Here is a 121896-nt window from a genome sequence, read left to right as displayed (position 1 = left end):
ATTCAGCCAGGTTCCTTGCACAGTGGACTGAGTGGAGGCCCCTGCAGAGGACCAACTGACATGACGCCAGACTGCACTGAAGAGGCCGCAAGGAAGATGTGGAAAAAGGAAAAATTTGCTGCAGCACCTTGTAATGTGAAAGTGAGCACCCATACTACCTGATACATGATAATACATGAGCTATCTGTAGCTGGATGAGTGAGAAACGTGTGACAGTTAATTAAAACTGAATCGATAATACAATTTTACGTGATTAGCAGACAGCAGGGTATCAGTTTTGCCACCAAGAATACACTGCAATTAAATGCAGTAGTAGTTGAGTCGTGGCGCCATTGAATTAGTAGGCTGTTCATTCTGGCATCACTGGCTCATGGGTAGTATCGACTATCCCTCTTGTGGCCCCGTTGTCAATATCTATGAGGAAAAGTTGGTGTCTGAGGGTTGCGTCCTTAGAAGTTCTTTGCTTGCCGATATATACACGGGGTTCACTGGCCCGAGAGGGAGGCACGAAGTTTCGGGATTGGCGGTAGCGTCGCGAGAAGAGATGGACACGAGGTCAGAGTGGCCGAAGCCACGAGCTGCGCAAGGAGGGCCTGCACAGAGTGAAGATACCGGAGTACTACACCAGCGTCAGCAGCGACTACAAGCAGCAGGCTGACATCCTGTCAGCATTCATGTTGGACAGCCACTCATGGCATGGCTGCCCTCTTCTACCTGGCTCCCATCAGCACCATGCTGCGACACACCGTGGATCCATGGAACTGCTTGCTGATAAAGGGGAGTAACGTTCTGTAATCCTCGAGGTGATTTGTTCCTTTCTGTACCTACTCTCATTATTTACTGGTTTGTACCCGACCTTCATATTTTTACTCGGTCGGCTCTTTGGTCGTAAATACGGCAGTGGTATTGACTAAGACACTAGTTGTCGATTCAAAATTTGTCCCTCTATCATATTGCCTTTCCTTTCTGGTTTGTACCCAATTATTAATGTTCTAATTAATCAGCTTTTGGTTGTAAATACAGCCGGAATAGTTGTACACAAGTTGCTGTTAGAGAAAAGAGGGCGCTTGTGGCTAGATTTAGCTGTTAACTGGTTCAGTTCATGGATTGTTATTGTATTTCTCAGTCATTAGTTATAATCTTAAAAACCTGTTGTACTAAGCGGTTCGAGTCTATCTTTGAAAGTCTCTGTCATTATTGGTGTATTTTAGCTAGATCTTGTGGTTCTGCAGAGAGAGTTCTCTTACAATTAGTGTTCACAAGATAGGTTTTAAGACATTCATTCAGAGCAGCCTTAATAACTGACAGTCAGTTTAACCTCGAAGGTATTGGCAGCCAACTGTCTCCAGGGCATTAGTCCATTGTCAGAAGGGTTGGGTTGGGGTCTGGTCGCACCTTGGTTGCTGATTGAGATTAAGAGGTTGGTTGCTTTGAAGTAAGCCTTATCATTGTCATATTGTTTGCTATTCTGTTTAATCTTTAAGCACAGGTGCGCATCTTAACCCTAAAACCTTATAATGTACAGCTTCAAATTAAAAGTTAAGTCATTTGTTTTGAATAATTGAATCACTCTTGTCATCAATGGTGTTTATAGTTTTCATATGTTGCAGAAGGGCATGTAATTAAACAGACTGTGTCCAGCGTGTTAGAAAAACACCACTATATGACCTGGTAATGGGCGGGCTGCATGTCCAGCCGTCTTGTAATCACTGTCATGTTGTTTGCTGTTTTGCAATACAACACTTCAGATTTCTTTTGCCAAAATCAAAAGCTTATTGAAGTTAGGGTTTAAGGTCAAAAGAATTTTCCAAGTTAGTTCATTTTGTTTAAGGGACTTTATGGTTAAATGCTTCGATTATCTGTAAAACAAAGGTTATATATTGTTAACTAAACAGGTAGTGTAAAAAGAAAGTTATATTGGTGGGTCCTTCCTTCCACGTTTTCCTTGATTCCAGTAAGTACCACATTTCAGTAGTGAACCATCTGTACAGCAGATACATGAGGAAATTCAGTCTGAGGTTAGACCTAGTGTTGTGTGCATATTATTTGTAATGTCAGAATTTAACCACCGACGAAACTTTAGTGCACTATGTGCAAATGGTCTTACATGTGAACACAAACTTATATGGCAATAATCTAGGTATTGTGAAATTTACAGCAGTTCAAACAGCGTGAACGATGCTTCTACCACATACATTGTGCTTTGTTATAATCAAATAATGTAAAAGACTGAAGTTTATTAATGACAAAGTATTTTTTGATTCTTTTTAGGATTTCATGAAGGAATGTTTTTAGTTATATGTACTGTGTAAATATGTATACAAAGAATGACTGCAGGTTTGCCTTTTTTTATCCTCTCAATTTTAAAAAGAAATTAAAGTCGCTCTTTTCTTCTTTCCCCAGACTTGTTTGTTGGGCTGACAGCTTCATGATGGCCTACAAAGTCACCTCATGTTAGCAAGTCTATTATCTGCTGTCTGTTGTTCTCCCTGGCGATGTCCAGTGGGGTTCTCCCTGTGTCGTCCTTGGCTCGCCTGTCGGCTCCTGCACCCAGCAGCGCTCTCACCACCTCTGCGCTGCCATTCCATGCCACTCTGTGCAGCGGCGTCCGACCTTTGTTATCTCTGGCGTTGACGTCGGCAGAAGCAGCCACAAGCACCCGCACCACAGCTGCACGGCCACTCAACGCAGCCATGTGCAGCGGTGTGCTCCCGTCACTCCTCCTGGCGTGGGGGTCCGCAGAGAACGCCACCAGCAACTGCGCTACAGCGGCGTTGCCACTGCTTGCAGCAACGTGCAGAGGCGTCTGCTGTGTGATATCCCTGATGTCCACCAACGCCCCATTCCTGAGCAGGCATTTCACTATCTCTACGTCTCCTCTTAATGCCGCAAAGTGCATAGGAGTCCACGTGTTCACGTCCCGAGACCCCACGTCCGCACCAGCGGCGAGTAGCGTCTCCAGCTCGTCCACTGTTCCCTTGTCAGTCACCTCAATCAGCCTCTTCCCCTTCTCCTCTGCAGATAGTTTCCTGTACAACAAACAGAAATTCTTACATTATATCACAAACTCAACTCATGAGGTATACTATCATAGAAGTAAAATTGTGACCAGCTGTAAAACCCCATCTGTCCTGCAAAAAGTTTACAACTCTACAACACTCTCCATTCTTCACTAATTCACTGAGGAGTCAAAGGAACTGGTACACCTGTCTGATATCGTGTTGGTCTCCCACCAGCATGACGTGGCATCAACTCGACTAATGTCTGAAGTAGTGCTGGAGGGAATTGATGCCAAGAACCCTCCAGGACTGTTCATAAATCCATAAGACTACAAGGTCGCGGAGGTCTCTTCTGAACAGTACTTTGCAAGGCATCCCAGATATGTTCAATAACGTTCATGTCTGGGCAGTTAGGTAGCAGGCAGATGTTGTTAAGCAACGGTGTTCCTGGACCATATGTGCGGTGTCGCATTGTCCCCCTGGAATTGCCCAAGTCCATCGGAATGCACAATGGACATGAATGGATTCAGATGATCAGACAGGATGCTTACATACGTGTCACCCATCAGAGTCGTATCTAGACAAATCAGGGGTCCCATAGCACTCTAACTGCACACACTCCACAGTATTACAGAGCCTCCATCAACTTGAACAGTCCCCTGCTTAGTTTGGATATGAACGACACATTCTCACATGGAAATGTATTGTTCACTGTAGCCATAGTAAGAGGTGGTAGCGGAGTTCCTAGTGTACCTGGTCTTGAAAGTTTTAATGATAGAGATGTTATTGCCTATCGTACCTATCATATGTTTGAAATTGGTAGTAAAGATTTTGGTAAATCAGCTTATTACTCAACATCTCCTCTTGTCTTGTATACTCGTAGCAAAAGAAAAATTAGTCAAAATGAGTCTGTATTTATTTGGGTTAAAGGTAAAGGTGTATGTGAATACGCAAAATTTGTATCTGATTGTACTGTATATTTCCATAAATAAAGATCTGTAGCGTTAGCCACTAACCAGACAAGCAGGCAACATGTTTCCAGTCATCAATAGTCCAATGTCAGTGTTGAGAGGTTCAGGCGAGGCATAAAGCTTTGTGTCATGCAGTCATCAAGGCTACCAGAGAGAGCTATGGGCTCCAAAAGCCCATATTTCTGATGTTTCGTTGAATGGTTCCATCGCTGACACTTGTTGATGACCCAGCACTGAAATCTGTAGTAATTTGTGGAAGGGTTGCCCTTCAGTCACGGTGAATGGTTCTCTTCAGTCGTTGTTTGTCCGGTTCTTGTAGGATTTTCTTCCGCCGCAGCGCTGTTGGAGATCTGATGTTTTACTGGATTACTCATGAAATGCTCATATGTGAAAATCCCCACTTCATCGCTACCTCAGAGATACTGTGTCCCTTCGCTCATGAGCCGACTATAGCACCACGTTCAAACTCACTTAAATCTTGAAAACCTGCCTTTGTAGCAGCAGTAACCGACCTAACAACTGCGACAGACACTAGTAGTCTTACATGGGTGTCGCTGACCACAGCGCCGTGTTCTGCCAGTTGACATATCTCTGTATCAGGATACACACTGGTACACCAATTTCTTTGGCACTTCACTGTATAATAATTTTTCATCTGATGATAGCTGGTGACAAAAAGAAGCTGATGTCTAAACATAATTCAACTGTGGTGAAAATTGCTACAATAGAAAGGCAATAGTATAGCTGAAATGAAATAAATGCACTACAAACAAGTTATCGAGTCAGTCCCGATTAAATCAATGAAGATTCCATTAAATGAAATGATATAAGTGCAAAGTGATCGAATAATATTAATCTAGAATGTATAGTAATGGACATTAGGCGATAGTTTAAAAATGTTGTCAGGCCTGGACTATAATCGAGATTCTCTACTAATGGGAACAGTCACCCCACAATTTTTTTTTTGTATAATATTGCACTTTAAGAGGTAATTAAAAGAGTTCTTTACTCCTGACACATGACTGTACTTAGCATTCCTAGTCCTTAAAATATTGACTTAATGTTACTGTGGGTACTACTCATCTGAACAATGTGCTTCAATTGAATGTGCATGTAATTTGCTCTGTTGATAACAGCTTCATTTTCCATCATCCTGCTTCTGCAGATTTCTGTCTACCACACGGTGTGACAAGTAAAAGTGGCCCAAAGAACAGAGTTCCAGTAGTGGAAAGGAAACACAGTACTATCCTGACTGTTGCAAATGTTGAAAGTGACCACCATTCATCTCTTGGCATTTTTGGGCACTGGTCCATGTTGCTTGAGGCCGGATGGAGGCTGCACTGCTGGAATTGCTGCAGTCTCATCCGAAATGATCTGCTGCAGTTCTTGGAGACTGTGAGAGTTGTTGTGATATGCCTTACACTTTAGGGCTCCCCATACAAAGCATTCGTACACCAACAGATTAGGTGACCTGGGTGGCCAGGTAGGGCTGTGAACAAACAGACCTGTGCTAGCAACTCTGTCAGACACGAAGATTTGGTAAATGTTCTGCAAGGTTGGGCCTGTTGTATAGCAAGTTGCTCCATCCTGTTAGATGTAACTGTAGGTCTTTTCCCCCTTCGTTAACGCTGCTACAAATAGTATCCACTCGTCCAGGCCACACTTATTACCTCCACCCTATACATGGCATTACTGGCACTGCCGATGTCAGCTTAATAGAGCTCTGCACAATTTCTGTCTGATAGGAACCACGACACGTTTCATGTCATGTCAGTCCGATTTCATTTGTACGGTAAGCTTGGGTTTACTTACACTGAAGAGCCAAAGAAAATGGTATACCTGCCTAACATCGTCTAGGATCCCCACGAGCACATTGAATTGCCACTGCACAGCATGGCATGGACTCGACTAATGTCTGAAGTAGGGCTGGATGGATCTGACACCATGAATCCTGCAGTACTGTCCATAAATCCGTAAGAGTACGAAGGGATGGAAATGTCTTGTGAGCAACACGTTGCAAGGCATCACACGTATGCTCAATAATAGTGTGGGACTGGCGAGTTCGGTGGCTAGCGGAGTTGTTTAAGAGCAGAAGAGTGTTCCTGGAGCCACTGTGCAGCAGTTCTGGACGTGGGGTGTGTCGCGTTGTCCTGCTAGAATTGCCCAAGACCGTCGGAATGCACAGTGGACTTGTGTGGATGCAGGTGATCAGAAAGGATCCCTATGTACATGTCACCTGTCAGAACCGTATCTAGACTTATCAGGGGAACCATATCAGTCCAAATCCACACGCCCACAACATTACAGAGCCTCCACCAGCTTGAACAGTCCCCTGATGACATTCATTGTCCAGGGATTCTTGAGTTTGTCTCCATACTGTACACGACCGGCTGCTGGATACAATTTGAAACGAGACTCGTCCGACCAGGCAACATGTTTCCAGTCATCAACAGTCGAACGTCGGTGTTGACGGTCCCCGGCGAGGTGTAAAACTTTGAATTGTACAGTCATCAAGGGTACACAAGTGGGCCTTTGGCTCTGAAAGCCCATATGGATGGTGTTTCGTTGAATGGTTCGCACACTGAGACTTGATGGCCCAGCAGTGTCAAGTCACTCATGCGCCGACTATTGTACCATGTTCAATCTCACTTAAATCTTGATAACCTGTCATTGTAGTAGTAGTATCTGACCTAAAATTAGTGCCAGACACTTGTTGTCTTATACAGTCGTTCCCTACCACAGCGCCATATTCTGCCTGTTTACACATCTCTGTATTTGAATACACATGCCTATACCAGTTTCTTTGGTGCTTCGTGGTATATTATTCCTTGCTAATGTTATAGCTTGTCTACATAATACCATCAAATATTATCGAGCTCGTGCCTTAGCCGGCCTATGTTGATCGAGTGTCTTTGCTAGAGGCCTCCAGCAGAATGAAACGTCGCGTGGATACAGCATTGTGGTTGTTTTGCAGCTTCCCCTGTCTGACGTGACATAACACCATTTGTTGAGTTCAGACGTAAATTCCAGAGAAATCTGTGTGCGCTGTAGACGTACGGTACTAAAGGCAGTCTTGAACACGTAGCAACCACACATAAGCTGGCATACCAGTGCCACCTTTCTGTTAGCAAACGTGGTGGGTGATGGAAGAACTGCTGTCAAATAATGTATTTGCTTATTGTATATGAGTCCATGAAGCCTGTCGTTCGGAGCCTATCGGAAACTACCGTGTCATAGTCCTTTATCACTTCCAGCGTTCGCTTCAAGTTTATGCGTCCGTTTAACTCAATCCATATTTCCCAGTTTTTAAAAGTACACAACCCCCAGCCCGTCCTCGGTTACGATAAACCTGTTCATATTTTGACTAGTTCCACAAGCGCGGTTCTTTCTATAGTTAACATTCGCTCCTGTTGTTTGGACATAAGTTGTTAAAATTTGATTGATGTTTTGCGAATTCTTTTTCTTGTTGCTCAGCAAACTACTTTCGTCAACATATACCTGTCATGTCGCCTTCACATTGGAAATCTGGAGTCATTTCAATGTTACGAGACGTGGTTCCAAGCCAGTTGCGTGGACTGTTGCTGGCAGTAGCCGTACCTGTTGAGCCAGGCATTTATTTTATAAAAGGTGTATTAAGCTGCCCGTTGACACTGAGTCCGTAATAGATCATAATGTTATAGGTCATATTTGTCGCTCAGTCGTTAAATCCCGTTTTGCTCGAAGCCCTAGTGAAACGCCGGCCGGTGTGGCCGAGCGGCTCTAGGCGATACAGTCTGGTACCGCCCGACCGCTACGGTCGCAGGTTCGAATCCTGCCTCGGGCATGGATGTGTGTGATGTCCTTAGGTTAGTTAGGTTTAAGTAGTTCTAAGTTCTAGGCGACTGGTGACATCAGCAGTTAAGTCCCATAGTGCTCAGAGCCATTTGAACCATTGAACCCAAGTGAAACAATTTCCTTAACTCAGTTATAAACATTATCAAAAGCCACGATAATTGCGGCTAGTTGTGATTTTGTGATCGAAGATGGGTGATAAATATACTTGTATATTCTGCTAGCAGATCTCACATGCACCTAACTACAACTGTATTGAGTTGATATGCAGCGACATTCTTTTTCAGATGCGGTTCTACTATGTACCAAGCATGTTTAAATTTATAATTAGCAAAGATTAGTACTATGAACTACATTCTGTTTTAGTTCTCAATGATGAACACTGCCAGCCTCACAATAAAATCTCGAGAAAATATAATTTTGGCTAAACGTTCATTATCTATACGCACAAACTTTCTCTCAGTTATCTCGAATACCTGCTGAAATCTATTCAAAGGTATTCCATCAATGCTTACTGCTTTGTTGCCGTATATAATCTGTTCGCCTCACATTTTGCTTGTTTGGCGAAAATTGTAATCCGCTGTTGTTACCTTCTGTAGGAATTAGCCTGTAACGATAGCTTCCCCGTGCTCTGCTTGTATCTGTTCACTCATTGGTTGCTAGGACGCCTAGAGGAGTGTTGTGTAACTGCTTCCTGTATCTGGCATTGTGTTCCGTCCTCGCCCATTCATTGTTCTGTTGGCGCCTGCTTTGCCCGTTTGTTCTCCCATGAAATGTATAAAGCCGATGTCTCATGTTCCCAGACGTAGCCTCCTCGATCGTAAATATTGTGTTAGTTGACTATAAGAAGCTTTCGATGGTGCTGAGGAGCAATCACGCAATATTCTTTGAAAGAATAAACCGCCTTTTGACTGCACATTATTTTATTGTTATCTAGATTTAGTCTTTTATGCCCTTTTCGAGTACATTTCTACAAGGTCTCAGATTGTTTCCATGTACTAGATGTAGCGTTTTAAAATGTCTAAGAATGTTTAGAATTGTACTCGATAACTACATAAAAGGTGAAATATAGATAGTAAAACTAAACTTCGTCCGAACAGGCAATGAAAGCCCAACGGTACCGACCGGCCGCCGTGTCGTCCTCACCTACAGACGTCACTGGAAGCGGATAGGGAGGGGAATCTTGACAGCTTTCAGCTCACCCATTAGTTTTGTCAGTTCACTAGACCAGAGCCGCTACAATCAAGTAGCTCTTCGGTTCGCCTCACAAGGGCTGAGTGCACCCTGCTTGCCAACAACGCTCGGCAGACCGGATGGTCACCCATCGAAGTTCTAGCCCAGCCCCACAGCGCCTAATTTCCATAATTTGACGGGAACAGGTGTTACCACTGCGGCGACGCCGTTGGCGAAATATAGATACAAAGGAAGACAAATACATTAATATGCAGTGAAATGACGGTTTATTATTTCGAAAAGTATATTATCGTATTTTTTTACGCAACTCTAAAAAAACTGCATTTTGCGTTACCTCGTTGTTGATACGTGCCGTTGAGGTGCGCTGAATAACCTTCTGTGGTTTTCCAATGCCATTGTTTTGCCAAAATGTGGTGACTTTGTCCACATTTTCTGACCAATCGTGCAATGCTTCTTTGAAAACGCGCTCGTGTCGGAGCTGTCACATGCTTCTACCATAGCATCATATTCTATTTTTCCTTTCTTTTGAGTCATCATTCTTCTGATTGGTGTGATGCGGCCCACTAAGAATTCATCTCCTGTGCCAACCTCTTCATCACATAGTGGCACTTGCAACCTACAGCCTCAATTATTTGCTGGATGTATTCCAGTTTCTGTCTTCGTTTACAGTTCCTGCCTTCTGCAGCTCTCTCTGGTACCATGGAAGTCATCCCGTGGTGTCTTAATGGATGTCCTGTCATTCTGTCCCTTTTTTGTGTTAGTAGGTAGATTTGAGTCCGACAAGCGCAGTTATATGTATGCACGGATTCACGTAAATTGCGGACTGGTGGTTTGCGCACCTTGAGGTGGCGTCTGATTACATCGCAGATGTGTTTTATCTGATCTAATTAAGGGAATTTGGTAGCCAAGACATCAGTGGCAGTTCGCTGTGATGCTCTTCACAACACTATACAACGATTCTTGCCTTCTCACACAGGCTGTTACCCTGCCGGAAGAAGCCATCGAGCCAACGCGATGCACGTCAAGAAAGAAGAGGTGCAGCTGGTCCACTATAAGGTTCACCTAGTCCACAGGCGTCACGGTGCCACAGACTACTACCACCACATAAAGCGGCAGTTGTCAATCCTGTGTCCGTCGCACAGTGCATGTTTCGAGCAGCCATTCAGCTGGATAATGGCACACTTGGACACGACCACCGGCTGGTGAGACAAGAAAACTGATTCATCTGACCAGCGACAGGTTTCCATCGATCACGGGTCGAGTGTCAATGATCTGATCAGCACTACAATCATAGTTAATGATAGCAGTGCGTCACCATGGTGCCTCACAAGGGTGACCAACTCTGATCTCCCATGTTCGGTAACGTGTGCTAAACAATGGCCTCCAAACAACTTCTGCCTGCAACAGAGCTATACTCTGTTGTCAGACTTGCCACAGGCCGCAGCCTAACCCTCTTTAGAGACTGGACAAGCCACCAACCTCCACGTTCTGCGACAAGGTGCAGACCTCCAACACTGTATCACCTACTCGTGTTTTCACCATCCTTCAACTAGTTTCTACAGATGCTGACCACAGTAGCATGTCAACTGCTGACCACCTCCGATGTTACCGGAATAATCTTTTTCAGGCGTTGGGTAATCACAAACTGCCCTTTGTCAAAGTCGCTCAATTCAATCGATTTCCCCTTTTGCAGCATGCAGTGTTGCTTGAATAATTCCCCATTCGCCCCAGCTCCACTAACAATTTTTTTATTATATACAGATGAAAGCCACACTTCAATACTACTTTTCTACATAGTTGCCATTTAAATTAAGGCGCTTATCGTAGCGATGGACGAGCTTGGATATTCTTTCGTCGTAAAATTCAGCCGCCTGCGCCTTCAACCACGTGGTTACCTCTTCTTGAAGCTGTGCGTCGTCTTCAAAATGCTGCATAGCCAACCACTTCTTCATTGCTGGGAATAAGTGGAAGTCGCTCGGTGCCAGGTCGGGACTGTACGGCGGATGAGGAAACAACTCCCACTTAAAAGATTCGAGAACTTCACGAGTGGCATTTGCCGTGTGGGCCCGGGCGTTGTCGTGAATCAGCAAGATCTTTGAGCCCAACTTTCCCCTGCGCTTGTTTTTTATTGCTCTTCTGAGGTTGTGCAGAGTTTGGCAATACCTTTGAGAGTGTATTGTAGTGCCTCTTTCCAGGAAATCCACAAAAATCGTTTTTCTACCGGGTTACTGATTAACCACATGGTTGAAGGCGCAGGCGGCCGAATTTTACGACGAAGGAATTTCCAAGCTCGTCCATCACTACGATAAGTGCCTTAATTTAAATGGCAACTATGTAGAAAAGTAGTATTTAAGTGTGGCTTTCATCTGTATATAATAAAAAATTCTAATACTTTATTTATTTTTAATTACAAAACGTAAAGTACTTTGTGGATAGCCCTCGTACTACAATGGGTTGCTGCATATATACACTGAAGCGCCAAAGAAAATAATGGCGACATGCGTATTCAAATACAGAAATGCCTACTTAAGACAATAAATGTCTGACGCAGTTGTAATATCGGTTACTGCTGCTACAATAGCAGGTTATCGAGATTTAAGTGACTTTGAACGCGGTGTTATGGTTGGGGCACGAGCGAAGGGACACAGCATCTCCGAGGTAGCGATGAAGTGGGGATTTCCCCTTACGACCATTTCGCGACTGTACCGTGAATATCAGGAATCCGGTAAAACATCTAATGTCCGACATCGGTGCGGCCGGAATGAGATCGTGCAAGAACGGGCCTAACGACGACTGGAGAGAATCGTTCAACGTGACAGAAGTGCAACCATTGCGCAAATATCCGCAGGTTTCAGTGCTGGGCCATCAACAAGTGTCACTGTGCAAACCATTCAATGAAACTTCATCGACACGGGCTTTCTGTGCTGAAGGCCCACTCGTGTACCCTTGTACGACACACAACTTTACGATTCCTGTCTGCTCACCTGAACCCATTCATGTCCAATGTTCGCTCCCACGGTCCTGGGCAGTTCCAGAAAGCCAATTTGACACCCCACAATTCCTGAATTGCTTCAAGCTGGCTCCAGGAACACTCTTCTGGGTTTAAACACCTCCGCAGGCCACCAAACTACCAAGACATGAACATTATTGAGCATATTTGGGATGCCTTGCAGCTGATGTTTAGAAGAAATCCAAACCCCCTCGTACTCTTACGGATTTATGGACAGCTCTGCCGGATTCATGGTGTCAATTATCTGCAGCACAATTTCAGAAATCAGTCGAGTCCAAGCTGTGCTGTGGCACTTCTGGGTGCTTGGGGGGGGGGGGGGGGGGGCTACACGATATTAGGCAGGTGTACAAATTTCTTTGGCTCTTCAGTGTATAATGAACTGTAAGAACTGTGCATGTGCATCGTTATTCTTATTGGTTCCATAACCACATACTCTCTCCACACACATTCTGCCGTCATAACTGGTTTTCTTGTTCTCTTTACCAAAACGTTTCTCGTTCCCTTTTCCAAGTTCAATCAATTTTTGGCTATTAGTTTTCTTTTTTTTCTCACTTTTTCTGTTTATGGCCACCAATAGTCGTTACTTCCTGCAAGTTTTCTTCACTCTTTACATTGGTGTTTTTGTAGTGTAACGATCTCCGCTTTCGATGTCTTGTTTCCAATTTCAGTCTAATTTGTTCCCAAATCGCCTTTCTGTCCTATTATCTAATTACAACCTACAAATTTCGATATTAGTAGCTCCTACAAAATTTAAGTCCATTCCTGGACACCATGTACACTCTTTCACATTATTGACCGTATTTTGGGGTATTCATGTTGCTATGTCATCTTATATTGAGAGGCTTCTGGCTCTTTTACAAATTATTCCTACCTGCCTTCTATCTGTTTCACCTCTTCCCCAATACTTCCTTCATGTTGATTCTTGTGTGAAATGATTCACGTTATTTATATGCGCCAGATTCAGAAAATACACTCCTGGAAATGGAAAAAAGAACACATTGACACCGGTGTGTCAGACCCACCGTACTTGCTCCGGACACTGCGAGAGGGCTGTACAAGCAATGATCACACGCACGGCACAGCGGACACACCAGGAACCGCGGTGTTGGCCGTCGAATGGCGCTAGCTGCGCAGCATTTGTGCACCGCCGCCGTCAGTGTCAGCCAGTTTGCCGTGGCATACGGAGCTCCATCGCAGTCTTTAACACTGGTAGCATGCCGCGACAGCGTGGACGTGAACCGTATGTGCAGTTGACGGACTTTGAGCGAGGGCGTATAGTGGGCATGCGGGAGGCCGGGTGGACGTACCGCCGAATTGCTCAACACGTGGGGCGTGAGGTCTCCACAGTACATCGATGTTGTCGCCAGTGGTCGGCGGAAGGTGCACGTGCCCGTCGACCTGGGACCGGACCGCAGCGACACACGGATGCACGCCTAGACCGTAGGATCCTACGCAGTGCCGTAGGGGACCGCACCGCCACTTCCCAGCAAATTAGGGACACTGTTGCTCCTGGGGTATCGGCGAGGACCATTCGCAACCGTCTCCATGAAGCTGGGCTACGGTCCCGCACACCGTTAGGCCGTCTTCCGCTCACGCCCCAACATCGTGCAGCCCGCCTCCAGTGGTGTCGCGACAGGCGTGAATGGAGGGACGAATGGAGACGTGTCGTCTTCAGCGATGAGAGTCGCTTCTGCCTTGGTGCCAATGATGGTCGTATGCGTGTTTGGCGCCGTGCAGGTGAGCGCCACAATCAGGACTGCATACGACCGAGGCACACAGGGCCAACACCCGGCATCATGGTGTGGGGAGCGATCTCCTACACTGGCCGTACACCACTGGTGATCGTCGAGGGGACACTGAATAGTGCACGGTACATCCAAACCGTCATCGAACCCATCGTTCTACCATTCCTAGACCGGCAAGGGAACTTGCTGTTCCAACAGGACAATGCACGTCCGCATGTATCTCGTGCCACCCAACGTGCTCTAGAAGGTGTAAGTCAACTACCCTGGCCAGCAAGATCTCCGGATCTGTCCCCCATTGAGCATGTTTGGGACTGGATGAAGCGTCGTCTCACGCGGTCTGCACGTCCAGCACGAACGCTGGTCCAACTGAGGAGCCAGGTGGAAATGGCATGGCAAGCCGTTCCACAGGACTACATCCAGCATCTCTACGATCGTCTCCATGGGAGAATAGCAGCCTGCATTGCTGCGAAAGGTGGATATACACTGTACTAGTGCCGACATTGTGCATGCTCTGTTGCCTGTGTCTATGTGCCTGTGGTTCTGTCAGTGTGATCATGTGATGTATCTGACCCCAGGAATGTGTCAATAAAGTTTCCCCTTCCTGGGACAATGAATTCACGGTGTTCTTATTTCAATTTCCAGGAGTGTATATCTCTGACAATAATCAGTACACATTATGGAAATAGATGTATATACATATGTTTGTATTTATTTTTGTATGTATGTATGTATCTTCAATAGCTCCTAAACCATTGTACCGATTTCAACCAAACATGTTACACCCTTCATCCACTCCCTATAAAAAAAGTCGCTATTGAATTAAGAAACACCAGTCTGTCAGCCGGCTGGAGTGGCCGAGCGGTTCTAGGCGCTACAGTCTGGAACCGCGCGACTGCTACGGTCGCAGGTTCGAATTCTGCCTCGGGCATGACTGTGTGTGATGTCCTTAGGTTAGTTAGGTTTAAGTAGTTCTAAGTTCAAGGAGACTGATGACCTCAGAAGTTAAGTCCCATAGTGCTCAGAGCCATTTGAACCATTTTGTGAACCAGTCTGTCAATGTTGGGAGTTGGGCTGAAAAAAGTGTAACCAACGATGTGCTAATAGCCAGACTATACTCACCCTGTAATTGAGAATGAGAGCACCTAGTGATTTGCTACGAAGTTTACATATAATTTCAAATATTGGTGAAACTTTTCCTCGCTGGTAGCCTTCACAAATTGATGAAATAAAGAAGTTTTTCTCTGTTCATGATGTAAAATTGCTGCATCAGGCATGACGAATTTATTAATCATTTCTCTCCTACAACATGTATTGGCGCCACATTTTGCAGGTAGTATTACATATACCACTGAGTGCACCTGTAAAATTACATTATTGTACAACACATTGTCCAGGACATACGATTCCGTAAAGATGAATCTGCATGGAAACAAAAATTCAGGGTGAAGTTTGGTCCAAATATTAATGCAATATGTGGACAAATATTGGGAAATATACTAAATGTATATGAAATGTACGTGACATGTGCATACTCTGGCCAAAGCCGTGAGAAGGAAGCTCCTCCTAAACCACTGGATCGATTATCAGCCAAATTTGGTACAATCATTAGCTACTGTCTAGACAGAAAAACTGATATGGTTAGAAGCACTAGTCAGTTACGATGTGGATGTGGGAACTTGGTGCAGGAGAGAGAGGGTGGAGAAGGAGATGGACAGAGAGAGGGGAAGGGCAGAGAGAGGGGAAGGGTGAAATAGATACACATAGCAGAGAGGAGGAGATGAACAGGAGAATGGGAGGCAGAAAAGGACTGAGAATGTGAAGAGGATGTGATGAGCAGAGACAGGAGAGAGGAGGAGAAGTGGGGAGGTAGAGATGGACAGAGTGAAGGGTGGGGAGCAGTGGGACTGGGAGAAGGGTCTGAGGAGATGGATAAAGAGTGGGTCGAGGAGAATACATACAGAGTGTGGGTGGAGCAGCTGCTGGACATCCACGGCTCGTGGTCTTGCGGTAGCATTTTCGCTTCCCGCGGATGGGGTCCCGGGTTCGATTCCCGGCGGGGTCAGGGATTTTCTCTGCCTCGACATGACTGGGTGTTGTGTGTCTTTCATCATCATTTCATCCTCATTCACTAGCAAGTAGCTGTAGTGGCGTTAAAAAACTTGTGGAGCGGCGGCCGAACTGCCCCGCGAGGCTGATGGACACGACGAAGTCAGTAGGTGATAGATCGAGAGTGGGGGAGAATGATGCGGAGAGAGTGTGAAGAAGGAGAAAGACTTACGGAACACTGGAACAGATACATATCCGAGCAATGCCAGGTACACAGCTAGTATTTTGGGATAAAATATTATAAAGTATCACAACATACAGGTAGTATATGATTAATATAATTTCAATATAAGTGGTCTGTATCTTCCATGATTATCACACGCAGTGTGTGAGGTTCTGTTGTCTGTCTACACTGCATAAGGCTTTTAAATGCACCTAAGATCAAAAGGCCATGCACATCTGACCTTTAACATCCTAGGTGATCACATCCTGTAATTCTTGAACCAGTGTCATGAAATATGTTTTCTTGTCTTAAGATTGCTTACACAATTATAAACGTTAAAATACTTGTTTAATTCCAAGGTTTCCCCTTGAACAGTTGCAGAGAGTCCTGTATTATGAAACAGCTTCTCTTATTCTGCTCTCTTCAATTTCAGAAGATCTGTTGAACGCTCTCACTGTTGCCAAGTTGTAGCGAGTGCGTATTATTCAGGCGACAATTGTATTGCTTTTGAGTTTGAAATGAACTGTTTGACTCAGGCATCCTGGCCGAAAGAGTTCGCAAGCCCGCCAGAACGCAAGGACATAGAAGACAGCCACTAGAGGGCTCACCTAATATTTGCGAGCGCTGCTGTCGCCGTCTCAGCGCTGGGTGTGGCCCCACCCCACTCGCCAGCCAATCGGCGCTTCTGGCCACGTCATAAAGCTTACACGGCAGGGGCCTGCACCTCATTCATTTTCCGGCAGCGCTGTCGTTCGTTCATTATACTGAGCGTTGACTGGGTCCGGACATTGCTACGTCTAAGGCTCCTGATATGGTTCACACTCCATATTTGTCGTTCTGTTGTACAGTCTTGTTGATCGTCCATCGCTGTTTTTGGTTTTCGTGGTTTTCGGCGGGTCATCGTCTGCGGCCTTGGCCAGTCAGCCAGCGTCCCTTCGCCATGGAACTATTCCAGTTAAAATAACTGGAGTCGAGCAAACAGGTTAACAGTGTCTTATGGATGCGAAACTTGTGCAACTCAGGGACAAAAACAGCAACAGCTGTTCCTGCAGCAGCAACTGCAAATGCCGTTCCAACAGCAGTTGCAGCAACAAGCCGACTTGCTACATCAGGAAATTCACCTTTTGTCAACATACTTGAAGGTGTAGGGCTTGAAACCCATTCAAGCCGTGTTCGCCTCCCAGTGAGAGTCTTGGCCCCGCCTCCCCCCGCCCCCCCCCCCCCCTGTTTCCGCCCTTTAACGACATTAAGAAAGATTGGGACTCGTATTTGCAGTACGTGAAACAGCGTTTCGGTGCTTTTCTGATGACGCTCTCCAACGGTCGTTCTTCCTTTCTTGGACATTTTACTTACTAAAGAAATTAGTTCCCCTCCGAAATCCGGTTGACCTCACATTTGTGGAGATGAGTTCATAGCCATCGAACTATTGTTTGCAACGATTTCAGTAGTCCCTTCACACCTTGAGTTTGAGCAGTACCACAAGCAAGCAGGCCAGTCATATTGCTCATGGGTGCTGGATTTGCAAGTGCTGAGTGGACATTGTGATTTCGCGTGCCCAAACCCGCATTGCAAAACCTCACATGTGTATATTTTGATTCGAGACATGGTGACCCAATTAGTCCCCAACACAGATGTATGCACTGAAGCCGTCAAGCTGAACAATCCAGACTGTAGCGCCTAGAACCACTCAGCCACTCCGGCCGACGCCTTTTCCAAGTTTTTCTGTTGTCTCTGATGTTCTCCTGCTGGATACAGAAGCAGATATCCATTGTGTTGTCACTGCAGCAACACTCACAATCTTCCTCAGCCCCTAAAGGACCTCCACCATCCATGACTGCAGCCCAGCAGTGCTCCTCCATGGGCAACAGCCATATGCTCTCATTCATCTCCTGGCACCATAGGTCTGAGTCTGGACAATTCCCCTGAAGTTCAATGATCTACTTATGTTCCTATGGATCAAAATGGCCTATCGTCTTTGGTAGTGGTTGACAGTCTTCATGGTTTGCAGTGTCAACACTCGAACCAGCTTTGCTCCACCTACTGATTGTGCTTCTTTCGATGAGTCATTCACAGTTGGAGTGCCTGCCCTTGGAAACTCCTCAGCCACACAGGTACAATTTGCACTCGAGCACAATGTCGGCATTTCCTGTGGATGGAGGTTTGGAGGCTGGACCTCACTGCAGCATCCATTTGTATACCACACCGCCATTCCCCAGCGCATTGCCCAACTTCCTTCTCCCTGTAGGCAGGCTCCTCTGGTGGGAAACCAATAACCAACTGAGACACCAGTTCACCTTCATGGGAGGGGGGGGGGGATGTTGTACCTGGTATCCTGGTGTGACAGTCTGCAAAATGGATGAACCCAGATGACAGCCGCTAGGGGGCGCTCCTTTTAGCCAGCACAGCTGTCGCTGCCTATTCACTAGACGCAGGACACACCACTTGGTCTGTAAAGCTCGCTGCGTAGGATCCTGGATATAAGTGTTCTGATTGCGCTCTCGTTTATCCATTATACTTCGAGTTATTTGGTTCTTGATATTGCTACATCTCAAGCAGCCGATCTGGTTTATGCCCTGAACTTGTCGTTCTGTTGTGTAGTCTTGTTGTTCGTCCATCGCTGTTGTTGTCTTTTATTGTTTTTGGCGTCTCACCATTGACGTCCTCTCCTAGTCGACCAATGTCTTTGGCCATGCCACAATTCCGGTTACAATATGGACAATGAATTCAGGCTGTGGCTGTCAATTCATTGCTTCTAGTCACCGATTACAGAAAGAGAATTTAACTTTAGTATTGCTTCATGGTAAATAAAAAAATCGCTACTCAATGAATTCTTTCACACTAAGCAGCTGTTCTCCACAATTCCATTCCTCCAGTGCTGCTCTTGTCATACTCCCTGTGGAAGAAGCTCCAAGTATCAAGTTCGGAATAAATGTAGAAATGTAAGTCATGATGGGAACTTCAGCTAGGCCTGGTCGTGTGCTGAGATTGCCTATGTGTTAAGGCGACTGTTTGTGACCAGCATTAAATTCGTGTTCGAGTCCAGTTGGCACAAGGTTTCAAAAGTCACAACATGTGGAAGACCCCAGAAATGTCTTTGAAGAGAATATACAAAATTTTCATGAAATTTAAACACACACACACACACATAACACACAACATACCATATCCTTATACTACTATTACATATCATGTCGTTTTTATTTTCCTGCTTACTGTTCCCTTATTTCATTTTTAAGACCACCACAAACTTAAATTGCACTTCTTTATTCAATTGAAATGTACGCTAAGTGATCAAAAGTATCCGGACATCTGGCTGAAAATGACTTACAAGTTCGTTAGGTTCGTTAGGCCCTCCATTGATAATGATGGAATTCAATATCGTATTGGCCCACCCTTAAATGACAGCTTCCACTCTCGCAGCCATACATTCAATCAGGTGGTAGAAGATTTCTTGAGGGATGCCAGCCCATTCTTCATGAAGTGCTGCACTGAGGGGAGGTATGGATGTCGCTCGGTGAGGCCTGGCACGAAGTCAGCCCTCCAAAACATCCCAAAGGTGTCCTATACGATTCAGGTCAGGACTCTGCGCAGGCCAGTCCATTACAGGGATTTTGCGGTCGTACAACCACTCCGCCACAGGTTGTGCATTATGAACAGATGCCAGATCGTTTTGAAAGATGCAATCGCTGTCCCCTAATTGCTCTTCACAGGAGGAAGCAAGAAGGTGGTTACAACATCAATGTAGGCCTGTGTTATGATAGTGTCACACAAAACAACAAGGTGTGCAAGCCCCCTCCATAAAAAGCACGACCACACCATAACACTACCGCCTTCGAATTTTACTGTTGGCACTACACACGAGGCACACGACGTTCACCGGGCATTCGCCATACCCACACCCTGCCATTGGATCATCACATTGTGTACTGTGATCCGTCACTGCACCCAAGGTTTTCTCCTGTTGAATCGTCCAGTGTTTATGCTTATGAGCACCCTCTCGACCATGAAAACTAAGAGTTCTCACCTCCCACCTGTCATTGAACTTGCAGTGGCTCCTGATACAGTTTCTTTCTTTGTGATGGCCTATTACATATTACAAACCTCTTCAACTGTTGGCAGCCTTTGTCAATCAACAGACGAGGTCGGCCTGTATGCTTTTGTGCTGTACGTGTCCCTTCATGTTTCCAATTCACTATCACATCAGAAACAGTGGACATAGGGATGTTTAGGAGTGGGGAAATCTCGCGTACATACGTAGGACACAAGTGACGCCCAATCACTCGACCACATTCAAAGTCTGTGAATTCCACAGAGCACGCCATTCTGCTCTCTCACGATGCGTAATGAGCACTGAAGTAGTTGATATGGAGTACCTAGCAGTAGGTGCCAGCACAATGCCCCTAATATGAAAAACGTGGAAGCTGAGTTGCAGATAGGCACAACAAACAGATTTTCACACTTAAATCTTTCGGCCAATGGTCTTTCTCAACAACAAACACACATACGCACACACACATTTACGCAAATGCAACTCTCACACACGACTGCAGTATCAGCATCTCCGCTATATGGTGAGTAGCTAGTTTCCTTCTCATGATATTGTTACATTCCGTCCTGGACTTTCCATTGTTTGATTTCAAAAATGGCTCATAGCACTATGGGACTCAACTGCTGAGGTCATTAGTCCCCTAGAACTTAGAACTAATTAAACCTAACAAACCTAAGGACATCACAAACATCCATGCCCAAAGCAGGATTCGAACCAGCGACCATAGCGGTCTTGCGGTTCCAGACTGCAGCGCCTTTAACCGCACGGCCCCTTCGGCCGGCCTGTTTGATTTAATATGAGTGTATATACTGTGGACATCACATGCATCAATACTCCTATTTACACACATTTCCCGTAGGATTAATTAGCAGGATAGCAAACCATCCCCCTTGAAGCTTCAGGGGTTAGAATTGGCCTGCAGTATTCCTGCCTGTCATAAGAGGCGAGTAAAAGGAGTCTCCAACGTTTCAGCCTTTATGTGTTGGTCCCCTCTCGGGCTTAACCTCCATTTTTTCCAAATTTCTGTTGCTAGTGCATGCGATTTGGGGAAGGACGCCTTACATGGTGTTTCTAGTTTGTTCATCATGCATGCTACTTATTGTCGTGCAGTGGGCTTTGCACCCAACGTCTTCTGGGTTGCCTCCTTCTTTCCTCCTGCGCAGTCCCATCTTTAGCACCCACGACAATTCTGCACCATTTTGACACCAAAAACCCAGTCCGATAGCCAGTCTATTGTGGTGGGGTCATCATGTACCCTCTTGGAGGTAGCCCCTGACAACGCGGGGATCGCACTACTGATGCCTGAGCTGAGACCTCTGCATGTATGCAAATGAGTAGGTGCCCTTCCTTCTGGGGCACCAGGACTCCCGGCAATGGACATCCCACCAGGTGGCCCTTGCTGAGGCTGGGTCACACCTGCGGGAAGAGCCCCTTGTCGGAGTGGGTGGCATCAGGGCGGCTGATCCGCATTAAAACGGGTTAAATCGAATAACGCTGGTGGTCGCTCGGCCCCAGCAAAGTGTGTCAATAATGATTTCGATGCTGCGACCTATGACTCCCGCTTGTTCTCCTCCCTGGCTACACCCTAGGAGGACTGTAGGGCGACCAGGTCTCGAGAGCCATATTCACCTCGGTACTTGGTTTGCAGCAGGACTGATGGAGAGACCTTTCAGGCAACGAAGCCCCAATTTTTTTAGACAACCTTGAAGACAGGTTTGGGGAAGTGGTGGCTTTGTCAGCTTCTCATTGCCATCTTTTTTGACATGTGGAAGGCGTACGATACGACTTGGCGACATCACATCAAGCTTCATGGGTGGGGTCTTACGGGGCCCACTCCCGATTTTTATTCAAAATTTTCTGTCGCTTCGCTCTTTCTGCGTGCAAGTTGCGGCCTCCCATAGTTCCTCCTCAGTCCAGAAGAATGGGGTCTGGCAGGGATCTGTCTTGAGTGTCTCCCTCAATGGGCTCGCTGCAGAGGTGGGCACGTCTGTATCAGTTTCCTTGTATGCTGACGACTTCTGCCTATACTATAGCTCCACTGGCATTGCATTTGCTGAACGGCAGCTGCAGGGTGCTATCTGCAAGGCGCAGTCATGGGCTGTAGCACACGGCTTCCAGTTTCCGGCTGCCAAAACCTGCGTTATGCATTTCTGATGACGCCACAGTGTTGGCCCTGACCTGACAGCTTTATCTTTACGGCGAACCTCTTGCTGTGGTGGAGACACATTGGTTTTTGGGACTGCTTTTTGATACCAGGTTGACTCAGCTCCCTCATGTTCAGCAGCTTCAACAAACCTGCTGAAGGCATCTTAAAGCTCTTCGTTGCTTGAGTCACACAAGGTGGGATGCCGATCAGTCTACCCTTCTACGACTGTATCAGGCGTTGATTCAGTCCCGTCTAGGTTACGGGAGCCTGGCTTATGGTTTGGCACCGCCTTCGGCATTGCAGTTGCTTGACCCCAGCCTTCACTGCAGGATCCGATTCTCAACTGGAGCTTTCTGCACAAGTCCTGTCAACAGCATACTTGTAGAGGTTGGTGTCCCTCCATTTCGGGTCTGGCACCTATGACTTCTGAGTGCTTATGCTGCACATGTTTGTAGCTTGCCTGGGCGTCACAATTAGCATCTCCTGTTCCCCAACTCAGTCGTCCATCTTCCAGAAAGGTGACCCGATCAGGGTGTACGATCACAGTTCTCATCTGGGCTCTTCTCTCTGGGCATGAGTTTTTCCCTCTCCCACCTGTTTTCTGGGCCCATATACGTCTACTCCAGTGGGATGTGCCCCCCCCCCCCCATGCCTTTCGCTCGATTTGGCACAGGTCCCCAAGGATTTGGTCCTTCTTGAGGCTCTCCGCCGCCACTTTCATTCCATCCTTACCTCGTTTCAAGGCTCTGTCGTAGTCTATAACGACGGTTCGGTGGTTGCTGGTCGTGTTGGTTTTACTCTAGGAGATCATTCTGAACAACGCCCATTGCCAGCTGGCACCAGTGTTTTCACTGCCAAGATGGTAGCCACCTCTTGCGCCCGAGAGTATATCCACTCCTGCTCAAGTGAGTTCTTCATTATCTGTAGTGACTCCCTGAGTGTTTTCCTCGCTCTCGTCTGGTGATGGCTATCCAGAAGCAACTCCATACTCTTGCCCACTGCAGCTGCTCCATGATCTTTGTGTGGACCCCAAGTCATGTTGGCATCCCGGGAAATAAATGTGTGGACACACTGGCCAAACAGGCTGTCAGAGCACCGGACCTGGAGATCAGCCTTTTGGAATGTGATCTCCAGTCAGTTTTGTGGCAGAAGGTACTTGGTACCTGAGGTGATAAGTGGCACACACTGCCGTCACCCAACAAACTTCGGGTCGTCAAGGAGACTACCGGCGTGTGGCGCTCCTCCTTGCGGGCCTCGAAAGGACTCCATTGTCCTCTGCCGGGTACGCATTGGCGACACCTGGCTGATGCACGGATATTTATTGCGCCATGAGGACCCACCTCCCATATTGTTGGACTGTCCGCTTTTAACTCCGCTCATGCAGACGTTTGCGCTGCCTGATACGCTCCCTGCATTTTTATCGATGCTGCAATGGCAGGTGTAGTTTTGAATTTTATTCGTGCAGAGGGCTTTTATCGCTCAATCTAAGGGTTTGCCTCTTTTTTGTGTTGGGTCTGGTCTTTGGATTGGGGTTTTTAGTGTGTTTCTTGGTAGTTGGCTTTTCCTTTCTTGTTTTTATGGTTGGCCAACAACTGTCACACTCTGTGTGCTTTTAATTCCTTTTGACTGGTCTTTGCCTTTCTTGTTCTGTGTCGTCCCTTGTCATCTTTGTTGCGTGTTTTTTATTCTTTGTAGGTTTTTTATGGTCGTGAAACAAGGGACCAATGGCCTTTGTAGTCCACTCCCTTCAACCTCCACAAACCAGCCAACCAATAAAGCACCATTGACACCAGGAATAGTATTCAAAACACCAGGAAGTTTACAATCTTTGGAAAAGAATTTTATTTTATATTTCCTTTCCCATATAACTGCAATACTTGAGTTCCGAACCGAATACAGTTCTCACTGCGAACCTAAAGAAGGTTGTAGAGAATCGCTTTGTTTCATTCCCAGTCAAATGTCATAATACGAGGGTGAGTGAAATGAAAACCTTAACATTGTAATAACAAATCGAAATTTCGTGCCGTTATCCTGTAAGTTGGTAAGCATGCTACAAACAGCGTGTAGAATGGTCTGTAGGTGGCAGCATAGTGTAGATGCACACATAGTCGCAGTATCAGAATAAAGATGACCGCCCCACTTGCGACTTACACCAGGAAAGAACTGGGTTCTGTTATTCGATTTTTGTGTAGTGAAGGTGTGAAACCTATTGAGATTTATCGATGAATGAAGGCTCAGTACGGTGATGTATGTTTGTCACAGCAGCAAGTCTACGAATGGAGTAGGACGTTCGCAAATGGTGTGACTTCAGTGGAAGATGCTCCTCGTCCAGGTCAGGCACAACGAGTTGTGACTAGACAGAATATTGCAGCAGTTGAAGCCATGGTGAAGGAAAACCGCCGAAAGACACTGAATGACATTGCAGCATGTTTACAGATTAGTCATGGGTCAGCACACCACATTGTGCATGACATGCTCCAGTTTCAGAAAGTGTCAGCAAGATGGGTGCCAGGGCAGCTGACTCCTGAAATGAGAGAACGACGTGTTGATGCTTGTGAAGAACTTCTTCGGCGCTTTCAACGATAAGGTGATGGCTTCCTTGCAAGAATCGTTACTGGGGACGAAACCTCGGTTCACTTCCACCAACCGGAAACGAAGAGAGCGAGCAAGGAATGGTGCCATTTCTCATCACCAAGTGATTTCCATATGTTTGGACCACTCAAAGACGCATTGGGAGGAAAGAACTTCCGTTCTGATGAAGAGGTACGCCACGTGGTGCATGAGTGGTTGCGCAGACTACCAAAAGAATTATTTTCCAAAGGAATTTATGCTCTCTGTAAGCGCTGGACGACTTGCATTGAGCGTGGGGGAGATTATGTTGAAGAGTGAAACAGCTTCATACCACTTCTGCACAATATATAATATTTTAAAACATATTTAAGGTTTTCGTTTGACTCTCCCTCGTATATAAATGGTATAGCTTTTCGTAACAAACTTACTCTCTGATGCATGGGAAAATACAACAAAGCAATGACACTCGGTTAAGAGCCCTATAAATTCATAAAAATGTGCTGATCGTGCGACAGGACTCACCGAAGGAGAGAGACGGCGGTCACGTTAAGTGGACGACCGCTGCAGGTAGCCGAGGACGTTGCAGTCGAGACGGGGGAGCGGCTGCGGCGGCTGTGCGGCTGTGCGGAAGGGCTGGCCCCGCTCTCTGTAGCGGCTGGCGACCTGCACAGAGAGACGCTGCGTGGACAGATGTATGTGTGCATACAGGCGAGAGCACAGCTCACTACAGACAGTGCTGCCAACATGCTGTCCACACAGAAGTAGCAGAGGCACAATTGCAAAGACTGTTGTTAAGAAAGATGAATTACCACTGAGCTAATCAATGTACCCAGTGCTTCTGTCAAGTTTCCTGCATAGCGTAGCATAGCATAGCATAGCAGTTTGTACAAAATGAGGCACAAACTAAAGGTACGAGGGTGGTTTGAAAAGTTCTCGCAATCACCACGAGAGGTCAGCGCTAGCACTACGATCTGTTCACGTGATATCCATTGCACTGTTGCCTCTAACCACGTGACACGTGAGTGCTCTTGGGAGAGAGGTGTGCCGGTGATGTGACTCTTTTATTGTTCCTGCGTAGCGATTTTCGAAGGTGGAAAAAATCTAGATTATAGAAGTGATTAAGTGCTTCTTAAAGAAAGGTATGAAAGCAATTTCCAGAATAAACTATGGGATTCTGCCCCTTCATATTCAACTGTTGCCAAGTCGACGAATGGTTTTAAATTTTGTCGGGAGAGCTTAGATGATGATCCGCGCTGTGGTCGGCCAAGATGTGTCACTACTCCAGAAATCATTACAAAAGCGCACAAAATCGTCATGGAGGATCGCCGACTGATAATGCGTGAAACTGTTCACTCTTACCAGATTTCGTCTGGAAAGGTATATCACATTTTAACTGAAGAATTAGAAATGAAAAAATTATCTGTAAGATGGATGCCGCGACTCTTGACGCTGGATCCAAAACGCATGGACATATCAGAACAATGTTTGGCCTGTTTTAGGAGAAACGCGAACTAGATTTTTGCGACGGTTTGTGGCCACAGATGAAACTTGGGTGCACTACTACAGTTAAAGGAGTGGAAACATATTGATTTCCTGCCACCAAAAAAAGCAAAGACAATTCCTTCGGCGGGAAAGGTCATGGCATAAGTGTTCTGAGATGCGGAGGAGATTCTATTTCTATATTATCTCCACACTGGGCAAACAGTTACTGGAGAATACTATGCTAAACTCATGGACAAACTGCAACAGAAGATATTCGATAAAAGGCCACGGTTAGCAAGGAAGAAAGTCATCTTCCATCAAGACAATGCGCGCCGGCAGACATGTGCCGTCGCCATGGGAAAATTACACGAACTAAGGTACGAATAGTCGCCACACACGTCTTATTCACCTGATGTGGCTCCGTCAGACTTCCATCTCTTCTCAAACCTGAAAACGTTTCTTGGTGACCGAAGATTCGATTCACATGGAGAATTGATAGTCGGAAGTGACAACTATTTTGCAGGCCTGGAGGAAACTCATTTTCGAGATAGTATCAATGCACTGGTACACCGTTGGACCAAGTGCATTAATCTACAGGGACACAACATTGAAAAACTAAAAAGTTTCAGTGATGAAACTACTTTTTTTCCATTCCATTTCGAGAACTTTTCGAACCACCATGGTACATGCAAAGGCTAACAGTTACGCTGATCCAGCAGAAGAACTATTGCATAGGACTGTTGGACTACACAACAACCACACATATTACAACGGTAACAACTTTTAAATACATGTAATGTGGTACTGTGATCGTGAGACGATTTTTATAGCTCGTCTGTTAGCCAACATCTGTTCGAGGCAACGATGGTAAACATGGGGAGAGCAGAATGAAATCATTCTGCAGTGGAATATGCTGTGATATTTCTTGGCTGAGTTAAACCGTGCGAGTTGTAGTCTGAGTCTGGCGAACTGCTTTACCCCGCCATTAAGTTTCATAGGGAGAGCAACTTTGAAACTGAGCAGCTAGGAAATTCAAACAAGGACAGACCACGCAATATATATATATATATATATATATATATATATATATATATATATATATATATATATATAGTGGTCAATTGATAGTGACCGGGCCAAATATCTCATGAAATGAACATCAAACGAAAAAACCACAAAGCACGAAACTCGTCTAGCTTGAAGGGGCACACCAGATCGCGCTATGGTTGGCCCGCTAGATGGCGCTGCCAAACGTCAAACGAATATCAACGGCGGTTTTTTTTTTAAATGGGAACCCCTATTTTTTATTACGTATTCGTGAAGTACGTAAAGAAATATGAATATTTTAGTTGGACATCGTTTTTCGTTTTGTGATAGATGTAATAGTCACAATCCTATAAGTGCGTGGTGTCACCTAACATCCCGCCAGTGCGGACGGTATTTGCTTCGTGATACATTACCCGTGTTAAAATGGACCGTTTACCAATTGCGGAAACGGTCGATATCGTGTTGATGTACGGCTATTGTGATCAAAATGCCCAACGGGCGTGTGATATGTATGCTGCTCGGTATCCTGGACGACATCATCCAAGTGTCCGGACCGTTCGCCGGATAGTTACGTTACTTAAGGAAACAGGAAGTGTTCGGCCACATGTGAAACGTCAACCACGACCTTCAACAAATCATGATGCCCAAGTAGGAGTTTTAGCTGCTGTCGCGGCTAATCCGCACGTCAGTAGCAGACAAATTGCGCGAGAATCGGGAATCTCAAAATCGTCGGTGTTGAGAATGCTACATCAATATCAGTTGCACCCATACCATATTTCTACGCACCAGGAATTGCATGACGACGACTTTGAACATCGTGTACAGTTCAGCCACTGGGCATGAGAAACTACGGGACGATGACAGATTTTTTGCGCGCGTTCTATTTAGCGACGTAGCGTCATTCACCAACAGCGGTAACGTAAACCGGCATAATACGCACTACAGGGCAACGGAAAGTCCACGATGGCTGCAACAAGTTGAACATCAGCGACCTTGGCTGATGCCCCATTTTATCTATGGCAATCTAAATGGTGCAATGTATGATGATTTCCTACTGATGTTACTACAAGATGGATGTCCGGCACATAGGTCGCGTGTAGTTGAAGCGGTATTCAAATCAAATGGTTCAAAATGGCTCTGAGCACTATGCGACTTAACTTCTGAGGTCATCAGTCGCCTAGAACTTAGAACTAAGTAAATCTACCTAACCTAAGGACATCACACACATCCATGTCCGAGGCAGGATTCGAACTGAAGCGGTATTGAATAGCATATTTCATGACAGTTGGATTGGTCGTCAAGGCACCGTACCATGGCCCACAGGTTCACCGGATCTGACTTCCCCGGATTTCTTTCTGTGGGGAATGCTGAAAGATATTTGCTATCGTGATCAACCAAGAACGCCTGACATCATGCGTCAGCGCAATGGTCAATGCATGTGCGAACATTATGGAAGGCGAACTACTCGCTCTTGAGAGGAATGTCGTTACACGTATTGCCAAATGCACTGAGGTTGACGGACACCATTTTGAGCATTTATTCCATTAATGTAGTATTTACAGGTAATCACGCTGTAACACCATGCGTTCTCAAAAATGATAAGTTCAAAAAGGTACATGTATCACATTGGAACAACCGAAATAAAACGTTCAAACGTACATGCGTTCCGTATTTTAATTTAGAAAACCTACCTGTTACCACTGTTCGTCTAAAATTGTGAGCCATATGTTTGTGACTATTACAGCGCCATCTGTCACAAAGCGAAAGAAGTGGTCCAACTGAAGCATTCATATTTGTTTACGTACTACACGAATATGTAACAAAAATGGGGGTTCCTACTTAAAAAGACGCAGTTGATATCCGTTTGAGCAATGGCAGCGCCTTCTAGCGGGCCAACCATAGCGCCATCGGGCTTCCCCCTTCAAGATAGACAAGTTTCGTTATTTGTACTTTTCTCGTTAGACGCTTATTTCGTGAGATATTTGACCCAGTGACGATCAATGGACCATCCTGTATTACTTGCGAAGTATATATATATATATATATATATATATATATATATATATATATATATATATATATATAGGTTGTTACAAAAAGGTACGGCCAAACTTTCAGGAAACATTCCTCACACACAAATAAAGAAAAGATGCTATGTGGAGCTGGCCGGAGTGGCCGAGTGGTTAAAGGCGCTACAGTCTGGAACCGCACGACCGCTACGGTCGCAGGTTCGAATCCTGCCTCGGGCATGGATGTGTGTGATGTCCTTAGGTTAGTTAGGTTTAAGTAGTTCTAAGTTCTAGGGGACTTATGACCACAGCAGTTGAGTCCCATAGTGCTCAGAGCCATTTTGTTATGTCGACATGTGTCCGGAAACGCTTAATTTCTATGTTGGAGTTCATTTTAGTTTCGTCAGTATGTACTGTACTCATCATGATTTCATACAGAATACTCTACCTGTGCTGCTAGAACATGTGCCTTTACAAGCACGACACAACATGTGGTTCATGCACGATGGAACTCCTGCACATTTCAGTCGAAGTGTTCGTACGCTTCTCAACAACAGATTCGGTGATCGATGGATTGGTAGAGGCGGACCAATTCCATGGCCTCCACGCTCTCCTGACCTCAACCCTCTTGACTTTCATTTATGGGGGCATTTGAAAGCTCTTGTCTACGCAACCCCGGTACCAAATGTAGAGACTCTTCGTGCTCATATTGTGGACGGCTGTGATACAATACGCCATTCTCCAGGGCTGCATCAGCTCATCAGGGATTCCATGCGACGGAGAGTGGATGCATGTATCCTCGCTAACGGAGGACATTTTCAACATTTCCTGTAACAAAGTGTTTGACGTCACGCTGGTACGTTCTGTTGCTGTGTGTTTCCATTCCATGATTAATGTGATTTGAAGAGAAGTAATAAAATGAGTTCTAACATGGAAAGTAAGCGTTTCCGGACACATGCCCACATAACAAATTTTCTTTCGTTGTGTGTGAGGAAAGTTTCCTGAAAGTTTGGCCGTACCTTTTTGTAACACCCTGTATATATATATATATATATACAGGGTGAGTCACCTAACATTACCGCTGGATATATTTCGTAAACCACATCAAATACTGACGAATCGATTCCACAGACCGAACGTGAGGAGAGGGGCTAGTGTAATTGGTTAATACAAACCATACAAAAATGCACGGAAGTATGTTTTTTAACACAAACCTATGTTTCTTTAAATGGAACCCCGTTAGTTTTGTTAGCACATCTGAACATACAAACAAATACGTAATCAGTGCCGTTTGTTGCATGGTAAAACGTTAATTACATCCGGAGATATTGTAACCAAATGTTGACGCTTGAGTACCACTCCTCCGCTGTTCGATCGTGTGTATCGGAGAGCACCGAATTACGTAGGGATCCAAAGGGAACGGTGATGGACCATAGATACAGAAGAGACTGCAGCAGCACATTACGTCCACATGCTAAGACATTTTTATTGGTTTTTTTCACAGACGCACATGTACATTACCATGAGGGGTGAGGTACACGTACACACGTGGTTTCCGTTTTCAATTACGGAGTGGAATAGAGTGTGTCCCGACATGTCAGGTCAATAGATGTTCAATGTGGTGGCCATCATTTGCTGCACACAATTGCAATCTCTGGCGTAATGAATGTCGTACACGCCGCAGTACATCTGGTGTAATGTCGCCGCAAGCTGCCACAATACGTTGTTTCATATCCTCTGGGGTTGTAGGCACATCACGGTACACATTCTCCTTTAACGTACCCCACAGAAAGAAGTCCAGAGGTGTAAGATCAGGAGAAGGGGCTGGCTAATTTATGCGTCCTCCACGTCCTAAGAAACGCCAGTCGCACATCCCGTCAAGGGTCAGCCTAGTGTTAATTGCGAAATGTGCAAGTGCACCATCATGCTGATACCACATACATCGACGATTGTCCAGTGGGACATTTTCGAGCAACGCTGGCAGATCATTCTGTAGAAACGCGATGTATGTTGCAGCTGTTTGGGCCCCTGCAATGAAGTGAGGACCAATGATTCCGCACCATACATTTACAGTCCACGGTCGCTGTCGCTCTACCTGTCTGAGCCAGCGAGGATTGTCCACGGACCAGTAATGCATGTTCCGTAGATTCACTGCCCCGTGGTTTGTGAAACCCGCTTGATCGGTAAACAGGTAGAACTGCCACGCATTCTCTGTTAATGTTCATTGACAGAATTGCACTCGATGATTAAAGTCATCACCATGTAATTGCTGATGTAGCGACACATGAAACGGGTGAAACGGTGACGATGCAGTATGCGCATGACACTACTTTGACTCAGTCCACCGGCTCTCGCAATGTTCCGTGTACTCATGTGTGGGTTCATGGCAACAGCAGCCAACACACCAACTGCACCCGTTTCTCCTGTGACGGGCCTGTTACAGACCCATTTGCGTGCTACGACCATACCTGTTGCATACAGTTGGCGGTAGATGTTTTGCAATGTGCGGCACGTTGGATGCTCTCTGTCCGGGAACCGTTCTGCATACACCCTGCAGGCTTCAGCTGCATTTCGTCGACACTCGCCATAGATGAGTATCATCTCCGCCTTTTCAGAGTTCGAATACACCATGGTCACAGTTCCTACAACACTACACTATCACAGACGTCTGGTAACACGGTGTACTACAGTTGGTCTGCGTGCGGAGACGAATGCAGAATAACAATAGCAGCAAGCGCTACATGCGGACACTGTGACAGCTAGACCAAACCACAACAGTGCACTACAGCCACACTCGTAAACACGGTCGTCATCGTAAACATGTCCCTGCAGATGCTGCTCTCCGACCGTAGCCCGTGTTTGTTACAACACGCAACTGAACGTCGGAGGTTTCAAGCGTCAGCTTTAGGTTACAATATCTCCGAACGTAATTAACATTTTGCAATGCAACAAACGGCACTGATTACGTATTTGTTTATATGTTCAGATGTGTAAACAGAACTAACGTGGTTCCATTTAAAAAAATTTAGGTTTGTGTCAAAAAACATACTTCCGTGCATTTTTGTATGGTTTGTATTAAACAATTACACTAGCCCCTCTCTTCACGGTCCGTCTGTGGAATCGGTTCGTCAGTATTTGATGTGGTTTACGAAATATATCCAGCGGTATCGTTAGGTGACTCACCCTATATATATATATATATATATATATATATATATATATATATATATATATAATTTCATTAAAATTCATAGGATATTACTTTAATGAAATCAGAAATTTTGTTTCATTATTTTATTCAATGTAAGCATATCGTCTGTGTACCTCTTTAGCTGAGTGGTCAACACAGGATACTGCCATAAAAAGGAACCATGTTCGATTCCCGCTAGTAAGAGGGATTTTTGCCTGGTGGGGGGGACTGTAACAGGGTGCACTTAGCCTCAGGATACTAACTGAGAAACTACTCGACCGAGTAGCAGCGGACAACCGCCAGCAGAGCAGTGAGTAACCCGACGTCCTCCCCTCCGTCCGGTACTGTAAGCAACGAGGCCCTTCCCATACTGTATGCAATGACGCCATTGACAGAGGATGGCACAGCTGTTTGCCACTACTGATAGGCCTACCAGCGCCTGTCGACACAGTTCGTATACCCATATTTTTCAGACTGTGATTACAAGATTTTTTGGAGAATGAGTGAGTCTGAAAATAATCAGAAAGACTTTACAAGAGGCAATGCTCAAAGTACATTTCTGTAAAAATTCATGAAATCATGTTTGCTCATTGAAAGTGGTCAGAGTCAGCTGTGACTTTTAAGAGTGTAATGAAGACACAAGATAATGTAGGGAAAGTCAAAGAAAATGACTGAAGGGTGCATCTGTTTTGTGTGTTTGTGTGTGTGTGTGTGTGTGTGTGTGTGTGTGTGTGAGTGAGAGAGAGAGAGAGACAGAGACAGAGAGAGAGAGAGAGAGAGAGAGAGAGGTAAACGATAACATTGGTTACTGGTTTAAAACTGCTTGTATGTTATTTCATAACAAATTACGAATTATAGGGCCGTCATATATTTTCTCAGTGGAGTACACAAGTACAGCAGGAGTATTTAGACATGGCAGTTATAATAAGTAAGCCACTTGACAGAAGTTGGTATGTAACATGTTGTCAAGTGGAAACAACTGTGGTGGGAGTCTGCATTAGACATGGAATTCACAGTGGAGATAATAATCAAGGAAATGTGGGCATGGAGAAAAAAAACTAACATTTTAACATTTAAAAATACAATGTTACGTCAGTAAACATTTGAGATGCTCATGTATCAAATGATTCATACCTCTGATATTCCAGATGCTTTGTTGTTAAGAAGAACAGTGCAACGCTCCTTCTGACATACATGCATGTCTGAAGGAGCAGGCACTGCGGCGATTAAAGTCGTTATGAAGTACATTAAATGTAATCACATTTGCGAATGCAAGCAACCATCAGCTGGGTAAGGGAGTGATGACAGTGAAATCTGGGCCGGACCAGGACTCGAACCCGGATTTTCCACTTGATGTGAGAGTCACCTTAATCCCGTTGGCTATCCGTACATGGCTCACAGCCGGACCCAAACATCCATATGTCATTGTTCCTGCGTCACAATCTGTACTGGCACACACACGTAATGTAATTCTCGTACAGTGGGGGACACTTTAACTGAAATTCACTGCCTCACATCGGTAGATAAATACGATATTTCAGCGCCTGTGTCTTAACAAGAACAATGCAGTGTTCCTTGCGCACATGTGTGAAGGACCATTGTATTGTTATTCTTATCAACACAGGCACTGCAATATCTTATTTATCTGCCGATTCTAGGCAGTGACTTTCAATTAAAATGTCCTCCTCTCTATTGGAATTACATGATGTGTGTATGGGTACTGGTTAAGATGTGTGAATGATGACATATGGAAGTTTGGGTGTGGCCACGAGCCATGCATGGATAGCTAGACTGATTAAGGCGACTGCTCATGTAAAGTGAGAAATCCGGGTTCGAGTCTCGGCGAAACACAAATTTTCATTGTCGTCATTTCTTTATGCGAGTGACAGCTGTGTGGATTTCCAGTTGTGAATAAATTTCATGATTGGTAGCTTATTGACTCTTCGACGCACAGGGGATGGTAATGGGAACTAGTATGGAAAATTGATGCTTTGAGGAGCAGATGGAAAATACCATGCAATAGTGTGTGAAATCTGAAGCAATAAAGAGGATGGTAAGGAGCTACATCATTGAAGATATTTAAGATATCAAACGACTTCCTGAAATATGCATCTGAACACCACAAATAGAGTTACAATACATTTAAAGGTAATGTATTAGTAACACGGTTTCTGCAAAAGACAGCTGCGGCCTTGTGTTTTATTTCTAACATTAGTTTTCGTGTTACATTACAACGAGCAGCAGAGACTTGGGTTGACTAGTTTACAAGATAATGTACAACTAAAGGAGAACCAAGTCAAGCAGAGTGGGGTATCTACTCTCGAAGATAATAATTTCAATTTGTCAAGCTGCTCTTTAAGTGTTGCATGAAAATTTAAACATGCAGGAAAATACAGGAAATTATGAGAACTACTAACCACAAGACTGGTAGGGAGTACTTGTACTGAGAGGTGAAGTAGAAACAAAGAATAATTAGATATTAAGGTCTCATCAATATTGAATTTGCTTGCGATGGATCAGTAACGGCAACAGACGCAGTGGGAAAGGTCCTATCGGAAGGAAATAGTACAGAGTTCGATGGACAGTCTTTATTATCACCCCACAGAACTTCGAGCAAGACTGGGAGGCAGAGACTGAGCTGTACAATCCCCTCCCTGTGTTTGTTACAGAGGGTAGAGCACCAAAGTTCGTCATATACCTCGAGGAACATCTTAACAGAAAGTTCCAGGGACTGTGAAGGAAAGGTACAGTGTTGTTAGGAACTGCCTGTAGCTGCCACGTGGCAGTGAAGACTGGTTTGTTGTGTTGTGAGGTAACTACATGGCGTATGGGGAATAAGCAAGAAGACTCTCCAGAAACATGTGCTTACATCTCCCCATGTAATACATGTATTCCATACAGGTACGGATGTTTGGGATACGTAGCAGTTAAGATTGAAGGAAGGCATCAGAGTCGGGCTGCTGGATTTGTTACCAGTGAGTTCTAACAACACGTAAGGGTTACAGAGATTCTTCAGGAACTCACACGGGAATCCCTGGAGAGAACGCGACGTTCTTTCCGAGAAATATTGAGAAAACTCAGAGAATCAGGATTTAAAGCTTACTCCCGAACGATTCTATTGCTGCCAACGTACATTGCGCGTAACGACCATGAAGACAAGATACGATAAATTCAGCCTCGTATGAGGCATATAGATAGTCGTTTTCCGTCGCTCTGTTTGCGAGTGGAACAGGAAAGGAAATGATTGGTAGTTGTACAGGGTACCCTCCACCACGCACAGTACGGTGGGTTGTGGAGTATCTATGTAGATATACATGTAGATGTAGATACTCTGAGTGGGAACCAAATGCTGTTACTTAGAATCTGGTGTACTTCGCACAAGTTGTATATAATTCCGCTGGTAAGGGTAAATGATCTTTTTCTATGGAAATTGTAGCTTTATTGCAGAAATGTACATGGAAAGTGAAAGAGAAATAAGAGAGTCGCCAAATTGTAATACCGATGTAGGGAATAGTGATTACTCTGACGGTTTGCTACACTACACATAAGTTATCTGCAGGTGAGGCTTTACTGCACAACAACAAAACAAATGGGATATTTCAGGTCTAGTACTGTCCTGCTTGACCACGCTGCAGCATACTGAAGAGTTCCTTGTGCTGGTATTGGGCGATGCACTTCCTCCTCATCTTCATCTTCCCTCTGCGCAGCATGATGCCATTTGCAAGTAACTATCAGCAGTATCAGACACAACAACCAACAATAATGCCTACATTGCATCAACAGGTTTACAATGACAACTACAACACAGAGAACAAGGCCTGCACACTTGAGTGCCCTGGCTGCAAACTGCACAAGTCATTTTCTCTGGCTTGTTTCTGTTCTGAACAGCACATCACTTCATTCATCGCTAGAATGGCTCCTGGTGTGCCCACAGCTAATGTACCTTTCCCTAAGAGGCTTGATGTCAAAACCAAAAAACTAGTTTCATGCTCATATGCAACTGAACGTAACTAATGACAGCAAATGGGGTCAAAACAACTGATCAAGCTACGAAAAACTTGGCTATTTCATAATCTTTTTTGCTAACTAACTAGCTATAAACACAGTTCAATTTAGAGATTCGATAAACCTGATATGACAAGTCAATGAGAACGTTCTGAGTTCTCAGAAAATGGCCATTAGTCTTGGAGTATTTTATGCCACAAACAGATCGACAGAAACTCAGTTGTACACATTGTAGGTTTAGAAGTACATACATGCTTAAAACTGGGCAATACAGATCACTGGCTTGTCTTATGCTTACCTGATTTTTGATGGTGGCTCCAAGTGAACAGCTGCTGTGTCCTTATTCTCCTGAGCTGGTACTATTGGGGATGATCCTGAAAGATGGCGTCATTGAGTCCTTTTTCCGTACATAGTACCCTCTACACTTGTATGAACAACAACCTGTAGCATAAATTTATTGCTACTGGTTCAATTTCTTAAGAAAATGTAGCCTGACCTACAAATTTATCCTGCTATCGCAAATTTTACTTCTTGCTCACTTATTTTCACATAAAAAATATTTATTTACAAAAGTAGCTGAAACTAGTAGCTGGAGGTATTGTGAATATAAAAAATTTAATTAAAAAAATAGCCAAAACTTAGTTGAGAGTATAGCAAAGTTGTTCAACTTTTTTCCATAGAATAATATAAATATTAACAATAAAAGTAAAGAATTACACTAGAAATTCTAGATCATTAAATTCTTTCTTCTTTATTATTTATTTAAAAGTTATTAATTAATATTCTGTGTTGTGCATCAAATGTTAGATTTTTCTTGCTATACATGACTATAATGCTAAAGTGTCTACAGGAATTTTCAATTAAAGTTGTACATAATTTCATCATAGTCTTTTGAGTGGTAAAAATATTCCTTCTTCAAGTTAAGTTAATTACATAGATAAGTAGTTTGTTACGAGATTTAATGTACTAATATTAACATCGCCCTTCAATTGTGCAAATCATTTAAAATCAAGAAATGTGTCACAAGCTTTGGGAAATTATTTGGCGGGCCTAAATTCCACAGATCCTCAGGCAAATCTTAATTCCTTCCATTTTTCAAGTATAATGCATGTAGCTTAACTTGGTCAAACAATGATGAATCAGTCACTTGGTGATTTTTACAATTGGGGTGAAACATGACAAATACGCAGTTTGGGATATCAAACTCTGTTAAATCCCTGAAAATTTTTGTTGTTAATTAATCCAGCTATTTCTAAGATTTGTAAGTCATTAACAGATATCAGAATTTTTAGATTTTTCACTCTATTTTGTTGTTGCTCTGGCTCATAATTTGGTTCATATTTAGTAACAGGCAAATACTCACGAAAATATTTGGACCCAAGATTCAAGATGGTACCTGGATGCGCAAACACTCTGAAGATCTGTACTCAATGACTGAACGTTTCACATGAGTTGCATGGCAAAGGCGATTCAAATTCTATGGACATATAGCAAGAATGGACGCCTCTAGAACAGCCAAGAAAATATTCCTTATCGTCAAAGGAATTCGCCAAACTAGGACACGCTGGCTAACAGAAACCCAAAATGACCTCACAGAACTCAGTATAAGCCCATTAGAAACCACACCATTGTGTACAGACAAAAAATCAACTGTCATACGTTCACAACTACAAACCTGATGGAAAAGAATCTGGAATTGAAAAACAGATGGACAAGAAAAGAAGACAAGTACATAGCGAAAGGATGAAGCAGTTTTGGGAAGAAAAGAAGAACAATAAATCTGAGAATACCAGTGCTAACTAATGGTTCTATTTGCTCCTTAAATGGGGAAACGAATAAATAATAATAATAGGTACACAAATATCCAAGTGTTCTTCTTATGGAAGAGTTTCTTATTTCACTTACAGCCATCTAAGAATAATAGCTCCAAGCCACCTTCCCATGTAATTTCTTTATAATATTTAAATAATCAACCAGGCATATAGTGGATAAAGCACCTTATTTTTCTTACTCTTTAGTTTGCCATTATTAAGTATATTTCCATCCATAATTATGGACAACAAAACTGATGATGTAATAAGAGAATGCTCTTATCTAGACAATACTTATTTCCATTCTTAATGGTTATGAAATCAATTACTATCAATTAACTTATTATTAAATTTTCATCATATGTTTGGTAATCTGATCCATCAGCTGTAACAATTCTAAAGCTCATGTAAATTGAATGTGCATAGGATGAAGTCATTAATCTCTTATATTTATTTTCAGTGTCCTTATTAGAAACAACTTGGTTATATTTTCTTTCTGTATTCACAGAAAATGAGTAAAACTGGAACCTCTCGATCTTGTTCATTTTAGAAGGATAAAATTTTATAAGCCATTTCTAAATTAATTGTTAGAGCACCATGTTTGAAGTCAATCAAATTATCTTTTCCATCACTTATAGTTTTTTCTAAATTCCATATGGTGTCAAAAAATGGAATATGTGTGGGATAATGTGCTTCTGAATTAGTGGTCCACCAATATCAGCATTAAGCTTGAATAAAGCAACAATATTAGTTTTTTGATGAAAAGAATGAGTATGCTTAATAAACATTCCACCACCTATATTAACATCTGTATCTATTAATTCGAATGGAATAATTTTTGGGGCATCGTTAGCAACATTCTTTATTAGCTTCAGTAATTTGGTTACAAAATCCTAGCACACATCCAATACTATATTTTATGCCCATATGTAATATAACATCACTCTCAGTAGTAACTGTACTTAAAATTTCGTCTATTTTAATGTTTATATTATGCTTGTTTGAATGACTAAATTTTTCCAAGCCAACTGTATTTACCAATAGGAATTTCTATTGTTCCTCCAACACAGTAAAGTTTATTATCTTTTCATGTAATATTTGGACTTATAAATGTTGTATGAAAATCAACTAGTGCAACATCTCTCTAGAGTGAATCTTTTATGAGAACAGATGACTCACCACTCAAATACAATAAGCAATACAGTTAATATTGACAAAAACGTTATCAAATAAATGAAAACTGATGGGGACCACAGATAAGATTTCCAGAAAAAAAATCGGAAATTAATAAGGTGAGCTTCTACACAATTCTATTTGATTTGCAATAATAGGACCAAGTGGTTGTGGCAAATCTACATTAATGATTGACAATTATATTCTACCTCCAGAATGGTTAAACTGGACGAAAACAAATCACTTGTATGTGTAGATCAACCGAAATATCAAGAATTTCTAAAAATAGGTAAAAAATTTGAAGAAAAAATTAATGAGAAGAATACTACTTTTATTGAGAACTATGATGAAATTACACCATTGGATCAATGTCAATACAATTCACTTGAAGTATATGATGATTTCGGTCTTCAGGGTCAATATGTTGTTAGATAATATTTTACTAGGGGTAGACACAGAGAAATAGATTGTTTTTATTTAGCTCACACATATTCTAAAATAATTAAACCATTAGTCAGAGATAATCTAAAGTTTTTAAATATTTTTAGACAGGCTGACATAAATGTAAATTACATTTACCAAGAGTCTGTTGGCAATGATTTAAGTTCTGGTGATTTTAAAGAGTATTAAAGTAAATGTTGGAATGAGGATCAGTTTTGGTTTCTTACATTATATATGACTAGGAAGAGAAATATCATATATTTTTGGTAACACATTAAACATGTTAAACAAGAATGTAAGACATTAAAAATATTTAACTCGTATTTTTATCTTTAGTAAATGTTTCCAAAATATGACCCACAACTTGTTAGAAAAACTAAAAGAAACAGAAAGAAGTTGAAGAATTGAAGGAAGAGCTCCAGCTTCGAAAAAAAACTACCTAGAATAGAATATAAGATGTATAAAAATAGAAGATAAACACTTTATTGATGCAACTAAGGAGATAAAACAAGGAATTGAAAGATTAGCTGATGATAGCCTGAAAGTATTTGAAGAAAATAGAGATGTTGAAAACAAATGGGTTCATATCATAGAAAATTACCTTTATACCAAAATACGCATTATGAATGGTCTGTTGATAACCCTGCTTTGCATTGCTGTAAATTAACTGAAATAAAAACTACAAGCTGAATTGAATAAATATGAAGCAGAGATTAAAACTAGAGAGAAGTTAATAGAGCAAGCTCAGGGTGATGTTGAAAAATAAATATAAGACAAAGAATGTTAAAGTATATTAATCATACTGATAAAGTTTTTGCATTAAAAGCTGTAGGTACATTTGAATTTGTTCTTTCTTTGTCCCTTGAAATCAATGGAGATAAAGTAACTACTGGTGAAAAGAATATCAAGGTACAGATGGATTAACGAATCTGTCAACTAAAATAGGTATTTATATAGATGACATGAATGATAAACTTGATATTTTTGATTTATCAAATTATGCTGGTATTTTGTACCATTTAGAAGCATTATATTTATATGTTGTACCATTCAGGAGCATTATATTCTGATAACAACCCAAATGAAATAAAATCAAGTAAAGGTTAAAAGTATAAAGGTGTGAAAAGAGTAACAGCTGGTGTCTATTTCCCAAAATTAAAAGCAGATTTAGAGTCAATTCTTGGTGGAGTCTTAATGAGGAAATATACACAAAAAAAAACATCTGAATGTGTTTAGATGAATGATGTGCAAGAATTAATCGATGGACTGGCAGTATTTCATAGACAAAACATAGTTGGAAATAAGAATTATCATAATGAAAAAGTTGGCAAAACACAGATGTTAACAAAGAAATTTAGTGACCTCATCAAGAAACTAAAAGGAAGTCTATATCTGATTAGATTTATCAGTACTCTTCCTCACACTTTTTGGAAGAGCAAAAGTCAACATTTATTAATAAATCTCCAAAGCAGATGAACCATTAGCTAGATGAGATCAGAAGTAAATCCATTAGATGAAGTATGGACAACAGGAAACAGTGTAATAAGTGTATGGAAATCAAAAATGTTGAAGAACATCATACACTTTCAACTACTTAGTTTCAGCTACTGTTTTTTAAAAAAAAAAATTTATGATAACTTCGCTATACTTTCAGCTAAATAATATACAGCTACTTTTTTAAACAATTATTAGAAAATAAGTGAGCCAAATATAAAATTTGGGACAGTAGGATAAATTTGTAGGTTCAGACTAAACTGAATTTCTTCCCTTAAAATATTGAGCCTGAACCTAAAAATTTATCCTACAACAGGCAGATCTCTATCAAACTACTCCTGGTAAATGTTAGCCATCACAGGTTAATGACAACAATATGATGTTTTTCCTATGTAAAGCTCATACCACACATGATCAGCTGCAAATCATTAATAATACCAACTATGGAATTTCCAATATGTTTCAGTACTTTTCCTTTGTACAACAAGCACCAAACAGAATGAACAAATATTTTCTTCAGTAACTTTCTACAGTTATAAAGTTCAAAAACTTAATTGTAATTGCAATTAAGACCTAGCAGATTGGGGTATAACCAGTAATTCACACAAAAAATACAATAACTAAGGTGATACTGCAAGTGCTGCTAATATCTCACTTCTCTGAGTAAGCAATTACCAATCTTCAAGTATGGAAACATATTCAAATCAGTGAATAGTCCTTTTAAATACTCGTAGATCGATAGGCCATGAATATTCTGTAAGAATTTCCTGGATCCCAACAGTGGTCGTTACACCTTGTTTCCTTGCAGCAGTGGTTGAAAAATGTTTATTCTCCGTTTTACCTGCAGGATTATTGACTTCAATCAGTCCTACAAAGCAGACACCGCATTTAGGATATTAAAAGGTACCTTTGGAGACAGAAACATCTGTATGAAAATAAAGAGCTTAGACAGGACGTCAGTACCAAGCATAGGAAGCATGGGTTGAAAATGTGGAAGATATATATATATATATATATATTACAGGGTGCCCATTTATCTTGAGCACCCTAAATAACTGTTTGTCCAGATGCAAATTATAAAATGTTTCAAGTAAATGTTCTTTAGCCGTGAGGGGGACATCAATCATCATGATTGCCTTCGTTGAAGCTTTGTCTTTTAGAAAAATATGAGCAGTGGTATGACCTTTTTAAATGGCATCCTGTGTTTTTTATTCGGTAATTCATTTCCTCTCCTAAAGACCTACTCAAAAATATGTCACAGTGTATCATTCCCTGATACACAATGTTATTAATTACATAACACAATATTGACGTTGACGCTCCCAGCGCTTAGTGGAGGTACTCGTGCTGACGTTGACAGAGGACAAATGTTACCATAAGTAGAAGGCAGACCCGTCATTCCGTCAATCATTGTCAGTTGAAGAGTTGTGTGAGTAGAGTGTACACCAACGATGAGAAGGTAGAAATACTACTCATCCACAGGGAATGTAAGTTACCAGAATACTGTACTGCAGTACTGTATTCTTATGTACGGGTACATTTAGTACAGTAGTTTCGTCTTTCTAAATACTGTTATGTAGAATAGGGATACAGGAAAGGCTGTCCTTCCTACAAACTGCATCGACATAATGTTTCTTTTATTGTTGTTGTTGAAGGTAGGCGAAATGCTGCACAGGCAGCGGAACTGTACAGAGAGTGATATTCTGACAAGAACCCACCTTACTGACGGATGTTTTGTCCTCTTGTTGCGACGCTTCAGGAAACGGGAAGTTTCAACCCACGACAACGCAGTCGTCGTAGCACTTGCACAGAGAAAGCTGCCGAAGTTAATGTTCTCACTTCCGTTGCTATGAATCCACATGTAAGCATACGACAGCTTGAACACGAGATTGGCAATCCTAAAAGCAGTGTACACCGTGTTCTTATACATCACCGGTTCCATCCTTACCATCAAGAATTGCATGGGAATGATTTGCAGAATCGTGCACAGTTCTGTCAGTTGCAACAGCAATGCGAACTTCTTCTCCAATGTTCTATTTACCGATGAATGTTCCTTCTCAAACAAAGGACAGGTAAATACATGGAACATGCATTATTGTTCCAGGGACAATCCACAATAGCTTAGACAGGTGGAACATCAGCACCGATGGAGAGTTAACGTCTGGCGTGGGATACTTTGTACTACAGTTATTGGCCCTTATTTCATCAATGGTGGTCTAAACGGCACAGCCAACTTCCTCTGATGAATTCTTCCTCCTCTTCTGGATGAAGTGCCGCTAAGAAAGAGAATGGTTATGTGGTATCAACAAGATGGGTGTCCAGCACATAATGCCTTCCGTGCATGTCATGTTCTGAACCGAAGGTATCCTGCCAGATGGATTGGTCGAGGAGGAACAGTTACTTGGCCTGATAGGTATCCTGATTTAATCCTCTGCACTTTTTTCCTTTGGGATGCATTAAAGACGTTGTCCATCGCGATACTCCAACAACTGAAGAGGACATGGAGGAATGTGTTGTGCTTGCTTGTAATTCTGGAAGCAGCACATAATTCTTTCGTTCAACGAGTGCACCAGTGTATCGGTGTCACCACTTTGAGCACCATTGAATGTTTTACTCCTGGTCAAAGTCAAGTTTGTGTTATGTTTTTACTTGGTTTTCATTTGTTTTCTGACAACTCCAGCAAGCGGACGAGTTTGTGAGTCCGGGCTCAAAGTCAGTGTTCTGTTATGTAATTAATAACGTTGTGTTTCAGTGAATGGTACTCCGTGATACATTTTTGAATAGGTCTTTTGGAGAGGAAATGAATTACCGTTAAAAAATACAGGGCGCCATTTAAAAGTCATACCACTGTTCATATCTGTGTAAAAAAAACAAAGCTACAACGAAGGCAATCGTGCTGATTGATTTCCCCCTGACGGCTAAAGATCATTTGCTTGAAACATCTTGTAATTTGCATCTGGACAAACAGTTATTTAGGTGAGCAAGATAAATGGGACACCATATTTATATATGAGCTTTTTAAAGGAAACAGTTGGAACACCGAGTCATGGAAACAGAAAAAAAGTAACTGATGCTCAAAAGCATTTGACTGAACATTGAAAGAGCCAACATGGTTGAAGAATTGTAAAAATATCTGGGAGAACCAATCAGGACAGCACTGTTGCATCTGTTTTCCTTTGATGTATTACGTACTCCAAGAACAATATAATAGATGCAAAATGCCAGTGTCTAAAGGTGCAATGTCTACCGAAACACCAGTTTAATAAGTCATGGTTACAAAGTACTAACTCGAGTGTGGGTTCTAGAGAGACATAGGACCCTATCAGGATATACTGATTTATGATTTGTATGAATTAAAGGGTGACATGCTTAATGTTAAAGCATTTGTGGATTTTCAAAAAGCTTTCGAGACTGTGGAATAAAATACATTACTAAAATTCTGAAGGCAATAGGGGCAAAACAAAGTAGCTAGAAGATCAGCTACAGGTCTTACCAAAACCAAAGAGCTGTTGTATACGTCTAAACTCACGAAATGGAGACAGTGGGGAGAGTTCTAATCCATCGCCCACATTATTCAGCCTCTACACAAAGCAGGCAGTAAAGGAAACGAAGGGGAGACTGGGAAAAGTAAACTGTAATTCTAGCAGAGATGGTAAAGAAATAGATAGACTAAGAGGAAAGAGTGCTACAGATATCATACGCGAACTGAGGCAGCAGGCATTACAACAAAGGCATTTTTCGTTATAGCAGGATCAACACACGAAATTTCAGTAACCAGCTTTGTCCTTCCAAATCTCTTCTGCGAACCTTGCAGAACTAGTACTCTTGGAAGAATGTATACTGCAGAGATATGGCTTAGCCACAGCCGGGAGGATGTTTCCAGAGTGAGATTTTCACTCTGTAGCAGAGTGAGCGCTGATATGAAACTTCCCGGCCGATTAAAACTGTGAAGTATGGAAGGTAGGAGATGAGGTACTCTCAGAATTGAAGTTGTGAGGACGGGCCGTGAGTCGTGCTTGGGTAGCTCAGCTGGTAGGGCACTTGCCCGTGGAACTCAACTCTCGGTCTGGCATACACTTTTAATCTGTCAGGAAGTGTCACGTCAACGCACACTCCGCTGCAGTGGAAAATCTCATTCTGGAAGTGTATTAATATCAAACATGAAGAAGAAATTTCTTATAAGCACCGTCACGAGCATTAAATTGAATTAAAAGTCATTATAGACTTTGGGAAAAGAGAAGATGAGAAAATATATAGATATAGTACTGTAAAAGGATATCGAAAATTAGATGGACTGATACAATGAGAAGTGTGATGGTTCTCCACAGAAATAACGAGGAAAGTAATGTGTGGAAAATTACACCAAGAAGGGACTAAATAATAGGGGATGTGTTAAGACATCAGGGAATAACTTTTGTGGTACTATAGGAAGTATATAATATAAAAGCTTTAGGGAATGACAATATCGAAAAGTATCTAAGAAATAATTGAGTATGTGTTACTCCAAGTTAAAGATGTTGGCATAGCTGTGGAAGTCGTGCTGAGTGCTATTAAATCAGACAAAAGGCAAATGGCCCACAAAAATAAGGCATGTGAGACTTTCCGACTGCCACTGGTATCAGATCTTGCAGTATGTATTCTCCATCTCCTCATTCTTAACCTTTATCATGATCTCAATCGCCTCTAACAGTGAGCCAACTCAGTAAGACAGTCATGCCTTTGTGATGTAACCATCGCATGGAACAGGAATAAATGAAGTAATGAACTGAAAATCTACTCTAGAGAAATAAACTGTGTCACATCTCTAATAGAGCAATTCACTGCGGTGTTTCTCCATTATAACTGAATACACCTCTTCTAAAAAATGTACCCCACGCAAAATCCCTGAGAAAGTAACTGGATGACGCAAAGTTGGACAACTACCTACTCTTTTAATGTCTTCCCAGATTTTGAAAAGATTTTGAATAATTAATTCATAGAATGATAATCAAATATGTTGAATGTTTTACAATTAATAACAAAAACTAACTCGGCATTAAGAAAAATGTTCCCAATTTCATATATGTGAATTATACCTTAGAGTGTGCAAATATAAAGTACTTTACAGCAGGTAGAATCTGATCTGACTCAAGGTGAAAGGTTGTTCACAGTCTCTTATTAGCAAACGCTCAGCACTACAGCTTCGTGACTCATTAACTAACCACCATGATCCTGTACCACTTAATAGAAGTGAATCTGGCATCATATTAAGGAGCTGCAAATTTTCGATTCCGTCCTGTAGCGCTTTTTGTGGTAACAACAAGCTCACAGCGGCATTAGCTATGTGTAGGTCAAACTATTGCTTTCAGATTACACCTACAGGATGACTAAAAATTTACCAGCTACAGAAACCAGCAACTTCCTTCCCCCTTCGCCATCTTTTTATACCATAAACTCCCTTGCAAGCAATCTAACTGAAATCCACTATACCCAGTTTCATTGTAGCGATAGAAATGGAGGAGAACTTATACAGTATTATGAACTGTAAGAAACAGGTAGAGATCGTAAATAGCACAGAATACCTGGGTATTCACTCAAATCATAAAATAAACAGGAATTAAGACCGTGTTGACAATTAAAGGAACCAACACTATGGGTTTTTGTTTTTATTTATTTCCTATCGACCAGCTAGGCCTTAAGCTGCATGTTATGGCTGTGTAATTCTAGTTAGAGTATATTTTAGTTAAAATTTAGTTTCCTAGCACATTAGCTTTTCTCTGTCTCGAATAATTTTTAATGTCGAGATCAGAGTGAATAGAATATTAACAAAATTATTTTGGCATTGGGAATACTTACCAATGCAACATAATTCATAGCTATTGACATGAGGATTGTTCCAAGACACCTTACGGTATGTGAAATCAAATGTACGCTTCAGGTACAATAATGGCATCGACCATAGACTGAAAAAGCCTGTCATTGACGAAAGGAGATCTTAAACATAAATGTGCTGTTTATCTGAAACAATTCCCCACTGAACCTAAATGTTTGGAACGTACTACTGTCATGCTGACAGAGTTTTCAAATTAATGTACAGCAGCGCTGTGTTCGTAATACAGCGGCCTGTTCAACTGTACAAGTCTATCTTTTAGAAAATGGTACCGATACATTCTACAGCCATGCTACGATGTCACTGCCGTGATCTGTGGTACATCTCCGCAACAGACGAATTAAGACTATTCCACCCGGTATACTCTGTGATATCAAAGGCACCGATGTACTGATATGCAACTTTGTTGCAGAGTTCGTTCATAATAATTATACGATTAAACTGCGAACCAGAGCAGTTATTAAATCTCGAAATAAGCCTACGATGGCGAGACACGACAGCACCTATATATCTAGGAGTAATGGAAAGAAATAGTTATCTGAATTGTCACTTCTTAAATGAGGGACCGCGACTTCAGTATCGGAACCCTAAAAGAAAATTCGTACAAAACTCAAAAATAAAATTAAACATGTATTTCGCTAATAACAATAAAATTGTTACTTATTATCATATTCAGACCTACGTCAAGTGAAAAAAATGTTTGTATATTTACCTTTAATAGAATGTGGATCACTGTATGCAGCAGCCATGACCATAGTCACAAAAAAGCAGATGAACCAAGTAATCCTTCTGCAGAACATCATTCAAGTATAAAGGTGTCAGGCCAGATTTATAACTTTTCCCTTAAAGTACCTTCTGCAAACTTGCAGACCGATGAGCAACCTGTAATTTTGTCAATAAATTTAGTTAAAAAAATTCATTTTCTTTCAAGAAGATGTACAGAAAATTAATGTTTGAGTCCGACTTGTGTTGCATTAGTTTACAAATTAATATCACTTTCTTTTTCCAGTATGCTATTTACTGACTGATTAATTTAAAATATGTACGTCAAATACTTCTGAAACCTTTTAAGACACATTAATTGCTTTCAAATTTGATTCTTTGACAGTACTATATAAACGACTTGCAATCTTTCGTCATGTCTATGTATTTATTGCAGAGATAACAGTGTAAACTTCGCGTTTTTCAAATTAACTGCATATATGGCACTAAGAGCTTTCATTTTGCGGAATGAGAGAGTAGGATGAGGTTTGTCTTGACCGCAGCACTGGTATTAGAATGTTAAACGGGTCTAAGTCATCTAAGGACGGGCTAGCAAGTACTTCCCAGAGAGAGAGAGAGAGGAGGTGGGGAGGGAAAGGATTACGTCCAAAAAGGTGATGACAGCTACTGGGTGCTGACTGTTATAATCTCCTAAATATGCTACAAGGAAACCAACAGCACTACAGACATTGTGCCGGTGAGACAAGCAGAAATTACACTCCTGGAAATGGAAAAAAGAACACATTGACACCGGTGTGTCAGACCCACCATACTTGCTCCGGACACTGCGAGAGGGCTGTAAAAGCAATGATCACACGCACGGCACAGCGGACACACCAGGAACCGCGGTGTTGGCCGTCGAATGGCGCTAGCTGCGCAGCATTTGTGCACCGCCGCCGTCAGTGTCAGCCAGTTTGCCGTGGCATACGGAGCTCCATCGAAGTCTTTAACACTGGTAGCATGCCGCGACAGCGTGGACGTGAACCGTATGTGCAGTTGACGGACTTTGAGCGAGGGCGTATAGTGGGCATGCGGGAGGCCGGGTGGACGTACCGCCGAATTGCTCAACACGTGGGGGTGAGGTCTCCACAGTACATCGATGTTGTCGCCAGTGGTCGGCGTAAGGTGCACGTGCCCGTCGACCTGGGATCGTACCGCAGCGACGCACGGATGCACGCCAAGACCGTAGGATCCTACGCAGTGCCGTAGGGGACCGCACCGCCACTTCCCAGCAAATTAGGGACACTGTTGCTCCTGGGGTATCGGCGAGGACCATTCGCAACCGTCTCCATGAAGCTGGGCTACGGTCCCGCACACCGTTAGGCCGTCTTCCGCTCACGCCCCAACATCGTGCAGCCCGCCTCCAGTGGTGTCGCGACAGGCGTGAATGGAGGGACGAATGGAGACGTGTCGTCTTCAGCGATGAGAGTCGCTTCTGCCTTGGTGCCAATGATGGTCGTATGCGTGTTTGGCGCCGTGCAGGTGAGCGCCACAATCAGGACTGCATACGACCGAGGCACACAGGGCCAACACCCGGCATCATGGTGGTGGGAGCGATCTCCTACACTGGCCGTACACCACTGGTGATCGTCGAGGGGACACTGAATAGTGCACGGTACATCCAAACCGTCATCGAACCCATCGTTCTACCATTCCTAGACCGGCAAGGGAACTTGCTGTTCCAACAGGACAATGCACGTCCGCATGTATCCCGTGCCACCCAACGTGCTCTAGAAGGTGTAAGTCAACTACCCTGGCCAGCAAGATCCCCGGATCTGTCCCCCATTGAGCATGTTTGGGACTGGATGAAGCGTCGTCTCACGCGGTCTGCACGTCCAGCACGAACGCTGGTCCAACTGAGGCGCCAGGTGGAAATGGCATGGCAAGCCGTTCCATAGGACTACATCCAGCATCTCTACGATCGTCTCCATGGGAGAATAGCAGCCTGCATTGCTGCGAAAGGTGGATATACACTGTACTAGTGCCGACATTGTGCATGCTCTGTTGCCTGTGTCTATGCGCCTGTGGTTCTGTCAGTGTGATCATGTGATGTATCTGACCCCAGGAATGTGTCAATAAAGTTTCCCCTTCCTGGGACAATGAATTCACGGTGTTCTTATTTCAATTTCCAGGAGTGTATTAGCATTTGAACCATACTGGCCCAGGGGTACCAGGTGATCATCGATACCGCGGGGCAACTTCACCTAGTGATAAAATGTGCCTTTCGTTGTCGCTACAAATCGAAGGTAATGGACCAGTCTGAGTTGAACAGACATGCAGGACGCCTCGCAGACGTATGCGTGGTCAGTGAATTTGAGAGAGGGCACAATATTGGCATGAGAGAACATGATGCATCCATCCTGGAAAGTGCTGCTCGTGTGGGAGGAAGTATTTCTGCGGTGCAGCGGTTGTGTGCAGGAAGACCATAGAACACCACGAGATGGGTCATGTCGCACCAGCCAGACCACCGCCCGAGAACATCGACATCCGAATGGCACTGCAGGACAGATCGGCGTCCTTCTCGGCCCTCGCGCAACAGTGGAACAGTGTAACACATCGTACATCTACTTCTACATCTACATGGATACTCTGCAAATCACATTTAAGTGCCTGGCAGAGGATTCATAGAACCACCTTCACAATTCTCTATTATTCCAATCTCGTATAGCGCGCGGAATGAATGAACACCTCCTTCCGTACGAACTCTGATTTCCGTTATTTTATCGTGGTAATCGTTCCGCCCTATGTAGGTCGGTGTCAACAAAATATTTTCGGATTCGGAGGAGAAAGTCGGTGATTGCAATTTCGTGAGAAGATTCCGTCGCAACGAAAAACGCCTTTCTTTTAACGATTTCCAGCCCAAATCCTGTATCATTTCTGTGACACTTTCTCCCATATTTCGCGATAATACAAAACGTGCTGCCTTTCTTTGAACTTTTTCGATGTACTCCGCAGCCCTACCTGGTAAGAATCCCACACCGAGCAGCAGTATTCTAATAGAGGACGGACAAGCATAGTGTAGGCAGTCTCCTCAGTAGGTCTGTTACATTTTCTAAGTGTCCTGCCAATAAAACGCAGTCTTTGGTTAGCTTTCCCCACAACAATTTCTACATGTTCTTTCCAATTTAAGTTGATCGTAATTGTAATACCTAGGTATTAAGTTGAATTTACGGCTTTTAGATTAGACTGATTTATCGTGTAACTGAACTTTCAGGAGTTCCTTTTAGTACTCATGTGGATGACCTCACACTTTTCGCTATTTAGGGTCAACTGCCACCTTTCGCACCATTCAGATATTTTTTCTAAATCGTTTTGCAGTTTGTTTTGATCTTCTGATGACTTTATTAGTCGATAAATGACAGCATCATCCGCAAACAACCGAAGACGGCTGCTCAGATTGTCTCCCAAATCGTTTATATAGATAAGGAACAGCAAAGGGCCTGTAACACTACCTACATCTACTACATCTACATCTACATTTATACTCCGCAAGACACCCAACGGTGTGTGGCGGAGGGCACTTTACGTGCCACTGTCATTACCTCCCTTTCCTGTTCCAGTCGCGTATGGTTCGCGGGAAGAACGACTGTCTGAAAGCCTCCGTGCGCGCTCTAATCTCTCTAATTTTACATTCGTGATCTCCTCGGGAGGTATAAGTAGGGGGAAGCAATATATTCGATACCTCATCCAGAAACGCACCCTCTCGAAACCTGGCGAGCAAGCAACACCGCGATGCAGAGCGCCTCTCTTGCAGAGTCTGCCACTTGAGTTTATTAAACATCTCCGTAACGCTATCACGGTTACCAAATAACCCTGTGACGAAACGCGCCGCTCTTCTTTGGATTTTCTCTATCTCCTCCGTCAAACCGATCTGGTACGGGTCCCACACTGATGAGCAATACTCAAGTATAGGTCGAACGAGTGTTTTATAAGCCACCTCCTTTGTTGATGGACTACATTTTCTAAGTACTCTCCCAATGAATCTCAACCTGGTACCCGCCTTACCAACAATTAATTTTATATGATCATTCCACTTCAAATCGTTCCGCATGCATACTCCCAGATATTTTACAGAAGTAACTGCTACCAGTGTTTGTTCCGCTATCGTATAATCATACAATAAAGGATCCTTCTTTCTATGTATTCGCAATACATTACATTTGTCTATGTTAAGGGTCAGTTGCCACTCCCTGCACCAAGTGCCTATCCGCTGCAGATCTTCCTGCATTTCGCTACAATTTTCTAATGCTGCAACTTCTCTGTATACTACAGCATCATCCGCGAAAAGCCGCATGGAACTTCCGACACTATCTACTACACTTGGGGAACGCCTGAAATCAATTCTGTTTTACTCGATGACTTTCCGTCAATTACTACGAACTGTGACCGCTCTGAGAGGAAATCGCAAATCCAGTCACATAACTGACACGATGTTCCATACGCACGCAATTTTACTACGAGCCGCTTGTGTGGTACAGTGTCAAAAGCCTTCCGGAAATCCAGGAATACGGAATCGACCTGAAATCCCTTGTCAATAGCACTGAGCACTTCATGTGAAAAAAGAGCTAGTTGTGTTTCACAGGAATGATGTTTTCTAAACCCATGTTTACTGTGTGTCAATAGACCGTTTCCTTGGAGGTAATTCATAATGTTCGAACACAATATGTGTTCTAAAATCCTGCTGCAAATCGATGTTAACGATATGGGCCTGTAATTTAGTGGGTTACTCCTACTACCTTTCTTGAATATTGGTGTGACCTGTGCAAATTTGCAGTCTTTGGGTACGGATCTTTCTTCGAGTGAACGGCTGAATATGATAGTTAAGTATGGAGCTAATGCATCAGCATACTCCGAAAGGAACCTAATTGGTATACAGTCTGGACCAGAAGATTTGCTTTTATTAAGTGATTTGAGTTGCTTCTCTACTCCAATAATATTTACTTCTGCGATACTCATGTTGGCAGCTGTTCTCGATTCGAATTCTGGAATATTTACTTCCTCTTCTTTTGTGAAGGCATTTCGGAAGGCTGTATTTAATAAATCTGGTTTGGCAGCACTGTCTTTGATGGTATCTCCATTGTTATCGCGCAGAGAAGGCATTGACTGTGTCTTGCCGCTAACATACTAGGCGTATCGCTTTGAACTCCACGCTAAGTTTCGAGCTTCTGTAAAGGATCGCCAATCTTGGGGATTTTGCGTCTGTTTAGATTTGGCATGTTTGTTTCGTTGTTTCTGCAACAGTGTTCTAACCCGTTTTGTGTACCATACACATCAGGGGTGACAGTCTGTCGACATTTACTATGGCGTGGGGTATGTGCGCGTCGTCCATTTCTCTCTCTGGCCAATGCTAGACGGCATTGGTGTATGGAACGACGTCACTGGGATAAGGAGTGGCATCAGACAGTGTTTTCGGCCGAATCCAGGTTATTTTTGAAAATTATGATCGCATTTTGGTTCGCCGCAGACAGGGGTAGCTGCGTCACAGTGCTTGCATTCGCACAAGTCATACGGCGTCAACTCAAGGCTCTATGGTGTGGTGTGCTACTGGGTACAACAGCAAATAGGAGCTGGTGTGTGTCTGGGACACTGATCGTTGTGACCTACATGAATGGCATCCTGCGACCCATAGCCATACCCTTTCTACACAACACCCCAGACGCCAGTTTTCAGCAAGACCACGCACGACCACATATGGCTGGATGACCACGTGCATTCTTGGGTCGCATGACAGCCTTTTGCCTTGGCCCACCTGATCACCATACGTCTCGCCGATCGAAAATGCGTGAAATACGATGAAACAGTGGGCGCAGCACTGTAATCCAATGCCAGGCGCCACAGATGAATTTCGGAACCATATGAATGCAGTGTGGGTGGCGATACCACAAGACGCCATTCGCTGCTTATTCGCGTCGATTCCATCACGTATGGAACAAATTATCACTGACCATGGGTGGCCCTGTGCCGACTAGACAACAGGACAGATGCTGAACGCAGGTGACTGAAATACTAAACATTTCTGCAAAACATTTTCCGCCATCTGTAGTCGTTCAAGGCGTTCTGTTTCTTATGAGCCTCACTGTAGCTTTGTCTTCCAGTGCTCTTTAGTTACAGCAGTCGAGTGGCGGCTACTGTGGCTGTCTGCATGCTGAATAAAATGATAAGCGTTACAGGAACGATGAAATTAGGGTCAGTGTGTGTATAACAATATTGAACACATAAGTAGCAAGGATAAGAGTGTACATATAACTTTATTTCTGGGTATGGAGTCTGGCCTTTGTCGAGACTGGAGTGTGGAGGATGTAATGTTATTGTTAGAAGATTATGAAAATAGTCTGTGTGCAGTTGATCAGCTGAAGTATGTGTCTGTGTTTACTTGTGTGTTTCATAACAAGTTTCAGCACAATACATAGTATTGCTTGATCTAAACCCTTGGGTTTTGAAGAGTAATTTATCTTTCGGACAATCGACATCGAGTGAATCTGTACTTGACCATTCGGCGCTGGCTTCTCCTTCGCTCTCATGTAGCCTTACAAATGAAGAATGAGACCGTAAACTCTTTCGTGAGGAAGTAGGTGGGGGAAGACAAATTGAGAGGACCGTATTAAGATTCGAATGATGACCAAGAAGGAACATGCTGCACAAGCTGACAATAGGCGGGTAGTGTAGAGGACTACGGTGCGCTTAAAATTAGTTAAGACCTTTGACAGTTCAGTGCTGAACGAGTAGAGGGAAGCGCAGTTGCTGGTGTGAGCTGGGCGCGTCTGCTGGTGACTGCGCGAACAGCAAGTTGCGCAAGCTGCAGATCTGAAATCTTTCTCAACGAGTGTAAAGGAACTATTAGCTAAAAACATCTGATTCTCGCACATCTCATAGGTTAATTCTTCAGCCTCATGATGAACTGCGTAGCACTTAGTTAATGCTCGCAGTTATTGTGATATTTAGAAATTAGGTAAACTAGTCTACGAAATTCTTGAAGTTTTGCAGTGAAAAATAAGGGCCTCTATGAATTTGCGTTTCGTGCGTGTTACATCATATGTTGCTTCGTATGGAATGTAGAAAACACACCTGAACTTTGCATGGCAGAGTAATTATAGTGTATGCATACGAGGTGCATTCAAGTTCTAAGGCCTCCGATTTTTTTTCTCCAGACTGGGAAGAGATAGAAACATGCGTATTGTTTTAAAATGAGGTCGCGTTCATTGTCAATACGTCCCAGAGATGGCAGCACCGTACGGCAGATGGAATTTTATCGCCAGCGGCGAGAATGAGAACTGTTTTAAATACTTAAAATGGCGACGTTTTCCTTACTTGAACAGCGTGCAATCATTCGTTTTCTGAATTTGCGTGGTGTGGTTGGTTGGTTGGTTGGTTGGGGAAGGAGACCAGACAACGTGGTCATCGGTCTCATCGGATTAGGGAAGGATGGAGAAGGAAGTCGGCCGTGCCCTTTCAGAGGAACCATCCTGGCATTTGCCTGGAGTGATTTAGGGAAATCAGGGAAAACCTAAATCAGAATGGCCAGACACGGGATTGAACCGTCGTCCTTCCGAATGCGAGTCCAGTGTCTGGCCACTGCGCCACCTCGCTCGGTGGAGCACCTAGAACCGCTGAGCCACCGCGGCCGGCCAGTAGGGTGTGTGAGTGACCCTCATGTTGCCAGGTCCGTCGTTCCCTCATTCCAGTGAGCCAGTCTCCTGCATTCGTAGATCGTCAGAAATAAACACTCGTCGTGACGGATGATGCCTGCTAGGAAATCGTTCCTAGTACAGCCTTTGAACAACGACAACATTGCGACGTACTTCGCCGTACACAAGGCGCATGTCATTCAGTTCTGCGAAACTTTACCAGTACTGCTCCACCGTATTGTACTGTACAGCTCTGAATAGCACTGAGTAACGAATGGGTCTGTGGTTGATTCACAGCATGTTCTGTCGTGGGACAATGTAAATACGAGGGCTGTGCAGAAAGTAAGTTACGATCGGTCGCGAAATGGAAACCACAGTGAAAACCAGAAACTTTTTATTTGCAACAGTTAGGCACACCTTCCACCTAATTCTCTTCATATTCGCCGCTCCAACTTCGAAGTTTGTCTTAGTGTTGTATCAACTTTCCAATATCCTCGTCATAGAAAGCAGCCGCCTGTGCTTTCGGCCAGTTATCTGCACCGGTCTGCAGTTCGTTGTCTGTGGAAATATTGTGTCTTCATAGCCAGCGGTTCTTGTGAGCAGAGATGAGACTCAGGGGTAGCCAATTAGGTACTGTATTGTGGGTGATCAAACACTTCTCATCGGAAACGGTACAGGAGCGTCTTCATTGCCCCTGCAGTGTGCGGCCGAGAATCGACATGAAGAAGGAACTGCTCGACAGTTGTGTTATGTGGGCTGCATGACACAGGCGAAATCTCTAACCAGGCACTCATACTTGGCGGGAGACACTATTCCCTACGCATCTTTACGCGCTCACTGCTCACTCAAAACTGAAAGGAGCGACGCGACACGATCGACGGGCATACTAGAGACACTGCCCAACGCATCTGTGCAAAACTTTAACGGATTTTCCCAGTGGTTTACATTTCGCGACCGATCGTAACTTACGTTCTGGACAGCCCTCGTACAATGCAACAGAGCACCTTATGGAAAATTAAAGTAAAGAAAATCTACATTGAAACTTCCTGGCAGATTAAAACTGTGTGCCCGACCGAGACTCGAATGCGGGGCCTTTGCCTTTCGCGGGCAAGTGCTCTACCATCTGAGCTACCGAAGCACGACTCACGCCCGCTGCAGAGTGAAAATCTCATTCTGGAAGCTCCGCTGCAGAGTGAAAATCTCATTCTGGAAACATCCCCCAGGCTGTGGCTAAGCCATGTCTCCGCTATATCCTTTCTTTCAGGAGTGCTAGTTCTGCAAGGTTCACAGGAGAGCTTCTGTAAAGTTTGGAAGGTAGGAGACGAGATACTGGCAGAAGTAAAGCTGTGAGGACCGGGCGTGAGTCGTGCTTCTGTAGCTCAGATGGTAGAGCACTTGCCTGCGAAAGGCAAAGGTCCCGAGTTCCACAGTTTTAATCTGCCAGGAAGTTTCATATCAGCGCACACTCCGCTGCAAAGTGAAAATGTCATTCTGAAAATCTACATTAGCAATCAGGCTCCTTCTCCTTGTTTCCTTGCAGGGAATAAAGAATGTACATGAAAATAAACAACACAGTATGTATAAACTTGTATGTATGTAAGTTGTAAATAATCTGGAAAACAGTAATGCTGGACAAGGTGAGAGACAAGTTTACTTCCATATCTGCTTAAGCTGGCTTCTCCAATCCAAAGTTCCCTACCTCAAATTATTCAGTGGAGCATTCTGTTATGTTTTTGCACGCTCTTACGGAAACACCCTACATAAGGGCGTAGAAAAGCTTGTCAGTGTGGATCTCCCGAAATTAGTACAAACTAATAATGCGAAATTGAAATTAATCGTTTTTACGTATTGTTTTGTGGATTACATGATTTGCTTTTAAGAGAGAAAACAAATGCAGATGCTGTTTTTGACGATTTGCTGGTGTTTAACGTATAGTCAGTTGATGATACATTGCAGAATCATTTTCAAGTGTCCCAGAGAAAGTCACCTATATACCTCATAGAGCTAAAAACAATTTAAATTCAAACTTAGCTGCTCGTGGTGTAGTGGCAAGCGTTGGTGCCTCTGCAGCACAGTGTTCTACGTACGACTTCCGCCCGGGTTGGGAATTTTCTCTGTCCAGAGACTGGGTGTTTGTGTTGTCATCATGTCATCATCGTCATTATCATTCGTAACATTGGCTGGATTGGACCGTGTAAAAATTTGTACTTTGTACGAGAGCTGATGACCGCACAGTTGAGCGCCCACAGCCGGCCGGGGTGGCCGAGCGGTTCTAGGCGCTTCAGTCCGGAACCGCGCTGCTGCTACGGTCGCAGGTTCGAATCCTGCCTCGGGCATGGATGTGTGTGCTGTCCTTAGGTTAGTTAGGTTTAAACAGTTCTAAGTCTAGAGGAGTGATGACCTCAGATGCGAAGTCCCATAGTGCTCAGAGCCATTTGAGCGCCCCCAGACAAGCAACCTCTACCGTTTGCTTTCATGCAATTCCCTATGGTTTGTGTATGAGCCGGAACACGAAGTAATTTATACAGAAATCGATTTTACAATATATGCTGGAGCTTCTGGTAGTGGTTCAGAAGCGAAAAATATGGGAAATATTATTCATTCGAAAATTTTGAACAGCAAGAAAGGAATCAACTGACAGAACAACGCTTATGATAGACCAACAAGAAATAACGTAAATGGCGGGAAAATGCAAAACCTGGGGAATGTGAAAACAGGTTTTGCTATAATTACACTTTTAACTTGTTAATGTTTGTAACATTGACCATTTACAGAAAGTGCACTGTAGAAACCAATAGGAAAATATGATGAGCAAGTAACAATGTCCTGAAAATTTTTCATTTACATAGTATATGGGAAAATGTTTTCACACTACTGTCATGAAGAAGTGTTGCTGCCCCTGCATGGGTTATCGTTTCTTTCGATGTCCAATAACCGAAACAGATTGTTTAAACTGAGTGATAGCAGCTTCTTGAACGGAACGCAGTTTGACTGTATTATTTTGTGTACGATACGTACCCCACAGAGGAATGCAGAATAATAGCAAACTTGTTAGGGGCAAGTTGTGATTCCGAGACAAACATGGCGTTTAAAAGCCGAAGCTATTGTTAATTTATTTCCCAGGGTTCGTAACATCGATTCAAACTACACTACGTGATCAAAAGTATCCTGACAACTGGCTGAAAATGACTTAAAAGTTCGTGGCGCTCTCCATTGGTAATGCTAAAATTCAATATGGTGTTGGCCCACTCTTACCCCAGATGACATCTTCCACTCTCGGTAGCATATGTTCAATCAGGCGCTGGGAGCTTTCTTGGGGAGTGGCAGACCATTCTTCGCGGAGAGCTGCACTCAGGACAGGTATCGATGTTGGTCGGTGAGGCCTGTCTCGAAGTCAGCGTTCCAAAACATCACCAAAAATTTCTATAGGGTCCAGGTTAGGATTCTGTGCTGGCCAGTCCATTACGGGGATGTTATTGTCGTGTAACCACTCCCCCACAGGCCGTGCATTATGAAGAGGTGCTCGATCGTGTTGAAAGATGCAATCGGCATCCCCGGATTGCTCTTCCTCAGTGGGAAGCAAGAAGGTGCTTAAAACATCAGTGTAGACCTGTGATGTGATAGCCCCACGGAAAACAACAAGGAGTGCAAGTCCCCTCCATCAAAACCACGACCACACCGTAACACCACCGCCTCTGAATTTTACTGTTGGCACTACACACGCTGGCATATGACGGTCTGGGTATTCGCCATACCCACACCCTGCCGTTAGATCGCCACATTGTGTACCGTGATTCGTCACTCCATACAACGCTTCTCCTCTGTTCACTCGTCCAGTGTTTACGCTCCTTACACCAAGCGAGGCATCGTTTGGCATTTACCGGCGTGATGTGTGGCTTATGAACAGCCGCTCGACCATGAAACCCAAGTTTTCTCACCTCCCGCCTAACTGTCATAGTACTTGCAGTGGATACTGATGCAGTTTACAATTCCTGTGTGATGCTCTGGATAGATGTCTACCCATTACACATTACGGCCCTCTTCAATTGTCAGCAGCGTCGGTCAGTCAGCAGACGAGGTCGGCCAGTACGCTTTCGTGCTTTAAGTGTCCCTCCACGTTTCCACTTCACTATCACATCGGAAACAGTGGACCTAGAGATGTTTAGGAGTGTGGAAATCTCACGTACAGACGTACGACACAAGTCACACCCAGTCACCTGACCACATTCGAAGTCCGTGAGTTCTGCGGAGTGCCCTATTCTGCTCTATGACGATTTCAAATGACCAATGAGGTCGCTGATATGGTGTACCTGTCAGTACGTCGCAGCACAACTCACCCAATATGAAGAACGTATGTTTTTGGGGTGTCCAGATACTTTTGATCACATAGGGTATTACGTTTAAGAGAATCTCCGGTGGAATATTCGCTAAAGGTGAGGCAGCGAAATGTCGCGGATTCTGTCATGTCATCCCACAATAGGATTTGTAGCGTTGTAGACGACTAATTAATGAAATAGTCCCACAAAACGCCTAGTGCGTTCCACATTCTTATAAGTGTTAAATTCTTATTCTACGTGCACTAATCCGTTCTATTCGCGTATATCGTAGGAAGTATGGATCAACTTCACAACGAAGCGTGTATGTGCGTGCGTGTGTTCAATAGTTTGAGGTCGACTTGTGCAAGTAAGTGTGAAGGAAACAGAGTATAGCACTCTTATTCATGATGAAAAAGTGTGGGCAGTGGCGATTGTTTTGGTTTCAAATTAGTGCGTGCGTTAACCTTTACTTCAGCGTTTTGCTAAATCATTTTTTTGTGCAGCTTAGCAATGTCACCGACTGCGAAGAAGCAAAGTTGTAAAATTCATTGAAGAGATGAAAAAGTAATTTCCTTTTTCGCAGAAGTGTTTAACACCATTTGATGAACGATGCAATATATGTAAAGGACAAACATGGCACACGAAGGCGTTTGATATCTGACAACCATAAAAAAGCGCTGACCCCCGCAGAGACGTCGTCATCAATGACAGCTTCCTTCTGTCGACAAAAATACGGCGATAAAGAGGCAGACAGCGCCAGTACACATTTCACCGTGATTCAGTGGGAGGGACAGTATAACGTTCCCATTTACCTTTCAGAGGGGTTAGGAAGATGTACAGGGTGGTCCACTGATGGGGACCGGGCCAAATATCTCACGAAATAAGCGTCAAACGAAAAAACTACAAAGAACGAAAGTCGTCTAGCTTGAGGGGGGGAAACCAGATGACGCTATGGTTGGTCCGCTAGATGGCGCTGCCATAGGTCAAATGGATATCAACAGCGTGTTTTTTTAATAGGAACCGCCACTTTTATTACATATACTTGTAGTACGTAAAGAAATATGAATGTTTTAGTTGGACCACTTTTTTCGCTTTGTGATAGATGGCGCTGTAATAGTCACAAACATATGGCTCACAATTTTAGACGAACAGTTGGTAACAGGTAGGTTTTTTTAATTAAAGTACAGAACGTAGGTACGTTTGAACATTTTTTCCGTTGTTCCAATGTGATTCACGTACCTTTGTGAACTTATTGTGGTGTCATCGCCAGACACCACACTTGCTAGGTGGTAGTTTTAAATCGGCCGCGGTCCATTAGTACATGTCGGACCCGCGTGTCGCCACTGTGTGGTCGCAGACCGAGCGCCACCACAAGGCAGGTCTCGAGATACGGAATAGCACTCGCTCCAGTTGTACGGACGACTTTGCTAGCGACTACATGGACGAAGCATTGCTCATTAGCCAAGCCAATAGTTAGAATAGCCTTCAGCTAAGTCAATGGCTACGACCTAGCAAGGCGCCATTAGTAACATTGCATGTATCTAAAGAGTCTCACTTGTATCGCCACAATCTCCAGATGTACCACAAGGATGGATTAAAGTTAAGTATTCCAGCAGCTACGTACTTTTCTTTATAGCATTCATTACGTATCCTGTTTCAGACCTCACGCCATCCTGCTTTAGCTTGGCGCGTGCCTTTCAGCTTCCTCTCATTGTGTCTAGGCTGTCTTGTCTAGACACAACAACATTTTTGGCGACGAGTCAACGGAAAGGGTCTTGTTCTTTCTAATTGCTTACATTTACTTGTGTCATGGCGTCGCCAGATGTACTGTCCGAATTTTATCGCTTGCAGAATCAGCAGACGCAGGCGTTATTGGATGCCCTTGGACAGCTCGTCCAGGGTCAACGTGCACTGCACAACGATGCGGCCGCCGCCGCTTCACCACTACCGCAGCCGCAACAAGCTGTTGCACCTCCATTCCGTAATTTTCACGCAGACGTGGAAACATGGACGGAGTGGTCACGCCAGTTTGGATTTCATCTCGCCGCCTACAGAATTCAAGGTAACGAGCGGCAGCCTCATTTATTGGCGTGTGTAGGGGTGCAAACGTACCGTGTGATAGTGAAATTATTTCCCCGACGTGACGTAGCAACTCTGTCCTATGAAGAAATTTTGTCTGCTTTAAATGCCTATTTCAAGGAAACAGTTAATGTAGTTGCAAAAAGGTATACTTTCTTTCGTACAAAACGTACGGCCGGTCAGACTAATAGGGAGTGGGTTGCAACATTGCAAGGCCTTACTCGGGATTGTGCTTTTGAGTGTGAATGTGGACTCCCTTATTCAGATGCTATGGTACGTGATGCAATAGTACAGAACGTTTCTGATGTTCGTATACGGGAACAGATTTTGAAACTAGTTAATCCCTCCCTTCAACAAGTGATAGACATATTGGATAGACAAGACACGCTTGACTTTGCTCAGGAATCATTTGCAACTTCGCCAGCCGTGTGTAACATTAACCGGCCCGCCAGGCGCGCTGCACAGCCCGGTAGACTGCCCTCGCGCACGTCTGCGCAGCTGCCGCCACGCTCTAAACCAGGTGTGCCGCGCCAGCATACAAATGCAGTGAAATCATGCCCGCGGTGTGCTACTAGACATTCGCGTGAAAATTACCCATCACGCCACGCTATTTGCTTTTTCTGTAATAAGAAAGGACATGTTCAAAGTGTTTGCCAGAAAAAGCTCAGATCAGACAATCACAACCATTCCAGGCCCTTTGCTTCGCGCTGGAATCGAACCACGAATACTCAGGCTTGTGAACCTTCGCCCATAGACATTCATGTAGTTAATTCCACTTCGTCCAGTGCCACTGTCTCTAACAGTGACTGTGTTCGTCCCACAAATACTGTGCGTCGACGTCGCCGGAAATCGCGTCGAGTCGCAAGTGCTTCTGTACCAGTGTCAGTTCCAATTGCACGAGACAGTCGCTCTTGTCGTCGGCAGGACAATAACCTTTTTGTAGATTTGGACTTTAATGGCACGGTCATACCATTCCAGCTCGATACCGGAGCTGCAGTTTCATTGATCAATCACAACACGTACAACCGACTGGGCAAACCTCCATTGCGTGCCGCAAATGTTCAGTTAAATAGTTATTCAGGTCAGAATATCCCTGTGTTAGGACAGTGCACTTTTCTTGCAACATATAAGGGACAAACAAAACTAGTGTCATTTTACGTTCTTCGTTCTTCTACTGCAGATAACTTGTTTAGATTTATTTCAGTTGTTTAACATGTCTATTGTAAATCAGGTCCTATCAGTGAATCAGACTGTGCCTTCAGACAGTGTTTCTCGTCTGTGTGAAGAATTTGCAGACATTTTCGCACTGGGCTTAGGTTGCGCTCAGAACTATGAAGCACATTTGGAACTGGAAGTAAACGCGCAACCGAAATTTTGCCGAGTGCGCAATGTTCCCCACGCATTGCGTGATGCGGTCGCACAAACATTACACGATTTAGAATCACTAGGTGTGATTGAACGTGTGCAGACTATTGTTTCCGACAATGGCCCACAATTCATGTCTGCAGAATTTCAGTCATTCTGCCAGGCCAATGGTATTCAACATCTGACATCCGCGCCATTTTCGCCTCAGTCAAACAGTGCCGCTGAACGATTGGTCCCGACTTTCAAGTCACAGATGTTGAAGTTGAAAGAGTCACATTCTCGGGAGGACGCGTTGTTGCTCTTTTTCTCATCATATCGCTCTCAGCCCCGAGATGGTCGCTCACTGGCTGAGTTGCTCCACGGTCGTCCTCATCGAACCTTGATGTCTTTGCTGCACCTGCCGCATCAGGTTCCTGTGCAGCGGCAGACTTCTGCTTTTGCTCCAGGCGACGTTGTCTTCTATCGCAACTATCGAGGTTCACGGCGTTGGCTCGCAGGGCGCATTCTTCGCTGCCTCGGCCGCGCGATGTATTTGGTTTTGGGGGCCTCTGGTGAGGTGCGTCGGCATCTCAATCAGCTGCGCCTCTGTCGTCGCACGGGTTCTGCCGCTCCCCGTCTGCTTTCAGCGACGGTGCCGTCCGGTCAGCGCCCTGGGGACCCATCTACTGGCTCGCCTCATCCCCAGGTGTTACCGACGATGCCTTCCATTTTGCCCCATGGCGACGCGCCGCCGCAGCCGCCGCCGCTTGTTCTCCCGCCGGCGCCGCCCGCAGTGGACGCTTCGCTGCTGCCGCCGGGCGCCTCCCTGGGTCACGCGCCGCCGATCGCTTCCCGTGACCACCTGTCCTCCGCCATGGAACTCTTGCCCGCTCCGGACCACATGATGTCCTCGGGCGTTGGATACCCCGACGCAATGGAGGTCAACCCTTCGGCCCCTCCTGTCTCTTTACGGGCGCATACACCGCATGTTGACGTGCACCCTGGACTAGGTTTTCAGGCGTTTCCTAGATCCCCTCGGACTGAATGACCAGGTGCGGGTGGCACAGCCTCGCCTGTTGTTAGGCTCCCCACCTCATCGCATACGTCAACATGGGGTCCTCCCCACGGCGGGCGGAAGCCTTAAAACACAACCGCCGATTTGCGGGGGAGGAATGTGGTGTCACCGCCAGACACCACACTTGCTAGGTGGTAGTTTTAAATCGGCCGTGGTCCATTAGTACATGTCGGACCCGCGTGTCGCCACTGTGTGATCGCAGACCGAGCGCCACCACAAGGCAGGTCTCGAGATACGGACTAGCACTCGCCCCAGTTGTACGGACGACTTTGCTAGCGACTACATGGACGAAGCATTGCTCATTAGCCGAGCCAATAGTTAGAATAGCCTTCAGCTAAGTCAATGGCTACGACCTAGCAAGGCGCCATTAGTAACATTGCATGTATCTAAAGAGTCTCACTTGTATCGCCACAATCTCCAGATGTACCAAAAGTGGTCCAACTCAAACATTCATATTTCTTTACATACTACACGAATATGTAATAAAAATGGGGGTACCTATTATTAAAAAAACGCAGTTGATATCCGTTTGACCTATGTCAGCGCCATCTAGCGGGCCAACCATAGCACCATCTGGTTTCCCCCTTCAAGCTACACGAGTTTCGTTCTTTGTAGTTTTTTCGTTTGATGCTTATTTCGTGAGTTATTAGGCCCAGTCACTATCATTGGATGACCCTGTAATTGCTGGGATGAATTGCTCAGCACTTCATTGCTCACAAAGCTATTCAAACATCGGTAGGCATGTTAACCAGTGGACGTCTAACATAGTTACGAATATTTATACGTAATTTCATATAGTTACAAAGTGCGCCTGTAATCTCTTAAGTACACTGTTGGGAAAAGAAATCGGAACACCAGGAAGGAATTGTGCGTCATAAACTAAAGTTGGTGGGACTGTTCCTACATCTGAAATATGACGTCTGCCCACATTTCACGCCAGTCGCATGCGACTGTCGCTAGTGGCGTCACTATGAGGACGCAAATCAGGTTTGCTTCAAATACACGTTGAAACGATCGCGAGCGATTACCTTGAGATAGGACGTGGTGAGGTGATGTTAATCAAGAATGCGTTTAACACCGCACTGAGTTTGAACGAGAACATGTAATAGGGTTACGGGAAGTTGGATACTGCAGAGAGACTTGGTTCAACTGCGTCTAAGCACTATGGGATTTAACATCTGAGGTCATCAGTCAGCTGGACTTAGAACTACCTAAACCTAACTAACCCATGGACATCACACACATCCATACCCGAGGCACGATTCGAACCTGCGACCGTAGCAGCAGCGCGGTTCCGGACTGAAGCGCCTAGAACCGCTCGGCCACAGCGGCCGGCGAGAGCCTTGGTAGAATGTGGCCACTATGCATGATTGCCGGCTGTGTTCACGATAATGTACGTTCGCAAGAAGATCGGCACTGCCGAGAGGGAAGGCCATCGTGTTCGGCGTACGTCTCTGGCACTTCTAACTGCACCTGCAGCAGCAATCTGAACAGCAGTTGACACCACAGTGACAGAAAGAACTATCACAAATCAGTTAGTTCAAGGACAGCTCCGAGACAGAAGGGTGTAGAATGCGTTCCGGTGACCCCAAACTACCGCCATTTGTGACTTTAATGGTGTCAAGCGAGAGCTCATTGGTGGGCAGGGTTGGGGGGGATCTGTTGTGTTTTATGATGAAAGCTGGTTCTGCCTCGGTGCCAGTGATGGCCGTGTGTCGGTCAGTTCAGGGCCTGCAGCCAACTGTCTGTCTGCTAGACAGACTGGAGCTATAAATGGAGTTATGGTCTGGGGTACGATTTCGTACGACAGCAGGATCACTCTCTTGGCTATCCCACGCTCCCTGACTGCAATCTGGTACGTCAGTCTGGTGATTCGACTTGCTGGGCTGCCATTCGTGAACGGCATTCCCGGCTCTCTTTTCCAACAGGGCAACGCTCACTCACGCACCGCTGTTGTAACTCAATGTGACCGTAAGTGTCGACATGTTCCACTGGCCAGCTCGACCACTCCAATCAAACAGATACGGGACATCATCGGCTGACAACTGCAGCGTCATCCACAAAGAGCATTAGCCGTCCCTGTACTGACCGACCAAGCGCAACACGCACGGCACTACATCCCTCAAACTCACATCCTTCACCTGTACAGCACAATGCGTGAACTGTTGCACTCTTGCACTGAACGTTCTGGCGGTTAAAGAAATGGTTCAAATGGCTCTGAGCACTATGGGATTTAACATCTGAGGTCATCAGTCCCCTAGAACTTAGAACTACCTAAACCTAACTAACCTATGGACATCACACACATCCAAGCCGGAGGCAGGATTCGAACCTGCGACCTTAGTGGTAGCTCGGTTCCGGACTGTAGCGCCTAGAACCGCTCGGCCACTCCGGCCGGTTTCTGGCTGCTACACGTATTGTTAATAGACCAGCATTTGATTTTTGAAATTACTTGTTTAGCGTGTAGATTAACCTGCGATCTTGCAATTTCAATCACTTAAACATGTAAGAATGTCCCGTGTTGACTTTTGATCATCGCCAAAGATACTTTGTGGCAGAGAATGTAAGTAAACCTAAGACTTCTTTGGCCCAATAAAATGTATGAAACGAATCTGTGCCGGATGTAGCAACAATATAAAGAACACTGAAGTGTAAGAAATCTCAAGTAGTGCGACTGCGAAACAAACCGAGAAAAGACAGTGTGGTGATCAGTCTACAGCGGAAGCAGATAGAAGCACTATAGTAGGCCGATCAGATCTCTTTGATTATTGCAAACGCAGCAGGAAAAGAAAAATCTTAGTTGATCCAATGTTAAAGACATTCGTACTGCTAAATAACACAGGAGTGCGGTTTGACAGGGAGTTTCTTCCTGACAGCTTACTTTATTTTTATTTATTTATTTATTTATTGTTCCGTGGGACCAAATTAAGGAGATATATCCGTTTTCATGGAACGAGTCAATACATGAAATTATAACACGATAGTAGATAAAATGAAATATAAAAAACATATCCAGGTGACAAGTCGAGTGTTTAAATAAAGAAAATCAACAATGTAACACTGGAATTTGCTTAATTTTTTAGCTCTTCCAGGAGCTCCTCTACAGAATAGAAGGAGTGAGCCGTGAGGAAACTCTTCAGTTTACACTTAAAAGACTTTGGGCTACTGCTAAGATTTTTGAGTTCTTGCGGTAGCTTATTGAAAATGGATGCAGCAGAATACTGCACTCCTTTCTGCACAAGAGTCAAGGAAGTGCATTCCACATACAGATTTGATTTCTGCCTAGTATTAATTGAGTGAAAGCTGCTAACTCTTGGGAATAGGCTAATATTGCTAACAACAAACGACATTAAAGAAAATATATACTGTGAGGGCAATGTCATAATTCCCAGACTATTGAATAGGGGTCGACAAGAGGTTCTCGAACTTACACCACATATAGCTCGAACAGCCCGTTTTTGAGCCAAAAATACCCTTTCTGAATCAGAAGAATTACCCCAAAAAATAATACCATACAACATAAGCTTATGAAAATATGCGAAGTAGATTACTTTTCGTGTTGAACTGTCACTTATTTCAGATACTGTTCTAATGGTAAATAAAGCAGCATTTAGTTTCTGAACAAGATCCTGGACATGGGCTTTCCACAACAGCTTACTATCTATCCGAACGCCTAGGAACTTGAACTGTTCCGTCTCGCTTATAATATGCCCATTCTGTCTTATCAAAATATCGGTTCTTGTTGAATTGTGAGTTAGAAATTGTAAAAACTGAGTCTTACTGTGATTTAGCATCAAATTGTTTTCCACAAGCCACGAACTTATTTCATGAACTACATTATTTGATTTAATATTACACACAAGATCCTTCACTACCAAGCCGGTGTCATCAGCAAACAGAAATATTTTCGAATCACCTGTAATACTAGAAGGCATATCATTTATATAAATAAGAAACAGCAGTGGCCCCAGCACCGACCCTTGGGGAATGCCCCACTTAACAGTGCCCCATTGGGACTGAACATCACTACCACTCTCAATATTGCACAGAATTACCTTCTGCTTTCTGTTCTTAAAGTAAGAGGCGAACCAATTGTAAGCTACTCCCCTTACTCCATAATGGTCCAACTTCTGCAGCAATATTTTGTGGTCAACACAGTCAAAAGCCTTCGTTAAATCAAAGAAAACACCTAGCGTTCGCAACCTTTTATTTAACCTTTCATTTAATCTAAAAACTGTTGTCACCCGAAGGATATAGACATGTTTGAATTGCAAAATGGTTGGCGCATGCCACCGAAAACACATTTTCGAAATACAGTAGACTGTCTCAAAATCTGTGGTGTCACCGCGAGACACCACACTTGCTAGGTGGTAGCCTTTAAATCGGCCGCGGTCCGGTAGTATACGTCGGACCCGCGTGTCGCCACTATCAGTGATTGCAGACCGAGCGCCGCCACACGGCAGGTCTAGAGAGACTTCCTAGCACTCGCCCCAGTTGTACAACCGACTTTGCTTGCGATGGTTCACTGACAAAATACGCTCTCATTTGCCGAGACGATAGTTAGCATAGCCTTCAGCTACGTCATTTGCTACGACCTAGCAAGGCGCCATGTTCAGTTGCTATTGATATTGTAAATAATGTACGGACAAGAGCTACGTTCAACATTAATGGATTAAAGTTAAGTATTCTACCAGTTATCTCCTTTTTTCTAAGTTCTAATTACACTCCTGGAAATGGAAAAAAGAACACATTGACACCGGTGTGTCAGACCCACCATACTTGCTCCGGACACTGCGAGACACACAGGGCCAACACCCGGCATCATGGTGTGGGGAGCGATCTCCTACACTGGCCGTACACCACTGGTGATCGTCGAGGGGACACTGAATAGTGCACGGTACATCCAAACCGTCATCGAACCCATCGTTCTACCATTCCTAGACCGGCAAGGGAACTTGCTGTTGCAACAGGACAATGCACGTCCGCATGTATCCCGTGCCACCCAACGTGCTCTAGAAGGTGTAAGTCAACTACCCTGGCCAGCAAGATCTCCGGATCTGTCCCCCATTGAGCATGTTTGGGACTGGATGAAGCGTCGTCTCACGCGGTCTGCACGTCCAGCACGAACGCTGGTCCAACTGAGGCGCCAGGTGGAAATGGCATGGCAAGCCGTTCCACAGGACTACATCCAGCATCTCTACGATCGTCTCCATGGGAGAATAGCAGCCTGCATTGCTGCGAAAGGTGGATATACACTGTACTAGTGCCGACATTGTGCATGCTCTGTTGCCTGTGTCTATGTGCCTGTGGTTCTGTCAGTGTGATCATGTGATGTATCTGACCCCAGGAATGTGTCAATAAAGTTTCCCCTTCCTGGGACAATGAATTCACGGTGTTCTTATTTCAATTTCCAGGAGTGTACCTTGTCCTGTTCCAGACCTCACGCCAGCCTGCGTGAGCTTAAACGCGTGCCTTTCGACTTCCTCTCAATTTAGTGGGTTGGTCTCCTGCCAATCCACAACAAAATCCTATATAAATTAATACACATAATGCGGTAGCAATTGAGAACTACAGGGTGAAAAGTATTTAGACCGACAAACTCTGGGAGGTTGTAGGGGACATCAAAACAAATATTTTTCCTTAATGTTATTTTTTCCTATGAGGAGTATTTAAACTGGTAGAGGAAGATCTCTCTGGCAGTAAATTAATTAAACCAACAAACACTTTTCCATTTTTTTATGACAAAGAGACAACACAATCCAATTTCAATTACAGTAGATTTTCAAAAATGGCTCCACTGAGATGTAGACAAAGGTTACACCGTCGGATCATGTTCTGTCTGACACGGGCAAAAACGCCAGCAGTATCCTGAATTGTTCCTGCTGCTGCTGCTATCTGGGCAACCAGATGCTCTTCTGATGCAACAGGAGTTGTGTAAACAAGGTTGCGCATCTCTCCCCACACAAAAAAGTCCAGAGGGGACATAATAGGGGATCGAGCAGGCCACGATACATGACCATCTCTGCCAATCCACGTTCTGGGAACCGTCGGTCCAGGAATCGACACACACTACGACTGAAATATGCCGGCGCCCCGTCATGTTGGAACCACATGCGTTGTCTTGTAGGGAGCGGGACGTCTTCCAGCAATTCCGGCAATACTCTGACGAGAAAATTGTAATAGTGCCTGCCGTTTAATGGCCTACGTAGCAGATACGGCCAAATTAAAGAATCCCCAACAACACCGACCCACGCATTAACGAAGAAACGCACTTGATGAGCGCTAGTAACTGTGGCATGTGGGTTATCCTCCCTCCAGACATGTTGAAGACTCCATCAGGCCCAAACGTTCATCGGTAAACAACACAGAGGATGGAAATGTAGGATGCATTTCACACTGTTGCAGGAACCACTGCGAAAACTGTGCTCTGTGTGGATAATCAACTGGTTCCAGGTTGTGGATACGCTCTGAGTGAAATGTATGTGACAATTGCTCTCGAAAGACTGTTCTTACATTCGCCTGATTTGTCCCCATGTTACGTGCAGTTGCACGAGTGCTGATTGAAGGATCCCGCTCCACATGCTGCAAGACAGCTTCCTAAAATTGCAACGTTCTTACCGTGTGACGGCGTCCCTGTCCGGGTAACCTGCTAAATGGCCCGGTCTCACGCAAACGTTGGTACAAAGCAGCAAAGGTCGTACGATGTGGGATACGGCGATTAGGATATTGTTGTTGATAAACCCGCTGTGCAGCTCGTCCGTTGTGGTGCGCTACGTAGTACAGCACCAACCATATCAGTGTACTCACTCCAGGTGTATCGCTACATTAGTAAACAGACACAATGCACTACTACACTGGTGGACAGCAGGTGCCTACAACTGAAGAGCGTAATACGCCCTCTAACAGCTAAAGATCGTAAGACGGCCTCTAACAACTGAGGTGCGTAATACGGCGTCCACCGGTTTAAATAATCCTCATAGGTAAAAAATGACATTAGGGAAAAATATTTGTTTTGATGTCCCCTACAACCTCCCAGAGTTTGTCGGTTTCAATACTTTTCACCCTGTATAATTGGCAAGAAGATCAAAGCAACGCCTCGGTACACCAAGTTGAGGAGAAGCTCAAATTTCGAAAAAAAAATCAACAAAACATGACCGAGTGAGGCGGCGCGACTTCCTTCCCCATCCTTCCCTAATCCGATGGAACCGATGGCGTTGCTGTTTGGTTCCCTCCCCCAAATGAATCAATCAACAAAGCAACAAAACTTGCAGCCGGCCGGTGTGGCCGAGCGGTTCTAGGCGCTTCAGTCTGGAACTGCGCGACCTCTACGGTCGCAGGTTCGAATCCTGCCTCGGGCATGGATGTGTGTGATGTCCTTAGGTTAGTTAGGTTTAAGTAGTTCTAAGTTCTAGGGGACTGATGACCTCAGATGTTAAGTCCCATAGTGCTCAGAGCCATTTGAACCATTTTGAACAAAACTTGCGTAAAAGTTAATGGATTCGTTGACGTATTGGAATAGACTCCAGATGATCATCAGAATGAAGATGCAAACCGTGCTTTATGTTTGTTGGTCTGCTGCACTACTGAATTCACTCTGTCGCAGTGAATGCGGGTCTCCAGGCAACTCTTCGTTACGTCGTGACTGAGGAGATTATCCAGCTACAGCAAGTCCGAACAATATGAACTGAATTCACTTCAGATGGCAGTCAACTGACTAAAAGGATCTGGTAAGGTATAGAAATTTGAGGGACAGAAAATAAAATTACTTGCTCCACACAAGATCTGTCAAAGGCCAGAAGAATATGGTTTTTTTCGAACGCTGTTCATGCAACAAACTGAGTTACAAAGGATTATTACTGAAAATATGGAGTTCTTCTCGATGATAAGATGATCTGCGATAATTTTTATTCACTAATATAGCAACAGGATAACTACCCAGAATCCGCTAGACAGAAAGATTTGCCGGAAGTTGATTCACTCTCTACCTAATCCAGCGTCACTTCAACAAATGAAAGATAGGTTTATTCTGCATTTCTTCACCAACGCAGCAGGGAACGGCCCGAAATCCTTCGGGAAAATGAAAACTGTTCAATTCGGAAATTGCGACTTGACAGAATCATTCACAAGGGGTGTGGACAGCTGAGTGGACCCACTGAATTGTTCATTTCCTAGCGCAGCTTTGTATGAAAACACAAACTCACAAAATGTTAATGACATTTAGAGAGATTCTCGCCGATAAACATCACTCCATTGCTACATGCGAGCTCTCCTTGAGAGTAAATATTCAATGGTCGTGAAGAATATCTCAATACTTGTGTAAAAGAAGACTCAGCTTTCCCGATAGTGAAATTTAATCAACCTCTATTTGCTCTTCATTTCTGCGTCGAAAGATCTCTGAGTTGCAGTGATTGTACACCAACAACAGGCTTCCTCTGTTTGCACACGTACCTGTTATCAGTCATTAGCTTCCAGTCGAAATGATAATATAAATGTGAATGTTCGCTGATATCATGTGTAAGTTACAGGTTGACAATTATTGAACTATATGAAAAAAAACGTAAATTAGATACAAAAATGGTTCAAATGACTCTGAGCGCTATGCGACTTAACTTCTGAGTTCATCAGTCGCCTAGAACTTAGAACTAATTAAACCTAACTAACCTAAGGACATCACACACATCCATGCCCGAGATAGGATTCGAACCTGCGACCGTAGCGGTCGCTCGGCTCCAGACTGAAGCGCCTAGAACCGCACGGCCACTCCGGCCGGCGTAAATTAGTTACAAACTACGGGGTTGGTTGGTTGTTTCGGGGAAGGAGACCAGACAGCAAGGTCATCGGTCTCATCGGATTAGGGAAGGACGGGGAAGGAAGTCGGCCGTGCCCTTTGAAAGGAACCATCCCGGCATTTGCCTGGAGCGATTTAGGGAAATCACGGAAAACCTAAATCAGGACGGCCGGACGCGGGATTGAACCGTCGTCCTCCCGAATGCGAGTCCAGTCTCTAACCACTGCGCTACCTCGCTCGGTAACTACGGGGTGCACACACTTTATTCAGCACGTAAAAGTCACTAAAGATTTTCCAATTAGGGTTACGGCATGTTCGATATGCCTGCCATCATAGGTGATGATGTGGCGCAGACGAATAGCGAAATTCTGCACGGCTCGCTGAAGTGTCGGAACATCGATGCTGTCGATGGCGCCCTGAATGGCTGTTTTCAGCTCGGCAACGCTTTCGGGGCTATTGCTGTACACCTGGTCTTTGATATAGCCCCACAAAAAGTTGCACGTTTTTGGATCCGGAGAATATGGCGGCCAGTCGAGGCCCATGCCAGTGGCGCCTGGGTACCCCAGAGCCAGAATGTGGTCCCCAAAGTGCTCATCCTGGACATCAAACACTCTCCTACTTCGATGTGGTCGAGCTCCGTCTTGTATCAATCACATATTGCCGAAATCAGGAACAGTGACACTTTGCATAATGGGGATGACATCATCTTCCAAAACCTTCACGTACCTTTCGTTAGTGACCGTGCCGTCAAAGAACATCGCACCGATTATTCCGTGACTGGACACTGCACGCCACACAGTCACCCGTGGTCGGTCAACAGACTTCTCGATCTGGAAATGTGGACCCTCAGTCCCCCAAATGCGCCAATTTTGCTTACTGACGGACCCGTCCTAATGAAAGTAGGCTTCGTCGCTAAATCAAACCATACAAGCGCATACTGATTCCCATCATGCCCCGTGGCCAACAGTGCAGTTCGAACGGCTTAATGCAAACCGTTCAGAAGTTAAGACGATTTTATTTCATATAGTTCAACAATTCTCTCCGTGTATGTGATTACTCTGGCGAGGTATGTGGAACAAAATAACATTAAAAGAGTTTTGGAACTGAAGTAATATAATTAATAAAATGCTATAAGATTCACATATGTTCATCGAAGCACAATACAATTCACAACAAACACGTAGTGGCACTCCAGTTAAGCTGGATTCGATAAAACTTCCAGGAATCAGAAATAAAGCAGTGCAATTGCACCAGAGAAAGTGACACCTTAACTTGGAATGGAAAAAAAGTGCAAATAGGAATTTGTGTGAATCACTTAGCAGACAAGATCGTCAGGCAGCCAGCTCCTGAAAGCGCAACAGAAAGATACGATTCCGGCGCCTGTGGTGTAATTGCATTTTAAGATGCTCCGCAGCAGAAAATGTGAATGAGAATGGTCCGAACGATAAAAAGAATGATCACAGCACAATTTTTTTCTGTCTGTTCAAAATCTTCATTCGGTAAAGTTGCCATTGCCGTGTAATCTAAGAACTACGTTAACCGGCCGCCACTGCTAATCACACACGTTACAGAAGGTGAGCTGACATCAGGTGGCCGTTTATGGGTGTCACAGCCAGTAACGTGAGAGACGCGCTAAGGAAGTGAATAACAGGAGAAGAATGCAGCTCAGTAGTCAATAGTAGACAATGACTTTAAATTGAACTATACCAGAACGAAAAATTACGCGCTGCGTTATGTCAAAGTTAGACCAACATATAAACAAAAAGCCGGCCGGTGTGGCCGTGCGGTTCTAGGCACTTCAGTCTGGAACCGAACGACCACTACGGTCGCAGGTTCGAATCCTGCCTCGGGCATGGATGTGTGTGCTGTCATCAGGTTAGTTAGGTTTAAGTAGTTCTAAGTTCTAGAGGACTGATGACCTCAGATGTTAAGTCCTATACTGCTCAGAGCCATTTTGAACCATTTTTATAAACAAAAACAACTATATTAGCGCCCATTGCTTCGCTCGCGTAGACTGTATGATCTGCACTTATTTTTTAGTTATTTTTTTTCTTTAATCGAATTTTCATGTTTTCACAACCTCCAACACATTCTAAACTTTTGAAGCCAATTAAGGCCATAGAAGCATGGTCTCTTCCCAATGTACCTCTAACCAAAACTGGTACCTGGAGTCCAATGTTTTCGTTCATCATGTCTTTTCTCTTCTTGTGTGATATTTCCACAGAAACTTTCATCCCTTAACACTACATCTTTACATCCAAAGAAGTAAACTACCATTTTTGATAGATTTAGATTCAATAATTTTTTTATCTAAAGAAATATTTTCTTACAACTGTTCGTCCCCTGTTTCACTCGCTTATGACGTTTAATTTCCACAAACAATGAAACGGGTACATTTTCTGTTTGCAACCGGGAAGCCAAATATCAATTTATATGATGTAGCATCAAAAATACTTTAGTGTTTCCTTAATTATATATTTAAAAAAATATTCACGCACAATTTCACGACATATACGTTAAATTTCAAAAAATCCTGAACGCGTATTTCATCATTTCTGACCGAAAAAAAAAAAAAAAAAAAAAAAAAACAATTTTCGTAGGTCTATCTTCAAAATTGACATAATAGCGACATATTTACGAAAAGCCTTTTTTCATTGTCATGTCAGTCACGACATTGACTTTTACATATACTGATTATATACACTCAAGTACAGAGAAACTGGTATAAGTATGTGTATTTAGACACAGAGATACGGAAACAGACAGAATACGACGCTGCGGTCTGCCGGCCTATTTGAGATTAGTGCCTGGCGCATTTGTTAGATCGGTTACTGCTGCTGCAATGGCAGGTTATCAAGATTTAAGCGAGTTTGAACGTGGTGTTATAGTCGGCGCACGAGCGATGGGACACAGCATATCCGAGGTAGCGATGAAGCGCGGATGTTCCCCTGAAATCAAGAATCTGGTAAAACATCAAATCTCCGACATTGCTGCGGCCGGAAAAAGATCCTGCAAAAACGGGACCGACGACGATTGGAGAGAACCATTCAATGTGACAGAAGTGCAACTACTCCGCAAATTGCTGCAGATTTCAATGCTGGACCATCAACAAGTGTCGGCGTGCGAACCATTCAACGAAACGTCATCCATATGGGCTTTCGGAGCCGAAGGACCACTTGTGCACCCTCGATGTCTACCCAACAGAGGTCTACGCCTCGCCGGGGCCCGTGAACACCAATGTTGGACTGCTGTTAACTGGAAACATGTTGCCTAGTCGGACGAGTCTCGTTTCAAATGAGCAGATGGACGCGTACAGGTATAGGGACAACCGCATAAATCCATGGACAGTGCATGTCGGCAGGGGCTGTTCAGGTGGGTGGAGGCTCTGTAATGGTATGGGGCGTGCGTAGTGGAAGTGATATGGGACCCCTGATACGTCTACATACGGCTCTAACAAGTGACATGTAAGCATCCTGTCTGATCAGCTGCATCCATTCATGTCCATTGTGCATTCAGACGGACATGGCCAATTCCAGCAGGACAATGCGACAGCCCAAACGTCCACAATTGCTACAGAGTCGCTCCAAAACTCTTCCGCTGGCCACCAAACTCCCCAGACATGAAGATTATGCAACATATTCGGGATGCCTTGCAATGTGCTGTTCAGAAGAGATCTCCACTCCCTCGTACTCTTACGGATTTATGGACATCCCTACAGTATCCGTGGTGTCAGTTCCCTCCAGCACTACCTCAGACGTTAGTCGAGTCCACGCCACGTCGTGTTGCGGCACTTCTGCGTGCTCGCAGGGGCTTTCACTCTATTAGGCAGGTGTACCAGTTCCATTAGCTCTTGAGTGTATATAGTACTACAACAAATTAATACTGTGATGAAGGGAGTTCAAAAAATAAATAAATAAAATTAACGTCCCCGCTGCTCACAAGCAGACCGCAGTGCGGTGTGTGACGGAGAGTACTTGGGGCACCTTGCCTATCCGGGCGTCCGCCGTTGCGTCAAACTCGCGACCTCGGACAGCCGGTTTCGGCCGGTGTGGCCGCATTTCGCCAGCTCCATCGGGAAGTCCCGGCGTCTGCAGACCGCGACCTGGCGAAACGCTGCTGCTTCCTCTGGCGGTTGACCGCTTCCTGCAGACAAACCGCGCTGTTTCGCAGTGCGAACATCATTCCTCGCAGCTGCCAGACTAGCGGCGAGAGTGTTTACTGCAGTGTCTTATGACAAGAAGCTAACCGACATGTATGTCTACACTACCGGCCATTAAAATTGCTACACCAAGAAGAAATGCAGATGATAAACGGGTATTCATTGGACAAATATATTACACTAGAACTGACATGTGGTTACATTTTCATGCAATTTGGGTGCATAGATCCTGTGAAATCAGTACCAACAACAACAACCTCTGGCCGTAATAACGGCCTTGATACGCCTGGGCATTGAGTCAAACAGAGCTCGGATGGCGTGTACTGGTACAGCTGCCCATGCAGCTTCAACACGATACCACACATCATAAAGAGTAGTGACTGGCGTATTGTGACGAGCCAGTTGCTCGGCCACCATTGACCAGACGTTTTCAATTGGTGAGAGATCTGGAGAATGTGCTGGCCAGGGCAGCAGTCGAAAATTTTCTGTATCCAGAAAGGCCCGTACAGGACCTGCAACACACGGTCGTGCATTATCCTGCTGAAATGTAGGGTTTCGCAGGGATCGAATGAAGGGTAGAGCCACGGGTCGTAACACATATGAAATGAAACGTCCACTGTTCAAAGTGCCGTCAATGCGAACAAGAGGTAACCTAGATGTGTAACCAACGCCACCCCATGCCATCACGCCGGGTGATACGCCAGTATGGCGACGACGAATACACGCTTCCAATGTGCGTTCACCACGATGTCGCCAAACACGGATGCAACCATCGTGATGCTGTAAACAGAACCTGGATTCATCCGAAAAAATGACGTTTTGCCATTCGTGCACCCAGGTTCGTCGTCGAGTACATCATCGCAGGCGCTCCTATCTGCGATGCAGCGTCAAGGGTAACTGCAGCCATGGTCTCCGAGCTGATAGTCCGTGCTGCTGCAAACGTCGTCGAACTGTTTGTGCAGATGGTTGTTGTCTTGCAAATGTCCCCATCTGTCGACTCAGGGATAGACACATTGCTGCACGATTCGTTACAGCCATGAGGGTCAGATGCCTGTCATCTCGACTGCTAGTGATACGAGGCCGTTGGGTTCCAGCACGGCGTTCCATATTACCCTCCTGAACCCACCGATTCCATATTCTGCTAACAGTCATTGGATCTCGACCAACGCGAGTAGCAATGTCGCGATACGATAAATCGCAACCGCGATAGCCTATAATCCGACCTTTATCAAAGTCGGAAACGTGATGGTACGCATTTCTCCTCTTTACACGAGTCGTCACAACAACGTTTCAGCAGGCAACGCCGGTCAACTGCTGTTTGTGTATGAGAAATCGGTTGGAAACTTTCCTCATGTCAGCACGTTGTAGGTGTCGCCACCGGCGCCAACCTTGTGTGAATGCTCTGAAAAGCTAATCATTTACACATCACAGCATCTTCTTCCTGTCGGTTAAATTGCACGTCTATAGCACGTCATCTTCGTGGCGTAGCAATTTTAATGGCCAGTAGTGTACGTCTGTACTCCGCAACAATGCTGGCGGAGGGCACTTAGTGTAACATCCTCATTTTTCTTTTCCAGTGGTAGTTCGCGGGGAGATCAGTTACTGGTAGTCTTCCGTTTGGGCTCGAATCTGTGATTTTATCTTCAGGGCCTTTTCACAAAATATACGTAAGAGGAAGCTATGCAATCGCTGACCCCTCAAGATAAGTACGCTCTCGGCACTCCTAACAGTAAACCACCCCATGTGGCAAAACGCCTCTCCCCGACGCCTTCGCGCTCTTAAGTCAGTCTGGATCTCCTCTATTTCCCATCATAATCCAGTCTGGTACAGATCCCAGACTCACAAGCGATACTGAAGTATTGGTTGATCGAGTGTTTTGTAAACTACCTGCTTTATTGATGGAGTACACTCCTCAGAATTCTTCAATCGAATCTCAGTCTGGCGTCTACCTTTTCCACAATTGATGTTTTATGCTAGTCCCACATCAAATCAATCCACATCAAATCAATCCATACGCGAACTCCTTAACATAAGACCAAAACTTCCTAGGTTTTTCTGTCAAGTCGGTAATGGAATCTTAATTTTATAAGTTCGCTGAACACGTATAGCTCTCCTTGCGCTAATTTTGGCTCTGTTTCGTTTTTGTTTGCCCGTGAGGATTCGTCTACGTCCAAATATGGAGTAAAGCTCTGTATGCTTTCGTACCAACTTCGCAACACGGTTAAAACTTCCCTCGGCTTACACCTGTCGTAAGCGTATTGCAAAACGTTCTCGGACTCTGTACATTGATGCTGAACATTGTCGTTGGCGCAGGTGAAATTTCCACGTTGATCTGCCACGTGCTGTCGTATCTGTATCTTGTCTCTCTCCAAACACTTACTGGCACATCAGATGACGTCGTACCGAACGACGTTTCAGCGTGGCTCCTTGGTTCTTGCCTGATTAGTTATTCGCCCACACACTACGACGCAGCTTAACCCATAAAATACTTAGAGATACAGTGTTGATGTAACGTATGCTGCATGCATTAAGAGTGTCAGAGAATTTTACAACGGCATGGGAGGAATTCAGTACTCAAATCAGCCACAGTGGTGGCAAAACCAAAAAGTTTCCGAAACTTCATGGCAGATTAAAACTGTGTGCCGGACCGAGACTCTAACTCGGGGCCTTTGCCTTTCGCGGGAATAAACACTACCGACTGAGCTACCCAAGCACGACTCACGACCCGTCCTCACGGCTCTATATCCACCTGTACCTCGCCTCCTACCTTCCAAGCTTCACACAATTTCTGCTGCGAAAAAGCTTATGTTGGAACTTTCTCCGATAAAGAAATTTATAGCTACATGAGAAATTTAGAACCATACCCAAAGGAAAAAGGTTATGTTCATGTTTCAGGTTCACCCACATGTGAAAAGATTTTATATTTATTTCGGAATTCTAAAGTCAATCTAGAACCTAGTTACACGAGCGGGGAATTGAATTACTGATTTGAATTATTGAAACTGAATTGTCGCGATTAAGAAGAGAGGTTCCTAACGGAGCTATCGACTTTTTGAAACTATCTATACGGTAATGTGGGTATGGATCGTAGCACATTACCCTGATGAGGTCCTCGTTCACGAGTAATTGACGAAAAAAATTTCGAAATTTTGTACGATACTTAATAGCGTTAAAAAAATCGCATAATGCAGTCTGCTTGCGTGGTATAATGGATAGGTTAACAGATTCACGTAGAGGAGGTTGTGGGTTCGAATCATGTCAGGTGTGGTAAGCTTTTTTTACTTTTTAGATCTTTCTCGAAACGGCTGATCATCATTTTTACTCAATTAATTGATTCAAATATAATTTTTTAATTCCATTCCTCTATCATTTTAATAACCGTATGAACTTACTCATTTGTTTCATTTTTTCTTTTTCCAGTCGGAGGTTTTGTGAATATGAATATGATTATATTTGCCTATTGTGATATTGAGTTATCTGAAGATCTCCTACCTATCAGGTATAAAACAAAAGACCAAATAATCTTTATATTTGGCAGTGGAGTGAAAAATGTATTTTTACTATCAGATGTAGCCTTGTTTTGAACGGTAGTCGGCATCCAAATATTTGAAACATAACCTAAATACCTACTGCACTATGCATGAAAAGATGCAGATCGAAATTTAAATGAAAGATGAGTTTTAAGTAGAACGATATTCAAGCAAAATCGAAAATAAATATAGAGAATGCAATAATGTGGACGAAAACAATGAGGTGATAAAACAAAAGAAATTAAGTCGAAGTTAACATATAAAATTAATTAAAACACATGAATAAAGATTTCAGGTGGAGAAAGAATGATAGGAAAAATGGGAGCAAACGTAGAAATTGATATTATGATTAAAATTATGTAACAAAGAAATGGAACTTAAAAAATTACGCTTAAATCAAATGATTGAATAACAATGAAGGCCAAAGTCATTTCGTTAAAGATTTAAAATAAATTGTGCGCTTGACAAGATGCGAACCTACCATGTCCTCTATTTAAGCTGTTATCCTGATCACTACACCAGCAAACCGGACTGTATAACGTCGCTTTTTAATGCCATTGAGAGTCACACAAAATTCGGAAAATTACTAGTAAATGAGGGTGGCGCAGGATCAATATCTGCAGCGTGTGATACCTGAGATCTTAACACCGATCAGCATGTACAGTATGTGATCAAAAGTATCCGGACACCCCCAAATACGTACCTTTTTCATGTCAGGTGCATTGAGCTGCCACCTACTGCCAGGTACACCATATCAGTGACCTCATTGGTCATTAGACATCGTAAAGAAGAGCAGAATGGGGCGCTCTGTTGAACTCACGGACTTCGAACGTGGTCAGGTGATTGGGTGTCACTTGTGTCATACGTCTGTACGCAAGATTTCCACACTCGGAAACATCCCTAGGTCCACTGTTTCCGATGTGATAGTGAAGTGGAAACGTCAAGGGACACCTAGAGCACAAGAGCGTACAGGCCGACCTCGTCTGTTGACTGACAGAGTCTGCAGCACGTCATCTTCGTGATGCAGCAATTTTAATGGCCAGTAGTATAATTACGAAATTTCAGCGATACTTCTGCTATGCGTGAGGTGTACCAGGAGTAATGCAGTAAGCGATTCATTCTTGAAACCTGTGGCAACATGTTAGGTACAGAGGATTACTTGAACTACCAGCAGCATCCAAAATTACGACCAATAACGGCAAAGATAACTCAGTAATTAAAACTTCCGGGCTAAGAGGCCGTGGTCCAATAGTAGAAATACTTCTCCCTGACGTTTCGTTGCCAGCTGCGGGCAACATCATCTGAGGTGAGTCGACGACTGGCTGCTAGGCCGTGGAGGTCCTGTTTATATAGAGCGCGTAGTTCCTCTTGCAAATAAGCTGGCTCACAGATTTTATTAGCCCTGGCCACCAATGTCTTGATAATACTAAACCACTTGCGAACCGCTTTCCAGAAAAATGGGTACGCTGGCAAGGAGATAGATAGAGCACCCCATCCCAGAAGAAAAATGTCCGAAAACGTGCAACAACAACAACCATCGGTGGGGAAAGTTTTTCTTCCATTCATCCACAATATTAAGGACCGTATGGGGAAAGTGCTGGCCAAGTTCAGAGTTGAAACAATCTTCAGACCCACCAAGAAGATTAGTGAATGCTTAAGATCGGCGAAAGATGCACGACACCCTCTAGCTACTCCTGGTGTCTATAAGATTCCGTGTAGTTGTGGGAAGGTTTACATTGGAACCACAAAAAGAAGTATCAATACTCGCCTAACTGAACATAAAAGGAATTGTCGACTGGGACACACGGACAAATCGGCTGTAGCAGAACATGTTTTTGAAACGGGTGACCATGAAATAAAATTTAGTGAGACGAGCGTGCTAGCTAAGACATCGCATTATTACACACGTATGTATAGAGAGGCTGCAGAGATTTTTAAACACCACAATAATTTTAACAGGAAAGAAGAAGGCTTGAAGCTAGATAAGATATGGCGATCGACTCTGTACCAAAGATGTGACAATCGATTACCTTCGATCGAGAGTAATGACGCCAGCCAGAGATACTCGTAGTTTTACTGTGACAACACGTGACGAGTGGTGGCGCCCTCTACGCGCTCTATATAAACAGGACCTCCACGGCCTAGCAGCCAGTCGTAGACTCACCTCAGATGATGTTGCCCACAGCTGGCAACGAAACGTCAGGGAGAAGTATTTCTACACTCCTGGAAATGGAAAAAAGAACACATTGACACCGGTGTGTCAGACCCACCATACTTGCTCCGGACACTGCGAGAGGGCTGTACAAGCAATGATCACACGCACGGCACAGCGGACACACCAGGAACCGCGGTGTTGGCCGTCGAATGGCGCTAGCTGCGCAGCATTTGTGCACCGCCGCCGTCAGTGTCAGCCAGTTTGCCGTGGCATACGGAGCTCCATCGCAGTCTTTAACACTAGTAGCATGCCGCGACAGCGTGGACGTGAACCGTATGTGCAGTTGACGGACTTTGAGCGAGGGCGTATAGTGGGCATGCGGGAGGCCGGGAGGACGTACCGACGAATTGCTCAACACGTGGGGCGTGAGGTCTCCACAGTACATCGATGTTGTCGCCAGTGGTCGGCGGAAGGTGCACGTGCCCGTCGACCTGGGACCGGACCGCAGCGACGCACGGATGCACGCCAAGACCGTAGGATCCTACGCAGTGCCGTAGGGGACCACACCGCCACTTCCCAGCAAATTAGGGACACTGTTGCTCCTGGGGTATCGGCGAGGACCATTCGCAACCGTCTCCATGAAGCTGGGCTACGGTCCCGCACACCGTTAGGCCGTCTTCCGCTCACGCCCCAACATCGTGCAGCCCGCCTCCAGTGGTGTCGCGACAGGCGTGAGTGGAGGGACGAATGGAGACGTGTCGTCTTCAGCGATGAGAGTCGCTTCTGCCTTGGTGCCAATGATGGTCGTATGCGTGTTTGGCGCCGTGCAGGTGAGCGCCACAATCAGGACTGCATACGACCGAGGCACACAGGGCCAACACCCGGCATCATGGTGTGGGGAGCGATCTCCTACACTGGCCGTACACCACTGGTGATCGTCGAGGGGACACTGAATAGTGCACGGTACATCCAAACCGTCATCGAACCCATCGTTCTACCATTCCTAGACCGGCAAGGGAACTTGCTGTTCCAACAGGACAATGCACGTCCGCATGTATCCCGTGCCACCCAACGTGCTCTAGAAGGTGTAAGTCAACTACCCTGGCCAGCAAGATCTCCGGATCTGTCCCCCATTGAGCATGTTTGGGACTGGATGAAGTGTAGTCTCACGCGGTCTGCACGCCCAGCACGAACGCTGGTCCAACTGAGGCTCCAGGTGGAAATGGCATGGCAAGCCGTTCCACAGGACTACATCCAGCATCTCTACGATCGTCTCCATGGGAGAATAGCAGCCTGCATTGCTGCGAAAGGTGGATATACACTGTACTAGTGCCGACATTGTGCATGCTCTGTTGCCTGTGTCTATGTGCCTGTGGTTCTGTCAGTGTGATCATGTGATGTATCTGACCCCAGGAATGTGTCAATAAAGTTTCCCCTTCCTGGGACAATGAATTCACGGTGTTCTTATTTCAATTTCCAGGAGTGTATTATTGGACCACGGCCTCTTAGCCCGGAAGTTTTAATTACTGAAGACGCCGGCCGTGAAATCCTACACGGCAAAGATAACTGTTTCGTTGTCAACTAGCCAGACAATAAGGCAGGAAATTATCTTTTTTTTTTTACAGAATGTCGAAGTAAAAAACGCTTGAGCATTTGTTAGTGCCATTGCGAGCGTTGTGGACGCACAAAGTGTCGAAGGCGGCCAGTGGCGACCGCCTGACGAAGCTCGGTTCCTCCAGTGCAGGCTTGTCTTCACCTCTGTGTACTACAGCTCTTCTGCACGCCGGATAGTAGTTTACACGTTGGCTGGAGTAATGGCGTGACAGTAGCTAAGTAAACGGCACCGATAAACACGATTGTTTCGGGGCGAGGCTTCGACGACTTTCTTGTTCGCCATCGTCTGCCTACACAGTCACATTTCTCGGCCTATTTCTCTCGAAAAATTCGGAAAAGGCTGCGTTCACATAACGAAGTGGCAGTTGTTTAGCAGCGCAAAAGTTCTCTGCCTCTCCCTCACTGCGCGGAATCAACACCTCAGTACCTACAGGTCGACCTACTTCGCGGCCGCGTCTGCCAGTACGTCCGCAGCAGTTCTCGGTTTCAAAGGACGCCAACAACAGACACGCCCCGTTGTTTAATTTCTGCGAGTGTTACTCACTTCGTGACAACGCAGCCACGACGTAAGAACGCGAGATCGGAGGGTGACAAAGCGGGGAGCGAGCATCTAGATAGCCTCCCTCACCAGGAGACACTGGACAGGGGCACACAGTACTCGCTACCTGTTGGCGCTTTCGTATTTTTAACTTAATAATTTCGCGTCTTACAAAACTGGAAGCTACTGTCGGGTTTCGCAGACCCAGGGCTATGCCGGTGATTAGTTGTCGCTACATTTGAAGCACTATACCGATGCCGTATTTCGTGTAGCTTCTTATCTTTCACTGTTGTTAAATGTGATTGCTGAATGCGGGTTCAGGTCCAATGTCTGGGAGTAAATTTTACGTGTCTGGGGGTCTGCCAGAACCACCGCACAGTGGCGTCAAATACCAAAAAGCTGGCAGAAGTCAAAAAAATAAGTTCACCTTACGGTAATTTCTAGTCGCGGGTTTGGTTGGGTAAGGGTCCGAAGGTCGAATTCCGATCGCCACAGCCCCATAGCCTCTCCCTATACCTGCTGCTGTAGAACAGTTGGAGGGGAGCAAATATTTCAACGTTGCATTCAAATAGGCGCCAAATCTCTAAAAATCAATAGATTTCCATTCAGGATGAAATCAATTGACGAAAGTAAGTAGAAAATCATTGCAATACAATATTAGTAATAATAGTCAACGCGATAGCAATAAATGAATCATTTATGTCCAAATGAACGGAAAATTACAACGTAAAATTTTAAACACGTGGAGAAAAGTTTATAACCTCTGCAAAGTTCAACGATCTGACCGATCGTATGCTGTAGATGGAACTATTCTTGAATGGAAAAAGTTAAAACTTACTGCATCTAGCTGCAACTGCGTCATTGGTACTAACTCTTGCAACGTACAACATAGTTTGCTGAATTTCGTACATCAACGAAGCGGAATGTTGCTCTTTTCCTTGAATTTATCTGCGGTATTCATTGTATTTCGAGTTCTGTAATACGTAATTCACTTTTATGAATATACTCTTCCCCTTTTCAAATAATATTTTGGAATGAATAATAGTAACGAGGTTAAATATCTAACTACCCTCCTATATAGATATTATATTTTCCAAAACAATGGAATACTTCTTTTACGCCGCGCGGGATTAGCCGAGCGGTCTATGGCGTGGCAGTCATGGACTGTGCGGCTGGTCCCGGCGGAGGTTCGAGTCCTCCCTCGGGCATGGGTGTGTGTGTTTGTCCTCAGGATAATGTAGGTTAAGTAGTGTGTAAGCTTAGGGACTGATGACCTTAGCAGTTAAGTCCCGTAAGATTTCACACACATTTGAACATTTTTTGAAGTTCTTTTACGATCATTATTAATATCCGATCCATTTATTTGAAGTTCGCGCGAATTTCCTCGAGAAAACTCGATCTCGTTGCCAGAAGCAGTTTCATTGTTAGTTGCGCCACGTATACCAGCAAGTACAGTACGTTCCAGCGATTTAAAATTCAATCAACTGATTGTGAATCAATTTATCCTTCGGATGAAGACCTATGAACTTTCAATCAACCGGTTGTATGTTTTATTGTGTTACACAATTTTCTCTATAAAATTGATTAATTCTAAATCCACCATTCTGTTTTTATTTCAAAATTTGACTTCGGACCAAGTCGTGGGATATGGGCAACGGCACAAAGTAGGGGACTGCCTATAGGGGCGATGTACAGCGGGGACTTCGTGTGCCCCAGGACCGCTACGGTAGCTGGGAAGGCCCTATGGGAACCCTGAAACGTGACGGCTAACGGGGCTCTGGTGAAGCTGCGATAGGCCTAGCAAGCCAGTAGTGGATAAATCAACTGCTTTCAAAAAGGGAACATGCCTCGGATCACGGAACGGATTTAAAGGAAACCGACCAAGCAATGGAAAAGGATTACGAGATGGTTTACGACTGGGCACCTTAAACGTAAGGACTCTAACTGGGAAGTTAGAAGAAATTGTAGAAATGATGGAAAGGAGGAAATTGGACATCTTGGGACTTGCTGAGACTAGGTGGAGAGGAGTTGGTGAAAAACCACTAAGTAAAGGATGTAAACTGTACTGGATAGGGAATGAGAGGGGAAGAAATGGAGTGGCAATAGTGGTCAGAGAGGGTCTGCAGGAGGAGGTGGAAGATATCAATGATCGAATGATAAAAGCCAGAGTACGGGTGAAAGGAAAAAGCATTGAAATCATCCAAGCATATGCCCCACAGGTGGGGTGTACAAAAAAGGAGAAGGAGGAATTTGAAGATGACATGCAAAAGCAGCTAAATGGAGGTAATCAGATTATAATAGGGGACCTCAATGCACATGTTGGCACAGACAGGAAAGGATTCGAGGAGATAATGGGACCAGAGGGCTGGGGGAACCGAAATAGAGAAGGAAAATTGTTGCTGGAATTCTGCAAGAGGAATGGGCTGGCGATCGCAAATTCCTGGTACAAGAAGAGAAGTAGCCACAAAATAACTTGGTACAGTGGAGACTGGTCCAAAACTTCAGTAGTAGACTATGTACTAGTGGATAGGCAGATGATGAGCAGCCTCACAGATGTTAAGGTCATTCCATCTGAGGCCTTAGACAGTGACCATCGGCTGTTGGTAGCCACCCCGAGAGAGAAAAAAGATAGGAGGGCAACAGACATACAGGAGAAAAGGTTGAAGACATGGATGCTGAAAGAGGATGAACGGAGGACCCAGTACCAGACACTGATCAGGAAGAAGCTGCCAAAGGAAGATCAGAGAACAGTGGAAGAAGAATGGGGAGATTTTAAGAGGGCTCTAGTTGAGGCAGCTGAGACTGTGTGCGGAAGAACTAGCACAAAGAGGAGAAGTAAGGAAACCCCATGGTGGAACAACATATGTAAAGAGGCAGTACTTCGAAAGAACAGAGCCTTCAGAGACTGGTTCCAGACCCGAACAGAGGAAGCTAGGGTAAAATATAAGGAAAGCAAGAAAGCGGCACAGACCATAGTAAGGGCGGAGAAGAAGAAGTGGATGGAAAAATGGACAAGAATGTTAGAAGAGGACAGTGAAGGGAACAAAAAAGTACTTTACACCATGGTAAGAAATAAGAGGAACGACAGAAGCGAGTGCCTGAGGATCATGGATAATAATGGAAGAGTTGTGGAGGAAATGCATGAGCTCAAAAATATTTGGAAGGAGTACTTCTGTTGAATGCCGTCAAGCGGGTAACTAACAGCGATGGAGAGCCTAAGGCAGCAGACGGTTATAATAGTGGGGAAATTGATGATCTAACTTGGAATGAAGTGGAAGAAGCCATAAAGAGGATGAAACGGGGCAAGGCACCAGGTTGGGACGAAGTAACAGTGGATATGATACGAGCAGCAGGAGAAGTAGGAACCCAGTGGCTATACAGAGTGCTGAGGGTGGTGTGGAAGGAGAACAGAATTCCTGAGGATTGGAAGAAAGGAATTATAGTCCCGATCTTCAAGAAAGGGGATAAAAGGAGATGTGAGAACTACAGAGGAATCACCCTGCTATGCCACTGTGGAAAAATCTATGAAAAGATCCTGGAGAAGAGAATAAGAAGCAGTATTGAAAGTAGACTGCAAGAGGAGCAGTATGGTTTCAGACCGGGAAGATCAGCAACGGACCTCATATTTGCGGTAAGGCAACTGCAGTAAAGGCGCTATGAGTACGGGAAGGACTTAATCATGGCCTTTTTAGATATTGAGAAGGCGTATGACAGTATCTGTAGGGACCGGCTCTGGGATGTGCTGAACGCAAAAGGGATAGATGAAGAGATAACACGAAAAGTCAGAAAAATCTATGAGGGAAGTGAGAGTTGTGTGAAAGTAGGGAGGGAACGTACTGCATGGTTCAAGCTGGAAAATGGGCTGCGACAGGGAAGTGCACTTTCGCCTTTATTGTTTATTATTGTTATGGATGAAATCCTACAGCAAGTATCAGATGCAATTGGAGATCATAAAATGAAAGCAGTGCTTTTTGCCGATGACCTGATGTTATGGGGAAATTGCGAGAAGGAGGTGCAAGAGCAGTTAGATGTATGGGAGGCAACGGCAGCACAATATGGAATGCATTTCTCTGCAAAGAAAAGTGAAATAATTGTCACAACAAGGAAGAAGAATAGGCCAAATGTGGATATAACTTGTGGAGGGGAAAAACTACAAGTGGTAGAGAACTTCAAGTACCTGGGAAGCATGATTGAAAGTAAGGGGGGAAACGCAATGGAAGTAAATGAAAGGTGCAGAAAAGCAGGGCAGTTCTTCAAATGCATTAGGGGGCTTATTTGGAGCAAGGAGGTGCCACAGAAATCCAAGGGAATTATATACCGAACCTACTTTGTCCCCATATTGGCATACGGAAGTGAGACATGGGTAATGCACAAAAGCGACAAAAGTAGAATACAAGCTAGTGAAATGAAGTTCCACAGGAGCAGGTTGAGTGTAACAAGACGAGACAGATTGCGAAATGTGGTTCAAATGGCTCTGAGCACTATGGGACTCAACTGCTGAGGTCATTAGTCCCCTAGAACTTAGAACTAGTTAAACCTAACTAACCTAAGGACATCACAAACATCCATGCCCGAGGCAGGATTCGAACCTGCGACCGTAGCGGTCTTGCGGTTCCAGACTGCAGCGCCTTTAACCGCACGGCCACTTCGGCCGGCTGCGAAATGTGTATGTGAGGGAAAGACTAAAGGAGGAACCAGTACAGGACAGGATAGAAAAATCAAGACTGCAGTGGTATGGACACATGAAGAGAATGGATGAGGGAAGAATTCCAAAGAGGATGTTTGATCTGCAACTGGAGGGGAAGAGGCCCAGGGGAAGACCAAGAGATAGATGGGTGAAGGGAGTGAAGGAATGTGTGACGAGAAGAGGAGAGAACTGGACGAAGGTGGAAGAGGGGGAATGGTGGAAAGACAGAACACGATGGAGAGGCTTGTGTTGCCGACAGACCCAGCCAGTGGCTGGAAACTGTCCAAGATGATGATGATGATGATGATGACTTCGGACCCCGAAAACCCTCGAGTACTGACATTCACCCGAATTTATAACGTTTTCGACTTTTGGCCATCTTTTTGCGATTTGACCCCACTGTGCGCCGGTAGCAAGGAGGCAATTTTTGGTAAGTTTTGTTTGGGTCTGCAGGACCCATAGTAACGCGATACCTCTTTTTCTAACACAAATATAATTTTAGCTCATATTCAGCGCGCTCAATCACACCTTTTCTTTCAGACGACAGCTACAATGGATGAGAGGGAAGATCCACATGTGTAACTATACATTGGTAAATGAAATGACTAGAGAAGAACGAGGTGAAGGCGGTTTAGACACAGACACTAAATTGTGCAGTGAACACGATACACAAAGTGAAGAAAGTAAGGATGACAGTGATACAAATCAGAATAATACTAAAATTATTTTTTGGTACAGATAATGGATGAAGCACATTCCTAATCCTCGTATGAGGGCTTCATATAACATTTTTATCTCATCTTTCAGGTGTGAGGGGAATTGGCGAAGGATAAAAAGACAGAAATGGAGATGTGGTGGTTGCTTTTCACTGATGAAATACTGGATGAAGTAGTGACATGTATGTCTGCTAATTCTAGAGACAGACAGAGTTGAAATTGAAGCCTTTATTGGTGTGATGTATTTTGCTGGGCCGGCTGGTGTGGCCGAGCGGTTCTAGGCGCTTCAGTCTAGAACCGCGCGACCGCTACGGTCGCACGTTCGAATCCTGCCTCGGGCATGGATGTGTGTGATGTCCTTAGTTTAGTTAGGTTTAAGTAGTTCTAAGTTCTAGGGGACTGATGACCTCAGATGTTAAGTCCCATAGTGCTCAGAGCGATTTCAACCATTTTTTTTTTTTTTTATTTTGGTGTAAGGTACAAGGCTGCTTAGGGTAAATTTACAGGAATACATGGACAGAGGAGGCACAGGATTATAAATATTCTGTACTGCAACGACTCTACAAAAGGTTCAGGTTGCTGTCAAAGACTTGATAATAAGTCAACTATGTCCGACAGAGGAATATGGGATAAATTGACTCCTGTACGAAATATCTTTGACCTGTTCACAAAAAACTGCAAGGTGCTGTACTCTCTTGATGAATGTGTGATTGTAGTTGAAAAGCTTGTAAAATGCAAGAGGGCTACGAGTCCTTCCAAACCTGGAATATATGGAATGAAAGTTTCCAGTCCTGCTGGCGCAAGAACAGCTTACACCTCAAATTCGGAAGTATAATGAAGAGAGCAACCAAATGGAGACCTCAAAAGCTGAGTAACCGTGCAGCTGACGCCATGGAAAGGTTGTGTAATCATATTTTCAAACATAAAGAAAGGTAACTACGGATAAATGGTCTACAAGGTATGAATGAACTGGCCCCGTCAATTCTGAAAGACCATCAACCAAGTAGTAGAACAAACAATAGATACGTGTGAATGGGACATGTTTTATTAGATTCACCAGACGAATAATAACAAAATAAATGGAAATCCTGCTTCACTTTAACCTCGTACAGTTTTACGATGGCTTCATATTAGTGAAGTTGCTAAATTTCAGGCAAAATCTTTTATTAGCCGCAAATCCGTAAATCAACATTTGTGGACCAATATTTATATGAACTTTTTTCTTTAGTTTTACTTGTAGAATAACACCCTAAACCAAAGTCAAGCCTTTTTGTACAGCGAATCATTGAAAAAAATAGAGAAATGTAGAAAACTGGGTGTAAGAGCCCGATGATAGTAGACGTGATACGCGCCTACCTGCTGTACGCAGACGCACACACTCACACGCCTGGCCCGTGGTAGAGGTGAGAGTCGTCTCGCAGCTGCCACGCCTCGCCAGCAACTGTTCCAGCAACAGGTGGCCGGCGCCACCGCAGCTCTGGCGTCACGTGACCCGTTCTCCGAATACTGCCGGAAAAGACGGAACGCGCGAAGCGTTACCTTCGCTCCGTAGAGCTCTCTTCCGGGAAATGAACCGACTCGACAAGTGCTACGGCAGAACGTTGCTTTGCGAGCGAGTCGTTCTTTCCTCGGCCTTCCTCAGAAACGACACGTCTGACTTACGCTATTGCACACAACAGGTACAAAAACAAGTAGTCTCCGCCCTCTTAGAATTCTGAAATTCATTCTACAGTGCACCTTGTAACGCGACATCCTCCTCTGGCATTACTTTTCCTCGACAGTAGTCGTCGATACCAGTATTATTTTTCTAATTTAGCTCAGGCCAGTAATATCTCGGCTGCTTTTCTGATAACTTTCATACAATTTTATGCACAGTACACTATGTGATTAAAAGTATCCGTACACCTGGCTGAAAATGACTTGCAAGTTCGTGGCGCCCTCCATCGGTAATGCTGGCTCTGAATATGAAGTTGACCCACCTTTAGCCTTAATGATAGTTTCCACTCTCGCATGCATACGTCCAATCAGGTGCTGGGGAATGGCTGCCCATTCTTCACAGTGCGCTGTACTGAGGAGAGGTATCGATGTAAGTCGGTCAAACATCCCAAAAGTTTGTATAGGGTTCAGGTCAGTACTCTGTGCAGGCCAGTCCATTACAGGGATGTTATTGTCGTGTAATCACTCCACCACAGGCCACGGTTTATGAGCAGGTGCTCCATCGTGCTGAAAGATGCAATCGCCATCTCCGAATTGCTCTCCAACAGTGAGAAGGAAGAAGGTGTTCTGCGATAGTGCCACGGAAAACAACAAGGGGTGCACGTATCCTCCACGAAAAACACGACCACACGATAATTACCACCATCACCGAATTTTATTGTTGGCACTGCACACTCTGGCAGATAACGTTCACCCGAGCATTCGCCATACCCACACCCTGCCATCGGGTCGCCACATCGTGTACCGTAATTCGTCACTCCACACAACGTTTTTCCACTATTCAATCGTCCAATATTTACCCTCCCCACACCAAGCGAAGCGTCGTTTGGCATTTACCGTCGTGAGGTGTGGCTTATTGTCACGGTTCGCCTAACTCAAAAGATGTTCAAATGTGTGTGAAATCTTATGGGACTTAACTGCTAAGGTCATCAGTCCGTAAGCTTACAAACTACTTAACCTAAATTATCCTAAGGACAAACACACACACCCATGCCCGAGGGAGGATTGGAACCTCCGCCGGGACCAGCCGCACAGTCCATGACTGCCGCGCCATAGACCGCTCGGCTAATCCCGCGCGGCTTCGCCTTACTCTCATAGTACTTCCAGTGTGTGCTGATGCAGTGGGGAATTCCTATGTGTTGGTCTGGATAGATTTCTGGCTATTACACATTACGACCCTCTTCAACTCCCAGCAGTCTTTGTCAGTCAACAGACGAGGTCGGCCTATACGCTTTTGTGCTTTACATGTGCCTTCACGTTTCCACTTCACTATCACATCGGAAACAGTGGACTTAGAGATGTTTTGGAGTGTGAAAAACTCGCAAACGGACGTATAACACAAGTGACACCCAGTCACCTGACCACATTCTAAGTTCGTGAGTTCTGTGGAGCGCTCCATTCTGCTCTCACACGATGTCTAATGACGACTGAGGTCGCTGATATGGAGTACATGGCAGAAGGAGGTGGCAGATCAATGAACCTAATACGAAAAACGTATACTTTTCATCACATAGTGTATGTTATATTTCAAATTAAAATTTAAGAAAAGGAATTACTTTTTTTGGATGCTATGATCGATCAGTACCCGTACTGAATGTACATTAAAATTATTTGTTTTACAAACATTTGAAATTACGAATTATTTGACACTCTTAAAATTTTTATTATTAATTACGCAATATAGTACTGTTTATTATGTTTATTTCTGCATTCATGTATGAAATAATAATCGAAACTAATAAAAATTTATTTGTCAAGATAAATTGTAAACTCTTTGGAATATTCTTATTTCCGCTGAGTGAGGGAGTAGTATGCATGTCTCTGATGTGATCGGACGTATTTTTGTACTTTGCCCAAACATTCTAATTTCGGCTTCGTTATCGTGAAAAATCAAGAGACTGTATGAGACACTAAAATGTGACAAAATATATTAACGTAGCAGCAAAAAATCTGCAACAACAATCTTAATGTTGATTAATCGGGTTTTTCTGCCGGTTATTGGCGTCCTTCCTGAACGATATTTCAACAGCGGGACTCGCAGTCTTCTTTAAGTGCTGCCTGATACAGCTGTCAGTACCAGAGTCACGCTGTTGAAATATCGTTCACGAAAGACGCCAATAACCGGCAGAAAAACCCGATTAATCAACATGACAACGCCTCGCCGGGAAAGCAATATTCAAATTTACTTACAATTAGATCAATCCAAACGTTAGAATCTAAAATGTGACATTTTCAGTTTGAAGAATCAGACCCCTAGACAAGAAGAACTGGAGCCAACTCTACGTGAAAAGATAAGTAAACCAGAAAATTTATTGTAATCTTCGATCCTCTCAAATCTTCATAAAAGGCTAATGTGCACAATAGTTGTAAGAAGGAAGGAGGGGGTAGATTACAAGGTCTTTATCTCTTGCAAACCTAAATTCGACCACACGGGGTGTCTTCACAGATATCTGATTAGCCCGATTAATATTTGATCGAGAGAATAGAGAATGTCATACTGAACGGTGAAAGTTCTATGGAAACGAAAGTGATACTGCGTCCATATGAAAGCCTATATGGGTGCTAGTGTTCTCAATATGCGAAGTTTATTTATCAGATACGGCCATGAATACTATTAATATTGCACACTAACGGTGTTCTTGTGTGCACGGAAGAATCGTCACTGGACGATGGTAACGAAATTCAGAAAGAATTGGAAAAAAGAAATTTTCACTTGGTGTAATAAACTGCAGCTCTCCTTGAATGTGGGTCAGTGTAAAATAATCCACCTGAGAAAGAGGGTGACCGCGTTAGTACTCGATTGCAGATCACCTTAAGCAGGTCCCACTATGTAAGTAATCATGGGTAATAGGAAAAAGCGGTATGAAATGGGCCAGTCCTGTGAAATCAGTATTAGGCAAGGGTAATGGAAAACTTGGATTTCTTGGGAAGGTTCTGTGAAAGTATGGACCATCTATAAAGACTGTTGCTAAACCTAAACTCCACCCGAACAGGCCATGAAGGCACAACGATACCGACCGGCCGCTGGGTCATCCTTAGCCCACAGGCGTCAATGGATGCGGCCATTTTTGTCGCCTCACGAGACTGGAGCCCTAAGGGCTCACAAGGGCTGAGTGCACCCCGCTTGCCAACAGGGCTCGGCTGACCGGATGGTCACCCATCCAAGTGCTAGCCCAGCGGTTAACTTCGGCGATCTGGTGGAAACCGGTGTTACCACTGCGGGTGGCCGTAAAGGCTGTTACTCAAAAATGGTTCAAATGGCTCCGAGCACTATGGGACTTAACTTCTAGGGTCATCAGTCCCCTAGAACTTAGAACTACTTAAACCTAACTAACCTAAGGACATCACACACATCCACGCCCGAGGCAGGATTCGAGTCTGCGACCGTAGCGGTCGCGCGGTTCCAGGCTGTAGCGCCTAGAACCGCTCCGCCACCCCGGCCGGCGACTGTTACTAGTCCGACTTATCTATTCTCCCAGCGTTTGAAGGCTTTATCACGCAGAGATGTCAGGAATGTGCCGCTAGAATTTCAATGTGGTCAGCACATCGCTCAATAAGGAGTAATAGACATGTGATGTTTAAAGCTTTCCCGGCGTACTGATTGTTCCGTAAAAACACGGGAGAACTGCCGGATATCAGTAACGTCCTGCCACGATATTTCGGCGCAGAGTCTTCTGGCCATCTTGAGGTGAGTGCCACTGTAGCAGTACTGGCGAGTATGCGCTGAGCTCCGCTATTTAAAGCCGTACTGAGGTGACAGTGCGCATGCGCTGCTCAGCGTGCGCGTTCATGTAATAAACATTGTCGAGGAACGTAGGTCGGAGTCCCTGGAACAAAGACGACTCACTGGAGTAAATTCGGAGAACCGGTGCTCCACAGGGACTGCGCACCCATCCCGGTGCTACCAACTTCTGTCTAGTGATAGGCTCCCGAGAGTGAGGTGAGAGACCTTGGGGTGAGCACACAGGCACGAGGACAGCCGCTTTTGCCGGCCGACGTTGCCGAGCGGTTCTAGGCGCTAGAGTGGAATCGTGCGACCTCCACGGTCGCAGGTTCGAATCCTGCCTCGGGCATGGATGTGTGTGATGCCCTTAGGTTAGTTAGGTTTAAGTAGGTCTAAGTTCTAGGGGACTGTTAAGTCTCATAGTACTCAGAGCCATTTGAACAGCTGCGTTTGCCTCTCACAGCAAGCGAATGGAATGAGAAAGAAACGCGATAATGCTGGGACGATGCAGTCGCATGCGGATTGTGTAAGTAACGGGTGTCCGGGTAGAATTTTAATTTTACGTCATTTTGTCGTATGACTGTTGGCAGCCGTGTCTTTTTCATATTTGTTATCTGCGCTCCTTCCCATTAGTAGCCTGGTAGCTTTTGTGCGGTGAGCATTGTTTTTCGATGTTTATTTTCGTCACGGAGCAGATCACAACTGAGCAACGTATCTGAGTGATAAAAAGTTATTACGAAAACAGCGGAAGTCCCACTGCAAGCGTTCGTGAATTGCGTGACACTCGGACGTAGTTCTGTTCCAACCGATTCATCAGTTCGGAAGTTGATCTGGAAGTGTTCTATGTTCTATGTAAAAAAAAAAAAAAAAAAAAAGGGACGACCGCGTTCTGTTGGAACACAGGAATACATAGCTGTCGTGCGTGACAATGTAGCCGTAAGCCCCAGAAAATCGGTTCGCCGACGAGCTCAACAATTGAATTTACCACGAACTTCACTGCACGAAATCCTTTCAAAAGATCTGAAAATGCATGTGTACGAGATTCAACTTACACAAGAGCTGAAACGTGCAGAGCGTCCAAACAGACATCGATTTGCTCGGTGGGTGTTGGTTCGTCAAGCAGAGAACGAGAAATTCACAAAAAGAATTATTTTCTCAGAAGAGGCGCACTTCCACCTCAGTGGTAATGTCAATAAGCAGAATTGCGGAATTTGGGGCAACGAAAATCCGAGAGCGACTGTGAAAGATAAGACGCGTCCACAACACGCGACTGTGTGGTGCAGTGTGGGTTCTGGGCAGGGGGAGCCATCGGCCCCTACTTTTCTGAGAATGACGAGGAGGCTGCCGTCGCTGTGAGCGGCGACCGTTACTGATACACGTTTTCGCATTGGTTTTTCCCTCTTACTGATGAAAATGACGATTTTTGGTTTCAACAAGATGCTGCGATACGTCACACATCCCGTGAAACAACTGCTCTGCTGAATGTAAAGCTTAAACAAAAAGTTATCTCTTACCGTGACAACCACAAAATGGCCTGCCAGATTATGCGATTTTTTTTTTTTTTTTTATTTTTTTTTTTTTTTTGTGGGGACTGGTGAAATCAAAAGTGTAGGTGAATGTGGTGTGCGTACTGTAAGACCTTCGGTACACACACCATCAGATTATTTGGCTTGTCGCTCTAACGAAGTAGGCGAGTGTCAGCAATATAGATCGTGGTCTTATCGTGGCCGTCAACTCAGACGATAGAAATGCCACTTGCACGCTTAGAGTAGCAGATTGACGGTGACCAACTTTAAACAGAACTCGATTAATTTTCACACACATTTATTAAAATAATAAAAAGCATAGACATTACGTAACTTGATTCTGGATGCTGGTTACAATTGACAATCTGAAGTTCCTTTGGTCTTGGTACGTTAATCTTATTCTCACATATCTCTGATAGTTGACAAAGTGTCTATACATTTGTCTTCATGGCTATGTACAGGAATATGATAATCTTCTTAGGTGCAGATTGAAACTTGACTAATGCAGACTAATGCAGACTGATGCAGGCTGACTAATCGGCGGTCTGTACACTCGTTTAATACCTCGCGCATTCAGGTATCACTGCGCGAGTGTGATCTGTGAGGAGAAAAGGTTCTACATTAGCAGCAATCTCATTGGCTGCGTTACATACTAATACGCGGATCGGCGGAAGCAGAATTTGGTCCGTCTCTAAGGCAGCGCTATCTCGTAGTGCGGAGACGGACGAGCACTGCGCCTGCGCTGTTGTGCTTAGCGGGACGCGCTCTAGTGGGAAAGTTGTGTACGCTCTGACTACGCGGAACTATGTACACAACAGTGAACAAACCATAGACAACACATCAAATGCTGCGCGGTCTTGGGTGATCGTATGGAGGACACAATTTTTCATACAGAAATGAGTGAAGTTGCCCAAAGTGTTTCTAAAAGAAAGATCGCATTTTCAATAAATTTTGAATGTTCTATAGCACCATCGTGTCTTCAGTTGTGTTGTAGTTTAAGAGAAATGACGTCGTGAAATATGGCACTCGATTTTCGTCATTTGACAAAGTGTCTTAGTTACGTGACACATGCGGAAGGAACAGTTTCGTTTCATTTTAAGTAAAATTTGGATTTGCAACGTAGTGTTCAAGCACCTTTGGCACAATATAAATTCTCCCTTGTATTTTGTGAAACTACACTCCTGGAAATGGAAAAAAGAACACATTGACACCGGTGTGTCAGACCCACCATACTTGCTCCGGACACTGCGAGAGGGCTGTACAAGCAATGATCACACGTACGGCACAGCGGACACACCAGGAACCGCAGTGTTGGCCGTCGAATGGCGCTAGCTGCGCGGCATTTGTGCACCGCCGCTGTCAGTGTCAGCCAGTTTGCAGTGGCATACGGAGCTCCATCGAAGTCTTTAACACTGGTAGCATGCCGCGACAGCGTGGACGTGAACCGTATGTGCAGTTGACGGACTTTGAGCGAGGGCGCATAGTGGGCATGCGGGAGGCCGGGTGGACGTACCGCCGAATTGCTCAACACGTGGGGCGTGAGGTCTCCACAGTACATCAATGTTGTCGCCAGTGGTCGGCGGAAGGTGCACGTGCCCGTCGACCTGGGACCGGACCGCAGCGACGCACGGATGCACGCCAAGAAAATGGCTCTGAGCACTATGGGACTCAACTTCTGAGGTCATTAGTCCCCTAGAACTTAGAACTAGTTAAACCTAACTAACCTAAGGACATCACAAACATCCATGCCCAAGGCAGGATTCGAACCTGCGACCGTAGCGGTCTTGCGGTTCCAGACTGCAGCGCCTTTAACCGCACGGCCACTTCGGCCGGCTGCACGCCAAGACCGTAGGATCCTACGCAGTGCCGTAGGGGACCGCACCGCCACTTCCCAGCAAATTAGGGACACTGTTGCTCCTGGGGTATCAGCGAGGACCATTCGCAACCGTCTCCATGAAGCTGGGCTACGGTCCCGCACACCGTTAGGCCGTCTTCCGCTCACGCCCCAACATCGTGCAGCCCGCCTCCAGTGGTGTCGCGACAGGCGTGAATGGAGGGACGAATGGAGACATGTCGTCTTCAGCGATGAGAGTCGCTTCTGCCTTGGTGCCAATTATGGTCGTATGCGTGTTTGGCGCCGTGCAGGTGAGCGCCACAATCAGGACTGCATACGACCGAGGAACACAGGGCCAACACCCGGCATCATGGTGGGGGGAGCGATCTCCTACACTGGCCGTACACGCCACTGGTGATCGTCGAGGGGACACTGAATAGTGCACGGTACATCCAAACCGTCATCGAACCCTTCGTTCTACCATTCCTAGACCGGCAAGGGAACTTGCTGTTCCAACAGGACAATGCACGTCCGCATGTATCCCGTGCCACCCAACGTGCTCTAGAAGGTGTACGTCAACTACCCTGGCCAGAAAGATCTCCGGATCTGTCCCCCATTGAGCATGTTTGGGACTGGATGAAGCGTCGTCTCACGCGGTCTGCACGTCCAGCACGAACGGTGGTCCAACTGAGGCGCCAGGTGGAAATGGCATGGCAAGCCGTTCCACAGGACTACATCCAGCATCTCTACGATCGTCTCCATGGGAGAATAGCAGCCTGCATTGCTGCGAAAGGTGGATATACACTGTACTAGTGCCGACATTGTGCATGCTCTGTTGCCTGTGTCTATGTGCCTGTGGTTCTGTCAGTGTGATCATGTGATGTATCTGACCCCAGGAATGTGTCAATAAAGTTTCCCCTTCCTGGGACAATGAATTCACGGTGTTCTTATTTCAATTTCCAGGAGTGTAGTTTCAGTAAAAACCGGCCGGCCAGAGTGGGCGTGCGGTTCTAGGCGCTACAGTTTGGAACCGCGAGACTGCTACGGTCGCAGGTTCGAATCCTGCCTCGGGCATGGATGTGTGTGATGTCCTTAGGTTAGTTAGGTTTAATTAGTTCTAAGTTCTAGGCGACTGGTGACCTCAGAAGTTAAGTCGCATCGTGCTCAGAGCCATTTGAACCATTTTTTTCATAAAAACCTTACACAAAAGCGACATGCCACACATAGCTAACAAATTCAGTTCATACCAGCAGCCGATACAAGACATTGTGATGGTTCAGTCGCTGTTTGTTCCCAAGGTATCAACTTAATGAGATAAATTTTTCTTTCCTTGTACTACCGCAAGGACGACAGTTTCCTATCACGTCGTGATGGGTGGAATCATTATTTTGTGGCACCTGTTACTACAGTAATAATTATTTACGCTAGTTATTATCTTTCGATCATAAGTTGAGGTAGAACAGATCCATCACGCTCTGTCTTTGGTTTTACAGTACAAGACGTTTGCTGGCATATTTATCGGGTTTACTGTTGTAACTTCTGTTTAAAGACATCAACAAGTCTCACAAGGGGAAGGCCTCAGACACGGCTATCCGATTCGGCTCAAATTTGGCAGGTCACTTGTGTACAACCTAAAACGAAGGAATCTAAGATATTTTGGGTCAACACCCCAGCAATTTTGAGAAAATCACCCCTAAAGATTATGACCAGCAATGGACTCAAAATTTGGTGGGATCGATAGGTAATTGTAAATAGAGCATTTTTCATTATCAGGTACGGGGTCGGCAAACGCAAACTTTTTCAGAAGTCGAGGAAAGAAACTTTTACAACTTTCGCTTCTGTACCCGCATGGTAAACGCTTTTCGCCGGAGGATCCTAGTGGATGTTACTCTTTTTGTTTGTACTTTCCATATCTCAATTGATAGGGATAGGATGGTTAATAAGGTAAGTAAATCAATAAGCAATGATAATAATAAGATAGGCAAACTAAGTTCCCAAACGCCGTGAGTTAGTAAAAAAAATTATTAAACTTTTAAGCCTTGTCACATGAAAACAACTACGGGTAAGAGTGCTTCGAATTCCTCACGAGACGCTTGTTTACAGCGAGGCACGGGACAGAATGCACGCGGGGTGAGTTATGTTGTCCCGGTTGCCTCTTCGTCATATCATAGTTGTGAATCTGGAAGAGACAAGGTGTCCAGCACGAGCCTTATAGAAGTCAATCGGAAAGAGTTGTTTTTAACCAAAATATCTTAGATTCCTTCGTCTTAGGTTGTACACAAGCTACCTGCCAAACCTGAGCCGAATCGGTTGGCCGTGTCTGAGGCCTTCCCCTTGTCAGTACGCTGCAGGATTTTTATAGTATAACTGCACAAACGGCGATGGCAATATATGAACATGTTACCTCTGCATTAACGAGGTAAAGTTGGAGGTAAAGTTGGAAGTTTAACTTGTGCAGCTTCTAACTAACTGGAGTAAGTTTACCATTGTGGATCACCACTCAAGACAGTCAATTGAAACCACGTCGTTGTAGAGTCATTGTCTGCTGGCAAGACATTGCGTTTCGGAAAAGCTGTGGATACAGTAACAAAGATTTGAATGGAGTTATAAAAAATGCACGATTCATCGGTTACCGGCTAAATACAAGAATAAACACTGTGATATGTACTACAACTTTTGAAGACCTGCAAACTACTTTCTGCACTTGTTGAGACAGTATTTGACTGTAGCGTCTGTTTCTGAGTCTTCGCTCTAGTCCACTCCCGTAAGGTGTCGTGGATTACCTCCCAACAGTAACTTTTTTCAACTTAGTATCAAGAAAACAGTCTATAAAATAAATAAAATAAATTAAAATAATATATATTGTTATTTAGATATTGATTATTCTATCTGTATGATGGTGATTGTGATTGCAATTGTAATTAATATTTTGCTTACCTGGAACGTGGACGTTTAATTATTCGTTATCAGACGCTTGACAATGGCTTTTTCGTAAAGGCAATGTTACTCGTAGTTGACCGTGAAATAAAACTGAATACTCGGACTTCGTAATTAAATCGTTTCCAAAGACTGCTGCGGTAGGTGCGGACTCATAATCTAAATCTCAATATTACAATAATTTGCCAGCCATGCCAATACGTCGTACAGAGGTGATTGTCTACTAAACATAAAAAAGTTACACAGTTAGTTAAATCAGATATATTCAATGAATAAGCCTACAGTTCATAATCCTACTTACTTTTATAAATATAAATTCTTTACAGAATCGAGTGCCTAGTGTGGTTGCAACTCGCAGTATTCTTCTATAACATGAAATATGGCGGTGTGCCAGACAATAAAATAAAATACGTGCTTCTCGCACCACTTCAACCAGAGCTCTCACTTTCTTAATGAAACATAAGAGTAACGTAATTGTGCTTTTGTTTTATCAGCGACACAGCGCTGCAGTTGTGTGCCATAGGCTTTATTTATTTGTCACTGATTATTTATTTAATTAATATTTCGCGTTTCCGAGGAAACTCACGCTCGGCATGCAAATGTGCCTTTATATTGCCCCCTGAATTGCGAGGCGAAAGGACACACCTGCAGGCGAGCAATTCACCTAAAGGCACAAGAAAATCTAAGTTATCTACAACTATTTACATGACTTACATTACACATTATACACATTATATACAAAATTTGAATGACGCGGGTGCGCCGTAAAAGTTCTTATGTTGGCAGATAGAGTGCGCGCATGCGCAGAAGCGTCTGTGTAACTTCGGGACTGCCGTTATATCGTACAGTTAGATCACGCGGCACAGTATTGCAGTTCATATTGTTCGTGTGCGTGCGTTTTTCAGTCGTTGCACAAAGAAAATATTCAACCAAGATTACATATGAAGACTACATTCTATGACAGGTAACTTAGTTTTAAATTTACAATATTTGTTATAACACAATACAACTTAGATTGTTGAATGTTCTTAGTTACATAGTATTGTTTTGAAATACTTCAAAGAAAAATGTCCGTATTTTTCAGGTGCGTTGACCTATACACATCGTGTCGTTATTACAGTTCATATTCATCCGCTGCACAATAATTTTTTACAGGTTAGTATCGTCGTGGTAAAGTTTTTTGATCACAGTAACATCGCTGTATAACAACGTGATTGATACATAAGCATGTCCATTTCCTATTTCCATTATAGTCATTGTGATGCAGTTCGTTGTGACAAAAAGCATTGTTTATTACAGATCAGACGTGACCCGTCGAGTAATTAGTCCATATGCAGTTCGTTTTCGATATTCCGTGGAAGCTTGGTTGCAGAACCTCGGACGGCACATAGCTGGCGTCGATCCTTGGACAGTCCAGGTAAGAGTGTCCGTCACATTTCGAGAACATTTCATTCCCTGAAGTTCCAACCATAATTCTTCCACCCGTCGTGTTGTTTTCTGGACAGGCACTTTGTGTCCATTTAATCCAGTTAACATCTTGAAGTTGGGTACTGTAGTAATGTCACTAGACGATGCACGAATTATGCACTTCAAATTTTCAGTTTTTTTTTTTTTTGCTGAATATAGCTCACCTAAATGTTCGTAGTTATTAATCAAGGAAATCGTTCATCGCGTTTACATAGATACGCTGCATAATGAATGGCATTAACAGTTTCTTTCACATAGGTTTCCACGTAGTTGCAGAGTTAGTAATGTTCGTTAATGTCCGTGAACAGTGGTTCACTATGCAATGTCTTTTTGGCACTCGTTTTGTTCAAATTTTTACATAGCAACAGTTACACTATACATCAGTTAAAAAAAATAAGTAATTATACATACATACGTCACATATCTTCTTAGCATAAACATAATATAGTTGCACATAAACATGTTTACATCATCATTACATCGCTATAGGTTATTACATTGTGTCACATTTGATTACATGAATTGCAGATATTTACATCCTCTTTAGCGGTTTTGCTGGGATATTATCGATGTTTTTTGTGATGTCATCTGAAATTAAGATAGGTTAGACACAACATTCATTACATCAGTAGGCAAGACCAGGCGTTTTCACTACTCAATAAATATTCAAAATAGTAAGAGAGAGAAAATGTTCGATTCCTCGCGTTTTGTGCGTGTGTGTAGAGTGTCTGTGTGGCCTTGACTACTGATAGATGCTTTTCGTGTTGAGAGATGTGCGTCTAATCTATTTCTCAAAGTAAAAGATCGCTTCACAGATGACGTCTGTCAGTTCGTCAGGTGTCACACCAAGTCAGTGGTACCTTCAGTAACAAATGTTCCGTGAAAAATTAATATGTCATCCACTGCTACGTAATCATAAATTTTACTTTAATATTCCGTCTTTCAGGTGGAGGCGCGCGCTGAAAGAAGAGTTCTTCTGTCTTCAACTGCGTCACTGGAACCGCTGAAATGAAAATTTCTATACTACTTATTATCTGTGTTGTAACAACAGAGTTTTTCGAGTTGCTTAGCAATATTTTGATGGATATGACTTTGACATTATTCAGCATGAAATGCTCTAAGATCTCGGTGTGCGTATAGCCCAATAATTTTGTTAGTTCTAGGATGTTGTAACAGATACGTACCAGGATGCGGTATGTTAACAATTATATAAGGTCCTTCATATAGCAGACGCCACTTAGCGTTGCGTCGTTTGAGTGCTACAGATTTATGATGAGTACGAAGTAGTACAATCATTCCTACCTCGAATTTTTGTTTTCTTTTTATTATGTTTCTGTGATGTTTGTTTCGTATTTGTGCGTGATGTGTCAATGTAGTCAATACTTCTTTTATTTTCTGTTCAGGTGTGATTTCCTTGTCTGACAACTTAGGCAATGGTTCTATCCACTGATCGTTCTGTTTGCAATTGAACATGATCTCGTTAGGTGTGTAATTCGTATCGTAAATATTTAAGTTATTGTGTACGTCTTCGAAAAGACTTAGGTAGGACACCCAATTAGTATGTTTTGATGAAATATAGGTCCTCATGAATCGATTTAATTCTCGGAAAAGTCTCTCAGTCGCGTTACATTGTGGACTAAACCTCGAAATAAATATACTTTTGATGTTATTGTCCTTCAAGAAATTTCTCCATTTGTACCCAGAGTAGTATGCTGCATTATCTGATAGAATTGCTTTAGGTTTTCCCACGTGCGTCAGGTAATCACTTGAGAATCTTCGTATTATAGCATTTTCAGTGGCGGATTTTAAAGCATAAAGTTTTACATGTTTAGAAAATATATCGTAAAAGGCTAAGATATATTTGACGCCTCCAGAGCTTGCTGGTTGCGGTCCACTGATGTCAGTACACAGAATTTCCAGGGGTTTACTAGGTAAAATAGAATGTAAATCTGTTTTTGTGGATAAATTCTGAGGTTTTGATTTTTGACATATGACACATGTTTTCAGTTCCCTGTAAATTTTTCTTCTCATATTGCTAAAATAACAGTATGTACTGAGCTTTGCCAAACACTTTTTCGTCCCATAATGACCCCAAACTAAATGTGTGTGCCAAATTAGATTACGTTCAGACTCTTTGGGAATGCATACACACCAGTTAGTAGCATTTGGATGTCGGCGGTAAAATAACACATCATTGTGTAACTTGTAATACTAAGTCAAAGAATGATTGTGTTTTTCTACCAGTAATGTTATTATCTTATACCAGTGAGGATCAGATTTTTGTAATTCAGCCATGTTTCTGCACATATCAATATAATATTGGTGATACTGCTTGTCTTGCATTAAGAGAATCCTGTAGTCATTTATATTTTCTAAGTCACTGTTGGTATCATTCATACCTTGTGGAAGTCTAGACAAAGTGTCTGCAATGGTGTTATCCTTACCTCTTATGTACTTAATTTCAAAAGAGTAGTTCTGAAGTGTAACTGCCCATCGTGATAGTCTAGGATGTACAAGTTTACAAGTTAACAAAAATGTCAGGGCCTGGTGATCGGTGTAAATTACTGTATGTTTTCCAAATAAATAATAATTGAATTTCTTGAATGCCCATACTATGGAAAGTGTTTCTAACTCAGTAGTGGAGTATGTACGTTCACATTCAGTTAGAGTGCGACTCGCAAACCCAATAATTCTTATCTGTTCCTCCTCTTTATTCTTTACAACTTGAAATAAGCAACAGCCCAAGCCAGTACGTGAAGCGTCACAAGTCATACAAAAATCTAAATTGAAATCTGGATGGCTCAATATGTTAGCATTCACTAAAGCATGTTTAATTGTATTAAAGTCATTCTGGCACTGTTCCGACCAGATCCAAACTTGATTCTTTCTGAGTAGATTTAGCAGATGTTTACTGTTCAAAAGTGGTTGTGGCAAAAAAGTCTGAAAAATGAACATAGCCCAAGGAATGATTTTAACTGCTTTTTAGTTCGAGGGCTAGGAAAGTTTCTGATAGCATCTAATTTACTGGGATCCGGACGTATGCCCTGTGAATTAATGATATGTCCTAAATACTTTATCTCACTGCAACCAAATTTTGATTTTCTTAGGTTGGCTGTGACTCCAGCTTGTGCAAATTTTTCTAAAATTCTTTGAAGAGTGTCAACGTGTTCATTCCAAGATTGTGTAGCTATCAGTATATCATCTACATAGTGTGTGACTGTCTCAACTAAATCGTCGCCAAGCACAGTATCCAGGGCTGTAATGAATACCCCAGAGCTGACATTCAGTCCGAAGGGTAGAACACAAAACTGATAGGTTCGCCCCCCGAACATAAATGCAGTATATTTCCGAGAATCAGGAGTGATACCCACCTGCCAAAACGAATTAGCGAGATCTATTGTGGAAAAATATTTTGCATCTAGAAATTTCTGTAATTGCTCTTCTAAATTTTCAGGTTTTGTGTGAACCGGTAAAATTATTTCATTAATAGCTCGTGCGTCTAACACTAACCTAATGCTTCCATTTGATTTTTTGACAACAAGTAGAGGACTACAATAAGGTGAGGTGGATGGTTCAATGACCTTCCAGTCTAACATTTGTTTTAATTCTTGCCACACAGCAGGTCGTTGAGATAACGGTACGTTATATGTCTTATGGTAGAAGATCTTGTGAGGCTTAACTTCAATCTTGTACACATACGTGTTGCTAACACCTAATCGTTTGGTAAAAACTTGTAAATATTTGGATAACACTTCCTGTAGTTTTATACGTTCATGTACACTGAGAGCTGTAGCTTCACTTATCTTATGATCAAGCAATGTTTTCAAGTCCATTAGCTCTGTGTCAGATGAGTGTGTTTGCATGTCTTGAATGTCATTGTGAAGTACTAACTGAACCTTGTACCCTGTACAGTGTTTGTCATGCTTTAGAGTTCTCCTGTTCAAATCAATAATAATTACACTGCCTTTATCATTTAAAATACATTTACCTTTGGAGAAGTCTATAATGCAGTCCTTCTCGCTCATAATATCTATTCCTAATATGCAATTTGTCACAAGGTTTTGTACAACCAGGAATGGCCATTGTACGGTTCCATTACCTATTTTAACGTTTACAAAAACTTTCTTCGTAACCCTACATGACTTATTACCTAGTGCAGTAGTTATTTTACAGTTTTGGGCAGGAAACTCAGGCACAGGTTCCAATTCACACATCTTTTTATAGAAATTAAAAGACAAAACGCTTACAGCTGCACCTGTATCTAGGATAATAGTAGTTGGAATCCCACCTACTACACCAGTAGTAGATGCTAAAACAATTTCATTTGTGTTTAAACGACATTGTGTACTGTCTTGTAAAAGTTCATCTGATATATTGTTATTGTGGTTGTATCTTATAAATAAAACAGGTAGTTTTTGTTTAGAATTACTCGGCATATCATTATTCTGTTGTTCAAGTGTGGTGTCAAATAACTGATTAACATTGAAGTCGCCCCCCAAGAATTCTTCAGCCACGACCTGGGGCAAAGTAGTGACTGTTTCTAGTTTGTTGGATTAGCATTTGTACTAGGTACTGACACAGATTGAGGTTGTGCATCAGGTGTCATTTCTATTATATTCACATTCGGATATTGCCTATTATGATCTCCAAACTTTTGCGGTTGTTGTTGCTGTTGCGCATTATAACTTACCTGTCGGTCGTAAGGTATGCTCCAATTTTGACCTGGTGGCTGCTGTGGTAAAGCAGAGTTTGAATAAAAGTACTGATCGTTACGAGTCCAACCTTGATGCTGTCTTGGCTCGTAGTTATTATTATTTCTATTTCTGTTTGTGTTTTTGTTATTACCTTTGTATCCGTTGTTACCGTTGTAGTTATTACCGCGGTGCCTTTTGTATGGATTGCCGCATGAAATGTTATTACTGTTGTAACTATTGTTTGTATTGGAATACGCGTGTTGATTTTGTTTTCCGTATTGAGACGGCATGTGAGTTTGTTTTTGTTGTACCGCGTATCCAACTGTGGGCGCGCCAGAATTGTGTTGGCAAGCCTGCATGTTTTGCATACCACTAGCGTAAACATTGTGGCTGCTGTTTTACCTCGCGAAGCGCTGATCTTCAAGTAACATGTCAACCGAATCTAAAGCTGTTAAAAAATAATCTGAATCGTCATCCGGGATATGTAGAAGTTTTTCCTTAATGTTGAAAGGCAATTTGGCCTTCAACGCTCGGAGTATATCACGCGTTGCGACTGGTTCGTCTAAAAAATGTCCCATGTTCAAGTATTTTTCAAAATATCTGCGTAAGTTACCATTTTTACTGTTAAAAGTTTCAGGTTCTAAAATTTGTCTTCTGAGTCGCTCCTGGACGGATTGCGACCAGAATTTGTTCAGAAAAGCACGCTCAAACTCACTGTACGTGGTACATACGTCAGCTTGACTGTATGCCCAGACCTCTGCATCGCCTTGGATGTAACCGACAATATATGAAATCTTTTTCCGGTCACTCCAAGTGCGTGGAAATGCGTTACTAAAAGATTTAAGAAAAATCACCGGATGAATGGTTCGTTTTTCTGGGATAAAAATCTGAAATTGCCTGTGTTTCATTAAGCTTTCATCTTCCTTCGCATTGTGATATGGATTTATACCACTGTAATTACTGGTATGTTCAGCTGGCGAGTAATTACGATAATGTTGCTGTGGTTTACCATGATAATAGCTTGTATTTGTGTTTCCACATCGTGGTATGTGTTGTAGTCGTGGTGTGTTTTGTTCTTGTGTATTTGTCGTGTGCGGAATGTGTGTATCATACTCGAATGTATATTGGTTTCTGAACTGTACATTTTGACTGATATTTTCGTTACATTCAGACTGTAGTTGATCGGTGAATTGTCTCATGGGTGCAGTGACGGATTGTACTGCGTCACTGATCAACTGTTTGTTATTAGTAATGTATTGCGCTACGGAGTCGTGCACAATTGTTGGTAAATTTTCACGTAAGCATCTATCAAAATGTTTGTCTTTGTTCTCAACCCAATCATGAAATTCTTTATTAATATTTTGAAAATGAGCTGTGGCATCTGATTGTAAGATGTCAGTCAGGTGTTGTTCAACATTGTCAAATTTATTCTGTACGTCAGTAATTCGTTTTTCAAGATTGTCATGTACTGAAGGATATGTGTGAATTTGTTCAGTAAGAACTTCACTCGTGACATTAAGGTTTTTTACTTGTGTCTGTAAAAGTGCTACGTCAGTTGTAGTCTTTTCTTGTCTCGTATTGAGCTGGGAAAATTTAGTACTGAGTTCGGTCATCTGTTTGGTCAGTGTGGCGTCTATAAGTTCCACACGCTTACATAAAGTGTCATTACCTATCTTGATTGCTATGAGATCAGATTTGATTTCGTCATTTTGTGTTTTTAACTGTTCATTTTGTGTCTCTAATTGTGCCTTTAAGGTTGCCATGTTTTCGGCGTTCTGTTTCCTTATGGTTGCCATATTTTCTGCGTTTTGTTTCATTAGCATTTGTAACATGTCGGCAATGTTTACCGTTTGCAAGGTCTCTGCCCCCGCCGCGTCATTAGACGTGACGTCATGCATTAACATGGGCTCTGATTGAGATTTTGAAATTTTTGTAGTGGACGGCCTATCGTCAAAATTTTCGTCAACACTTGCGTCAATGTTTGATGAATCGTCACTACCGGTCGCTGTCGTAAAGTCATTTTCTAACACTTGTCTCACGTCCGAGTCGGATTGCGTCTGAATAGTACGTCCTTGCTGTTCCATTTTTGCGTATTGTTTTCTAGTTATTACCATGCCACACGTGATATATGTTTCAAGAAAATTTTTGACACTGATTTTAAATTAAAATGTAGTTGAGTATGAATCGCTCGTAGCAACAATGGCTGTCTGTTAATTTAAAAATATAAACTGAATTTGAGATTATTGGTAATGGCTGCTGGCCATGTTACATGATATCGTACAGAAGTCGGCCATATTGAACACTCGTGTATTGGTATTGTTGCATACGTTATTGTTTAGGGAAAAGTACTGAGAATGAAATTTATCACTGAAACTGTTATGCAGAAAAGAAACACTACAGAATTTACTGAAAAGCTAATACACTGAATTATACGTCTGGTCAAGCCTGCTAATGCAAAGATGCTGCGTCTTACCTTATTTTGCTGGAAGTTTCATTGCGTCTTCCCGCAAAATTTCAGAATTGGAAAATATCTTCAGATTTTGTTATCTCTCATACATTGACGTCCAGGTCCAGAAAGTTAATTTTTTACATGAAACAAAGAGAACAATGTAACAAATGACAAAATAACAAGTCCGACACGCAGTCGCCAATATAAAATAAATAAAATAAATAAATAAAATGTTATTATTTTAAATATGTTAATTATTCTATCTGTATGATGGTGATTGTGATTGCAATTGTAATTAATATTTTGCTTATCTGGAACGTGGACGTTTAATTATTCGTTATCAGACGCTTGACAATGGCTTTTTCGTAAAGGCAATGTTACTCGTAGTTGACCGTGAAATAAAACTGAATAATCGGACTTCGTAATTAAATCGTTTCCAAAGACTGCTGCGGTAGGTGCGGACTCATAATCTAAATCTCAATATTACAATAATTTGCCAGCCATGCCAATACGTCGTACAGAGGTGATTGCCTACTAAACATCAACAAGTTACATAGTTAGTTAAATCAGATATATTCAATGAATAAGCCTACAGTTCATAATCCTACTTACTTTTATAAATATAAATTCTTTACAGAATCGAGTGCCTAGTGTGGTTGCAACTCGCAGTATTCTTCTATAACATGAAATATGGCGGTGTGCCAGACAATAAAATAAAATACGTGCTTCTCGCACCACTTCAACCAGAGCTCTCACTTTCTTAATGAAACATAAGAGTAACGTAATTGTGCTTTTGTTTTATCAGCGACACAGCGCTGCAGTTGTGTGCCATAGGCTTTATTTATTTGTCACTGATTATTTATTTAATTAATATTTCGCGTTTCCGAGGAAACTCACGCTCGGCATGCAAATGTGCCTTTATAAGTCTTAATCGCATTTCTTATTTATTTAGTGCCGACCGGTTTCAGCCCATCGCAGGGGCCATACTGTGAAATTACAATATATATCTTAGCCTGGCAATGGCAAGGAAAGCGATTCTGAAGAAGAGAAATTTGTTAACATCGAGTATTGATTTAAGTGTCAGGAAGTCGATTCTGAAAGTATTTGTATGGAGTGTAGCCATCTATGGAGGTGACACATGGATGATAAATAGTTTAGACAAGAAGAGAATAGAAGCTTTCAAGATGTGGTGCTACAGAAGAACGCTGAAGATGAGATAGATAGATCACATAACTAATGAGGAGGTATTGAATAGAATTGGGGAGAAGAGGAGTTTGTGGCACAACTTGACTAGAAGAAGGGATCGCTTGGTAGGACATGTTCTAAGGAATGAAGGGATCACCAATTTAGTACTGGAGGGCAGCGTGGAGGGTAAAAATCGTAGAGGTAGACCAAGAGATGAATACACTAAGCAGATTCAGAAGGATGTAGGCTGCAGTAGGTACTGGGAGATGAAGAGGCTTGCACAGGATAGAGTAGCATGGAGAGCTGTATCAAATCAGTCTCAGGACTGAAGACCACAACAACAACAACATCTTAGACAAAATTAATTTCAACCATCTTAGAAGAGTGGATTACGTAAATATAATGTTTTACCCGCTGCTCGACTGCTGGCGGCGTCATGTCTACCAAGGTGAGGCAGGAGACTGTAGAGAATTTACCTCATGCCTGAGCTTGCTACGAGCACATGAGCGTAAGCAACGCCTCCAGCGGTGACCAATGGTAGACGTCTAGGCTTAAAAATTGGAGTATAAATACAATTTGTGTGAAGTTTACAATTTAAAGAAACCATGTTCATTTTAAAAAACATTGTCATAAAAAATAAACATAAAACTCCACCATTGCCGGTCCCAAGTCCGGGGCCTCATTTCGCAAGTGATGAGAAATGGGGAGGGGGAGGAGTAACAACCTCGTTAAAGAACCTGGGTCCATCTGGCTCCGGATGGTAGCACCCTGTTAGGGCCCCTGCCTAGGGTTACTGGTTGAAATCTGGTCAACGGTCTCAGAGGAAGTTCAGACTGCCAACGGCGGAGAGAGCGGGAGAACTACCTCCAGGACCCACAATCTTGGCTGTACTTTTTGTGACCTTTGGGCCACACCCAAAATGACTTTCATCTATCATGGAAGTGTGTGTTGTGAACTATTTTACCCCAGATGGACGATCCACCACACGCCAGTACGTCTGCAGACATTTGGATTCTGGGGAGCCTGCAACATTGCACAAAGACAAGTCGGAGTGTCTTGGAATCTCACCCAGATTTCAGCATAGGCAATCAACGTACCTAGCAACTTTCAATGCAGACTCATTGTTGAAAACCGGAAAACTAAAACATCTAACAGATACGCTAAAGAACCACAACGTACTCATAACAGCCATTCAAGAAACACAATACATGGATACACATATCTTCAATTCCGCAGGTTTTAGGATATACAAAGGTAAAGTGGGACCGAGAGTAATGAGAAATGTACCATGTCTCCGAACAGCTTTAAAATCAGCAGCTTTATAATCAACAAACTCAATAGTTGACTTTGATTCCCAATCAGAAAGAATCTCAAGTCTTACATTCACAAGCACAAACAAAATCTACACAATTATCAATCCACATGCCCCTATAAATGAGGATAACAGGAGAAACGAAGAAAAAGTGGATGCCTTTTGGAATCACCAAGATGACATTATTCAAAAAATTCCAGATAAAAACATTATCATTCTTCTTGGAGATTTTAATGCATAGATTGGTAAAGAAAAAAGATATAAGAAAATAATTGGAGACTTTCCTGCACACAAGAGGACAAACAGCAATGGTGTGAGGCTAATAGAACTCTGCCAAGCACACAATTTAATTCTTAAATCCACAGCTTTCAAGAAACTACTACGAAGACAAAAGACATGGATATCCCAAATCCTAGCCTTGGGGAATTTCAACTTGATCATGTGGCAATCAAGAATATTTCCAGCAAAGAAATAATGAATGTTAGGGTACTCAGGAGTGCAAACTTGGATTCAGACCAGTATCTTTCAAAAATTAAGTTCAGAGTCATCCCGAACAGAAACCGCAGCATCAAACAAATTAAGGGTTGGAAGTATAGCACAGAAAAGATATTAAAATCAGATGGGTTCACAAAAGCAACAGAAACCTTTCAGACACAAAGCTGGGGGGATATAAAGGAAAACCTCATTACTACAGCCGAATGGATAGCACCAAACATAAAAAGTAAAAACTGCGTCCGGTGGTCGCTGGAATGTGATGCCCTCATTGAAACAAGAAAACAGGCATGGGAAAACTGGCAGTCACAGAAAAGAGAAGAGAGTAGATTGAATTTCATTGCAGTTAGGAAACTGACAGATAAAAATATTAATAGGATTAAGAAGACACATGAAAACAAAACTCTCCTCCAAATTGATGAAGAATTTGCTAAAAACAACACAAGAAGCTTTTGCAGAACTATCAAACAAAGGTAATTAAGATACAAAGCACCCACCCTCCAATTTCGAGATGTATAATGGGACCATCGTTCACAATAACACGGAAAATTGCAAAATACTAGCAGACTACCTTTAGAAACTCTTGAATTGTGAACCCATCCTTGAAAAATTTGAATCCATCCAAAATAACCGTGAGAAGCCGGATTCAGAACCACCGACGACTGAAGAACTACAGAAGGTCATTTCAGAACTTAAAAACAACAAGCCGTCCTGGAAAAAAACAAACAGTGGCCGAACTATGGAAAAAGGCTGACAGCTGACAAAAATTCAGTTACAGCCCTTAAGTGTGTTTTCGATAAAATCTGGAAAGAAGAAGAGATCCCCGCAGAATGGAGAACAGTTCTCATCCATCCTATCCACAAGAAAGGTTTGAAGACAGACCCCAACAATTACAGAGGAATATCACTGCTGGATATAACGTACAAGATTCTTTCTAAAGTCCTTTTGAACAGGGCAGAGCCGCAATTGGATCCGCAAATCGGGGGATACCAGGGAGGTTTTAGAAAGGGTAGATCATGTTCGGAACAAATACTAAACCCCAAAAACAACATGGCATACCGAAAATCAAGGGCAAAGACATATGTAATCTCCTTCATTGATTTCAAAAAAGCATATGATTCGATTGATAGAGAATCTCTATTATCAGTCCTGGAAGAAATGGGTTTGGATAAGAAAACAACTAATATTATAAAAGCGACCCTTACAAATACATTTTCGAAAGTGAAATTTATGGCCGAATTATCGTAACCCCTTGGAATAAAAACGGGAGTGCGACAGGGGGATGGGCTCTCACCGTTGCTTGTAAGTAGGCTATGTAAGTAGGTTGTTTAGGTTTTTATGTTAGTAACGTCACCTAGCGCTCTGTTTGAAAAACGCTGGTTGTGCTGTGTGCAGTCTGTGGCTGGTTTGCATTGTTGTTCGCCATTGTAGTGTTGGGCAGCTGGATGTTAACAGTGTGTAGCATTGCGCAGTTGGAGGTGAGCCGCCAGCAGTGGTGGATGTGGGGAGAGAGATGGCGGAGTTTTGGGAGCGGATGATCTGGACGTGTGTCCATCAGAGAAAGTAAATTTGTAAGACTGGATGTCATGAACTGATATAGATATTATGACTTTTGAACACTATTAAGGTAAATACATGATTTGTTCTTTATCAAAATCTTTCATTTGCTAAATATGCCTATCAATAGTTAGTCCCTTCAGTAGTTTGAATCTTTTATTTAGCTGGCAGTAATGGCGCTCGCTGTATTGCAGTAGTTCGAGTAACGAAGATTTTTGTGACGTAAGTGATTCATGAAAGGTATAGGTTATTGTTAGTCAGGGCCATTCTTTTGTAGGGATTTTTGAAAGTCAGATTGCGTTCCGCTAAAAATATTGTGTGTCAGTTTAGTGTTGATCAGAATAAGTAAAGAGCGAAATGTCTGAGTACGTTCAAATAACGTAAGGGGTTTACCAGTACAGTAATTCAATAATTTTTCTAAGGGGACGTTTCATGCTGTTCAATCGTGCGCTTGAGAAAGTAGTCAGAGAATGGAGCACAAATATTAAAAGTGGTATAAGACTGGGTTGCAAAAAGAAGTACCTTAAAGCAAACAGCATTGCTTTTGCAGGTGATACGGCCCTTATTTGCAGAAACAATTGAAGAAGCACAGGAGCAAATCCTTGAACTAAAGAAACAAGCAGCTAAAATAGGTCTTCACATCTTCTTTGAAAAAACTAAGATATTGACAAACATCAAGCACTCATGTAAATACCTCAAAGTTCAAGAACAGTAGAAATAGTACAAGAATTTAAATATCTCGGAGAATGGATTAGTTGGAATGCTGAGGAAAGCAAAGCAATGGAATCCAGAAAAAATAAACTTCAATTGGCTTAACAAAAAATACATACAACAAAAAATCCCTTTCATGGGGGTCCAAAATTACTCATTAGAAGACAGTGATTAAGCCAGCAGTACTGTATGCAGCAGAAACACTTAACATGAATTTCAAATGCCAAATGCAGAAACTTGAGCTAAAGGAAAGAAAAATCATTGGGCCAAAATTTCAAGACAATAAGATTATATACATCAAAAATGAAACTCTCTACAAGAAAATTGGAAAACTTTCAGATTCTGCGAGAAAAAGGAGAATAAATTTTTATGGTCATCTTCTCAGAATGAATTCCAACATATTAACGAAACAAATCTTTGACTTCTTCCGTAACCGCAAAACGAAACCCAACTGGTTTAAAGAAACTGAGAAAGACCTAGTAGAATTAAATATTTCAGGAAATTCACTTATTGGTCGAACAGCTAAATTAATTACTAAAGATGAGTACATAAGGTTCCAAGATAAATCTATACAAAAGTCCAAGCCCTGCATCTCGGAAGAAGAGAGAAAAAGGAGATCAGAAAGAATGGAGAAATACTGGGCCCTAAGAAAAGAACAATGCACAAAGAAATGATTTATCCAGCGTACCCCAAAGAAGGTGTAACGAAAGAAGAAGAAGAAAATAAACATAAAAAAGTATGTGAAAAAGCTTTTCAACGCCAAACTTATAAAAGAACGTTAGTAAGTTACCTTATCTTCATTCGTAATATACTATGGGGGAAGGAAAGAGTTTCCTGTCTGTATTCTATTTACTTTATGCTCATTTGTATCCTGTTTCTATCATTTAATAACGTAACAAGTTTAAGTGTGCCTAACTGTAACCGTATATGCAGAGCCCTCTAGTCCAGGTACTATGGACGCCGTTGCCATGGTAGCGGCCCAACATGGCTGTCCTCTCTGCTACGATGTTACCTGTTGCCTAGGCCAGGCCCTGTGGACACTGTCGTCATGGCAGCGTCGCAATATGGCTGCCCCCTTTGCCACGCTGCTGCCCGTCGCCTAGGCAACGATAGAATCGATACCACACTTCGGAGGGAATCCATCGTCATAGTGCAGAAGATACTGGCAGCCTACACTGTGTATAGAGGCGTCCGCCCAAAAGTACGAACATTTTGCCTATATATTTTATATGATTGTATAAACATTATTTAGTGAGAGACGATGTATTGATTTTTATTTTAACGGATGCCGGTTGTCATATTGCTGTTAGTTGCATAAAAGAAAATATTTTCTAAGTAGTTATGTGGTTGTCAAACTATACATTATGCTGAGAGAAGTATCAGCTATGTCCATTACTGGTCTATGGTATGGATATCATCATTACGGCTACATGCCGCACAGGATTGTGATACAGCTATTTAAAACTTAAAGTAAATGTATTAAGGTCATAGTTAGATGCCATGTAACAAGAAAACTTATGGACGACAGTTACAAAGGAATACATAATGGTAATTGTCGTATATATATATAACTATATATATATATATAACTATGACCTTAATACATTTAGTTTACATAACTATATATATATATATATATATATATATATATATATATATATATATATATATATATACGACAATTACCATTATGTATTCCTTTGTAACTGTCGTCCATAAGTTTTCTTGTTACATGACATCTAACTATGACCTTAATACATTTAGTTTACGTAACTATATATATATATATATATATATATATATATATATATATATATATATAATGTGGCATGTAGCGCGACGGTGCCCTAATGATGATATCCATACCATAAACCTGTAATGGACATAGCTGATACTTCTCTCAGCATAATGTGTAGTTTGACAACTAAAATATTTTCTTTTATGCAACTTACAGCAATACGAAAACCGACATCCGTTAAAATAAAAATCAATACATTGTCACTCACTAAATAATGTTTATACAATCATATTAAATATAAACGCAAAATGTTCATTATTTTTGGGCGGACGCCTCTATACACAATGTAGGCTGCCAGTATCTTCTGTACGCCACGCTCATAGCAGACTTTCTCAGAACTGTTGCCGTTGATCCCCAGGTGGTTCCACAAAGTTTGTGGATGAGGTTGTTTCTTGTTCTTGCCTTGGCAGCTGTTTTTGTAAGGCGTGATTTAAATGACAAGGTTTAGTCTAATGTGACTCTTAGGTACCTCAGCTCCTTGTTGTGGTTGAGTGTTTCTTGTTCTTGCCTTGGCAGCTGTTTTTGTAAGGCGTGATTTAAATGACAAGGTTTAGTCTAATGTGACTCTTAGGTACCTCAGCTCCTTGTTGTGGTTGAGGCGTGTGTCGTCAAAGTATACTTCCAGAGCTCTGTCGGCTTCTCTGTTATTGAAATGGAAGCAAGGTACTTCTGTCTTCGTGACATTAAGCCTAAGCCTCCATTTACGGAAGTTTGCTGCCAGGGCAGACAGATGATGTCAGGGCTTTTTCCATTGTTTCAAAATCGGTGTGCCTTGTTGCAATGGCTCAGTCATCATTGTAGCCAAATTTCATACAAGCTGTTTCTGGCATGGCAACGGCCTTGCCACAGTGGATGTACTACATCTACATCTACATCCATACTCCGCAAGCCACCTGACGGTGTGTGGCGGAGGGTACCCTGAGTACCTCTATCGGTTCTCCCTTCTGTTCCAGTCTCGTATTGTTCGTGGAATGAAGGATTGTCGGTATGCTTCTGTGTGGGCTCTAATCTCTCTGATTTTATCCTCATGGTCTCTTCGCGAGATATACGTAGGAGGGAGCAATATACTGCTTGACTCTTCGGTGAAGGTATGTTCTCGAAACTTTAACAAAAGCCCGTACCGACCTACTGAGCGTCTCTCCTGCAGAGTCTTCCACTGGAGTTTATCTATCATCTCCGTAACGCTTTCGTGATTACTAAATGATCCTGTAACGAAGCGCGCTGCTCTCCGTTGGATCTTCTCTATCTCTTCTATCAATCCTATCTGGTACGGATCCCACTCTGTTGAGCAGTATTCAAGCAGTGGGCGTACAAGCGTACTGAAACCTACTTCCTTTGTTTTCGGATTGCATTTCCTTAGGATTCTTCCAATGACTCTCAGTCTGGTATCTGCTTTACCGACGATCAACTTTATATGATCATTCCATTTTAAATCACTCCTAATGCGCACTCCGAGATAATTTATGGAATTAACTGCTTCCAGTTGCTGACCTGCTATTTTGTAATTAAATGATAAGGGAACTATCTTTCTATGTAATTGCAGCACATTACACCTATCTACATTGAGACTCAGTTGCCATTCCCTGCACCATGCGTCTATTCGCTGCAGATCTTCCTGCATTTCAGTACAATTTCCCATTGTTACAACCTCTCGATACACCACATGATCTGCAAAAAGCTTCAGTGAACTTCCGATGTCATCCACAAGGTCATTTATTTGTGAATAGCAACGGTCCCATGACACTCCCCTGCGGCACACCTGAAATCACTCTTACTTCGGAAGACTTCTCTCCATTGAGCATGACATGCTGCGCTCTGTCATCTAGGAACTCTTCAATCCAATCACACAATTGGTCTGATAGTCCATATGCTCCTACTTTGTTCATTAAACGACTGTGAGGAACTGTATCGAACGCCTTGCGGAAGTCAAGAAACACGGCATCTATCTGTGAACCCGTGTCTATGGCCCTCTGAGTCTCGTGGACGAATAGCGCGAGCTGGGTTTCACACGACCGTCTTTTTCGAAACCCATGCTGATTCCTACAGAGTAGATTTCTAGTCTCCAGAAAAGTCATTATACTCGAACATAATATGTGTTCCAAAATTCTACAACTGATCGACGTTAGAGATATAGGTCTATAGTTCTGCACATCTTTTCGACGTCCCTTCTTGAGAACGGGGATGACCTGTGCCCTCTTCCAATCCTTTGGAACGCTACGCTCTTCCAGAGACCTACGGTACACCGCTGCAAGAAGAGGGGCAAATTCCTTCGCGTACTCTGTGTTCCCGTCAGAAAACCGAAGTTAAGCGCTGTCGGGCGTGGCCGGCACTTGGATGGGTGACCATCCGGCCCGCCATGTGCTGTTGCCATTATTCTTGGTGCACTCAGCCTCGTGATGGCAATTGAGGAGCTACTCGACCGAATAGTAGCGGCTCCGGTCAAAGAAAACCATCGTAAGGACCGGGAGAGCAGTGTGCTGACCACACGCCCCTCCTATCCGCATCCGGTCGGATGGTCCCTATGGGCCACTTGTGGCCTGATGACAGAGTTTTTTTTTTTTTTTTTTTTTTTTTTTTTTTTTTTTTTTTTTTTTCCTGGCATGTCAGCAATGCATAGGCTTAAAAGCAGTGGGGCTCTTACAATGCCTCGAGGTAAGCCATTTTCAGGGAATTTCTGGCTACTGACTGTTTCCCATGATGACCTGGAATCCTCTGTTACCAATCACGTTACCAATAAGCTTTGTCACTTTTCGACAGGGGGTTATTTTCAAGAGTTCATAGAGTAGGCATTGTTTCCAGACGGTATCATACGCTGCTGACAATGATTTAGTTCAACAACAAGAAGTCATATCGCTCAGAGGAGACTGGGGGCTCAGCAGTGTAAGAGCACCACCTACCTGCTGTGACTGTTACGGACGAGCAGTGGCAGCTGGAGGACAGAAGCCACGCTACGCTCTACATCTACATCTACATTTATACTCCGCAAGCCACCCAACGGTGTGTGGCGGAGGGCACTTTACGTGCCACTGTCATTACCTCCCTTTCCTGTTCCAGTCGCGTATGGCTCGCGGGAAGAACGACTGTCTGAAAGCCTCCGTGCGCGCTCTAATCTCTCTAATTTTACATTCGTGATCTCCTCGGGAGGTATAAGTAGGGGGAAGCAATATATTCGATACCTCATCCAGAAACGCAACCTCTCGAAACCTGGCGAGCAATCTAACCCCGATGCAGAGCGCCTCTCTTGCAGAGTCTGCCACTTGACTATATTAAACATCTCTGTAACGCTATCACGGTTACCAAATAACCCTGTGACGAAACTCGCCGCTCTTCTTTGGATCTTCTCTATCTCCTCCGTCAAACCGATCTGGTACGGATCCCACACTGATGAGCAATACTCAAGTATAGGTGGAACGAGTGTTTTGTAAGCCACCTCCTTTGTTGATGGACTACATTTTCTAAGCACTCTCCCAATGAATCTCAACCTGGTACCCGCCTTACCAACAATTAATTTTATATGATCATTCCACTTCACATCGTTCCGCACGCACACTCCCAGATAATTTACAAAAGTAACTGCTACCAGTGATTGTTCCGCTACCATATAATCATACAATAAAGGATCCTTCTTTCTATGTATTTGCAATACATTACATTTGTCTATGTTAAGGGACAGTTGCCACTCCCTGCACCAAGTGCCTATCCGCTGCAGATCTTCCTGCATTTCGCTACAATTTTCTAATGCTGCAACTTCTCTGTATACTACAGCATCATCCGCGAAAAGCCGCATGGAACTTCCAAAAC

General features: G+C 43.6%; 1 protein-coding gene across 1 annotated transcript; it reads right to left on the bottom strand.

Annotated features, from left to right (window-relative positions):
* Nucleotides 1-1820: 1820 nt before the first annotated feature.
* On the bottom strand, nt 1821-92189 carry LOC126426875 (ankyrin repeat and protein kinase domain-containing protein 1-like). The gene is made up of 5 exons (XM_050088918.1): nt 92050-92189; nt 48018-48187; nt 36816-36891; nt 25307-25447; nt 1821-3029 (listed from the first exon to the last, which is right to left on the bottom strand). Exons 2-5 carry the CDS (start codon nt 48106-48108, stop codon nt 2450-2452), a joined length of 888 nt encoding a protein of 295 aa, XP_049944875.1. The 5' UTR covers nt 48109-48187; nt 92050-92189; the 3' UTR covers nt 1821-2449.
* Nucleotides 92190-121896: the final 29707 nt, after the last annotated feature.

Source organism: Schistocerca serialis, chromosome 11 (assembly GCF_023864345.2).
Source record: "Schistocerca serialis cubense isolate TAMUIC-IGC-003099 chromosome 11, iqSchSeri2.2, whole genome shotgun sequence".
NCBI classification, from domain to species: domain Eukaryota; kingdom Metazoa; phylum Arthropoda; class Insecta; order Orthoptera; family Acrididae; genus Schistocerca; species Schistocerca serialis.
Note: the sequence above shows the minus strand (reverse complement) of the source record. Positions and strands in the feature narration are given on the sequence as shown.

Excerpts from the sequence above, each read along its gene's own strand:
- LOC126426875 (XM_050088918.1), bottom strand. The coding sequence starts at position 48,108 with ATGATGTTCTGCAGAAGGATTACTTGGTTCATCTGCTTTTTTGTGACT. Across the intron at positions 36,892-48,017 it reads TGATCCACATTCTATTAAAG|GATCATCCCCAATAGTACCA; the intron begins GTAAATATACAA and ends GCCATCTTTCAG. Across the intron at positions 3,030-25,306 it reads ACCGCCGTCTCTCTCCTTCG|GAAACTATCTGCAGAGGAGA; the intron begins GTGAGTCCTGTC and ends TTTGTTGTACAG.